Raw genomic sequence first — 144,179 nt, forward strand, 5'->3', positions numbered from 1 at the left:
CAGCTAGCTGTCAGCAAGTGCACAGCAGAACAAAATGGTAAGGGAGATTTCTACTCCAACAGTAATTATCTGAAAAAGTGCATTCAGTGTTCCTCTTTTTTCCATTAATAATATCACTGTTCCTATAGAAAGTAGCTGCAAAGCTGTATACTGTTTTGGTGTATCAACCTAAAAGTATCAAATCAGATTTATTTTATGTGACATTTAAGGGGAGTCCTGCACCCCAAATCTATAACCGCCACTCTCTCACATACCAGTTTCATTTCAAATGACTCTTAAATTTCAGCAATGTACCTTTTGCAAGGCCCCAAAAGCACACTACAGTACTACAATAGAGTCAATACTCTGTACTTTTCTCACTTTTTCCCTTTCCACTTCTCCTCCTATCCAGGTGAGCGTCAACCTCATACAGTTTCTGATTCTTGACTCACCCATATGATGTGGTGGGCTCCTTTTTAGGCCAGATCTGGGAGTACGATATTTCTGGTGCAACAATATTGCTTCCCAAAATCATTTTCAAGTTAGGTACAACATGGACATCTTCATGTTAGGTTGAGAACAGGGGAGCCACCTCCGGCAGCTCCATCAAAAGTAAAGTACCAGGGCTGTAAGTTGTGACTACAACTCCCATCCTATCCTGTGTGTGTGTCCCAATGGGAGCTTGATGAGAAAGATGCTGCCACCAGATATACTGAGATGAACACAAGGCCCCAGTTCAGAGTGGCAGGGGTTAAAGCTTATCCCAGTAGCATGCAGTACACAGCAGGAAATGGCCCTGGACAGGCTGCCAGTCAATCACACAGCCCACTGAGACTCACACACCCATACTCACATGGATCCAATATGGAATTGAAAATTACTCTAACTAAATTGACTTTGGGAATGTAAGAAAAGTACCCACCAGACACAGAGAGAATGTTCAAATTCCACACAGCCAGCTACTAGGCAAGATATTCAAGCCCAGGACATATAATGTGGGAAGCACAGTCGCACGGTGGTAGCGCTGCTGCCTCGCATTTAGGAGACCAGGGTTCATACTCCAGATCCTCCCTGTGTGGAGTTTGTATCTTCTCCCAGTGTCTGTATGTCTGTGTGTCTCCGGGTGATCTGGTTTCCTCCCACAGTTCAAAGAAATGCAGGTTAGGTGGACTGGTGATGCTAAATTAGCTCTAGTGTGTATTCACGTTGTGTGCTCCACGTGCTGTTCCTATCTTGCACCCTATGCTTGCTGGGATAGGCTCCAGTGACCCAGCTCAGGAAAGGCACGTTTATAAAAATGGATGGATAGAAATATGATCTCTGAGGTTGATCCTATCTGATTGGCTGTGAATCTCAAACACAGAAATCAATTATGTGCAATAAGGTTTCAAAAAAGCTCCTAGATACATTTTTGGAAGGACACAAAAGATAAAAAATACTACAAAAAAATTGTCAAAACATAGCAGCATCTTTAAGAAATTAAAAGTTAATGACACCACCAGGACTTTCTAGATCATTGTGCTTCCAAGACAGAAAGCTGAGTAAGGAGAAGAGTATTCAGAGAAGCCAACCATAACACAAAGAGAACTTTAAAAAAAAAAAAAGATTAAATGTAAATGTAAAAGTCTAGTCAATGTGTGACCACTTCACCAATATCACTGACTCTTCACAATTATGAGGGCATATAATGGTAGCTAAAATAATGCCACAACTTAAAAGGCCAATGGCAAATTAAGTTACAATTTGCAAACCAACAATATGAGGATTCTGAAAGCATTCATGCATCAATTTCCAAACATTTTTCATCCATAACTGGGTAGTTGGACCAAGAAAAAAGCAACAGCTACAGTACCTAATTTGTTGAAAATGTAATTCAGCATAACGTCCAAAAAAAATCATGTCCTCAGTGCCAAGCATTGAACCCTGGCATTCTGTTATGGCACGCTTCTACTTAGTAGATGCTGGGACATTAGGCACAACAGATGACGGAGTGCATGCATGCAGCATAATAAATAAAAACAGATATTTGAAGAAAACGCATGTTGCCATCTGGATGAATTGGAATTCTACCCTTTACCAAGGTACTTCCAAAGCATCAGCACAGTGACTAAAAAAAATGTAAGAATTCTTTTAAATGCTCTGCCCTGATCTGTAAATCTGTGCAGTGACATGAGCATAGTAGTCAATTAATAATCCATTTGCAATTTCACCCTGCCTGCAAGAAATGAGATGTTCAGAGCTGTTTAATCACCAGCACCACATAACTGATCTCTACATGAGCTGGCAGCAGTTGAATGGTTTACCACCAGCTTGGCTCAATAAAATACCAGACACTCCAGTCTCAAAATTTGTCTTTGGCTGTTTGCAGCCATGCCAGTATAGCAACAAAGTATAGCAATATCTACAGTATATCATTTAACAATCAACTATATTTGGAAATTTTCCAGGTAAATTAATGTTTTTTGATTATCCACTTCATTTATATCTTACATAAATTAACTTCTTTATCGTTTGAGTTTCACAATTGAACATTTTGCACATTCACTCACAGCATGTTTCATCCTCTGTTGATGTGTTGTTAACTTAGAATTAACTATTGTCACTATCATGACTGGTAGCTGTCATCACTCATAGTACCCATGCATGCTGCTAAATCCAACTCAGTCATTGAAAGCACTGTGATGATTGTTCGCTTTAAAAAGTTCACAGAGATTACGTCAGACACCTCTCAACACAACTTAATTAGCACAAGAATGATCCCCACTGATGACTTTGTGCGATTCTAATACACAAATAATTGTAAGCAGATGTTAGACTGGAAAACAAAACATGTCTATGTTATTCTATTAATAATCTGTGTACAGCTAAACAGGGCATGCTGTTCTATGACATGATAGTCTGCAATCAACTTCTGAGTGTCAGAATTGTCCCACCTACTTTGAAAGGTGATTACTGTACTTTTATTTATAACCATTTGGACCTAAATGCTTTCAAGACTGACTACTACTACACATCAATCTATAGTGCCAGGTGTTCTGTGTGATTTTGGTCCACTTAAACTGATGTTTGTGATCAGGTTGCTTTCTACAGTGCTCAGCTTTTGGTGTGTTCATCATCTTTCAAATTTGATTATTTGCAGTATGTTGCCACCATACCGTATGCATATCACCATCTTGTGCACAGCTTTAACCAGTGGAAATAAAAAAAATGTAGCAAGCAATCATATAAAGTTGTAGCTAAGAGCTGTAAACAGAATACCTGTTCACATCAGCATTCCACAAAGTACTAATATGACTAGAAGTATCTAATAAACAATGTATCTGAACGGGCTACAGCAGATTTGAGAATGTTTTGTTATTTATATAAGTAAAAAGGAACTGAAAGAATTAATGGTTCAATGGGTTAAGGTTAAGCTATTTCCTCACAATTAAAGGATATTAGATTCAAATCCAGACTTGGCCAGTTCAGGTTAATCAACGAGTCTAACTTGGCATATTATTAATGCGTCTGAGTTTTACTGTCAATGGACTGGTGCCTCATTCAGGAATAATTTTTTGCTTTACTTACTGTTGCTGGAATTGTATCCAGACCTTACTCTGACTAAAAAATTTAAGAAATAGATGGAAATTAATGGAAATGGCTGAGGTAATGTGTTTTGAATTTTAAGTACACTTTAAAATATGTAATACTTTACTGTCCCTGAGGAATAAGAATATTGTGAATTCTTATAGTACTTTTATACAATTCCTTTCACTTTCAAATGAATAATTTACAAAATAACATTCGCATCATTGTTTAATTTGAAATATATTAAAATGAATTGACAATAAGCTCTAAAGGCGACTTCAAACTAACCGGAGTGGGTGACAGTGGGTGTGTGCCTTGGTCATCTGCAAGGATTTGCAGCGCCTTCCCCATTTTCCTGAATTGGAAACGCGGGTTAGAAAACCAATGTACGGGTATTAGCATTGGCATTAGTAACCTTGTAGAAATAGTTAAAGTTCTTGCGTGAAATGAACGAGCAGCCTGCAGCAGTGATTATTTTACGATCAACAAGCGCTGCTGGAATTTCTTCCACTGAAGCAACGCGAAGTCGCTTCAGCACGCAACAGGTGATGCATGCGAAAAAATCCTTTTCATGAAACTCTAATGTAAAACTGGGTGCAATGCATGTTTAAATTATGACTAAATCGCATAACACAGTCAAAAGGAAAGAAAAACATTTATAAACTAAAATAGCTAACCTAAAATACAACAGGGGTGCTAGCGAAAGTGAAAGTATTCGGAACGGTAAAACAAGGCTGTAACTTTTTAAGTTACCACATTTTCTTAAAACACATCTTCAAAAACTGATACTACTCCTTCTACTAAAAATGTTAATTGAACTACATATTTAACTGGTATGGGTGGAAATTGTCATCCAGATTGAAAAGTGACTTTATGATGTCAGTACCAACTACTAAATCTGCAAGAACGACACTAGCGCTGCTTACCCCCGTGCTGACTTCGCAGGACATCCAGCTGGGCTCGGCTGAGAGCGGCATGGTTAGTTAAGCTGGTCCAGTTTCAAAATAAGCCTACTCTTGATGCAGACGGCTTCAAGCGGATCTTGTGAGTTTTCGGCCACCAGGGTGCGTCTCTCACAGTCTAATCGCTTGCTTTCCCTTCCGCAATAAGGGTGATACGTGGTTTACAAATGAAACACCTCCTTCTCATGACCCGCGTCTCCAACTTCTGCATAGTAATTGATGACGAAGGGCTCCTCGAAAATGACTTAGTGGCTTACAAAGGTATAATTTAAACCGCCTAGTAGGTAAGGTGTAACGGCCGCAAATAATCTACAGTTTCGTTTCGGTGCTTCATTCGCAGGACTTGCAGACACCCAACTTGTGTTAACTGAAGAGCAGTCTAAGTAATTGGATGTCTTTTACCCTTAAGAGTACATAAATGTGCCAGAACCAAGAAACAAGCTTGTAGTTAGGCATAGGTATCCATTTGCCTTAGTCCTCATTAGTGTCAGGGTCTCATCAATAGAAGCATACAATAAATAAAGAAAACTTTAATTTATTGTCCCTACTAATCCGAATCTGTTCCTTGGAAATTCGCAGTCAAGTCGACTGATAGAACGGTCCTTAAGGCTGACGCTGCAGTTGTGATCCGCTGGTTTGGCTACTTTGAGGAGCTGTTTAAAGCTGATCTTCCGGCTAGGACGTTGGGCATCTCTGGGTCCACGGTTCCTGAGGCTGATCCTTCAATTATGTGAACCATCCGGTATCATTGAGATTGCACAGGTAGTTTAGAATCTGAGGATAGAGAAGGCTGCAGGGATCTGTGGTATCTCTGGTGAACTTCTCCAGGCTGGTGATAAGGATGTCCTTCTGGCATTGCAAGCAATCTTTCCTATCATTTGGGAGACTGGTGTCATCTCAACTGACTGGAAAACAGGACTTGTCCTTGCTATCTGGACTCGGCAACTACAGGGGAATAACACTGATCTCTGTGCCTGGTAAGGTCATGGCTAGGGTCATCCTCAACAGGCTCCATGATCGCCTGCTCACCTACCAGCAATCGTAGCAATCTGGTTTTAGGCCTAAGACATCTACCATTACTGCATCCTGGCACTGTGGGTTCTCATTGAGTGCAAACATGAGTTTGTTTGCAGCCATTGTCGGTTTTCATAAAGTGTTCAACTCAGTTGATTGAGCTGCCCTGTGGGACATCCTGAGACTTCACAAGATTCCCCTGAAGTTGCTGCTTATTATGGCTGGCCTGTACAGTGGTACCACGAGTGCTGTGCAGAGTGGAGACAGAATCTCTGGGGTTTTTCCCAGTTGATTCTAGGGTTCGTCAGGGGTGTGTTCTTGCTCCTACTCTGGACTGGGTGTTGGGCAGGGTTGTGGGTTCCAGCGGCTGTGGGGCATCTGTTGGTGAAGAGAGATTCACTGATCTTGACTTTGCCAACAATTCTGTGATCTTCATGGAGTCAATGGAGGCTCTGATCAGGGCGCTTGAGAGACTGAGCGAGGAGTTTGAGTGTCTGGGCTTGCGAGTGTTCTGGATAAAAACCAAGATCCAGGCCTTTAATGACGTCTTGGGCACAGCCACCAGCAGTGTGTCTTTCTGCAAAGAGAGTGTCAGCCTTGTCGAGAGGTTTACTTACCTTGGCAGTGACATTCATGTCTCTGGTAACTCTTCCTATAAAGTCAGTAGACGGATTGGGAGAGCATTGTGGGTCATGAGGTCGCTGGAAAGGGGTGTGTGGCGCTCCTGATATCTCTACAAAAGGATGAAGGTCCAAGTCTTTAGAGTCCTGATGCTTCCTGTTTTGCTGTATGGTTGTGAGACATGGACGCTATCCAGTGACCAGAAAGGAAGATTGGACTCCTTCGGTACTGTGTCTCTTCAGAGAGTCCTTGGGTACTGCTGGTTTAACTTTGTGTTGAGCGAGAAGTTGCTGATGGAGTCCTGAAAGAGGCACATTACTTGCATTGTCAAGGACCGCTGCAGCCATGTGGTGCAATTTCCAGACAGTGATCTGGCTCACGGGATCCTCTTTGCTGAGGACCCAAGTGCCTGGACCAGACCAAGGGGACTCCAACATAACACCTGGCTGTGACAGATAGATGGTTAATTCCAGATGGTGGGACTGGACTGTGTGTCTGCCTGGGGGTTTGCAAACTGTGATCTTGAGCTGTTTTCGTCATGTGGTGGGCAACTTCTGTACCAGTCAGGCCCGGTCTTAGGTATTATGGGGCCCTAGGCGAAAGGGGGGTCCAGGGGCCCCCTGAGGGGGGCAGACCCCCCCTGGAAGCTCTGTGAAATACGTGAAAATTAGACCAAGGAGTCGATCCGGGGCCCCCCAGACGCCGAGTCCCTAGGCGGTCGCCTACTTCGCCTATGCCTAAGGCCGGGCCTGATTGGGACAAATAATGCTGTAATATATTTAAGTATATATGACAATTGCTCACTCTGACAATTTGTTTTGGGGGCCCCCAAGAAGGCGGGGGCCCTAAGCTATAGCTTGTGTAGCTTATACGTAAATCCTGCACTGGTACCAGTGCATGCTCCTTAACCTGACCTGACCCCAATAAATGTCATTGTATTACCAATAATAATTCAGAAGTTTATGTGAAAGGCAGCCTCCCCTCTTGTGCAATGCTCATGGTAAACTATTCCATATGGTCATCTAACATTGACCATTTTTGTGGAATGTGATAATATTGTCTGCGGTGGGTTGACACCCTGCCTGGGATTGTTTCCTGCCTTGTGCCCTGTGTTGGCTGGGATTGGCTCCAGCAGACCCCCGTGACCCTGTGTTTGGATTCAGCGGGTTGGAAAATGGATGGATGGATGGATGATAATATTGTGGAACATCAAAAAAGAGATTTACTTGCCCATTTGGATGTGTCAGATGGAGAAAGGGACAACCTTAAAAATATAATTACCTAAAGTACTGGAATTTTTAAAAATGAAAGTAGATTACACAATGAGAGTACAAGCATGGACTTTGGCAACAAGGCAGACAAATCACCAGAAAAAGGTGTGCCTACAGTGACAGTAAGTCAGTCAGTGGTAGTATTGCAGAAAAGAATGCAACATATTTTCAGGAAGTTTTAAAAGCTTCTTAAGGCAATGCAAGGAGATCATACATATTTTTGAAGCATCAGTATAGCTGTATTAGATTGAAGGCAGGAATCAGTTCTGGATGAGTGCTCACAGGACACTTTCACACTCATTGCATAGAGTTAGTGGCTAATTTAGCATTACCAATTAATCTAGGTTGTAAGTGGAAATATAGAGTATTGCAATGGGAGAAAACAGAAAAAAATGCAAGCATGAGTAAAAAAGAAATGCAAAAAATATTCCTAATTCTAGTACTGTACTATCTACTGAAGCTGTTAAGCAGAACTGCAAACTGCTGAGTCATCACAAAAAAACATTCTCTTGGATAACCCCTCAGGCATTTTTCCTTACTATTGGTATGCACAATTTTGTTAAAGAAATTTGTACTCTTGTTAATTTTTACATCACATAGGACATTTTAACAGTGAGGATTCATGACAATACTTATTGTTGCTTCCAAGACTTTTGCTTTTGGGCTTGGTGTGAGTAACCATCTTGGTAATTTTCACTGCAGTGTGACTGGTTTGTTTTACTTGCAGCCATATGTGGTACTATAATGGTATGTTTCAACAATAAATCAACTGTATTACAGCTGGGGTCTGCAGTACAGTATGGAACGAGCCCCAGACACAGACAGGCAGATATGTTTAAAAGCACCACCACACATTTATTTACAGACGCTATTTACAATTGTGCACACCAACCCCAGACTCCCCCAAAGTCTAAGACTCTTCATCCAATGCCTCCTCTTTGTCTCTGGCCGCCTCCACTCCTCTCCCCCAAGCTCCGTCCTCTTCCACCCGACTCATGCCCTCGAATGGAAGGAGGCGGCCCCTTTTATAACCATCCAGATGTGCTCCAGGTGCTTCCCAACAATCTTCCGCCAGCAGTTCCCAGTGTGGCGGAAGTGCCTGCTGGGTGTCCCTGGTCTTCTTCCCCCCTGCACTTCTGGGTGTGGCGGAAGTGCTGAGGGCCAGGGCTCCTTAAGCATTGGGGTACCCACTGGCGGTGACCACGGGCCTCTACAGGGTTGAGCTTCAAAGCTCTGTACCCATGGTCCCCAAAGTCACCCGGGCGGTCACCCCCACGTGGTCTGGGAGAGACATAAGCCCTCCTCCGGTCCTCCGGGGTGTCCCGGCTGGGTACCACCCCCAGCTACCTGTGACAACAGTTACATGATAATGCAGTGGCAAGAATAAGTATGCAAACCCATTGTAGAAAATCGCATTTATGTTTAAATTTGTCTTCAAATGTGATCTGATCTTCATCTAAGTTACAGTATTGAACAAACACAAAATATGTTTGAACTAATAACAAATTTATTATATTGTTGTACTTCTTGACTAAATAATCCAAACGTTCACAGGTGTAGTTTTGAAAAAGTATGTTAACCCATGGCGGCACGGTGGCGCAGTGGGTAGCGCTGCTGCCTCGCAGTTGGGAGACCTGGGGACCTGGGTTTGCTTCCCGGGTCCTCCCTGCGAGGAGTTTGCATGTTCTCCCCGTGTCTGCGTGGGTTTCCTCCGGGCGCTCCGGTTTCCTCCCACAGTCCAAAGACATGCAGGTTAGGTGGATTGGCGATTCTACATTGTCCCTAGTGTGTGCTTGTTGTGTGGGTGTGTTTGTGTGTGTCCTGCGGTGGGTTGGCACCCTGCCCGGGATTGGTTCCTGCCTTGTGCCCTGTGTTGGCTGGGATTGGCTCCAGCAGACCCCCGTGGCCCTGTGTTCGGATTCAGCGGGTTGGAAAATGGATGGATGGATGGATGTTAAATCATTGGCTAATGATTTCAGCTGAAGATAATTGAAGCCAGAAGTTGGCAAACCACGAGTCCAATCAATGAAACAAGATTAGAGATACTTTGACCAATAAAAAGGCTCAAACATTTTGAATTTGCTATTCACAAGAAGCATCTGATAATGTGAAGCATGCCTCTCAAAAAAGATATCTCAAAAGATCTATTATCAGAAATTGTTGATTGATAATGATAGGATAGGAATTGTTGATTGATAATTGTGGATTGAAAGTAATTTAAAGACTTTAGATATTTGTCATTCCACAGTTAGACAATCTGGGTATAAATTGAGACGATTTATTACTGTGGCTGCTCTCCTTCAAAGTGGGCTCCCAGTCAAGATGACTTGAAAGACACAGCACAGAATGCCCAATGAAGTCAAAAAGACCAAGAGAACAGCAGCTAAAGACTTAAAATCTCTGTTCATGAGTCTACTATACACAAAACATTGTACAGACATAATGTTGAAGGAGCAAGCTGCTATCCAAAAAACATTGCCACACACCTGAAATTTGACAAAGACCACCTTGACACTCCACAGTGCTGATTGTTTTGAATGGTTTAGGAACAAAATGCAGCAGTACATACAGTATGATGTAAAAAGGGCGCTGCATACCAACATGAAAACATCATGCCAGTTTTGCAGTACAGTGGAGGGAGCATAATGATTTGGGGCTGCTTTGCTAACTAGGGGCCTTGGCAGCTTGCTATCATCGAGAGGAGAATGAATTCCCAGGTTTATCAAGGTATCCTACATGATAATAACAGGGGGACTGCCTGCCAGCTGGTGATCAGTAGAAATTAGATGATGCAGTAGGACAATAACCCTAAAAAGCAAAGTAAATTTACAATAGAATAGCTTAAAAAAAAAGAAGAAAATCCACCATTTGGAGTGGTCCAGTTGGAGCCCAAACCTTAACCTAATAGTGATGCTGTGGAATGACCTCAAGAGCCATTCACACCAGACATCCTAAAATATGACTGACCTGAAGCAGATCTGTAATGAAGCACCAATAACATGAGGTCTATTCAAATATACAAGATATGACATCACCTACTGTATCACATCTCCTGTAATTGTGAATCCCATGTCTATGAGAGCTCAAGTGTTTCCTATGTTGCTTATTTTTCACCCTGTGAAATATAGTTTCAAGTGAAAAATACAATCCTCAGACAAAGAATGACTAGCCCAGCAACCTTCAAACTCAAATTCTATATTATTAAAATTGTTCTTTTGCAAGTTAAAGTGCAGCTGTCAACAAAAGGTACTATAAACTTAACATTTCCGACAAGACCTTGGGCTCTGACCTCCAAACTGTAAAAAGACAGTTTCTCCACTAGGATTAAAGCACTTTGAGCTAAATTATTTGAATGAAAATGTGCTATATAAATAAATGTTGTTGTTGTTGTTGTAATAAAGTATATCAAACTAAACCAAAGTATTGTTTTTGTGTTTGTGGTTATTGGTTTGGGTCCTATGAGTTAGTCTGCTTCCTTTATTTTGTAGTAATTGTAGGTTTAACATACAAACACATTGTCAGCTGTGCACTAATAGCTTGGCATGTATGAATTGAATGGCTCTATGGGACTTCTGTGAGTAAAATATATGGGTGTGCATTCTAACACTAGCAATATAGTAGGCAATTGGCACACATATTAACTTTCTTAGTATCACTTGGGCAACTGTATAGATGCGTCCCGTGTAAGCGTTAGACCCAAGGATTACTCAGGCTGTAAAAGTGCTTTAGCGTTAGTCCTGAGTGTTACTTGGGCAACAGTATAGGCATGTCTTACATAAGCATCAGTGCAGCGTTACCCAAGGAATGCTGTAGACGCATTTTCTCCTAGCCTCATAATGGAGTCATAATGGAGTCTCGTCAGAAACGTTTTTCACCAGCCCAAGTAGTGCACACTCTTGACAGTGATATGAGCAGTGATGATGAGGAAGGAGCCTCTCATCATAATGATGAAGTGAATCTGTCTTCAGTCAGTGAAGTTGAAATGGACAGTGAACGTGAAATGGATAATGGACGTTTGGGTTTCTGTTAACCCTGCTTCAAATGAACCAGCACCACATCGTTTTAATTTTATGGGGCAGCCAGGAATAAAAGTGAACGTTGACAACCAAGATCCACTTACTTGAAGTTATTTCTTGATGATGACATGATCGAAAGAACTGTTGTTGAGACAAACTATTATGCTGAAGAGTGTCAGGTAAATGACCGTACAGCTAAGCAGTTTTCCCATTCAAAGATATACCACACAAAAGACAGTATAGAAAGTATTGGCATTATTATTACTATTATTAATACACTTTAGAATTTGTATTTTTTTGTGCTATGCACCTTTTACAATAGAAAGATGAGATTTAATAAAAAATGTCCCTTTTCATGCCAAAAAATGCAACGCTTTTTACATATTTTTTTCAGAAAAAATGTAACATTAAGGAGGTTAATGAAATATAAGTACATATATGAATAATTATTGTTGTTGTTCAGCTAGGGTTCTTACCCAGAGTAAAGTGTTTGTTTTCCTGTTTATTTACCTTTTGTTGTTTTCAAATATTATTAGGAACAAGTACATTAGAGGATCAGCTCAGATTGGACGGTTGGGAGACAAAGTCAGAAAGGCGAGGTTGCGTTGGTTTGGACAGACATGTGGAGAGGAGAGATGCTGGGTATATTGGGAGAAGGATGTTAAGGATAGAGCTGCCAGTGAAGTGGAAAAGAGGAAGGCCTAAGAGGAGGTTTGTGGATGTGGTGAGAGAGGACATGCATTAGATGGGTGTGACAGAGCAAGAGGAAGAGGACAGGAAGATATGGAAGAGGATGATCTGCTGTGACCACCCTTAACGGGAGCAGTCGAAGAAGTATTTTGAAGAAGAAGAAGTATTTTGATATTAATTGTTTTTGGTTTTGTTCTAACTGTAAGTTGTTTCTTTGAAATAATGTTATTTATGTACAGTATTTTATTTAAATTTTGTATTATGTGTGTGTTATTGTTATGGCACACTCAGGGTTGTTGCTTTGGCTCATGTTTATTTCTTGTTAATTTAGTTTTTGTGCTGTTTATAAATAATTTTGTACATTATGTTTTTAATTCTATTTTTGGTTTTGTTTTATCTTTACAAATTTTTTATTTTGTGATTTTCTTTACTTTTGTGTTTCTATTTAATGTTGTTTGTGTTGTACCCTGTCTCCTGCCTGCAGAACCTTAAAGAGGCAGGGTCATCTAATTAAGTAGTACTTAAGCTGAACATTTAGAACATTTCACCAATGTCAGAATTATAGCAGTTTTTTTAACTCACTTTGTTTTGTAAATTTTTTAGATTCTATAACTTTTGACCCCTGGACTCAGTTTAAGGTGCTGTTTCTGATTGATGTTTTTCTTTTTTTAATTTGTTTGCTGTTTAGGTTTTGCCTTTTAGACAAAACTCATTTTACTCTGCCAGTTTAACTTTTGCTTCTGTGTTGTACTGGTATCAGATGTATGAATGGCTGTGTTTTTATACAGTGGTGTGAAAAACTATTTGCCCCCTTCCTGATTTCTTATTCTTTTGCATGTTTGTCACACAAAATGTTTCTGATCATCAAACACATTTAACCATTAGTCAAATATAACACAAGTAAACACAAAATGCAGTTTTTAAATGATGGTGTTTATTATTTAGGGAGAAAAAAAATCCAAACCTACATGGCCCTGTGTGAAAAAGTAATTTCCCCCTTGTTAAAAAATAACCTAACTGTGGTGTATCACACCTGAGTTCAATTTCCGTAGCCACCCCCAGGCCTGATTACTGCCACACCTGTTTCAATCAAGAAATCACTTAAATAGGAGCTGCCTGACACAGAGAAGTAGACCAAAAGCACCTCAAAAGCTAGACATCATGCCAAGATCCAAAGAAATTCAGGAACAAATGAGAACAGAAGTAATTGAGATCTATCAGTCTGGTAAAGGTTATAAAAGCCATTTCTAAAGCTTTGGGACTCCAGCGAACCACAGTGAGAGCCATTATCCACAAATGGCAAAAACATGGAACAGTGGTGAACCTTCCAGGAGTGGCCGGCCGACCAAAATTACCCCAAGAGCGCAGAGACGACTCATCCGAGAGGTCACAAAAGACCCCAGGACAACGTCTAAAGAACTGCAGGCCTCACTTGCCTCAATTAAGGTCAGTGTTCACGACTCCACCATAAGAAAAGAGACTGGGCAAAAACGGCCTGCATGGCAGATTTCCAAGACGCAAACCACTGTTAAGCAAAAAGAACATTAGGGCTCGTCTCAAATTTGCTAAGAAACATCTCAATGATTGCCAAGACTTTTGGGAAATACCTTGTGGACTGATGAGACAAAAGTTGAACTTTTTGGAAGGCAAATGTCCCGTTACATCTGGCGTAAAAGGAACATAGCATTTCAGAAAAAGAACATCATACCAACAGTAAAATATGGTGGTGGTAGTGTGATGGTCTGGGGTTGTTTTGCTGCTTCAGGACCTGGAAGGCTTGCTGTGATAGATGGAACCATGAATTCTACTGTCTACCAAAAAATCCTGAAGGAGAATGTCCGGCCATCTGTTCGTCAACTCAAGCTGAAGCGATCTTGGGTGCTGCAACAGGACAATGACCCAAAACACACCAGCAAATCCACCTCTGAATGGCTGAAGAAAAACAAAATGAAGACTTTGGAGTGGCCTAGTCAAAGTCCTGACCTGAATCCAATTGAGATGCTATGGCATGACCTTAAAAAGGCGGTTCATGCTAGAAGACCCTCAAATAAAGCTGAATTACAACAATTTTGCAAAGATGAGTGGGCCAAAATTCCTCCAGAGCGCTGTAAAAGACTCATTGCAAGTTATTGCAAACGCTTGATTGCAGTTATTGCTGCTAAGGGTGGCCCAACCAGTTATTAGGTTCAGGGGGCAATTACTTTTTCACACAGGGCCATGTAGGTTTGGATTTTTTTTTCTCCCTAAATAATAAAAACCACCATTTACAAACTGCATTTTGTGTTTACTTGTGTTATATTTGACTAATGGTTAAATGTGTTTGATGATCAGAAACATTTTGTGTGACAAACATGCAAAAGAATAAGAAATCAGGAAGGGGGCAAATAGTTTTTCACACCACTGTATGTATGCAAGGGTGGTCCCACACTTGATTCATCATGGGCTATAGTTATGATAATTCCCAATTCTAAATGACTCAGAATTATGTACTGTAATTCGTTATTCAGTTTTTGGCTGTAATTCTTCATATTTTTGTGTGTATTCCCTAGAGGGAATGTTATTTCCTCTCGCAGTCCAAGTACATTCAGTTGAACCAGTGGGTGACTGGTGAGAATAAGATGCAATTCATGTTTGATTTCTTTAATATTGCTGTTGTTATTCCCTTCAAGCTTGATCAAAATAAAGTGGGTTCATCGAGTAATACATTTTATATGAAAAAAATGGGCATATGCTGGAAAAATCATACTAAGGCAAGTGTTGATTTCAAATGTGACACACACAATTATTAACTTTCAATGTAGCACTGTCCTTGGGTGCCACCTTTGCCACAAGTCAGTATTTGAAATGTCTGCCCCTCTGGATCTGTCAACTGTAATTGCTATTTTTATGAAGTGGAAGCATCGAGCAGCAACAACAGCTCAGCCATGAAGTGATAGACCACACAAACTCACAAAGTGGGGTCACTGAGTGCTATCCTCTGTTGCATCTCTGACAATACTTCCAAACTGCCTCTGGAAGCAACATCAACAGAAGAACTTTGCATTGGGAGCCTCATGAAGTGGGCTGACATGGCCAAGCAGCTGCACACAAGTCGAACATTACTTGTAAGCAATGCCAAGCATTGTCTGGAATGGCGTAAAATGGAAACATGCCCTCTGGTGTAATTTATCATTCTTCACAGTCTGATGGACAAATATGGGATTAGATGTGAGGAGAACATTATCTTCTAGACTCCATGGTGCCTACTGTGAAGTTTGGTAGTGGATTGATAATGGTTTGGGGCTGTTTTTCTGTGTTTGTTCTAGGCCCTTTGGTTTGACTGAAGGTTATAGTTAATGCTACAGGTTACAAAGAAATTTTAGACAATTGTGTGCTTTTAAGTTTGTGGCAACAGTTTTAAGGATAGGGCTTTTCTATTCAAGCAAGACTGAGACCCTGTGCAAATGTCAGACCCATAAAGGCATGGAAAAACTCAAGTTCCCTGCAAGGAGCCCTGACCTTTTGTAATTCCTTTTGGAGCTGTAAGGCCTCCTCACTAACTACAAATCCACCATTAAAAGTAAAAAAAATAAAATGAGAGATTTAAGGTTTGCATCATCATGGTTTTTGTGACACCAACAAATCCATTTACTAGCTTAGCCTTCTCCTGCACTTTAAGATTAACATATACACAAATAAATGAACATAAACACATACTGTAGATATTCTAGATATAACAATACACAAGTGATACCCAACTGACAGTCATTCTGTAATATTTTATAGGATTCCATTGAAATACGTACATGTAAGAATGATGCTAAATGTCTGTCACTCATATGGACTCACTGTCACCAGTCCTAACAAACACACAAGTGTCCTTGTGACACACGAAGGCTCAGTATTGTTTGGGTTCTATGCCACTTACCAACCAATAGGATCTTACTTCTACTGCACTTGTTTTTCTTATTGAGATGTGACCTCTCAGCTTTGATAACCCTTTTTTGCAAGAAAGCAGCAATCTTTCCACAATAGGTGTCCTGCTATGTACTTTAATCACTCAAGAAATAATGATAAACTATATATATGTAAAAGCAATGTGGTATTTATTAAAGTATAAAAATACCAATTAAAGAAAAGTATAATAAATATAATAGATATCGCCCTGCCCGGGATTTGTTTCCTGCCTTGCACCCTGTGTTGGCTGGGATTGGCTCCAGCAGACCCCCGTGACCCTGTAGTTAGGATATAGCGAGTTGGATAATGGATGGATGGATGGAGATATCAAAAGTCTGGATATAGTCCTAAAAGTCTTACAGAAGGGTGAATGTTGTCATGTGTGGCTTTTTGATTTAGTAATTGGTGTTATGCATAAGTTAAATTCTCTGACATCAGTTCAGATTATCTTGCCTCTCGATCTCTGACATCACTTATGACTTTCCACTTTTGTCGCCCCTATAGGTACCTTGGATGACCATTATTTAGGATAAAATTCCACATGGGGCCATCAGGACGTGCGACATTGAACACATTTGATTGGTTAGCTGTCCTTCTGATGAATGACTCTGATTAATTGCCCCTGTAGTAAAATTGCTTTAGGAGTCCTGTAAATTCAGTTCATTCTCGTTTGTTTAAGCAAAATTAAAATTTAATATAAGCAGTCTGTAATTTCAAAATATGAAGATTTTAAACTCCAGGACAGGGTTTATTGTCATTTTTTAAAATTTGTATAGTTCTTTTTTGTATATACACTTTATATATTAGGGTATGCCTTTAGAGACAAAAAATTAAATTACTTTTTCAAAGTATGTATTTTGTGACTTATGTTCCTCTAATTTTAACTCAATGCTTTTAGTATACATTTAATTTCATAATAACAACAGGCTTGAGTTATACCTTTCCAGAGTAGCATATACCATTTTGGATAATATGTTTTCTTAATTTTTAAAAGTTATAATGTTGGTTTTATATGTCATGTTCATTTACAGTATAATATGAAAATCCATTGAAAATACTGCAAAAGAGGATGCTTTCATGGTTACACTAACATAAAGCAAGCTTTGCAAAAATGAAACAACAAAAAAAAATCAACAGCAAAGCAAACAAATTATATACAGTATTGTAATCTGTCATTTTGAAGAGTTCCAGTATCTGTGCAAAATAGTTTTATATTCCAATAATAGTTTTGGCTTTAGACTTGCACTTAAAGTTATTTTAAAATGTGTTCACTTATCTTTACTCTGCAAACGTGTTTTGATTAATTTTGATACATTTGCCATTTATGGCACAAGTGCTTTGTCTCAATATTCTAAAATATAAACGTTAATTTACTATATATAATTCATCTTTACCTAGAACAGCTATACTTACCTTGATTGATACTTATAATGGACACTGTTTATGTGGAGTTCACACATTCTCTCCATATATCAAAGGTTTCTCCGGTTTATTGGCACCTCTGAACTGACTTGGTGTATATGTGAGCTGCTGTGTGCCTGAAATTCCACTTCAATGGACTGACACCTTATTCATTTATGGTTGGCTACTACATTCTGTCCACTGCAGCCAGCTTTTCAATTGAAGATTCACTTCTCCACTTCATTCATTGGTCAAGAATCCTATCTTCAATTCAAAAGTATTGCATTATGAGAGAACATTATTCCTGTTTTCTTGAATGCTGAGCTTTCCAGAAGTAAGTATTAACAATATTTTGGCAAAGAATACATGCATTTTGCAAGTTTTGAGTATACAAATGGATAATGGACATGTGAATCATGCAAAATGAGTTAAGTGAGATTTTTTTTTTTCCATGGACGTTTTTCATATTGTTTGCTGATGTATAGTGCTGCTCACTACTGGGTTTCATTCAATCAGAATCTTTGTCATGTACTTTTTGCACTAAAACATGACATTAAAATATTTATTGGCTACTAATACAAACTTCATGTGGTAAATAGCATTTAAAATTATTTTTGGGTTTAGTATTATTTTCATGATGTTTACGGATTGATTAGCTGCTACCAGAAACTTTGTTATCCATTTATCCACCTTTTCAATCATCTTCCAAACTGGAAGGATGTCAGGGAGCTCTATACCATTATAGCAGATTGAGATTTATCATAACAAAAAAACTGCGGTGGGTTTGCACCCTGCCCGGGATTGGTTCCCTGCCTTGTGCCCTGTGTTGACTGGGATTGGCTCCAGCAGACCCCCGTGACCCTGTGTTCGGATTCAGCGGGTTGGAAAATGGATGGATGGATGGATAACATTAAAAAAAAAAAAATATATATATATATATATACAGTATATATTTTTTATATTTGTAAAAATGACCCTCTAACCCTACCTCAAATCCTAATCTTAAAAATTGTATAAATCTATCCCTAATCTTAATATTTTGAACAGGAGCCCTAATCTTAAGTCTGTCTTTTAGGGCTATTCATAACCCCCTATAGATTCTTTATTAAATATGGTTTTATTCCTTGCTATAAGATATGTTTTTAAATAATATTTTTTTAAATACCTATTTAATATTAATTTTAAAAGATATTGTACAGTAGACATCCTTTTGGAGTCACTAGTATTAATAGTTTATTTATTAAATGTATTATAGGTTTATTATAAATATTTATTGGAAGCTTATCTTGATAAGGAATATGATCTAAAAATTACATTATTGAACGGTCATGTTTACAATTCTCTATATTAGGTTTAATGACTTAAACTTGTGTTTAACACAATTGGGTTTAATCTCCATTACCCTATATATATATATGGATACACTTCACATTAAGATATACAGATTTCAAACAAGTTTTGCTTGGAAGACTTCTATTTTGCTTTTACTTTCTTTGAATACAATTATTAATATTTAACACCCTTTTTTTAACTGTTGTGTGTAGAGTTGCATTTTCTGTCTGTGTCAGTAAACACAGAAATGCACATTAAATGGTGACTCCCAGGATCTTGTCTAATGCAGATAGCTGTTTCATGAAAAGTCACAATGTTTTCCATATCACAACACTCATAAATTCATCGATTAATTGTCCAGTTTATGAAGTATTCCTAATTTTGAGCTGGTTCCTTGTGTGCTCTTTGAGAAGTCATTTTGGTCTGAGCACAATAAGGTATTGAAAGTTCAGCAAAAGGATGTGGGCCATTTCAGTTTCCAAATGTCTTTTAGATACTGAAAGTTATCATCACCCAGATGCCTGATTAAACTAAGAGGTTCATCACTCAGAATGTCACTGCATGGATCTGAATTCGCCATCATGTTCTATGGTCAATTACAGTGCTTTTCTAAACTTGTGTTGTTGAACATTATCTTGTGGAAAATGTTTATTCACAAAGGCATATGCTACTGCAGTGAAGGAATATAGCAATGCTTAGTGATCCTATGGCATTCAAACATTGTTCTCATATCTTGAGACTTTATGTATGCCATAACATCACAACTAGCTCAAATGTACATCCACTCCTAGCCTGCTAGGCTTGATCCATGTTTACTGAACTCTTCTGTGTATTTGGTGTATGTGCCCCTTACCCACTACAACCACATCCTCTTTGTACTGCACTGACTGGAGTGGAGCAAGCAGTCATTGGCTGTCATTCCCTATTCATGACCAAAAACTGTGTAATCAGATATACCTCTTTTGAAACCATGTTTATAAGTAGCTGTTACCTAACTGGCAGTAACTAATCTTTTACTACGCTCAAGTTTTTCAACTTCAGTTGACCCCTTTTAGCAATGATATCTCTCTGATCACAGTATTATCATTAGCTGAATATTTTGTTGGCTGTGATACAACCTACCTGTGACACTGTCTTTTGTTTTAGCCCCTGCACAATTGTTATTCTTGATGTATTCATGCTGATGCTCCTGTCACTAACTAGTACTTTATATTAAAAGTCCTCATTAAATTTATTCTTATCCATTCTATTTCTAAATTGCATATGCACAGGTACTGTGTCTACACTCTTAAAAATAACAGTTCTTAAACAGAACTTTACTGAGTTGTGTGGTTCTTCATTGAACCATTGCTGAACAAGAAACATTTTATTCTGGGAAGTGTTCTTTTCATAAAAATGGATTCATTGAGCTTTGAGAAGGTTCCTGATATGTGTACAAAACAAAAAAACTGTAATGTATAGTAGGTTGTCTAGCATGGTACAGCAGATGAAGAAAACCTGAACAGCCTGTGTTAATATTAATATGTGCAGCAAAAGCCTCTGAAAAACATGAACCAATGAACTGTTATCACTTCATGACTATTTATGGGACCTGCAACAGATGTAAATAAAGTTTTTTTCTGGAACCTGCATGTGGATACAGTATTTATTTTTGGAATCAAAAATGATTCTCCTTTGGTATTGCTCTAAACCTATTTGGCACCTTTATTTTTAAGAATGTACCTACATGCTTCAAATATCTGCTACTAAATAAGGGATTAATCAGTCAGTTAAAAATAATAATAATAATAATAATAATAATAATAATAATTCTTTACAGCTACTTGACAGAGTAGGTATAACTACTAGTGGCAACTCAGTCTACATGAAGGTGTTTGTTGTTACATGTAAATTACCAAATATAAATCTGTACATAATAGAAACAAACACAGGGAAGGGGTCAGATGTGTTTTGCGTACACATTGAACCAATTAAGTTATTCACTCCTCTGATGTAGGTTATTAAATTAAATCTTTGCTGATGCAGTATTAGTTTTGACAGGAAATGAATTTACAAATTCAAATGATTTTGCACTTCTCTTCATTGACTGCTTGCTAGCAAAACATGACGATAATCGAATCCATCCATCCATCTATTATCCAACCCGCTATATCCTAACTACAGGGTCACGGGGGTCTGCTGGAGCCAATCCCAACCAACATAGGGTGCAAGGCAGGAAACAAACCCACCGCAGGGCGCGCACACACACGCACTAGAAACAATTTAACCTGCATGTCTTTGGACTGTGGGAGGAAACCGGAGTACCCAGAGGAAACCCACGAAGACACGGGAGAACACGCAGGGAGTACCCAGGAAGCGAACCCGGGTCTCCTAAAGCGCTACCCACTGTGCCACCCTAATGGAATCCTAATTTTTAATTATTTAATACCGGTATCTGAAAAATGTGACGGGTTTGGAAGCATAATGATTCAAATTAGTTACACTACTTTTTCTTTCTTTATTTTTTTAATCTACAACAATCTGCACTAGTCTTAGTCATCAAAGAATACTGTGATACATCCATTGTAAAAAGCGTTAACTTTATTCTGTCGGTGGTGAAATATTAATTTTGAGAATCGATATTTTAGGAACATGTCACCGTATATTAAAACTGATTCACACTGTAATGTCAATGCACTCTGATGATGTAAAAGTGCAAAGTGTTGACAGCGAGACGGTAATCCGCCGCCCTGTAACGTAATTGAAAGAAATCTCCGCGGCCACTGCTGATGCTGTGTGAAAGCGGAAGCTGATTGGATGTCTTAAAAATAAGTTTTCTTTTCAAGATTCCGAGGTCTCTCTCATACACAGTCCAGTCGGTATGTAAGAAATCTTTAAAGAGTAATAACTTGCATATAAATCTGAATATTTTTATAGAAAATGGATAAGCAATGCAATGTTTAGCCGTTTAATATTTGTTATCAGCAAAGTGCCTAATGAATCTTAGACAATAACTGTTTCAATGTGATGAGTGTGAAATATAGTTAAATATTTATTTCTATTCATCGTATGAATTTTGCATTTATCCTACTGTGTATGGCGCAGATCCATGTGACTTCCTGGTTTTTCTGTCCTCAGGTACCGATCCACGTTAATCTTCAGAGATGGCGCTGCTGGATATCTGCCGTCACCAGGACTGGAAGGCAATCTTGACCCCCTTCGGAGCCCAGAAGTTCAGTGTCTCGTGCGGATCTGAAGTTACTTGTGATGAGTTTAAAGTACCAGTCGGTGTAGACGTGAGTAATAATACAGTTATTAGAACGATATTAATTGGACGGAATCCCCAATATTTAAAATTTGAAACATGAATGAGAATTTCTATCGATTTATGTAGAAGAAACCTGTTGCGGTTTTCGATTATTGAAAAGAACTAAAAGAGCGCTTAATGTTGTTTTGGCCAGAAAACAATTGTTTTTCTTATGAAAACTGAAAGTGAAACCGACTTTGCCAATTCTGCCTTATACAAAATAAATATCCATAAGTACGTTATTGTGAAAGTTTAATTAAACTTAAACCCCAGATAGTGTGTGGCTCTTAAAGTATTAAACATTACTTGAAGTTTTAATTTCTGTAATTTTGTCTGCCTTGGAGCATTCGGGGGTTGGGGTTCTTAGTCCCCAAAACACCCCAAAACCCATATAGTGACCGTACAGAAACAGAAACATACATAGGTACATAGGCCTCAGAAACATCATGGGTCCTTATGCTTCTGGGCCCCTCAGCCAGTGCCCATTGTGCCCATATGTTAAGAGGCCTTGGGTGATGAAATGTATTTACTAAAAGAAACTTAAAATGTTTCATGTTTCAGAAACATCAGCACCTGAAAGCATGACAGTTCTTTGTAAAACAGACTATTGAAAACTTAAGAGATAAGACACATCCAAACATTACTTTTATGCTTTTATCTGCTGTGAATTTGTTACAAGGGAGGAGATTTAAATTGCAATAATGAAAAATAGTAAATACCATATACTGCGGTGGGTTGGCACCCTGCCCGGGATTGGTTCCTGCCTTGTGCCCTGTGTTGGCTGGGATTGGCTCCAGCAGACCTCCGTGACCCTGTGTTCAGATTCAGCTGGTTGGAAAATGGATGGATGGATAGATGGAAGTACCGTATATGTGTCAAAAGCAATGTTTTTGCATTTTGAGTTTTATATCTGGTTTGGTGCATTAGGAATGGGTTTTCTAATTTTTGCAGTTAATGCATTTTGAAATGTTATCCTATGTACCAATTCATTTTCTTGTTTTTAAATAAATATGCACACTATATTGGTTTTATTTTCACTTGTTTATTTTCCTTGTCTTATATTAAGTATGTCAGTCATTAACCAACCCGCTATATATCCTAACACAGGATAACGGGGGTCCGCTGGAGCCAATCCCAGCCAGCATAGGATGCAAGGCAGGAAACAAAACCCGGGCAGGGCGCCAGCCCACGGCAGGGCGCGCACACACACACGCACACACACCCACACACCAAGCACACACTAGGGACAATTTAGGATCGCCAATGCACCTAACCTGCATATCTTTGGACTGTGGGAGGAAACCCACGCAGACACAGGGAGAACATGCAAACTCCACACAGGGAGGACCTGAGAAGCAAACCCAGGTCTCCTAACTGTGAGGCAGCAGTGCTACCCACTGTGCCACTGTGCTGTCTTGTCTTATATTGTTGAGTATAATTTTCAAAGTATCCATCCATCCATCTATCCATTTTCCAACCCGCTGAATCTGAACACAGGGTCACGGGGGTCTGCTGGAGCCAATCCCAGCCAACACAGGGCACAAGGCAGGAACCAATCCCGGGCAGGGTGCCAACCCACCACAGAATTTTCAAAGTATGCTAAAGTAAAAATTTTCATGCTGTAGACAGTTTTGGATTTATAGGAATTACATGGATCCTGAACACCTAAAAGTTTGTAAAATTAAATGAGTAAATTAAACAATTTATTAAACCATGAAGATTTTGTATAACTTAAGGATGAGTTTGTTTTATTCGACTTTGTAACACAGATGTAAACAATAGTTACCTTTAATGAAAATACTTGGTTACAAGTGAGCCATAAAATTAATTACTTGGGGAAAACCCATCTGACTTTTTATTTTTGACAAATTATGTACTTTTTTTATCCTTTTTCAGTTAAATTAGCACCATCCTTAAACGTCTACCCATTCAAATGGTTAACAAATTACATTCCAGAGTTGCACATTAATTATATCATTTATCTCTAGCCAAGCAAATTCATGAACACATTTTCAGAAAAGGATGGGAAACTGAAGTTGCAGTTCAACCATGGCACAACGACACTGGCATTCAAATTTCAGCATGGCGTCATTGTGGCTGTTGATTCACGGTGCACAGCAGGGAAATACATAGGTGAGCTTATGCAACATCCAGCAGTACCAACTGTAATGTACTCAGTTGTTTATCTACTCGTATCATGTATTATGTTTCTTTCTGAAGTTTTTATGCTTTTCACATAAATGTGTCTTTAATTAAATAATTTTACATGATTCTGTAATGGAACATTACAGTGTGGCCATATGTTAATTGTAGATCATATTATATGTATAGTAACAAATGACTTCACAGTATTGTTCAACTTCAATTAATTCTCATAATAAATACATTTTACCTTTAAAAAACGTTTTTAAAATGTGTTACTGCAGCACGCTGTTATAAGATTTAAACTATTAGAAATTTTAAGAATCAAACAGGAGTAGATAGGATTTTTGTGGACTTGACCTGGAAGTTAATATTATGTAAATACTCCAAATATGGGTTCTGATAATTGGTCTAAATTATATTTGAAGATAGTCCAATTTGTAAATTTAACGGGACGTGTAATACTCAAATAAGAAAGATAAGCTTAAATCAAAAGTAGTTTTGAAATTTAAGCCATTTCTTAAATTGAAGGAAGGTTAAAGAGTAGGCTATGGGTGCTAAAAGTATTTGCCCCCTTCCTGATTTCTATTTTTTTTTATTAAGATTCCAGTATTTATTGGTCTAATCGTGTTGTACATAATTTCTTCGATTTTTGATTATTCAAAAACTTATTTCTGATCTACAAACACAAACCAAAGAGAACCTGAGTAAACACGATACCCAATTATTAAATGATTGTTCGATTTATTGAAGAAAAAAGTTCACCAACACCTATCTCACCCATGTAACAAACTAATTGCCCACTAAAATTAATATTTGGTTGTTCCTCTTTCAGCAGCAACAATTGCAATCAAATGCTTATGGTAACAGGAGCTCGGTCTTTGACAATGGCGTGGAGAAATTTTGGCCCACCCTTCTGTAAAGAATTGTTTTAATTCATCCACATTGTAACATTTTCAGCTATGAGCTGCTCATTTAAGGGGTTCAAGTCAGGACTTTGACAAGGCCGCTCCTAAACCTTAATTTTGTTTTTTTCAGCCATACAAAGGTGGACCTGTTCTTATACTTCAGATTATTGTCTTGCTGCAAAACCCAGTTGCGCTTGAGCTTCAGATCACAGACTGATGACTGGACATTCTCCTTTAGTACTTTCTGGTAGAGAGCTGAATTCATGCTTCCTTCAGTTACAGCAAGTTGCTCAGGGACTAAAACAGCAAAGCATCCCCACACCTTCACGCTCCCACCAGCAAGTTTGACTGTGGACATGATTTTCTTATTGTCGAAATTTGTGTTAGGTTTAACAGGACCCAAGCCTTCCAAAAAGTTTCACTTTTGACTCATCAGTCAACAGAACATTTTCCCAAAAGGTTTGGGAGTAATCATGGTGTTTTTGGTAAATGTTAGACAAGCCTTTATGTTCTTCTTGTTTAGCAGTGGTTTTCCTCCTGCATCTCTCCCATGAATACCGTTTTTCCATGCTGTCTTTCTAATGGTGGAATCATGACTACTAACATTAACTGAACTGAGATATTCCTGCAGTTTTGTAGATGTTCATCTGGATTCTTCTGTGACTTCCTGGATGAGTGAGTTTTCTACACTCTCTTCTATGCCTTCCACTCGTGAGGAGATTTACCACTGCTCCAAGTTTTTTCCATTTGGACATGCCACCTCTCATGGCAGTTCGCTAGAATCCCAGGGTTTTAGAGAGTTCTTTGTAACCCTTTCCGGACTGATATATTTCAGTAACTTTGTTTCTTAGGTATTCTAGCATTTCTTTTGATTGAGGCATGGTGTGCTTCTTGTTGAGACCGTTCAGTCAACTTCAACTTGCTGGAAACATTCTATTTAAGTGATGTTTAGATTCATTAGGGCTGGCAGCAATCAAGCTTGGGAATATGCAGTCTAATTTTACACATTTTCATTTAAATTTGCTTCATTGGTTGATTAAGCAACTAAAGGGCTAGTTTTTCATGTGGGTGTTGGTAAACTTTTTATTTCAATAAATCAAATGATCATTAAAAGCAGCGTATTATGTTTACTCATGGTTGTCTTTGGTATTATACTAAATTTGTTGGATATCAGAAGCATTTAAGTGTTCTCAATTAGCAAAAATAAAGGAAATTAAGAATGGACAAAATATTTTCATGGCATTGTAGAATTTTCATTTTTTCTTACAATATTTATATAAAGATGTGAAATCTGTAATACAAAAATGGTTAACTCAATTACATTTATGTTTATACATACTTGATTATACTATTTTGTTAGAGAATGATGTAGAGGTTATGTAAGTAGAGTATAAACCAAAGTAATAAAATAAAATACAAATAAAAAAGAAAAGTCAATATAGATGTAACTAATATGATAAGGGACAAAGTAAACTCTGGAATGGTAGTAACTGGCAGGCTTTGCCCCACTGGGTATTTCAGCTTTTTTCATGCAGATTAACATGTCAATGAAAAACATCCCATCAAGTGTCTAAGACTGGAGTGGTGCCCTGTGAAGGAGGTAGTCTGAGGTGATGCCACACCTTCCATCAGTCTTTAGTCCATCTTCAATGTAAATAGATATTAAATATGTGTGTAATTTTGCAAATCATTCATCACCAACTCCTCTTCCTTTTGTAGACACACAATACTTTAAGAAAGTAATTGAGATCAACCCCTACCTATTGGGTACTATGTCAGGAAGTGCAGCTGACTGTGTGTACTGGGAGAGAGTTCTGGCTCAACATTGCAGGTACTGTTATGAATTCAATAGAAATGATACCTTTGCAACATTTATTCATCAATTTTTCAAATCCACTTCTTGTACCATGGAGTCACAGAGCCTAATGGGTACAAGGCAGAAACCAAGAGAGTTGTAGATGTTTCTCATATGTTTAGAGCCAGCAGTTAAAATAACCTGCATCTTTTTGGAATGGCCTAACAAACCAGAGACTGAGCCAGTCACCCCAGTCAGTGGAAATGGGAGGCACAGTGTCATTGTGCTGCTCTACTGCTACAACAGCCGCATTAACATTAAAATGGGTTTACTTTTGCTATAGTTGATCATTCTTTTACTAAATTTGCACAAAAGTTCATTTTTAAATGTATATACATGATTTAATAGATTACTGTAGTTTTATTAGAATTATTATACAATTATTAAAGAATATGATCTGTTTATCACCTTGCACTCTAATTTCTCTGTTCATATTGTATTGACATTTGACATAATGAGCTCTAGGAGTGACCATCTTATTTACACTCCATATTGTAATTCCTCATATAATAAGCAAGGCAAGACATTATTCCACTTGCATTATTACATAAATTAAAAACAATTAGCTTATTGTCATCTTCACAATTATTACAAAGTACAATTTGATTGCTTCAAACACAGAGATGTAAAACATCAATACACACATCCTGAATCTGTTACTTTATAGATCCATCCATCCATCCATCCATTATGCAACCTGCTATATCCTAACTACAGGGTCACGGGGGTCTGCTGGAGCCAATCCCAGCCAACATAGGGAGCAAGGCAGGAAACAAACCCTGGGCAGGGCGCCAGCTCACCACAGAATACACGCACACACACACACACACGGGACAATTTAGAATCGCCAATGCACCTAACCTGCATGTCTTTGGACTGTGGGAGGAAACTGGAGTACCTGGAGGAAACCCACGCAGACAAGTGGAGAATAAACCACTTATAAACCATGGAGAACATGCAAACTCCACGCAGGGAGGACCCGGGAAGCAAACCCAGGTCTCCTAACTGCGAGGCAGCAGCACTACCCACTGTGCCACCATGCTGCCACTTTATAGATCACTAAACCTCAATACCATCTATCATTACCAATTCTCATATTCAAATGCACAAGATAAAGATGTAAAGGAGAAATAAGAAAAAATAGATCTGAAAATAGTTCATGCTATTTAATTGATTAGGCATTTGGGGTTTAGATGTTAAAGTAATTCTTCACCTTTTTACATCACAGAATCTACAAACTTCGCAATAAAGAACAGATCACTGTGTCAGCTGCCTCCAAGCTACTTTCTAACATGCTAGCAGGATACCGAGGGATGGGACTGTCTATTGGGAGTATGATCTGTGGATGGGACAAAAAGGTGAGATCTGCACTCCTTTAGTGGTTAAAATGTGTTAGGGTTAATAACAAAATTAAGTCAGTATGCATATATTTTTATTACTTATTGTCTAGATGGCATAGTAACACAGTGATTAGTGCTGTGACTTCCCATCTCCTGACAGACAGATTCAGATCCCAGCCCAGATGCCATCTGCAAGGACTCATGTTTCATTTTCTTTATATGTGTTTCTCTGGGTATTCCTCCCATATTTCAAAGATGTTTAGGATGAGTTAATTGATTACAAATTGGACTGATGAGAATGAGTGTGGATACATACATGAGCACCCTCTGGGATACACTGCCATTCTGCCTCAAGATGATACCTGTCTTGCATCCTGTAATTCTGGAATACATTTTTGATCCAAATGACCAGTGACCTTGTATAGGTGTAAGTGGCCATTTAAAATAAATGTGTGAATGAATGGTTGATGTAATGTCCAGTCTATTTCTGCAGGAAGTCAACACATACCTAATACCTCATTATTTTTCTGTAGGTGCTTAAGAGGTGTGATCTGTCCCAATTATGTGCAAGTTGTGTTAATCAGCAGTGCTCAGTAGTATAAATAAATATGCACTGTGATGGATTAGAATGACTTTTTAGATGATGCCTGGATAAATCTGCTGTCATTTGCAATTCATTTTGTTCACATGCTGTCATTCATTTTTTCATTCATGCTACAGCTCTTAGCTCTTAGCATTGAAAAAGAGTTGTTTAGGAGTGATAAAAAAGCTTTAATATCAAAAAAAATGTAAATGTGTTTGCTTCATTTCATGCTTGTCTTTAACCACCATTGTATATTCTTGAGCCTATATTTAGGGCTGAGGGAATTCACCGATGTTCTCCCCATGTCTGCGTGGGTTTCTTCCCACAGTCCAAAGACATGCAGGTTAGGTGCACTGGCGATCCTAAACATATCCCTAGTGTGTGCTTGGTGTGTGCGTGTGCGCACCCTGCCCAGGGTTTGTTTCCTGCCTTGCACCCTGTGCTGGCTGGGATTGGCTCCAGCAGACCCCCGTGACCCTGTAGCTAGGATATAGCGGGTTGGATAATGGATGGATGGATGGAATTCACAGACTTTCTAAATCCACCAGGATATAATTCACAAAAGTACAATGAAAAAGACAAAATATCTTAAGCAAAACTTTTAACTTTTGTCAGGGACTGTGACAGAAGGCAATTGTGTTATTTCTCACAATGTCCAAATAACAAAAAACAATGGAAACTATTTTTGAATTTCAAGAGTCAGTGATTCCATTATTTTAGTGGAACTTAACAGCAAAAGTTTAAGTTTAAGTTAAAGACATTACGAATGAATCAGCCTTCAGACAATACATCTTTATTTCAGATTTAGCATTGTCACAAAGGAACTTAACAACAAAATCAGAATTTACAAGGCTGTGATAAGTGTTTCCTACTTTTCTGCCTTATTGTACATATTTTATAAAAGATTTTCAGATATTTCATGGCTTGTAGTAGTATTTTGAGATCCATCCATCCATCCATCCATCCATCCATCCATCCATCCATCCATTGTCTCCCGCTTATCCGAGGTCGGGTCGCGGGGGCAGCAGCTTGAGCAGAGATGCCCAGACTTCCCTCTCCCCGGCCACTTCTTCTAGCTCTTCCGGGAGAATCCCAAGGCGTTCCCAGGCCAGTCGAGAGACATAGTCCCTCCAGCGTGTCCTGGGTCTTCCCCGGGGCCTCTTCCTGGTTAGACGTGCCCGGAACACCTCACCAGGGAGGTGTCCAGGAGGAATCCTGATCAGATGCCCGAGCCACCTCATCTGACTCCTCTCGATGCGGAGGAGCAGCGGCTCTACTCTGAGCCCCTCCCGGATGACTGAGCTTCTCACCCTATCTTTAAGGGAGAGCCCAGACACCCTGCGGAGGAAACTCATTTCAGCCGCTTGTATTCGCGATCTCGCTCTTTCGGTCACTACCCATAGCTCATGACCATAGGTGAGGGTAGGAACATAGATCGACTGGTAAACTGAGAGCTTCGCCTTGCGGCTCAGCTCCTTTTTCACCACGACAGACCGATGCAGAGCCCGCATTACTGCGGATGCCGCACCGATCCGCCTGTCGATCTCACGCTCCATTCTTCCCTCATTCGTGAACAAGACCCCGAGATACTTGAACTCCTCCACTTGGGGCAGGATCTCGAGATTTTCCTAAAAAAGACATTAAGGTTTGACCATTTTTCATTTGATTGGTGTGCATATATGCAGTCATCAAATGTGAAATTCTGAATGCGTCACTAGTGAGCGCAACCCAATTAAATGCTTAAATGAATGACAAACCTGTGCTACCCTAAACAGTCATTGTTTTGCTTCTGATGTTAAACTGATCAAGATTATATTATCTGAAGTGGAGAGAAGTGGCTAACCACAACTGTTTGTTGCATTCTCATAACCATTAGGATTCAAGTATACTGTACATATGGCCAGCATCCTTTGAAATGCTATGCAGAGTGATCTTCTAAGGCAGAACATTGCTTTTAGCACCCAGGACTTGTGAACTCTAATGTGTAAACTTTCGTATGTTTTCAATCTGTTTTTCCATTACTGGCACTAAGGGATTGAAAATCAGCATGCCTCGACTGTGAGATACATTTAGATCCTCTTACAGCAAACGATTGCAGAATGAATTATGGATTTATGAGTGCAATTTGCAGGTTTGCTTGCTCTCTCCCATGTGGAAAAGAGTGTTTGTGGGGCACACAAGTAGCTAATAGTAATGTCTGAGCATCCCATAGTAATTCCAATTGAGAGCCCTAGTAAAGGCCTGAGCCACAGAATAAAAAAAAAAGAAATAGTTGGACCACAAAGTTAATCTTTTTTTCTCACACGTGCTGTCCATGACTTCCACATGCCTGTGCTAGATGAAGTTACAATATGTCTTAAAAAAACACTTGTAAACAGCAGAGCCTGAAAAAGAGTGTAAATAATCAAAGCTTCATAATTGAAGCATTATTGACAAAGTTTTGGGACCACCATGCCTGCCTGCAGACCATATTGGTAGTTTGTCCTCGATTAAGATAGTCACATCATATTTGAAGTTCTCTTTTAAAAATTTCTTATATTGTCTTTCCTAACAAAGGAATCTTCAGTGATCTAATGCGTATTACAGACTAATTGTCAAATGAGCCAATTTCTTCTACTGTGGCTTCATGACAGTGGTACAAAATAAATATACAGAATTATAAATAAAGTACTGCGGTGGGTTGGCACCCTGCCCAGGATTGGTTCCTGCCTTGTGCCCTGTGTTGGCTGGGATTGGCTCCAGCAGACCCCCGTGACCCTGTGTTCGGATTCAGCGGGTTGGAAAATGGATGGATGGATAAATAAAGTAAAACATTACTGATAACTGCAGATGTTTTAAGAAACTTGTCCAGCAAGATACAAGAAAATTTCAAATTTTTCTTCTACACTTACAGTAATGGCTATTAGGAAGCTATCAACATATGTTTTACACATGGCTTGCATTTAATCTACATTTTGTTACTGCGGGAATATAATATAATTAATAGGTAAATGTAGGAAAAAAGGAATGTTTTTGTAGTTAATTTTTCTAACAGCTTTGCTTAGCAGTCTACTTCCAGATATAAAATTGGCTGTTGTTTCAGTATTTAAGTTATTCTATAAACTGCCTGAAGTCCTATCGGAGATCTTCCTCGCCTATTTATACTTACAGCAAGAGCTCATTTTGCCCAAGGCTGTAAGAATATCTATAGTTCTACATTATGTAGAATTGTTTTGTACATTCATTTGTCTCATTTTATTTTAGAGGGCTCTGCATTTTGCCAGTGAAAGAAAGGCCTTTTTGAAGTTGTAGTTCTTCATTCTAGGAATTTATTACAGTATAATGGTTATTTGTGCATTTGTAGAATGTCAAAATTTATAACTTTAAACAAGATAAAACTGTTGCCTGAGGACACAGGTGTAAAAAATATGGAAAGTAAATGCATGAAGAAAGCACTTCTTTACCAGAACATTGGTGGGAGTGCAGAACAAATGATTGATGTACAGCATAGCTTTAAAGAGGATATCCTTCTTTACAGTAAGAAGCAACACACAAGTTACTAGGTAACCAAATTAACTACAAAAATTCAATGAACTCCTCGTATTTGTAACTTTCCTTATTTTCTAAGAAATTGCAAGAAAACCAAGATGCAAAACCTAAGTACATCATGCATCAAGTAAATATACACATCTGCATGTCACACACTCATTAGTGTGTATTAGTAATGTAATATAAAATTTAACATAAACGTAAAGTGGCAGAATAAAACAGTTAAAATGACCCATAGCATTTTCCATCTGTCTTGCTAAACCTTGTAGTCCAAAACAGGTGTGGGAGAGCAAGGCTGGAACTAAACCAGGGTGGGATGACACTTTTGCTGGGCACTTTTATTCACACACCAATGCAGTTTCTACCAGTTCAGTTTAAAGGTGACAATTAACGTAATCTGTATTTCTTTGGTATGTGGGAAAAAGCAGGGGATGATATTGTGAAGAAAACATGAACTTTGCAAAAAGAGTCAACAGGCCAGCGTTGGAAACGAGGTCTCTGGAGCTGTGACACTGCAGTGCTAATAACTGCAGACACACCAAATAAGAGCAGAGTAACATTACAAAAGTAAAGTTAATGATTAATTTGTTTTTCCTCATTAATCAGGGTCCTGGGTTATACTACGTAGATGAGAATGGTACCCGACTCTCTGGGAACATGTTTTCAACCGGCTCAGGACACAGCTATGCCTATGGGGTAATGGACAGTGGACACAGATATGACTTAACTATACCAGAAGCCTATGACCTGGCACAGAGAGCCATTTATCATGCAACACATCGTGATGCCTACTCTGGTGGCACTGTCAATAGTAAGTACCAACTATTACCTGCTAGTCTTTTTTCTGAATAGATGAAGATGACAAACACTCCTCACCACATGTTGCTGCCACAGTTTAATCATTTTTAGAACAGTTGAAGTCTTGAATTTAAAACTCTACCTCAAAAAGCAGTCTCACTGTCAGTTAGTCTGTTAATGTGGAGGTATTAAAATAAAGAAAACATGCAATACCCATAACAGAAGAGATTAATTCATCTCTTAAGGTATTGTTAACTTATCTTCTCTTTTTGTGATTATTAGTAATCTGATTTTACAGATGAGCATATGGATGTCATATAATTTTCATGACAAGTAAAATACAAATGGTCAAAGATTAATTTACAAAATATCGTAATTTTGCTTCGGAGTGTTAAAGCCATTAAGCTATGTTAATTATATTGCATTTAAATGTTTTTCTGATGATGTTTCTTTCAGTGTACCATGTGAAGCAAGATGGCTGGATAAAGGTCTCACAAGAAGATGTTGGTGAACTTTATCAGAAGTACTTAAAAGAAAGAAAATGACTGCAGTATTTTAGAGGGGTTTGAAACGAGGATCCGTTCAACTGTTGTCTAGTGTTTAATACACAAAAAATAAAACTTTTCTATTTAAGAAGATGTGTGTATACTTTTTTTGGGCTTGAAATTGTTATTTATCATTCCATAATTTATTATTTAGATAAACAATGTATTGATGCACAGACGCCTCACTGTATCCTCAAATACAGTACTCGTTTACTGTAATTTGCTTAAAAATTGCTGGACTTTTTTTCCTCTGGTGGCTCAATATCGATTAATCAGCGTTACACAAAGTATGCACTGTTAATCATGAATGTACGAATTAAAGCAAACAAACTTCTTAGGTTATCGAGCGACCTAAAAAAGTGCTTTAGAAACAACTTATTTGGTGTCAAAAGAATAAAAAAAATATATTAAAAATCTGACCAAAAGAAAAACATTCAATTTTAATTTTCCATTTGGTGACTAAATGGGGTAGAAAACTAGAAATATACAAGGAAACTGAGTTTTAAACTGGAAAAGAGATCTACAGTGATAAACAGTTTAAAATTTGGAGTAACCAACATTAATGCTTTCATAAATAACCAAACTTGTGCTCTTTGTTAATACTATTATTTTTACAGTGCTGGAGTCATTTTTAAATTACACCTTAGGTGCCAAATATTTACATGTAACTTCACACTGAAATTATTTTTCCAACTTTATCCCATAACATAAAATTAAAATAAGCACAGAACTTGTTTTCTCACTTCTACACCACAATACTGTGATGAAATGCCTTCTTCTGTGTGCTTGATCAAAGGTAAGGTCTTTTTTTATGTAAGCAGAATTTAGTCCAAGCCTAATCTTGAGTACTTTTCCAGTTATTTGTGTGAATTTCTATTCACACTCGGACTCCTGGTTGCCGTTGCGGTCAAAACCTTTCATCATCTTCTGGATGAGCAGATAATATGTGCCTTGCTGTTGCAGCAAATCTTTGTGCGTTCCTTGTTCCACCACCCTGCCATCCTCAAGCACAATGATTCTATCCGCTTTCTCCACTGTGCTCAGTCTATGAGCGATCACAAGAATAGAGCACTTTAGTTTTCTATTGAAGATGGCTGACTGCACCTGCAAAAGGCAAGAAAAAATAACAATATAAAAACGAAAAATTGTCAAGAATGTCCAATGCAGTCCTGCATTTCTTATGTGCCTGGGATATTTCTAAATACATTTATGGATAAGATTTAAAGATCCCCAAGTTTTTTTAAAACCACATTCTTAACTGGTTGTATTGATTTACAGCTTTGTGAAAAAAATTTAATAATTGAGAAATTTCACCTAAACCAGGTTGTAGTTAAGTATTCATGTCTTGGCAAAAGAAAGATAAAATTTTGAACTACTTTTTATTATTTCAAAAATCCTTTTATTTTATATAGTATCGGTCTACAATGAAAACTGTCATGAGGTACTTTACAAGTTGTCACACACGTGCGCATGGGAGGCAGCTAAAGGGCCTGAATAATGGTAGTTCCACAGCAGACCAGGGGGTGACGAGGTGCACTGACTTTCTCTCTCGATTCTCTGCAGACCATTCTTGGGAAATCCCACACGGTTACAGCACCCCAGAAGACGTCACTTCCGGGGCCAATGATGATGTCACTTCTGGTTCTGGTGTCAACGATGTTGTCACTTCCGGTCCAGATGACGTCACTTCTGGTCTCGGCCTTTAAAGCTGCCATCTTTTACACATCTAATCAGTTTTGTTTTGGACTCTGTACTGAGCACAGCTCAACAAAAGATACCCATTTACAGCTAGGGCATATTATATGGGTGGCTACCCCAAACGTTTGATGTCTCCTGTGTTCTTGTCACAAAGTAAATATTTAAAGTACAATCATTGCAATTTTTCAACAATTGGTACACAGTCTGGTTTGGACACTAGCTCAGAAACATCAATGACTCAAAGGTGGGCACAAAACGTGCAATCTTGTTGTCTAATTACTTATAGAACACACTGTCTTCCTGACTGCTGCTAATTTTTTAAGTAACAAAATTCTGTTTCTTATGAATCCTCCACCCTGGCCTGTGACCTACAGTTTTGCAGTCCAGCTAACTCTGCATATTGTGAAAGTTCCTCTCTGTCTTTGAAGGTGACACATACGGAAAAGCTCATATGACACCTAAAGGCTCACAAAGTAAATACTTAAATTTAGCATAATAATTATTGAGAATCAAAAAACAGAAACACTTTGAAAACCATGTCAAGAGTATTTGGTTAATTTATCCCAGTAAAATATAACTTGTTTATTTGTCATACTTGTTCTACACGCACTTGGCAAGAATAAATGTTGGGGTCCTGAGCTGTGTTTTCTTATTTTCTATCACAGAATCAAGCTGCTTTCATAAAAACGTTGAAACAACCTTGGTTTAAAGCAGTGAGTTATACTGAGGTTAGTGTGATAAACTGAAAAGAGTATTTAAAATTTATAATGAAAATATTACAGTCTTTAACTCATGTGAACAAATCCTGGAAACAAATCTGATTTGTACTTTCTCTTATACTACACATTTTTGAAATGGAGGTGAAAACTAGACTTGTCTCCAAATGTGTTCTTGCGAGCGTATCATATAGATTAAACATAACAGCTCTTGACACATTTAAATATAAAAGCTAACATATACAGTGTATGCTATATATATTGTGACCACTGCTGCTGCAGAATGCGGCAGCCCTTCAGAAACCCCCTCTTAAATGGTTTTTCAATGGGAAACAAACTCACTCTTACAGCTCCTCTTTGTGGGATCAGCTGCCGGTTTCATGGCTTGCCACGAGACATGCTCCTTGCACAGGGCTTCGAACATTTAAAAGATCGAGCCGCGGCCATTCTGAGGTCTCACTCTCCTGTCTCTCTTCCTCCAGACTCCCTCTGCTCCGGCTGCTACTACCGGCCTCCTGGGTCCCCTTGATGAAGAAGACTTTGTGTTGTTTTGAGCAGGACTCAGGGCCGATGCGTCAAGTTTGACAGCTATTCCTTGAGAGGCCAGATCGCCTCTGAAAGAGACTTGTGTTTGTAACCGCCTGAACAGCAATAAAGTTTCTCCGCCTTAGAAACCTGCTGTGCTCTCCTGTGCAACTTTGTGACCCAAGCTTGACTGATCCTTCCTCTTTTTCATCGGTGATCCAACGATGGGAAATTTCGCCTGGACTCGAGGATACCACTTCCGCTTCCGGCCCCAGTGACGTCACTTCTAGTTCTGCCCCAGTGACAACACTTCCTGTTCCTGCCCCGATGACATCACTTCCCCTGTCTGGCTTGAAAACCGCTATGGTTGCCTGTCACTATTGTTCTATTGTTGGACTCAAGTCTGTTGAGACCTATTGTTCATGAAACCACACCTTTATCTTTGGCCGCCTATTTCAAGTATATGGGCGGCTGCCCCCAAACCTCTTCCTGTGTCTGTCCAATCCTTTCACAATATATACTTCATACTTGTGAACAGTAATGAGTTCACTAGAACTCCTTTAACCATTTTTTTCATAAAGCTACGCACCCTCTCCAATCCTCCCACTGTATATGTTTATCTAATTTTTTTTCTTCCTTGCATTTATTTAAAATTTTCTTAATTTGCCACTTACTCAGTCAATTCTAGATCCTTTCAATTGTGCATTTCATAATTCAGAAAACATACTGTGACATAACGCAGTGTTTTCTGAGATGAAAACTAGTGTACTCAGATGAACTTTATGAATATTATACTTTTAATTCAAGGTAAGATCATTTTTGTCTTACTGGTCCCTCAAATTATTGTAAAATATAACTGAAATGTTCTAAATATTAAATGGATTGATGCTGTTCTATACTGTATTTTGTGATCACTTCACATAATTCTGAACAAGACACATATAAGATAACAGTCCAGTAATCTCTAGGATAAAATTGTTTTAATGTTTTACATGAAAACGTAACTTTTCCTTACTCCACAATCATTATCTGTTTTCATTGTTTTAATCTGTTCATTTATTTATTGAACCCATTTTACTAAACTCAGGGTCACAGGGAACCATAACCTTAACTGACAGCATTGAGTGCCATACAGGAACCACCAGATGCCCTTTATTCAAAAACTGCTTTTTCAACCCTTAAAAAAACAGCTTATTTTAAAACAGATAAAAAATGTTATACTGTATAAAACATTGATTTTTATTTATTTAATTTCATGTTTCTCCATTTGTTAATAATTTTTTGTCTCTGTTACATTTTGTTTGTCATTAGTATTTTTATATGATGCTAGGCAATTATGTGGAGATGTCAGTTTTTAATAAGAAAAACTGAACTGAATTGATTTTAAAGGTTTTCAAATCATTTAGTACATCAATCCATATAATCCATATGTTTTAGTATGGCTTGAATACACTTGTAACTCCCAGGATATTGTTAACCTCTTCTATCTCTTATGATTGTTACTGGAATTTTAATAAACAATATTGAATTTTATTACCACACTTAATTTGTACATTTTGACAAGTATCCTGTAGAGAAAACTGGTAACTTGTTTGTTAAAAGCATCATAAGTGTTATTTATCTCAAAAGATGTTAACAATATGATTTAAACAGTTACAGCTAAAATCTGGGAGTTTTTTAGCATTCAGGTATCATAGTGTTACCTCCTATCAGGCCAGCTGTTATTTCACCCATTAAACAAGGCAATTTGAAAACCTCAGGTGACTCTGAGTTACTGTATGTTTTTGTTATACAGCCCAATGGGTTGGTGCTCACATTCAACTAATAGATGAATGTCATCCCCTAGCAAATGAAAATAAAAATACACATCATCACTGGAATATTTTTCTCCTGTACTTACCAGGTGTTCACTTTCTGTGTCCAGAGAACTGGTAGCGTCATCCAGAATAAGTACACTTGGATCTCGAAGCAGAGCTCTGGCAATGGCTACACGTTGCTTTTGTCCTCCAGAGAGCTGCCCCCCTTTCTCTCCAGCATCTATATTTTCAAATATGTAACAAATGTGAGCAGAGACATTTTACATGGAGCAACAGAGGGACAATCTACTGTGCTCACCTGTATTGTATCCCTCCTTTAGTCCGCATACAAATTCATGAGCATTTGCGAGTTTTGCAGCATTTTTCACATCTTCTAGGCATGGGTTTTCTATGCCATATGCAATATTTTCCTCCACGGAACGTGCAAAAAGCATTGGTTCCTGGCTCACCAGTGCAAGCTGAACAAATAAATAGATAAAAATACCACAACTACTGAAGTAATTTATACAAATATTTGAGTATTTTTTAATCCACCATAATTTAAAAAGATCTCAAAGATGTAAGTCTTTTATTTAAGGTATGGCATATGCTAGACTTGACTTTGGTAATAGATGAAATCCAGGGTGATATATAGTCAATAAAGCATATTTATGATTTATAAGGTCATAGGCATACTTCCAAATGTGGAAAAGCTCCAGCTAATCTAAAATAAGCCAAAAAAATTCCATGACAGAGGGAAACCTTTCAAAAGATTTTACTTTGAATTTGTGATCACTTGACCACTAATGGACAACACAAAGCATAAATTATAACAAGGAAATCTACACACTTTTACACCAATAACTTGAACTTAAATGTATATTTTAATTGATCATAACATTGTCAAGAAGCCATACTTAGAAGGAACTGTCAGTCTAAAGAATTACTTTATCAAATTTAATGGAAAAAGTTGAAAAAGCTTTTTTATACACCTTTGATATTAACAAAATGTCACATCCTGAAAAATCACTCCACCTTCAGGAGGTACTGATATCCAAACGTTTGCCCATAATTTCCCTTGACCAACTAATTTGTCAAAAACTAACATACCCAATAAGGTAGACAGAAGTACATAGGAACAGAGACAACCTTGTGAATCTAAAAACTTAGTAAAGGAGAGACAATAACCTAATAACCTTTATAACTGGGGGGGAAAACTACTGCAAAAACTGAAGAAAAGTCCTTTTATATGGTTGTTGGTCTCCCTAAAGAAACAACTTAGGATCTTGTAAGCCTAAAAGACCTTCCTTCACTTGTGAGTGCTTTCTTTGAATTATTTATTTAGTATAACAAATATAATGTATAAGCTCATTTTAGGATGGGAAATCTATCCATGTTTAGCAGTTTGCATAACAACATATATTTTGTTGTTATGCAGATTCACATATTCATATGGGATGCTGGTATTCAGAGGGACGCAATATTCTCTCCCTCTGTTCACTCACACTGCTCATACAAAAAATTGGTTGCAATGGCAGTTGACACACGCCACGTTTATGTTAAGTCTAAACAGAACAACAAATTTAATTAATACTAGCGAAATTGTCACATGACTAAAAAGACTTGTCAGCTGTGAAATGGCATTTTTATTTACATATAATATGTGCTATGCTTATACAATTTTACAGTTTCAAACATGAAGTAGTTGTGAATACAAGTTTCTATAGGTTTATGAAGAACAATAAGCTCAATAAACGTTGGTTACATTTAGTCATAGGGATGGCTGAAAAACAACCAATTTAGACAGCAACTACTAGTTATATTTGATGTTGAAGACCTCTTCTTTTGACTGTGGCTGCAGTGTTTTTTTTAGATTGTGTTCTCTAGTTTTTATCTCCCTATGTGTTGTCTTTTGCATTTATACTTTATGCTTATTTTGCACCTTTTCTATCCTTTCACCAAGGTTGACAAATGTTCTCTTGTACCTGTTACATTTGAGAGATTTTACCTTGATAGCTATATTAACAATAATGTTATACTGGTGAAGCAGTGAAATTATAATTTTGTTTTCACATAAAACACTTTGAGCAGATTAGACATTGGCAATTTTTTTTGAGGGATTACTAGGGCAGGAAATTCACACATATTACACTATACAAAATACTCTCTAACTCTCTCCCTCCAATTCAGGGTTATGTGTGGTCAGAATATTTCCCAGCATTAGAGGGCACTAGGCAAGGAATAGCCCTGGACAGGACACAGACACATTCACACTGTGTCAATTAGGAATTGTCTATCAACCTAACCACCACGTCTTTGGAGACATGGGAGGAATATCAGAATACCCTAAGATAAAGTCACGCAAACATGGGGAGAACATGCAATGATCAGGTGTAGGATATTGCATCTGTGAGGTAGTAGTGCAATTCACTATGCCACTGTTCTATTCACAATAAGTACTATACATTCCTTACAGCAATATATATTTAAAAACATACCATTTAATTTTTGGAGACAGCAAAATAATTTTAACATTTAATTGGAAAATATTAAATTTAATTAAATTATAAATTTCTGTTTAAAATGAGTGTAGTATTTTACACACTATGCATATCTTAAAAAGATACAGTATTTACAAAACTGAAAAATAATGCTTGTAAAGCAGATCATTATATGAGGCTGTAAGTATCAACTCTGTTTTGAATGCAAATCTTTAAAGTCAAACTCTGACTGCACATTCATCACAACTTTACATCTCACCTTCCTATGTAAATACTTATGCTCATATTCCTGAATAGAAACTCCATCCAACAGAATTTTTCCAGTCTGTGGCTCATAAAACCGCTCTAGCAAAGAAATGCATGTTGTCTTTCCACTCCCTGAAGGCCCAACAAGTGCTGTAATTTCACCAGGGTTTAGTTCCAGGGATACATCCTATCAGTTGAAAAAAAAGGAGCTAGTGAATTCATTACATTTTCAAAAGATAATTGGCTACATGTTGCAAGAAGGACCAATGTCTTCTATGGATGTATATAATGTAGATATGTAACATTGCAGTGTAGGATTTCTGGCATTTTAAAAGTAAAAATAAAATAAAACTGATTAATGGTATTTTGCATCAATAGCATTCTTTTTTAAATCTTCAGCAGTTTAATAAGACCTATAGCCAAACTTTAACTCTCACTATTCAATTCAAATTAATTATTCAATTTAATTTTGCGCAGTGGTCTGCAATCAGTGCAGGCACAGAGCGCTGTGATAAATTCATAAGTAGACACAAATACAAACTTTACAGGTGACTACCTGTAATTTCATAATGAGTATACATAAAGACAAAAATGTGTTTAAACAGACAGGATGCAAAGTGATTCAAAACTAATTAACATAAATGGACCCAACAATATTAGTCTATTAATTAATTATTGAACTATGGCCAGTTGACAATGGAGCAGAGGAAAACAAAAACTCCTGTTAGCAGCATCCCTTGAAAAAATAATCCTCTGTCACTAACCTTCAGTACCATTGTATCAGGTCTTCCTGGATAGGCAAAACTGACATTTTTGAATGAAATGTGACCTTTCAAAGAATTAGGAGCAAGCGTGCCTGGAGTAGTCATAGCAGGTTTTCGATCCATGTACTCAAAAATTTTCTCTGAAGCCCCAACTGCTTTCTTTACATGGGGGTAATAAGAAATCAACACCTTTGGGGAAAAAAAGGAAAAAAAAAAACAAAAACAAAACAAAAATAGTCAAGTTTGTGGATTCTAATGAGAGTAAAAACATTTAAACGTGATGTTTTTCCCTGCTGTTTACCAGCTACCTTTCTATAAGATGATTTAGATCAGCATTATCAGTTTAATTTGTTATGCTAGATTTGATCAGGTTGACTCAAAGGCACAGTGATTAGAACTGCTGCCTCATAGATCTAGTACCCCGTGTTTAATTTACAGGCTTGACACAGCCTTTGTGGGATCTTCATATTCTCCTTGCAGCTGTATCCCTCTGTCAAAGTATTTTTATTTACCACATCCAACAGGTAGTGAAAAAACAGATTATTTGGTGAGTGTATATTAGCCCTGCTTGAGTAAGTGTGGATGTATGTTTGAGCATGAATTACAATAAATTGATGCCATGTCCTGGAGTAGATCTTGCCTTGCACCTGATGTTTCCCTGAACTAAAAAGTACTTAAAATGGATCAATGGATAGATTTCAGAAATCTCATGTATTTTTTAATTTATAGCAGAACTTTATTAATGAGGTACAAATGACTTCAAAATACATAACATAGTCTCCACAAGCCAGAATGACAATATTTTCGAGATTCATTTCAAAATTTGAGCATGAAAAAAACATGTCTCTTAATTAGAAAGTTACCTCAATAGCAGAAGTGAACTGGAGTTCATACAGTATAAATGCAACCAAGTCTCCACTGCTGACATCATCTGATGTCACAAGCTTAGCTCCATAGTATAAGATGCATACTTTAAGTGCCAAGCTGGATAGCTGGAAAAGAACAGATGTGATTTAATCATTTCAAAAACAGAATGCAAAAATTGTCAAAACATCATCATGGTTGTTTTGCTGTTGTTTCCAGTGGATAAGTGTCGAATTTTGTTTCACATCAAACATAAGAACTTGTATGAGGCAGAAAATTATGATTACTGTACACACATTACATTTTACTTCTAAGTTAAATACGATTTTTATTGCCCAGTTGTGTTAATGTACTCTACAGGAGTGATAAATTCATTTACACTAATGCATAATAAAATTAAGCATTTTTCATTTTAAACCCAATCATACGTTTCTATCATGTAGGCCCTTCAACTGATGCTATATGGTTGACCATAGTGGAAGACCCCAAAATCATCCTCTCTGAGGTTGACTCTTCTGACCAAGCATTGCCTGTGCATCCTTGCCACAACCTCCCTCTCAAAATGTGTTCTCTGCCCAGCTGGCTACATAGTATCCTGGCACAGAGCATCCCAAAGCCACATGCAGTTGACCAGAAAATGAAAAAATAACCCTGTTCAATATATGAGCCTAATATGCTGTTCTTTTATTGTTTCCATTCAAATTATTCTCTTTCACTCCTATTTCATTTCACTAGAAAAGACGTAGCCTTAAAGTCTAATAAATATCTTTTAACAAGTTTATATTCACACAATTTTTGGTTGTTATAGCAATTGCAGATTGGTCTTTAGAATTTAGATTTACATTTATTTTATTTTATTTCTACTCATATAATTCACTATGCGTCGGGCTTAGATGAATATTTTTTTCCCTAGAGTCCCATGATGCTTTGAGAAGCCAGAGTTGTAGTACCCATGCTCAGAACTTTCACAGATGTGTATTGTAAAGTGTGTAGGATCCAAAACAAAAAAGGTGAGGCAACTGTGTCTGTTCTTCAAAAAGATGTTCCAGCTGCATCTGATAGACAGATAGATAGATAATAGCATCTGGGCAATACCTTCACACTTTTTTCTTCCATCAAAAAGACAGAAACACCTTGTAAAGCCTAAAAAATATTTTGTTTTTATTATCATTTCGCAGGGTTTAAGGTTTGCTGCACACGCATTCAGCCTGCACCTCCTTCCCTTATATGGTCCCGGCATGCTTGCTAATTGTGGCTTCGGCTGCAGGGACGTGAAAATTGGTTTTACTCTACCATTTCAAGGTATGGCCAAAATGAGACCAGAATGCTGCAGATCTTTGAGCACAATGATAAAGAGATGGCACGCTCCTGGGTGGCCACAAGTTTCTCATAAAAGAGTTTATTTTGGGAAAATCTTCCCTGTAAGAGTTTTCCAAAGCACAAACACAGTCACAAAGCAGCCCACAAATAATAATAAGGCATTCTGAATCTCTTTGTCTTTCTCTACTTCTCTCTGTCTCAGATTTGTGAAATGTGTGAATTGGAGAGTCTTGGCACAGGGCAACATGTGCATGTAAAGGCAGATATGGATGCTGAGCTTAAATAAATAAATAAAATTGACTGTATTTCACTGAAGAAGCCCAATATAATAAATTAACAAGTGTATGAGTTCAATAAAAAAAGAAAGTTTACTATTTCTACCTTTGTACTGTAGCAGAAATCATTTCTTAATTGAAAATATTAAGTAGCTAATGCTAACATGACAAGTTTTAAACTGTCACATGATGGAAATATTATAGTACTAGCCATGGTACCTTTTGAAGACAGGTAATAGAATTATTAAAAAAAAAATATTTGCTATCTCTTGCCCGATGTGTACCTTCAGCACCTTTCCTCTGTACTTGCATGTGTAAATGTCTCTTAACCATCACTCCTTCTCTCGAGTGCATTCCCATAATGCCTAGTTTTGAGACATTATTCCTGTGGCACCATTCTCAACTTCTGCCTGATTTTATACTTGTTGTCTTTAAAGGCGACTATCTCAGTAGGCCTCATACGCCTTTACTCCTTCTCTTGTGTCTCACACTTGCTGTTTATCATGTCACCAAAGCCAAACTGCCCAATCAGATTGCTTAGGGGAACAGGACAACCTTAGTATTTTATTATATAGTAGATGGATATACAGTAAATGCATGCACAATGTAACTAGTTTTAAGGAGATCCCCACTATAGTACAAATGCAGAATAAATTATCTTTCATTACTGAAGTTGTACCCTTGGTAATTTTATTTGTAAATCAAGCAATCATTGGTTTAGAAAAAGCAGATGGATTACAAAGACTTAGGGCAAAAGGCAAAAGAGTTTGCAAATCAGGATGAGGAACAGATCTACTTTGTGAGTTATGAGAAGCCATCTGTACCATGAGTACAGTACAGCTGAATATATTTATGAAGGCAGCTATTTGTAAAATGACAAGACTGCAGAGACTGGAAGCTAATAGGGATTGGGAAATATACAGTTTGTCTAATCATTTTTTTGTGCACTGCATAACTGAAATTTAGTTTTTGCTTTTTTACTGGCAACTACTAACAGTCTTTAGATAAAAAATAACTCTTACACTGTTTGTCCATGTGGAAACAGCATAGGCTACTGCTTCAATCTTGTTCAACTTGTATGTCTCTTCCAGCATGTCACTATATCGTTTTGCTTCACCATCCTCATTGGCAAAGCTGCGCACAGTCTTTATGCATGAGAACACTTCTGTCGCTACTTTATTAGCTTCTGCCAGTGACGTCTGCACTTTCACAGATAGTTTCTGTTGAGAAGATAAATTTTATTCACAGTTCAACATCATTTATGACACCAATAATCGAAGATGCAAAAGGAAACAATTAGGACTCAGTGATGTTCAAATATTAAAGTTAAACTTTCATTTACCTAGGATTTCATATGTGATTCAAAAACATGATCAGAAATGTCATCTGTAATTTTAAATCTGTTATGATTTTTATCATGTGTTACCTGGTAAAATTTCCCTGAGTACTCAGGAATGATCCAGATGATGGGTAGACCGATTGCAGTGAACAGTGAGAGTTTCCATGACAGACTGAGCATAAAACCCGACAAGCACACAACCCGCATGAAGTACCACATTAGTAGGCTTAGCTTCTCACTTAGAGACTCACTCATTGTGTTGGTGTCAGTTGTAATCCTAGATGTTATATCACCTGTTATTGAAAGAATTATAAAAGTCTGTAATTTCAGACATCAAGTGTCATAAAAAAAGTCTGCGATCTTATTAACACATACTGTACATAAGTAATGAAGTTATATTTTTTCTCTTTCTACAAAATTACCTAAGAAAAAATAAACTAAATTACAAATTGCATATTGCAGTGGCCTTATGGAATCATAGGTTGATGAATCATAAAAACCTGCATCTTTGATCCCAAACCTACCAGTGGAAGCTGTATCAAAGAAGGCAATTTCCTGACGCAGGACAGACCGGAAGACCAGACTCTGGATCCGCATGTGGATCTTACTCATGGTTACATTGTAGATAAGATCACACACAAATTCTGACACAGCACTAAAATGAAAAGATAAGCAAAAAATATTTTCATTTTTACAGTTCTGGAAATGTTATAAAACAATTCTTACTAATACCTTTGAAACAAAATAATAGCACAAATCATCAAATTATTCAGATGATTAACAAAAACAGTACAGTAAATGAATATAGTAGACTAATGGAGAACACTGTTCAATTAGTGATTGGATGCTCTACAACCACTGCAAGGAAAGTAATTTAAAACATATTATTTCTTTGAGTACCTAAATATTTTTTGTAATATTTCATAAATCATGCCAGTGAAATTTCATATAGTGTACTGTATGCTGCAATTTATACCCCTCTCAGATATTCAAAAAGGAAAGCATAATTTTATTGCAATCTACTCTGCATATATTTTTTATCTCTATGAATCAAGAAAAACATAATCTTAAAATAAGAATGTTGTCCCAAACAATAAGGTTAAGATCTTAACCCCACTTGATGCTCCTACTTTTACATTCTATCTCCTTTAAATCACCTTTTCCATGGGTATACTGAACTTGAGCTTTTTCAATTATTTGTCAGTTATATTTAAGCAGAAATAAAAAGTATCTTCCTCTGCCCTGTTACTTTTGCCTTTATAAATAATTGATCTTTATGAAACTGCACAATACTATGCAAAGTGTAGATATCAACTATTTCAATATGAAAATGGTATGACATCACCTCATAACAGTGATAAGCGTCATAGCTGTAATGGCACTGAAAAATGCATCAGGATTTTCCTCACTCATGATCCAGTCTGTCATACGACCTGTGTAGTATGGAATTGCCATTTCACCTTGAGAAAGCAGAGACAGAACACAACAAAATATATTATTGAATCAATGCAAACTAAGTGATGCATAATTGTTATTCCTACATAAATGTTGCACCATTATCATCACTGCTTGGATGACAAAAAATAAATGCTGCAAAATTTTAAAAATGTGAATCTTAAAATTGGATGTATAATTGAACATATTGGTAATTGTGTTATTTATATACCAATCTATGGTACCTATAGTTTTTTTTTTTTACTTTTGTGTTCTGTTGTCACCTTCCATTCATCATTTTTCTGAACATGTTTTTTCCGTTAAGAGTTTTGCATAAAATCTGAGCCTATAATGGCAAGACAAGTGAAGGACAAAACTCAAATTCTAGGCAACACTACCATGTAGATATCCATGTTCAGATTGAAACAATTCTTAGTTTTTTTTTTTATGGGTTTTCTCTGGGCCAAACCTTTAACAGCTTCAAAAATCATTTCTTTGTCTGTGTTATGTCACGTCATCAGAATGGGCCTTTCCCTGTGTTCATTGTGTTAAATGTAAGAGGAGGAATTGTACCGGCACAGTATGAGCACTCATATATTTTCTGTTTAAACATTTCAGCCTAGTAATAATAAACATTGACAGATAAATGAGTTCAGAGTGGTTTCATTGCCCCTTTATGGTGGTTTGCACAAAGCAGCACATTGTGAGTCACAATGCAGAAGCTTCAGAGGCTAACTGGATTCAAAGCCAGAGCGCAGCAGTGCAGCATGTGTGGTGAACACCAGTTACAATGGGATAACTTAACGTCACACGCTATCGCATTTGCTTTCTTTCCTCCCTCATACTGCTTGATCACCTTCATTTTTCTGTTGAGTATATATCAGAAACTTTATTCAAACGCTTCAAATGAAAATATTCTTTCAAGAGTCAAAACGAGCTCCTTGCGAAAACAGAGGTGACAATTCCATCTCTCAATAAATAGAGTGCAAAAATATCTTCCTCTTCATAGGGGTGCGCGTCAGGAGCGGGACCCCCAACAGCAGCAGAGGATGTCTGGAGGAGGAGAGAGAGTCTAAGCAATCCCACAGAAGGACAGGTGCTCTTCAGGCTTTTAAGTATGTGAAGTGCCGCACGAGAAGCATATCACGCAACAGAGCAGCAGCACCAGTCCAGCAGGTAAGGGAGCAAAGAGTATTTATTCCTATTGTATCAGCGACTAGCAAAATACCCGCGCTTCGCAGCGGAGAAGTAGTGTGTTAAAGAGGTTATGTAAACATATATATACATAAACATACTGTATATACATAAATATATACATATACACATCCACATATATATACATATATCAACATATATATACACATACATACATATATATATATATATATATATATATATATATATATATATATATATATATATATATATATATATATATATACACACACACACATGCAGACACATATACATATATATACATATACATATTTGTATATCTACATATATATATACACATATATACATATGTATACATATACATATTTGTATATCTACATATATATAAACATATATACATATATATACATATTTGTATATCTACATACATACACATATATCTATCTATCTATATGTATATATATATATATATATATATATATATATATATATATATATATATATATATATATATATATATATATATATATATATATACACATATATATATATACACATACATATATATATATATATATATATAGCTGATTAGCCAGTGGATTCGCTCAGTGAGTGCAAGAGAAAAAAATAAAATGTATGTATAAAATAAGTTAAATTGCCAAATTTATTTTTCCACAAATAAAGAGCACTTACAATAACATAGAAATCAATATAAACAACATTAACATCATTATCATTTGAGAATATAAAGTAATATATAAGAAGCACATTGCATATAAATATAAATTATTAAACATTAAAATGTTCTTCTATAAAACAGTACCGTGGCTATTAGTTTGTCTGTCCAGGATTTTAAATGAGCTGTAGCTCGCAAACCGTTTCACCTATTGACTTGAAATTTGGTACACAGATACTACGTCACGTGTACTATTCGCTTTCCCACACATATGAACACATATATATATATATATATATATACACACACATACATATACAGACACATATATACATATACATACATAGTGCGTTGCAACACGGGCTGTGATTGTTACATGGGAGGGAGACGACAAATCACAGCTTCCCGCTTTGTAATCGGGCTTGTGATTGCTGCTTTGACGGATGTCCAGATCCCACAGTATTTCCCCTTAGGAGAGGCGTTAGGCAAGTGTAATTGAATAGCGGTGGTGCAAGTTATTACTCTTTTTATCTTTATTTTATTTTATTGTAGAATCAACTTACAGCTGCGCGCACCAGTGCGTGCGTAGCGGATGCGTACGGCTGACGTTTTCATTGTCTACCACCTTCGCTAATCATTGTTGAGGCAGATTGAAGACTTAAGTGCCAGCTTAACTGAAAAATTAAAGAAAACGTAGTAAGTTTTAAAAGAAATCATTTTTAACGGGAAAAGATGCCGACGAAAGAAGAGAAGCAGCGGGACGCTAGGGTCAAGAGCTGCTCATTAAGCAGCAAGCGCATCAACCTCTGAGCAAACGAATGGTAAACGTACAGAGAAAGAGGATAAATACTATGAATGGTCATGTCAAGTGTATTCACTCCACGTTATCGTGGAGTGCGCTGTTACTGGTATTTTGATAAAAGAATCTGAATAACATAAGAATCGTATAAATTATTAAACAGTAAAACATTAACATTTAAGAAGTAAAGATACATTGAGTACTACTGTAGTGCTTTCGGGTATAGTACATTTTTTGTTTGCCCATTACATGCATAAATGTATACATTTTTTGGTGTACCTACCCAAGAACACGCGACATGACCCGGCAGTTAAAAATTTATCGCTCCAGCAATTTTAACTCTGTTACAAAGTCATCTAATATGGTATTGCAAAGGGCAGCGGGAGCGTTTCTATAAACTCAATTTAAACTTACTGTTTACACCGTGCTTTGAAGATGCATAGTATGCGACACGTGTTTCGCCGTAATTGTGTGCTCATCAGGAGTACAGAGTTACTGCACTCCCTTATGGGAATCGATCCTCGGACGTAGAGGCGAAGCCCCTAACGTTGTGCCACGGCGTGAGGTTCGTTCATTTGACAGCATGTAGATCGGGGTAATTACATTGCAGGCATTCGTAGTCTGATTCACAATCTGATTGTATGGGTGGTTACCTACCAGGTAACGCTTGTGGTTGGTGAGCAAGTCGGCTAACTTCTGCCACGGTGCCCTCTTTCAGTTGCGAGAAGCAGATCATACAATGGTTGAAATAGTTTAATATATATAGCAAAATCACCGCGCTTCGCAGGGGCGAATATGGTATTGCAAACGGCAGCGTTTCTATAAACTTAAAGTTACGGTTTATACCGTGCCTTGTTTCATATTCTTTTCCTACCTTATCAATTGTGTAATGTGTTTTTTGAACAGGTTTGATTAATGCAAGTGATCACTCCTGCTGCGTTCAGTCACTTCACGTGAGCCACTCTCTTGTGTGATGTTGCGATGTCCACGGGTTTATTTAATGTTAGCTAAGACCCGGCAGTTAAAAGTTTCTCGCTACAGCAATTTTAACTCTGTTACAAAATGATGCAAACTGTCGTTTATACCTCGTGTCTTCTCATTAAACTTTTATCTCGCGAATATGTTATTGCAATCCGCAGCGGGAGCGTTTCTATAAACTTAATTTAAACTTACGTTTTACACCGTGCTTTGTTTCCCTTATGAACATGCTTGTATGCTTAACTCGCTCCGTTCTCAATTGTTTAATTAATTTTTTGCTCTTCGCTGTTTGCGGCTGTTCCTCCATTTCCCCCTACTTCGTTCTTTTATCTCGCGAATATGTTATTGCAATCCTTAACGGGAGCGTTTCAATAAACTGATTGAAAATAGTTTTGCATTTACCTTTTTAGTAAAAGGCGAGCTTTTAAGCCTGAGAAATCACCCCGTAAATGCACACGTTTAATTGGACATGTGTTAATATGTATGGTTACACAGTATTAAAAGACAGTGAACAACGTCAGTTACCTTTCTTCCCGCGTTTGATAAAAGGTGAGGTTTTAAGCCTGAGAAATCACCCCGTAAATGCACACGTTTAATTGCACATGTGTTAATATGTATGCTTACACAGTATTAAAAGACAGTCAAAAATTAACGTCATTTACCTTCGTTCCCGCGTGTGACTCGTGCTGTAAATGTCTTCCTTGTTTTTAGTTCACGTGATTACGTAGGAGGCGTGATGACGCGATACGTGACTCCGCCTCCTCCATTACAGTGTATGGACAAAAAATATGTTCCAGTTATGACCATTACGCTTTGAATTTCGAAATGAAACCTGCCTAACTTTTGTAAGTAAGCTGTAAGGAATGAGCCTGCCAAATTTCAGCCTTCCACCTACACGGGAAGTTGGAGAATTAGTGATGAGTGAGTCAGTGAGTCAGTGAGGGCTTTGCCTTTTATTATTATAGATTAAGGTTTTGGAGGAGCGTCCGTGCCTTCAAGGGGTGCGTTTAGCCCCACGTTCACTATATATATATATATATATATATATATATATATATATATATATATATATATATATATATATATATATATATATATATACACAGTATATGTATATATACAGTATCTATACTAATAAAAGGCAAAGCCCTCACTGACTCACTGACTGACTGACTGACTCATCACTAATTCTCCAACTTCCCGTGTAGGTAGAAGGCTGAAATTTGGCAGGCTCATTCCTTACAGCTTACTTACAAAAGTTAGGCAGGTTTCATTTCGAAATTCTACGCGTAATGGTCATAACTGGAACCTGTTTGACTGACTCACTCATCACTAATTCTCCAACTTCTCGTGTAGGTAGAAGGCTGAAATTTGGCAGGCTCATTCCTTACAGCTTACTTACAAAAGTTAGGCAGGTTTCATTTCGAAATTCTACGCGTAATGGTCATAACTGGAACCTGTTTGACTGACTCACTCATCACTAATTCTCCAACTTCCCGTGTAGGTAGAAGGCTGAAATTTGGCAGGCTCATTCCTTACAGCTTACTTACAAAAGTTAGGCAGGTTTCATTTCAAAATTCTACGCGTAATGGTCATAACTGGAACCTGTTTTTTGTCCATATACTCTAATGGAGGAGGCGGAGTCACGTATTGCGTCATCACGTATTACGCCTCCTACGTAATCACGTGAACTGAAAACGAGGAAGAGATTTACAGCACAAGTCAAACGCGGGAACGAAGGTAAATGACGTTAATTGTTGACTGTCTTTTAATACTGTGTAATTGTTGAGTGTCTTTTAATACTGTGTAAGCATACGTGTTAACACATGTGCAATTAAATGTGTGCATTTACGGGGTGATTTCTCAGGCTTAAAAGCTCGCCTTTTATTAAAAAGGTAAATGCAAACTCTTTTCATTCTGAAGGGCACAAACCACGTTAGATTTCAGCCATTAAATGCGCAAAAATGTCAGTACACCAGATAAATAAGCGCAACATATTATCAGTTGTATTGTATGCTTACAATACATATGGAAATGTGTTAATCGTTAATTAATATTATGGGATGGTGTTTTTTTCGACTCGCGCCTTGATTTAAACGGTTGCATGTCTTGGTGGGTTTGCGTAGCTTATTGTCAATATCTTTACACCTCTTTTTAAGACTTAATTTAAAAAGGTTTTCTTTTCTTCTTAATTAAAATTTAAAAGCAATACTTCACCGCTGCGAAGCCCCTCTAGCGCTGACGTCCGAGGTTCGATTACCGTAAGCGAGTACAGTGAGTGTGTACGCCTGATGAGCCAAGAATAAGGGGGAAAGACGTGTCGCGTACTCTTTGCATTATTTGACAGTAAACTATTTTCATCCATTCTATGATCTGCTTCTCACAACTGAAGGCACCGTGGCTGATGTTACCTCACTTGCTGGCCAACCATAAGCGTTACCTGGTAGGTAACCACCCACTCACTTCACTCCCTTACGGGAATCGAACCTCGGACGTCAGCGCTACAGGCGAAGCCCCTAAAATTGCGCCATGGCGTGTGGTTTGTTTATTTGACACCATGTAGATCGGGGTAATTACATTCACGGCATTCGTAGTCTGATTCACAATCTGATTGTATGGGTGGTTACCTACCAGGTAACGCTTATGGTTAGCCAGCAAGTCAGCTCAAAGTGATCACTCGAGTAAAGGCAGCTTCACAAAAAAACAGATCCTTAACAAATTGTTATTAGTATATTTTCTCTCAATTTAAAAAGGTTTTCTTTTCTTCTTAATAAAAATTTAAAAGCAGTACATCGCCGGTGCGAAGCGCGGGGATTTGAGCGACTGATGCATACAGACATATTCATGAGTGCAGGTACTTCAGAAAGAAAGCACCATGTAAACCTAAACTTTAAATTAAGTTCTTAGACCTACAAAAGAGTTGCCATTGATTTGAGGCAAGATTGCTTTTCTCATGTACAACTATACGTTGCATTCTTAACAGTAAGCTTGCACAGCTTGGTCATATTACAACCTGAGTGCTGAACTGACAACGTCGTATACAAAAAGAACTATAACAATTGTAATAAACAAACAAAAAAAAAAAAGCGAAGAACCCTTGGATTTAATAAAAAGGCTCCTTCCTTGGCGAAGCAAGGAAAAAGGAAGACCTTATATGGCGTTCGTTTATAAAACAGCGGAAAAGCTGTGTTAAGGCTGCTTCACAAAAAAACAGATCCTTAACAAATTGCTATTGGGATATTTTCCCTCAATTTAAAAAGCTTTTCTTCTTAATAAAAATTTAAAAGCAGTACTTCGCGGGGATTTATATATATATATATATATATATATATATATATATATATATATATATATAGATATAGATATATATATATATATAGATGTATATAGAGATATAGATATATATAGATATACATATATAGATATAGATATATATATATATGTATGTATTTCTATATATAAATATGTAAGCTTATAAGTACTGCCTTACTTCTCTTTAAGAAAGGAAGATGTAATGATACTTGATTTAAACGATTCCATGTCTTAGTGGGTTTGCGTAGCTTATTGTCAATATCTTTACACCTTTTTTTAAGACTTATTGACTGAAACGGGCTTTCACAAAAAAAGTTAGGGCTTTGCTACAGGATACACCCTCCACAAGTTAAGCAAGTAAAAATAAAAGTGTATATTTCTGTTTTATTTAAACCTTTTAAGTTCGTATCCATAGCCCCATTTGGCTGTTTTAGTTTTTTTTTTCTTTCTTCAGTAATATTAAATCTCCTTAAAGAAAAAGAACATATGCATTTTACTTTTTTTGTATCTCTTTAGTAATATTTTAGTGTAAAAGGATAACCAGTATTTAAACCTTTTATGTTACTTTATAAAGTTATTTTACACAATGTTGAAAAATTAATAAGAAAGCTACATATTTTGGCAGCTGCTGCTTTAATTTTCAATGAAATGGAAAAAGCTCTCCAAGAGAAAACCTCAATGAAGAAGAAACAGTTTGCACTATCTAAAAAGGAGAAACCCTCATTTATAAATGTTTGCTGAAGATGACTTGACTGAAAATAAATTAATACTTCCTATGTATATAATACATATTTATCTATTTTACTTATGCCTTTATTCCAGCAACTTGCAACATCTGAGGTACAATTTGTTACATTACTTTTGTTTTTTGCAGCACAGGCACCTGAAGTGACTTCCTCAGGGTCACACAGTGGTGTCAGTACCAGGATTTGAACTGACAAGCTCCGGGTTTACTGAAATATTACTGAAGAAAGAAAAAAATGAAAACGGGCAAATAGGGCTATGCATACAAATGTCCATCCATCCATTATCCAACCCGCTATATCCTAAATACTGGAGCCAATAAGTAGATATGTAGATATACAGTATATATATATATATATATATATTATATATATATATATATGTGAATGTATGTATGTATATATGTATGTCTATATTTATATGTATATATATATGTAGATATGTAAATTTGTATATGTATATATATATATATGTATATGTGGATGTGTATATGTATATACAGTAATCCCTCCTCCATCGCGGGGGTTGCGTTCCAGAGCCACCCGCGAAATAAGAAAATCCGCGAAGTAGAAACCATATGTTTATATGGTTATTTTTATATGGTCATGCTTGGGTCACAGATTTGCGCAGAAACACAGGAGGTTGTAGAGAGACAGGAACGTTATTCAAACACTGCAAACAAACATTTGTTTGACTTTTAAGTATGCGAAGCACCGTGGCACAAAGCTGTTGAAGGCGGCTGCTTACACCCCCTCCGTCAGGAGCAGGGAGAGAGAGAGAGAGACAGAGAGAGACAGAGTTTGTTTTTCAATCAAAAATCAATACGTGCCCTTCGAGCTTTTAAGTATGCGAAGCACCGTGCAGCATGTCGCTTCAGGAAGCAGCTGCACACAAGGTAGCAACGTGAAGATAATCTTTCAGCATTTATAGACGAGCCCCCCTGCTCAATCCCCCTACGTCAGGATCACAGAAAGTCAGCGCAAGAGAGAGAGAGAGAGAAAAGTAAGTTGGGTAGCTTCTCAGCCATCTGCCAATAGCGTCCCTTGTATGAAATCAACTCGGCAAACCAACTGAGGAAGCATGTACCAGAAATTAAAAGACCCATTGTCCGCAGAAATCCGCGAACCAGCAAAAAATCTGCGATATATATTTAAATATGCTTACATATAAAATCCGCGATGGAGTGAAGCCGCAAAAGGCTAAGCGCGATATAGCGAGGGATTACTCTTTATGTATATGTAGATATGTGTATATGTAGATATGTATATATATGTATATATGTTTATGGATATATATATATGTTTACATAACCTCTTTAACACACTACTTCTCCGCTGCGAAGCGCGGGTATTTTGCTATAGATATATATATATATATATATATATATATATATATATATATATATATAGATAGATAGATATATATATATATATATATAGATATATATATATATAGATATATATATATATATATATATATATAGATATAGATATATATATATAGATATATATATATAGATAGATATAGATATAGATATATATATATATATATATATATGTAGATATATAGATATATATGTAGATATGTAGATATGTATATGTGTGTATATGTAGATATATATGTAGATATGTATATATATGTGTGTGTATATATATATATATATATATATATATATATATATATATATATATATATATATATATATATACACACGTGTCTGTATGTGTGTATATGTGTGTGTGTATGTATGTGTATATATGTATGTGTATATATATGTTTACATAACCTCTTTAACACACTACTTCTCCGCTGCGAAGCGCGGGTATTTTGCTAGTATATATATATATATATATATGAATACACATATAAATATATACATATATATGCATTCTGTATATACTTCAATCATTACAAAAGAAATTTTAAAATTGGAACATTTTCAGGATTTTTATACTATTACCTGACAGAGATGGAAAGTGGCAGTTTATACTGTCAGGGTGTAAGTAAACTAAAAACTGGAGGGTATAGATTGGGTTTTCTCTCATTACATGTTTAGATTCATTTACATGGAATTTAAGGGAATTTCTTACGTAAAGGTTTTTAAAGAGCTTTGAGCTATTTAGCCCTTGACAAACCTGACAGACTTTCAGATGACTTTTCAAAACTGCTACTTTTTTGACCACAGTTACACTACCAGTAGTTCTAGGAAGGTTGACATAGCATTAAACCACCCTGAAAAGTAGATTTTTTTTTCTGACTTTATGCAATCTGATGGTAGAATGCATCAGGTTTACATTAATAAATTACACTAAGCTCTCCAGTGTTGTCAAATTACAGAAATGCTGTTTAACTCTTAACTTTTCATAAATGTCTGTGCTGTTTACAGAGCTACATGAAAACTTACTAGAGATCTGAAACATACTAGAGCTTTTGTCTTGTGCATTCAATCAGTATTTAACTAGACTATTCCATTTACTTACCAAGAGATGAAATGACCACGAAGAAGATTACTACTACAAACCTCCTGATGTCAGGCACCATATAAGACAACAGCCTTGTCAATGAAGTGCCTGTTTTCTTTTCAACTCCACCATTGGAATGAGGGGCATATCTCTTCCACAACACAACTGTAAGTGATGTAGTAACATATGCTAGAGCTAACCATTTCAGTGAGTACCAGCCCCAAAGCACTTCATTGTTTGAGACATAACAGAGCATTTTGAAAGTGGCATAACTGGGTGGTATCAAGCATAAGACCATCCATGCTTGAAGAGCATCCTGCTTCTGAAGCCAAGCTGGGCAGTCTTGTAGCCTTTGGAATATGTGAATGAAGGCCAGAGTAAACAGTGTCCCACGGAGAAGAGATGTCAGCCATATATTACAAAGGGGATGCTGAAGCAGAGGTACCGGAACCCAAAGCAATACAAGTCTCAGGAAATGTGTGGCCAATAAGTCCAATCCTATAAATGCCAGTGGAAGTAAAAGCTGCCTCATGTTGATTACAACTGCATGAAAGAAGAAAAAGTTAACTGTGACATAAAACATCAAAGGCATTAAAATACATTTTAAACAAATAAAAAATGTAGGTAAGCAGCCGCCAATAAAATGACTGTTAAGAAGAATGTTCTCCACAGACTCACTGATCAAGAAAAGAAAATGACAAATTGAAATATTTATGAGTTGAATAGATATATGTTTTATCTCAACTCCTACTCATACTTAAGATGATTTTACAGACTAGATATGTATGTTATTATTTATATTTTAAAGAAATGTGCCGATAGTTAGAGTACACCTTAATTGGTGCAGCGCTACTAACAAATATGAAATCCATACCTCCATGCATCCATTTTCTAAACCTACTTAATCCAATGTAGGTTTGTAGGAAGGCAGAGACCATCCTGGAAGATTCAGCAGCAACACAAAAGTACATTTAGCCAATTTAAAACTGTCAATCAACCTAACCAGCATATCCTTTGGGAAAGGAAACTGGATTACCTGAATGAAAACCCACATGCATATGAAGAACATGCAAACTCATGCATACAATGACTGATCCAGAATTCAAACCTGATCTTCTTGAGCTGTGAATCATCTAGCACCACTAGGTATGGAAAGAAAATTAGAAATGGCTGAATACTATTCTTGTCAGTGCAAGGAAGTGATACTGTAACTACATTTCCAAATTAAAAATGTAAATGTATTGAGTTTTAGATGAACTAAACAAATTATGAGTTTTATATTTGTAATTATTACTCTAACAATTTTAACAGGGCTTTTTTGAAAGCTAAACGCTGCTGAGAGAAATAAATGGGGTGTCTATGAATTACAGAAAGTGTCATCACACCTTTGAAAAGAAGTACTGAATATTTAATATCAGATAAGTATTGCTCTATACTATGCTGAAATATTCTCATGACAAACTCTTTCATATTAAACAGTTTGTTCAGAGCAAGTGGTCAGACTGGAATGTCCTAAAAGACTCTGGCATTGCCACTTAAACTAATAACAAAATCTGGTTATTGGTTGCCTATCAACCCCCAAAATACCTCTCCCTCCTCTTACCTGTAAATGTTACATTTATTTCAGAAACCTTAAAAATATTAGTTCCTTTATCCTTTCTGAATCCATTTCTGATCTTTACCTGTTTTCCCCAATTCTATCAATGCTAGATAGTCTCATTGACAAATTTAACTCAGCACTTCATTCAGCACTAGATAAATCAGATCTGTTAAAACATAAGGAAGTTTCCTTTAAGCATTCAGCTCCATGATATAATTCAGAATTACGATCTATGAAAGCAGCTGGCCGACGGCTTGAATGAATGTCACTTACGACTGGCCTCACTGTGCATGTCTAGACTTTCTCTGACCATCAAAGGGTTTACAGGGATGCACTAACTGCAGCCAAGAACACACATTATGGCAGAATAACAGAAAGTGGCCATAATAACCAGAGGGTTTTGTTCTCTGTAATTAATAAACTACTTCAACCTTCATCTAGCCCAATTACCTCCTCTACTGAAACCTGTGAAAAATTCCTCCACTTTTTCCGTAATAAAATTAAAGATCTAAATAATTCAAATAGTATAAATCCATCATCTATTTATATCTTTCCCTGTCTTACCACTTCAGCTCCTTTAGTAAATTTTCACCAGTCACATCTGTATTTGTTAATGATCTGCTTTGTAATATGAGGCTGACTTACCTGTGTACTGGACCCCATCCCCACCAAACTTCTTAAATCCTGCCTTCATACCATAATTCTGACTGTTTGTGTCATCCACATTTAAAATTTGCTTCTGTAACCCTGACATTAAAAAATTCTGTTCCTGATGCTGACAATCTCAACAATTTTCAGCCTCTCTCTCACTCACCTTTTCTGTCAAAAGTTCTTGAGCATGTTGTAGCCTCCCAACTCACCAATTACTTAACTTATAATAATTTGATGGAACCCTTTCAGTCTAGTTTCAGGGCACAGCACAGCTGTGAAACTGTCCTGCTTCAGGTAATGAATGATTTGCTTATATCTGCAGACTCTGGACAAACCAGCATATTAATTCTGATAGACCTCAGTGCAGCATTTGGCACTGTCAAACATTACAATTTGCTGTCTAGAACATTCTGGGTATCTCTGGCACTGCCATCCAGTGGTTTAAGTCCTCTCTGACTGATAGGCAAGAGTCTGTTAGTCTTAGTAACAGCAGGTCCAGTCACACAAGGAGTTCCTCAGAGCTTTGTCTTCAGCCCTCATATCTTCTGTACCAATATGGTTCCCCTTGGCCATATTATTCATAGCTTTGGGCTGGGTTATCTTTTTATGCAGATGATACTCAACTCTATTTCACTGTTAAAAGTGAAACTTCATCAGAGCTTTCTCAGCTCACAAGTTGCCTCAGTGAAATTAAAATCTGAATAGAGCAGAACTCTTTAAAATTAAATTTTAACAAAACTGAACTCATGCAAATTGGCACTAAAGCAAAACTTAAGAAAATGAGCCCCTTTTCAGTCACTCTTGATGGTGATCTCAACAGACCTTCTTCTAATGCAAGGAATCTTGGTGTCATTTTTGATTCTTCCCTTTCTTAACTCTACCCACATAAACCACATTAAGCAACTTTCCTACTTTTACCACTGTAACATATCCTGTGTATGCTCATTCCTCTCCTTTTCTAATGCTTAGAAACTCGTCCATGCTTTTATCACAGCCCACACTGTGTATTGTAACTCTTGTGACAGACGGCTGGGGTCCTTGCCTGGTCAGGACGCCCTTTTGAGGACAGGACCGGGGTAGAGGACATGTCAACAGCAGCAGACACAAGAGGGCAGCCCCCCTTAGAAGCCCAACCCTGCTGGGGCCCGTGGCCACCGACATGGGGCACCTGGACAGCTCCAGGGCCTTGGCATACAGCACTTCTGCCACAACCGGAAGTGCTGCCAGAAGAGGAGCTGGATTCCCATGCAGCACTTCCACCATACCCTGAAGTGCTGCCGGAAGTTGATCGGGGAGCACCTGGAGCACTTCTCTGTGCAGTATAAACAAGGCTGCCTCACTCCATTCGGGGAGCCGGAGTCGGGAGGCAGAGGACAGAGCTTGCGGGAGATGAGTGGAGGTGGCAGAAGAAAAGAAAGAGAAAAGGATTGAGTTTATTAGGGTTTGTGTACTGTGTGCTGAAGAAGGAACAAAATAAATGTGTGTGTTTTTGGGACATCTGAGTCCGCATGTTTGTCTGTAGCTGGGCTAATCTTCTACACTCTCTACTGGCAGGTACCACTTCTAATCTTTTATCACAGCTCTAGCTGATTCAAAACTCTGCTGCAAGAGTCCTAACACAGAACAGCAACACCAAGCACATAACACCCATCCTGCTTCACTTTCACTGGCTTCCTGTGTCTTACAGAATTGAATATAAAATTCTATTATTAACCTACAAAGCTTTAAATGGCCTTGAACCGGACTACATCAGTGACATTCTCCATTGCTGTGCTCCTGTTTGCCCACTATGGTCCTCTGATTCTGGCAGTCTTGTTGTGCCTCACACTAATCTGCACTCTATGGGTGACAGGGCATTTAGCTGTATAGCACCCAAACTTTGGAATGATCTCCTGAAATTAATTACATCAGCTGACTCCATTCGTTCTTTTAAAAAACAACTTAAAACTGATCTATTCAGGAAGGCTTTTACCCTAACCTGACATTCTGCCCCTTCTTTCAGTTTACCTTTCTGTCCAGATGCTCAAGATAATTTGTGTCGTGTTATATCATAAATTATGTGATTTGTTCAGGCATTTCTTTTTAGCATTGAATTTAGTATTACACTCTGTTTAATTCTTTCTTATGTTCTGTTTAATGCTTTTGTATATCCAGTGTTTATTTGTTTATTGTTCTATGCTGAAACTATTTGTATTATTTTGTTTTAAGCGCCTTGAGCATAGGAAAGGTGATATATAAATAAAATGTATTATTATTCAGTAACTCCACAAAATCATGTTCAAAGACAACTTGGATGTTGTTATAAGAAAGTCTACTAATAAAGAATTAAGAATTTTTTTATTAAGTTACACATATTATGTTGCTATGGAAAGAAGGAAAGTAAAACAACGATGTGATTTTAAATCATTAACTTGAAAAAAGCATCTGCCAGCTTCATGAATACTTCACCTGCAGTCATTCACATTAGTGGGTTTTGCATCATGATTCAAGGCTCATATTTACACATTTCAATATGTAAACTTTATGGATTGAAATTTGAATATTTTAATTGGTACCTAGAATACAGCTAAAATAAAAAGTAAAAAATAAATATTGTTTGACCTTTGAAACTTAGGATATAACTGAAAAACAAATAAAATGACATACCTTTTGTATAAATTAATAAAATGCTGCAGTCATATTTTCAAAGCAAATATGATCAACACTTTAACACCTGACTCTATTTCTAAATTAAAAACTTCAATAGAAGGTTTCCCTTTTTACCAGTTTTTCTTGTAATCATGGAACTGCCTATAATGAAATAATTAGTCAAAAAATCGATTATTTGACTATTTCTGTTATATTGTTGTAGTACAAAAAATACCCCTATCATCTAATTTTACATTCATTTTTCTGTAAAAATGATAGTTTACTCCTTAGTTTTGCAGGACACACTTTTCATTCATTTTTGTCATATGTTCATATTACGTGCAATATCAAGTCAGGTCAGGTTGGGGAGCATGCACTGGTACAGCTTATTTCTGTCTCCCAGATGGAAGCAAAGATTGCTTGCAATGCCAGGAGGCCAGCCTTTCCAGCCTGGACAAGTTCACCTCGGATACTACAGATCCCTGCAGCCTTCCCTACCCTCAGTTGATCCACCACCTGTGCAATCTCAGTCAGACTGGGTGGTTTACAGCTAATTAGAGGACCTAGAGATGTCCAATGTTCTAGCCTCAGCCTCGCAGATCGGCTGGCATTTTGAGGACCTAGAGATGTCCAATGTTCTAGCCTGATGATCTACTTTAAACAGCTCCTCAAAGTAGCCGGCCAGGCTGGGTACATGTAATATGACACAATCATATCCATAACTATGTAAAAACGGAAAAAGATTTGCGTTTTTATGTTTGTTCACGATCAGTACTGTTATAATTGTACTTTGAACAAAAGTATGTTAAAAATCAGCAGTCAAGTTATTGATATAAACTAGATATAAATATTAAGAAAACAATAAAATCTTAGGTTCACATAACTACAGTGCAATACTTTACATGAAAACTAGACAGTTGTGATTCATGAAATATTCGGCAAGAAAAAAAAAGATGTCTAAGCTTGTGGTTGGCATCTCCTTAATATTTTGCAACATTCTTTTCCAACAGGTAAAAAAAAATAAAAACATAAAAATAAACCTTACCAGCGAACTGAGGAAACGTTTGGGTCCAGACAATCAACGACGGTACAGCAATCTAAAACAAGTCTCACAGTTCTGACGGAAGACGGGCCTGCAGGTTTTTCTTTTGCAGCAGATCAGGTCGTAGGCGAAATCGAAAGGCTTAACCTTTAACGAAAACGGCGACACTCACTGGCGAGGCTAAGCAAAAACTATGAAAATAAAACGTTACTTAAGAGAAGTAACACAGATCGTCTAAACCTAATTTATACCGACGCTGTCTACTAAACTTATGTGTGTGAGTCAACCGACGCTATTTTGGCGATATATTTACGCTCATGTTTAAATATTTAAAACGATTGCGTATCTACAGGGGGATTTCCCCTTTCTCGCAAACTGAAAGTGAAAGTCAGAAGCCGGATACCTACCTATTCCATGGCTCAAAGCTTTTACTGTCGTCTGTCATTCAAGAGGGAGATAAAGGTTTTGTAGAGGTATATTAAAAGATTTTCCTATATAAAACTGAACTATTGCCAATTAACTTTTATGTTCGATGAAAATTACATTTAGCTGTGTATCTAAATTATTTTCTGTTGCCTAGGCTGACTTTTGTGTACTGACGTCACTCATAAATAAATGGTTGTTCACAATTACGCATATTTTCTTTACGCTAGGTTTGGTTTTTCTTCTCCTTGTCCATGCAGATGACAACCAGCGGAATGAAGCTGCTCGTGTATGCTGTTATAACCTTTATATGCTGCGATGTGGTGATTAGCCTGCTGCTACAGTACTGGACACAACTGCTGCTTCGTCACCTGGATCCACTCGCCTTCGAGTCCCTCGTCTGCCTCTGGCTGCCTGCCTTGATTCGTTTCTCCGTCATGTATCTCTCTTCAGTGGTCATACACTCTCGGATTGAGAGTGAAAGCGCTTTATCTTGGCGGGCCTTAGTCCTCTGTTTGGTCACTCAGTGTCTCCTGCTGCCGGGATATCAGACCGGGCAATTAGCCCTGTACCAGAGACCTTTAGTAATAGTGACGGGCTCACCTGCCCTCGGCTTCTTTCTGCTGTCCATTGTGACATCGACTGCAGCGTGTCTGACGTGGGAGATGCTGGGTACCGGTGGAATCAAAATGACCAAAACGGCCAGGGACTCTAACGGAGAGCGCAAGAAACAGGAGGCGCGTGTCCTATTTAGGAGGGTTGTTGGCTACTCACGTCCAGACGCCCCATTACTCGCAGGAGCCTTCCTCTTTCTCACTCTAGCAGTTACCTGTAAGTAATTTTGCATTTGCCTTATATTATTTCGGAGTTACCTATGTTTCTTACATAAGAAGCACAGAATGAAGGAGTTATTTACGTTTTGTAAAGAGATATACAGCAGTATTATATTTTGTTGCAGTCTAATGTATGGCCGTATGTGCCCTTTTTTAAACTATAGTAATGAAATTGGGTCGATGATGCTTAGGTTTTACTCGGGTTCGACTCCAAGTAAGGTCACTTTGTAACAAACAAAAATGGAGGGCAGTTCCCAATACTTAAATAGCCTGTATGATTGTTTAGTGATTCATTGAAAAAAATGTGGAGACAAGGTTATCTGAGCTCCTTTAAAAAGGAAAAAATGGGGGTGGGCATGGTGATGTTCTGAGGGTGAATGGGCAACATGGGATTCTTTTTATGAATAAAATAGATCTGGACGGAGGCAGATTTCTCTTTCAAAAAAAGCTGTATTTTCTTCAGCTGATAGCACATGGGAGGGCCAAATCAAAAACAATAACAGTCTTGCTTCTTCTCACATATCCTCCCAGATCTTGAATGTTTAACTTTATAAACGCTACTTTCTAACACATTACAACTTAGCAGGGAAATGAACATTGCAAGTCTAAATTTAGGTATACTGTACGCATATCCCCATTCTAATATAATTAACATCTAACCCTCTAATTTAATCCTTAAATCACAACATAAGTTTGCACTGCTAGTCTGTCATTTTCTTGAATTGTTCATTAAAATGATTACTTCATTGACAACCAAAGTAGACGTGATTAATATAGTAATGAATATTATTTTTGGTAACAATCTAATGTTTGAAAAAAATTAAGCATGTACTGATGTATAACCAAACTGATAATAATAAGTTTGTCCCAAATCCTTAAAATAATAAGGTAACTTTAGGAAAAACTCATGAACTACATGAACAATCCGTTTCTTGAAGATTTCATAATGAACATTTAGTACATAATTAACACTGAAATTGAGATCTAAAGATAGCACTCCACAGGGGAATCTGATGTAGATTACAAAATAAATTATATGATGCATATGCAATAAATTGGATATCGGTTGTTCTGTCCTAACTGGACCAAGTTTGATCATACTGGTTTGTCATGTGGTGGATGCGGCAAAGTGCTATGAGCGCATGCTCCCAACCTCCTCCTCCTCCTCCTTAATTTTGTTTGCAAAGATCTTTGCCATGATTTTGACATCAAAGGGTAACTGGTTGGTGTGATTCATACTTTAATTTAATAATTTAATTTCATTTATGTTAGGTACAATGCATAGAGGGTACTGGGCAGTCTCGTGGCCTGGAACCCCTACAGATTTTGTTTTTTTCTCCAGCTTTCTGGGTTTTTTTTTTTTTTCTGTCCCCCCTGGCCATTGGACCTTACTCCTTTTCTATGTTAACTAATGTTGTCTTATTTTAATTTCTTATTTTGTCTTTTATTTTTCTTTTCTTCATTATGTAATGCACTTTGAGCTACTTTTTGTATGAAAATGTGCTATATAAATAAATGTTGTTGTTGTTTAAGTAACTTCTACTTTTTGTGCTTTAAGGAACATTGTTAAAATTAACAGTAATAATGTTAGAGAAAATATTTTGTAAAATTCTGCCATCCACACATATTTTTAATGATGTATAGCAGCATCTGAAAATTCTGAGACTGTTAAATGTTTATCCAGTTAATTTTTGAATGAAGTCTGAATTTGTAGTATATGTAAGTAATCCAGAAAATATTTCTGTTATTTATCTTTAAAAATGTGATTACAACCATAGATTTATTTAGAGAGAACAGAAAGATGACCCCTGAAGGGGGAAATTTTTTTTTTCAGACATTATAAGCAGAAGGATTTTCCTTATTTTCATTTTAACTACTCCGCTGTTAACATTCATTGTAGGTTCATGGTGAAACTCTTAGTAAAATTCTTAGCTTCATATGTGAATCTACCTGCAACACACCTCCACTCTCTAGGGCAATAATTTACTGTAAACTTTTTTTATTTTGTTCGTACTTCCGAAATTGCTATTGCTTGGTGGGTGTGAAGTACCATAATTCTCTTCTATTTTGTTTTTATATTTTTCACTCCACAAGTTACGCTACATATGCTAAAAAATGCCTTGTCATCTTATATTTAAACTGCTAACTCAAACCAGACTTAATGTAATCATTTTAGCTTGGCTTTATAGTCTCAAACATGTGGCACTGAGTCATCAATACATGCTATGTTCCTGTGTACTCAACATTCCCAACAAACTTCATCCAAGCAAGAGAAGACCATTTACCCCATTGAGATATATTCTGCTTTGTCAATGTCTTTGGCAATTTTAAAACACCCTAGATGTATTATGTTCTGTATACATGGTTTTTATTAGCTGAATTTAGTTGGACAGCATTAAATCCATATCTGCATCCTTAGCTATTCAAGTTAAAACCTACACTACTTCTTTATACACTGCTCTTTTTGCCTACATCTGCAAACAGCCACAAGCACAGCACTCATGTGATGGTTCAGCACTCATTGATAATTTTGTTTCTGGGCAGTTGACACTTAAAGGAAGATATGCTACTTTGGTATTAATTGCACCTTTTACTTCCACTAGCACTCCCTTCTTTGAACATGCTGAATTTAATATATGGAAAATGTTCTCTAAATTATCTTTATATACTTGATTAGTAAATGGTAGCATTGCAAAAGAAACAGTGATTGAGGGACATGCAGGAATTGCACATGCTTACTAATTGCTATTAAAAGGTCTGTTTCATTCTGCAAATTTACTCTTTGGTGCCAATGGCCAAGTTCTGTATGCTAAAAAGCAACCTCTGGGTCACAGAGACACAATTGTCAAACATTTTTACATTACAAAAAAAGTTTTTACAGTACAAAAAGCAATAAGAGAACTTCCATCCCCTTGCAGGTGGGTCAGTTTCTAAGCTGCAAGTGGCACACTTGTTTGACATTGAGCTCTCTCCCTGCCACCTGTTCTTATGTGCGCCACTGTACAAGTACACATTCTAAATGTGAATGATATTTAGTGCTGCTCTAAGCTATATTTTAAAAACTTGCTCTTTATAAATGTAACATTTTTCTGATGTTACATATTATAGAGCATCATTTTTTTTTTGTATTTTAATAGATTAATTTGGATTCATCCAACTGAGCAGCGTGATACTGCAGGAAAGTACTTTAGTTTATGTAATAAACAATCCTTAAGCTTTTGTGTTGCATCTGGTGTTGCAAAGTACACCCCTCATGCTGAGAATGTAACTTGTGCTTACAAAATGAGTAGTGTTCGGACCTTAATTTTTGGCAGTTATCTAACTTTATGGAAATGGCAGAAATAGGGGTTAGAAATAATGTGCTAAAGCTAAACTTTGAAACTATTTTGACCAAAGCTAGTTTTATTAATTCACTTTCACTGGGGAACATATTTTTTGTTGAGTTAGATCTTACACTTGTTTTTTTACTAATTTTTGGGTGATGAATCCAGAAATGACCCCAGTTTTTTGCTATCACATCCAGTTTTTACGATACAGGGTTCCCTTCATTTTTGTCAAAAAACATACAAATTTTACATACAATGAAAAAATAATGAAATAATAACTTGAATTTACTGTTTATTTAAATTTCTTTTGTTCATACAAAGGATTTATTGTTACTCTATGACATTTTTTTTACAGTAAAACATTTGAAAATTAATCGGGTAAGCGGTTAAGGTAAAAATTTACACTTATAGCTTTTCCTGGAGTGTTCAGTGTTAGGACAATCCCGCCGGATGCTCCAACAATATTCAGCCATCATATGTAAATCCCATCTACCCTGATACCGTCCTTCTATGACCTTCAAATCTTGGTGGAATTGTTCACCTTGCTCATCACTGACTGTACCAAGGTTTTCCGGGAAGTTAGAAAGATGGCTATGCAGAAAATGCACCTTGATGCTCATATTGCAACCAAGCATTTTGTAGCTGTCCAAGAATTTCTGGACAATTTCTGTGTAATTATTTGCTTGTGTGTTTGATAACCAAGCATTCTTTTCGACTTCTGACATTGTATTGATGAAATGTTCATCTTTGATGAGCTGCCGAATCTGTGGACCATCAAACACACCGGCCTTTATTTTTTCAAATGACAGGCTAGGAAATGCCAAAATGAGGTACTTGAAACAGTCTCCTTCAGTTGGCAAAGCTGTAACGAAATGCTTCATCAGACCCAGTTTCATTTGCAGAAGTGGGAATATAATATTCTTTCTTTCAACAAGTGGCTCATGTAGAATGTTTGGATCACCTGCTTTTAGGGCAGATCTGGGAGGCCAATTCCTTTCCACCCAATGCCTCTCACAAGCTCTGCGGTCCCACATACACAGATAACAGGGATACTTGGTGTATCTGCATTGCTGACTGTTTTGTCTTGGTAGGATAATATATATTGCTCTTGTGGACACTTTTTGTGACTGAAGACAGAGAAGAAATTAAAATTAGTAAAAACCTTTTATTGATACATACCAGACAAGGGTAAAATGACAGAGAAATACAGTCCTAGGACACCGCACTTCATCTGCCTCGAGCGCAGATATCCTTGCTCTTTTATAGCTTTCTAGTCTCCTGATCGTTGACCACGTAAGCAATAAAAATAGCATCCTGACTCATTTTGTATTATTCCAATTGGTAAAGTCTTTACCCTAAAGGTATATTTTCTTGTCGCACACATCATTGAAAGAAAACTTCCAGAAAGTATATATGCTTTTTGTCACGTACGCAAAACACAAACAAGTTTGATCATTCTGTCCTATTTTCTGTACTTACACACATACATTTTGTTCAATTACATCATTTTATGTTTTTACACTCTACTTTCCCCTATTATATTATTAATATGTAGCCTTAGAATGCCTAATCTCACAGACTTACCACTGTTTATAAGGTATTATTGTACAGTATATAACTTATCCCTACCTTTCCTTCTATATTTATAACCTCAGGCAATTAGATGTAGTAAAAAGACAAGCAGAAGTTAAGATACAGTGTGAACAATGTATTATTGATAATAATCATAAATAATAACAAAATGCAAAGTACATTTGAATATTGGCAACCATACAACCCGAATAAATAGTGATATGTAGTTCAGGCAGCACATAGACTTGTAGTTACTTAAATGTCTCTAGTTAAGGCATCATTGGTGCTCCGCTTTCAGCCACATGTCTGTTCAAAATGGCTGCTAAACTGTGCTCTTCATTGTGTTGTCTTCATCATCACAGGTTAGCAAGAGATGGTTCTTTCAGATGTTGGTTAGTAAGAGAGAGATACTTCTACATCATCACAGGTTAGCAAGAGAGAGATTATGAGGTTAAACACATACATTTATAGATGTTCTGGTGGTGGTAAACACTAAATTACATTCCTTTGCCTAAATCTATACTAATAAAAGGCAAAGCCCTCACTGACTGACTCACTGACTGACTGACTCACTCATCACTAATTCTCCAACTTCCCGTGTAGATAGAAGGCTGAAATTTGGCAGGCTCATTCCTTACAGCTTACTTACAAAAGTTAGGCAGGTTTCATTTCGAAATTCTACGCGTAATGGTCATAACTGGAACCTGTTTTTTGTCCATATACTCTAATGGAGGAGGCGGAGTCACGTATTGCGTCATCACGCCTCCTACGTAATCACGTGAACTAAAAACAAGGAAGAGATTTACAGCACGAGTCAAACGCGGGAACGAAGGTAAATGACGTTAATTTTTGAGTGTCTTTTAATACTGTGTAAGCATACATATTAACACATGTGCAATTAAACGTGTGCATTTACGGGGTGATTTCTCAGGCTTAAAAGCTCGCCTTTTATTAAAAAGGTAAATGCTAACTGTTTTCATTCTGAAGGGCACAAACCACGTTAGATTTCAGCCGTTAAACGCGCAAAAATGTTGGTACACCAGATAAATAAGCGCAACATATTATCAGTTGTATTGTATGCTTACAATACATATAGAAATATGTTAATCGTTAACTAATAGTATGGGATGGTGTTTTTCGACTCGCGCCTTGATTTAAAGGATTCCATGTCTTGGTGGGTTTGCGTAGCTTATTGTCAATATCTTTACACCTGTTTTTAAGACTTAATTTAAAAAGGTTTTCTTTTCTTCTTAATTAAAATTTAAAAGCAATACTTCACCACTGCGAAGCCCCTCTAGCGCTGACGTCCGAGGTTCGATTACCGTAAGCGAGTGCAGAGAGTGTGTACGCCTGATGATTCAAGAATAAGGGGAAACACGTGTCGCATACTCTTTGCATTATTTGACAGTAAACTATTTTCAACCATTCTATGATCTGATTCTCACAACTGAAGGCACCGTGGCTGATGTTTCCTGACTTGCTGGCCAACCATAAGCGTTACCTGGTAGGTAACCACCCACTCACTTCACTCCCTTACGGGAATCGAACCTCGGACGTCAGCACTAGAGGCAAAGCCCTTAAAATTGCGCCACGGCGTGTGGTTCGTTTATTTGACAGCATGTAGATCGGGGTAATTACATTCACGGCATTCGTAGTCTGATTCACAATCTGATTGTATGGGTGGTTACCTACCAGGTAACTCTTATGGTTAGCCAGCAAGTCAGCTCGAAGTGATCACTCAAGTGAAGGCAGCTTCACAAAAAAACAGATCCTTAACAAACTGTTATTGGTATATTTTCCCTCAATTTAAAAAGATTTTCTTTTCTTCTTAATAAAAATTTAAAAGCAGTACTTCGCCGGTGCGAAGCGCGTGGATTTGAGCAACTGACGCATACAGACATATTCATGAGTGCAAGTACTTCAGAAAGAAAGCACCGTGTAAACCTAAAGTTTAAATTAAGTTCATAGACCTACAAAAGGTTGCCATTGATTTGAGGCAAGATTACTTTTCTCCCGTACAACTATACATTGCATTCTTAACAGTAAGCTTGCACGGCTTGGTCATATTACAACCGGAGTGCTGAACTGACAACGTGGTATACAAACAGAACTATAACAATCGTAATAAACGAACAAAAAAAAAAAGCGAAGAACCCTTGGATTTAATAAAAAGGCTCCTTCCTTGGTGAAGCAAGGAAAAAGGAAGACCTTATATGGCGTTCGTTTATGAAACAGCGGAAAAGCTGTGTTAAGGCTGCTGTATACATATATGTATATAGAGATATAGATATACATATGTATATAGAGATATAGATATACATATATGTATATAGAGATATAGATATATATATATAGATAGATATAGATATATATAGATATAGATATATATCTATATGTATGTATGTCTATATATATATATGTAAGCTTATAAGTACTGCCTTACTTCTCTTTAAGAAAGGAAGATGTAATGATACTTGATTTAAACGATTCCATGTCTTGGTGGGTTTGCGTAGCTTATTGTCAATATCTTTACACCTGTTTTTAAGACTTATTGACTGAAACGGGTTTTCACGAAAAAAGTTAGGGCTTTGCTACAGGATACACCCTCAACAAGTTAAGGAAGTAAAAATAAAAGTATATATTTCTGTTTTATTTAAACCTTTTAAGTTCGTATGCATAGCCCCATTTGGCTGTTTTAGTTTTTTTTTTTCTTCCTTCAGTAATATTTAATCTCCTTAAAGAAAAAGAACATATGCATTTTACTTTTTTTGTATCTCTTTAGTAATATTTTAGTGTAAAAGGATAACCAGTATTTAAACCTTTTATGTTACTTTATAAAGTTATTTTACACAATGTTACACAAGCTACATATTTTGGCAGCTGCTGCTTTAATTTTCCATGAAATGAAAAAAGCTCTCCAAGAGAAAACCTCAATGAAGAAGAAACAGTTTGCACTATCTAAAAATGAGAAACCCTCATTTATAAAGGTTTGCTGCAGATGACTTAACTGAAAATAAATGAATAGTTCATATGTGTATACAGTAATCCCTCCTCCATCGCGGGGGTTGCGTTCCAGAGCCACCCACGAAATAAGAAAATCCGCGAAGTAGAAACCATATGTTTATATGGTTATTTTTATATTGTCATGCTTGGGTCACAGATTTGCGCAGAAACACAGGAGGTTGTAGAGAGACAGGAAAGTTATTCAAACACTGCAAACAAACATTTGTCTCTTTTACAAAAGTTTAAACTATGCTCCATGACAAGACAGAGATGACAGTTCAGTCTCACAATTAAAAGAATGCAAACATATCTTCCTCTTCAAAGGAAACAGAGAGTAAAGCAAACAAATCAATAGGGCTGCTTTTAAGTATGCGAAGCACCGCCGGTACAAAGCTGTTGAAGGCGGCAGCTCACACCCCCTCCGTCAGGAGCAGAGAGAGAGAGAGAGAGAGAGAGAAACAAAGTCAAAAATCAATACGTGCCCTTTGAGCTTTTAAGTATGCAAAGCACCGTGCAGCATACTTAAAAGCTGCACACAGAAGGTAGCAACGTGAAGATAATCTTTCAGCATTTTTAGACGAGCGTCCGTATCGTCTAGGTATGCGAACAGCCCCTATGTCAGGATCACAGATAGTCAGCGCAAGAGAGAGAGAAAGAAAAGTAAGTTGGGTAGCTTCTCAGCCATCTGCCAATAGCGTCCCTTGTATGAAATCAACTGGGCAAACCAACTGAGGAAGCATGTACCAGAAATTAAAAGACCCATTGTCCTCAGAAATCCGCGAACCAGCAAAAAATCTGCGATATATATTTAAATATGCTTACATATAAAATCCGCGATAGAGTAAAGCCGCGAAAGGCGAAGCGCGATATAGCGAGGGATCACTGTAATACATATTTATCTATTTGACTTATGACTTTATTCCAGCAACTTTCAACATCTGAGGTACAATTTGTTACATTACTTTTGTTTTTTGCAGCACAGGCAGGTGAAGTGACTTCCTCAGGGTCACACAGTGTTGTCAGTACCAGGATTTGAACTGAGAAGCTCCAGGTTTGCTGAAATATTAGTGAAGAAAGAAAAAAAATGAAAACGGGCAAATAGGGCTATGCATACAAATGTCCATCCATCCATTATCCAACCCGCTATATCCTAAATACAGGAGCCAATCCCTGCCAACACAGGGCACAAGGCAGGAAACAAACCCCGGGCAAGGTGCCAGCCAACCGCAGGGCACACACACCCACACACACCCACACACCAGGGACAATTTAGAATCACCAATACACCTAACCTGCATGTCTTTGGACTGTGGGAGGAAACCGGAGTACCTGGAGGAAACCCAGACAGACACGGGGAGAACATTCAAACTCCACGCAGGGAAGCGAACCCGGGTCTCCTAACTGGCACCTTTCACTGCGCCACCATGCCGCCCGCATACAAACTTAACAGGTTTAAATAAAACAGAAATATATACCTTTATTTTTACTTCATTAACTTGTGGAGGGTGTATCCTGTAGCAAAGCCTTTAAGTTTTTTCATGAAAGCCCCTTTCAGTCAATAAGCCTTAAAAACAGGTGTAAAGCTAAACTTGCAGTACCACTATTCAATTACACTTGCCTAACGCCTCTCCTAAGGGGACATACTGTGGGATCTGGGCATCAGTCAAAACACCAATCACAGGCCCGATTAGAAAGCGGGAAGCTGTGATTTGTCGTCTCCCTCCCATGTAACAATCACAGCCCGTGTTACAACGAACTATGTATGTATGTATATATGTATATATGAAGAGGATGGATGGATGTATATGTGTGTGTTTATGTATATGTGTATATGTATGTGTATATATATGTTGATATGTGTATATATGTATATATATGTTGATATGTGTATATATATGTATATATATGTATATGTAGATATGTGTATATATGTATATGTATATATATGTTTACATAACCTCTTTAACACACTACTTCTCCGCTGCGAAGCGCGGGTATTTTGCTAGTTATAAATAAAGACATACAAAACATTTATCAAGTTATATGCAAAATCTTATATCACAACACTGACCAAGAAGGAAGCATACCCAATTGTGTTGGTGGTATTGCAACAACTCAATGACTCTCTTTATGTCTGCATATTCTTCACAAAGAGAAACTGAATGGCTAATTGGGACTGACCCAAATACTGTACAGTATATTGCCATTGTGAAGGAGGACACACTTTAAGCTCCGCTTTGAGCTATCGATGAATAGTTGCCATTCAATTGAGTTATAGATTGGAATTCCCAATTCCTCCATTAAACCAGGTATGTTATGGCAATGCACAAAGCCACTGTCAGTTCTAAAGTACTGCAGAAATGCAATTTCTCTGGTTCGAAAGTATGATACCTTCGTTCCTTTTTCAAGTAAGTTTTTCTCACGCAGTCTTGATACTAGCAGTTCTGAAGCCTTCTTCAATAGTCCCAAATCACGTGCCAAATCACTCAACTCATGCTGATCAAATCCCTTACGAACAGAATCCTCTTCAATTTCAAACTCTTCATCATTGTTGTCACCTAGTTCATCACCATAATCATGTTCTTCAAGAGAAGGTAGTGTAACAAAAACCGGCACTGGGATTTCATCTGAATGAGACATGGGGCATATAGCCGATGATAGACTAGGATACTCTATGTTACATTTATTTTTCTTGTTATATCATGAAGTTTTCACTATACAAAAGTAACAGTCGCTGAAATGATCTCCTGGCTCTCGACAAACCATAGGTATACCAAATGGCATCTTAATAAATAATAATTCATTACATTTATATAGCGCTTTTCTCGGTACTCAAAGTGCTATCCACACAGGGAGGAACCGGGAAGCGAACCCACAACCTTCCACAGTCTCCTAACTGCAAAGCAGCTGCACTACCACTGTGCCACCTTTGTCTGCATCCATAAGCCCTCAACAAACTGTTTGCACACCTTATGAGGGGCCCAAGACTTATCTTGATCCCCAAGTTTAACTTTGAAATATGCCAAATAGGCTTGCTCTACAAATGTGCTGATGTTCGCCCTTTGACTGGGAATGGTGCAACTGCCACAGATATAACAAAATGAGTCAGGGTTGTTTAGGCACTTACAACGAGAAACAGCAGAGGCAGACATGATCTGAAAGAAAAGAAATAAGTGTGTAAGTAGAAAAATAGATTTTGCTTATTCACTATGTAGAGCAGCGCACAACCTCTGACCACAATGCCTTGTGTGTAAATGAATAGCCTATACAAATCCACGCTACAGTAATTGCGCTAATATAAGCGGTAGAGAAACAACCTGACGTGATAGAAGAAAACTAACTGCACTTTCAGAATCAGCATACCTATTTTAGTGTAAATAAGCTTAAAAACTGAAGTCAACAAAAAAATTGTTAAAAATTGTTCCCCAGTGGATGCATTTTTTAAAGAATAAGCTGTCTCAATGAATAAAGCTGTTCATCTTTTACGTTATGGTGAATTTTTTTCTGGTAGCAACATTCTTCACTTCCTTGAGCAGAATTTTCTGTGACAAATTAATTTACGCCATGATTGTAAAAAGTAACCAAAGTTGAAAAATCCTGAACTTACCTTTCAATGCAAATTGTCAAAAAAGTGGTTTATAAGTGGACAATCATAACAACTTGGGTAATCACTCTGATTTTACAAATCCATAAGTGCTCACTGAAGACTGAGTGTCACATTAGTTTACATGATGTTTTTTTTTGCAAACCTAAGTGGAAATTGTCAAAAAAACAGAAGGCATGAAAAATAGTTCAAGAGCAGGAGCTGAGATTTTCATTTTAGAAATGCAACTTCATAATATTAATTTACATTTATTTTCTTGGCAGAAGCTTTTATCCAAAGTAACTTGCAAAAGAGGTAAACATAATCATGTAACATTAGGTTAGGGCCTGTTTAGTAAAACAGGTAACAAAAGTTGATTGCCACAAGTGAAAAGATTTAATAATTAATAATTTACAATAATAGATTAACAATTGATAAATTGATAATTGCTAGTGTGATTTGGCTGTTTAGGATTTACTCAGTGAGGGCACACAAAAGAGAAATCTGATTTTTTCAGAAGAGCTGCAAACATGGAGAGTTCTGCAAGATGAAACGTTACTTGCAATCAGATGTGTTTACATTATTGTGCCTCAGAGAGCCATTCAGGAGAATTATGGGTCTGCCATAAGACCTGAACACCTCGTCAGAGAAAATATGGTGGATGGAAGAGGTTTGGGATCAGAAGGAAAACAAGAATGTAAGTTAGAAAACAAACAAGAAAGCACAAACAGTTAAATAAAGATAAGAAAACACAAAAGTAAGGGCAGTAGTAGTACTAGTACTAGAACTAGCAGTAGCTGTAGTAGTAACAGTAATAGTCCTAGTAGTATTGTCACATGAAGACAGTGCAGTAATTTTTTACTTACATGTCCAAACAACATGAAACACAGTGTCATGATAAAGAAGAATGTATTCAAATGCGTCACATCATTTCACTTAAGAGAAAACAGAAATCAGTAAATGTGATAATTTCACTGAACCAGAGGAGTGAAGGTTTTAGCAGAACATTTTAAATAATGTTTTCAGTAATAAAAACATACAAATTTTGACATTTTACTTGAGTGATGCAGTAAGATGGAAAAAGGAAGAGAGTTGAATAATATACAGTTTTAGAGAGGTGGAATTTGAATCGGTATATTAGTCCAGAAAGAGAAAAAAAGTAGTATCTTAGAAAAGCAAGGACAGGAACCTCTATGTGGGAAGCAAGCTTCTTAGCACAACACATTAAATATTATGAATATGTACATTGTACAACACTATGAGGCATAATCTGGGAAATGAAGATCTGAAAAAAAAATCATGATACTGAAGCCTCTGGAAATACAAAAAATTTAGGGTTTTACTGTTTTTGCTCAGATTTTCTGCTGATTTGAATTATTTGCTCTGTTTTCTGGATTTTGAATATTAGATTAGGTATTGGGACTTGTCTGTTTTGGACTGCCTTTTGCGCAAATCAATTTCACTCTTTTGTGCAGTTCAAGGTAGAATGCTTTAATACTAATGATAATTTGACTCCTCCTTCACAGGTGAAATGTTTATCCCCTACTATACTGGTCAGGTCATCGACATTCTAGGGTCCAAATATAAGCAAGACACCTTCATCATAGCTATTATGCTAATGGCTCTGTTTTCTTTAGGAAGGTAAGTTATCAAATAAGAACTCTGAACTATAGTCTCCACTCAGATGGGAATTTAGAAATTGAATTGGAATTCCAGAGTAAAAAGCCATCATCTAAAATTTGCAAGACATTTTTATAGTACTATGGTGTTTGACCGTGTTAGCCATTATGGATGTAATGAGAAGTCAAGCAAAATTATACCTTTCATTGGCTAACTAAAAAGATTACAATATGCAAGCTTTCGAGGCAACTCCGGCCCCTTCTTCAGGCAAGATGTAAATGAAAATGTATTTTTCCAGGGCAGTTATTGTCACATATATAGAATACTGTGAAATTCATAATGCATGTGCTAATCAGCTTGCAAAACATTGCCACTTTCTGGAGTAATTATTAGTGAATAGCTTTTAGCATTCATTGAGATGGATTTTGTTTTATTGCATTAACAGCAATGTGTGAGTGCCTTCATAAGTACCCTAGTTTCTTTATACACTGGTATTACCATTCAGGTGAATGCAATAAGATATATGTTGTACAGGCCTCTGCTTTGTTCAGTCTGCCACATTAAAGAGTCCAGTATCAGAAAAAAATTGTCACAGTTGCTCAATGTCCACCTCTTTGTGTCAGAAAAAAGAGAAATCCTCATAGAAGCATGCTGACTTTAAGGTTATTACTTTGAAGGCAGCCTCCAAACTGTTACATGTGATGTGGCCAGTTATTGGGAAGGCCTTCATCTATGGCAATGAGAAAACACACAAAATGACAGTAAATGGAAAACGCAACAAAATTATAAACAACCGTGCTAAAATGTTACATAAATAATGATAAAAAATGCACAAATAAATAAAAAAAGTAGAAAATTAAATTCAACATGTGCCAAACCCTTAAAATTATGACATCTAACAAAGATGTTGTTGTGCAAGATGTGATAAGTACTGCTGAAAGTAAAGAAGTGTACTTTAAGATGAAAAAAGACCAGGAGATGAAACACAAAAGGGGCAGCTTTGTTATGTTCAGTAAAACAGGTTTGTAACCAAAAGGGCAAAAACATTAATGTTAAAAGTAAAAAGTAAACAAATACCACATTGGAAAAGGTCAAAGTAACAGGTTTTTAATTGTAATTTAGAAAGATTGTTAGATTTTCTCTAAGAAGCAGTTTTTTAGACTTTTATCATTTTGTGTAACCTGGTATTTTATAAAATGGTTATCATCTCTCATTTTCTAACCCACTTTGTCTTGAACAGGGTCACAGGGTTGATGTAACCTATCCTAGCCAACATAGGGTTCAAGGCAAGGACAAACCTTTGGCAGGGAGCCATCCCATTGGAGGCAAACACACAAACTCACAATAAATACACACTAGGGCAAATTTTTTATCACCAGTTTACCTAACCTGCATGTCTTTTGACTGTGGAAGGAAACGGGAGCACCTAGACAATACCCACACAGACACAGGGAGAACATGCAAACTCCACACAAGGAGGACCCAAGAAGCAATCCCTGGTCTCCTTACTACAAAGCAGCAGCTGTACTACTGCACCACTGTGCCGCACTAAGATGATTGTTGTATAATACATTTTCTATTGTTACATCTAATGATTCATCCATCTATTCTCAAACCCACTTATTCAGAACAGAGTTATGGGGAAGCTGGAACCTGTTCCAGCAAGCAACAGATGCAAGGCAGGAACAATCCTTGGACAAAGCACCAGCAAATCACAGGGTGAACACATACATACTGTATACGCACATCAGGGCTAATTTAGCTTAACCAGTCCAGCTAATCTGCATGTCTTTGGACTGTGGAAGGAAACCATAGCAACCAAGGAAATCCATGCGGACATGGGGAGAATATGCAATCTTCACACTTGCAGCACTTGAGACCTGAACCTTTTTCCGAGACAGCAGCTCCCTCACTGTGCCCTGGTGCCATCACATCTAATGAAGAACTGTGCATTCTCTGTCATTTTATAGGTTGTACGTACTGTACCATACCATGTTTTAAGCCTGTTCAATCCTGCGCAGGGTCGCAGGGAGCAGAAGACCATCCCAGCAAGCAAAGAGCATATAGAAGGAACAATCCCCCTAACGGTACCAGTACATCGCTGAAGAACATGCGTGCACACAACACACACCCACTAGAGCCAATTTAGGGTCTGCAATCCACCTAACATGCATGTGTTTGGACTGTGGGAGGAAATCGTAGCACCAGGGGGGGGAAAACATGCAGAACCCTGATCTTACTACAAGGCAGCAGAGCTACCAGTGTGCCTCCATGTCCCCCAGGTTGTACATTTTTAAACAAAATTCAAAAAGTTCAGGAAGCATTTTTCTTCTATAATAAAATGGAATTTTAATTATGAGCTTATATGGGAGTTTAGCTAATTTAATCTAATCTAATGCAGATAAAGAAATGGCTGCCATGAATTCACATGCTGAATCAACATGTAGGTGTCATTGTAGTTCCACAAAATGGCATAGTTAATGGCATCACCAATAAAAGTGGTAATATAAACAAAAAATGTATAAAAATATATATGGTATATTTATTATTTTTTAAATACTGAGATAATGTAACCTAATGAACTATAAGGATAAGATTAAATGGTACTTGTTTCTTAGGAAATGTTATGGACAACATACAGCAAAAGTAAAAGCCGAAATTTATACAGTATTATATGTAATAATATAGAATACTATGGCCGTATACATTTCAGGTTTCCTCCTTTTAAAATAATATATTCCATTTAGCTCTCTTTCAGCTGGTTTACGTGGTGGTCTGTTCATGTGCACACTTTCCCGCCTCAATAACAGGGTGAGGAACATGCTGTTTAAGTCACTGGTACAGCAGGAAATTGGCTTTTTTGAATCCACTAAGACAGGTAAGAAAGTGAAAATAAATGCACAGCTTTTATTTTAATGAAAGGATTAAAGTAAATATTTTCTTATTTAATTATTCTTTTCTTATTTAATTAGTATGTAACATGGTAGTGTGTTTTCAGTGAAGATCTTTATTCTAACAATTCAAATCAAATCACTTAAGGTGGAGATATCCAAATAGGGTCAAATGATAAAAAAAAATTGTTGTGTTAGATGTCAATGAACTTGAATTAGGTGTGCGGTACACTGTTTTAAGTAACAATAACATATCTTGTTGGTGAAATTAAGTTTTTGTTGCTGTTGTTATTGTTATTGTTGTTTCTGGCACAGTAACCACTGTGTATTGCTCCTTAAAGGAGATGCCTATAGATTAGGCCTACAGTGGTTATTATGGCTATAATCTGTTTTGGAAAAGTAATTTTTAAAGTTAAATAAAACTGATATTGACAGATGAATTATATTATGCCTTTGATTCATTGATGCATTATATATATCTATCAGTGCCAACTGCTGTGTAAAAATTTGTTTATCTTGTGAATATTTGTTTGACTAGCAAGATACAAAACATGAGTTTGATCAGCGTATCTAAAAGCAAGAAAGGATCCCACAAAAAAAACCTCCTTGATGGAGGAGGTGGTGTAGCAACCTTGACATTAGGATTGATGGAGGAGTCCTCTGAGAATACCTTCAAGAGTCAGAGCTTGTAGATCTCTGAAAGTAAATCTGCACTGCTTCTCCAGTACAAACTGTAAATAATACAGCAATATTTCTCAGATACAATACAAGTTGAGGAAGGGACATTGGCAGGGAGACAAGGTGAGGCTATCAGAATGGCATATGATCTGTGGCTGGTTTTCCCTTTTAAGAAGACAGGCATCCATCTATTTGAGAAACTCTGCCCTTTAGGCACTGTAGAGGTACAGAAGTGTGAAGGCCTTGCTGGGAACAGCTTAAATCTGGCACCCAGTGCTATCCTTAACCCAAGGAGATGATTCTTTGGTGAGAAAGTGACGTAAGCAGGGGATTTAAAGCTGGCTTGATTCAAAGAGCTAAAGAAAGTGAGTGTAAAGTTGAGTGAAAACTGGGGCTTTGCTGGTACAAGCCAATCTGTTAGAGAGATACGGGTTCCAGCTGATTTAGAAAGACTCAGTGGGGTATAAAACTCTTGCTTTTTCCTTGTCACAATCAGTCATATATAAAAAATTAATTATATATTATATTCACTGGATCACCAATGTTACGTTTGCCGTAAACAAAGAAAATGGCTTTAGACAGAAATGTTATCTACACCTACACAATACACACGTAAGTAATTCGGATTGAGTTAAAACAAGAAGTACACACCAAAATTAGGGTGTGAAACAGAAATAATCCTGTCATTTTACTTGAATTTATGACTGAGCAGACAAGATAGATAAAAGTTAGCCATAGGATGTTTGAGAGTCAACAGAATGTGCAATCAGTAGAATTTCAAGATCAAATTGAAGCTTGGGTTTAATGGTTGGCCAGCTGTACAAGCAGAATCAAGGCACTTCTGTTTGGCTGGTGGTCATTCAGCTGCAGAGACAAAATAGAAGCGCAATCACCTAGTGATTTTAGTCAACAAGACATACACAAAAAGTTGTTTGATTTCCAGATGTGTGGCTTAATGTGAACAGGACATGTGCTATTTAGAGTGTAACAGCTGACTCACAGTCTTTGAGTGGAAAGCTCTGATTCATTAGAAATGGACAATGACCCAGGAGCAAAAATGTCACCTTGTAGTGAAATATGACCAGATTAACCAGATTGAACATCTGTCACTCAGAAGGAGTGTTAAAGAAACTTGACAACACAATTACGTAGTAATGGCATACATTAACTAGCACAACATAAAGGACACCTCTACCAGATTTCTGAATGGATCTTCAAAGTGTTACTTTATTTTAAAACCAAAAAAAATTAGAAGGTTTACTCTTTCTTGGAAATTATAAGATACATGTTTTATAGTAGCATATGTTGGCTTTGTGATGTGATAAAGTCACATAAGTATAAAACAAAGGATCAAAATTAAACAAAACTCAAAAATAAAAAAAAAAATCAAAATAAATAACAATGGCAGATTTTCAAAAGCAACACCTAGATTAGATCCCATAAAATTTTTATAGTCTTGTTTTGTCATGTCTTCCGAATTTATCTGTGCCATGCTTGTGCTTTATTGTTTGGAAACAAATTCACTGCTTTTGAGATATCTGGACTTTCTGGCTTTATTATCTTTTTGCTTTAATTTGAAAAGAAATAGTGCTTTTGCAATATTAATGATAATCTAAACCAAATGTTGCTTTGTTTTGTTCTTTATCTTCCTTAGGGGACCTAACGTCTCGGTTATCAACAGACACAACGCTGATGAGCCAGTCTGTAGCAATGAATGTCAATATCTTCCTACGTAGTGTAATAAAATCTTTTGGGGTGCTCTCCCTTATGGTCAAACTTTCATGGCAGTTGACCCTTATTACTTTCATTGAAACTCCTCTGATTGGGATTATTCAAAAAATTTATAATACGTACTTTGAGGTAAGAACAGTTATGGAAGAGCTCATACAAAGGAAAAAGTAGTGTTTTTCTTTGAAGTATTGTGACTTTAGAAAGTGTCACCCCCTCATTAATTATCTATCATTTTGCAGTGTTGCAAACTCAAATTAAAAGATTTTTAAATGTTTTTTTCCACACCTGTACTTATCAGTTCTGAATAAAACTAGAATGTTAAAATGAAGTATTTAGATATATTCAGAATTGTAAAGCAAAAATAAAAATCAGAAAATTCTAAAAATTCCGTACTTAACTAGTATTTATGATCTATGTTTTAACAAACCTAATCAATCTTTAATATTCCAGAGAGTTCACACTGAATACTTTAACAAGCAACTCCTGTCTTCATTTGGAATTCACCTATGTTTAGTTATGTGATTACATTATGAATATCACTGACTTGGTGAGGCCACACAGCTAATAAGACAGATTAGATCAGTCCTGCTATCATGGAGGCTAAGGAGCTGCATGTTGAGTGAAGTCATTAGGAGGGAAAAACAATAGGGAAAGTCATAAAAAGATTGGGAAAGCACTGTGGACTTCATCGTAACAGCAGAAAAAAAATACCAGAACAACCCAGACACTTACAAGATCAGGTGTACAACTTCAACTAGACAAGACAGACACTTGTCAGGGAAGTGACCAGGATGCAAACTGTATTAAACTGAAGTTGTTTAGCCAAGTTAAGTTATACCTGTAGTGTGTTAGAAACCATTTGATGTAAACTAAAACCTGTTGTAAGACTGTTTGTGGTATAATGAGACTAAAGTTGAACTGCTTGACCTCAAAGCAAAGTAAACATTTTGGTATAAACAAAATACAATTCAGTGCCCAGGTAATACAAGCTCTGCCATCAAGCACGTGGAGGCAGCATCATGTTCTTGTGTTACTTTTCACCAGGAGGAATTGGAAAGCTTGTTGGATGGAGCCAAATATAAGAAAATCCTTGAGTAGAACATATTTCAATTTGCCTGAGACCTTAGGACTTAGGACTTAGGTCGACTTTATTATTCCAGACTGAAATTTGTTCCTGTCTCTGGGGAAGATTAAAAAAAGGAAGGTTAGTGTTTTGGAATTGCCCTGCCAGAGTCCAGATTTAAATCCCAGAGAATCTGTTCTGTGATCTGAAAATTTGTGCCCACCTGTGCTTTCCATCTAATTTGGCAGTTTGAGAAAATATGCATTAAGGAATAACCAAAACTTCCAAAATTTAAATATGCAAAGTTCATGAAGACTCACAGCTGTAATTGCTGCTAGAGGGCTATGTGTCAGGTATTGACTCTAGGAGGTGTGGAGGGAAGGATACTTTTGTAAATGTGAAACACAAGTATTGTATTCTGTAGTAACGGATGTACTAGCATCAAAAATTTATTGTCATAGTATATAGTCTAAATCAGCATTTCCTAACCTTTGTGCTGTCACAATCCATTTTTTCACATGCCAGTGTGTTCTTGACCCATCAGGGTCCGTGAATGTAGTGCTATCATCTGAGCGGATAGAGTGGGGTCCCCACACTCATCAAAGATTTAGGAGAATCAAGCGCAACCATCAATGCTTTTCCTCCATAATTAGAGCAGGGGTTGGGAAATTCATCCAGGATCAGACACAATCCACCTGTGATTCTGCTGCTATGAAATAAGTTCAATAATTGGACTAGTTGGGGCTCACAGGTGAGGAAATGCTGGTCTAGATAATACAACGAAATTCTAAATGCCATGATTTATAAATATATTGAATTTATCGTTAGTGAAGGAAGAATAATTTCAGTATATTAATATTTGCAAGTATATTGGGAATAAAATTGGAAAAAATTTCAGAGTGAATAATGTCTATACAAAGAAACCCAAAATATTACATTCTCGCACCTTGTTGTAACAACATTATCAACTAATACCATTATTATTATCTTATTAAATGATCTTACAAATATTTAGAATGGAATAAAGTGGTGTTTTTTAAGTGGTTAGGAATGAAATGTTCGAAGCAAAACCTGATTAAGTTCTTGAAGGTTCTTAAGAATGATTTGTAAAAGTATCTATTATTTATGGTATATTACTGTAAAGTAATTAATTCATACAAAAATTTATACAATTTAATTTTTTCTCCCTACAACCTGCAGGCTTTGGCAAAAAAGGTACAGGATTCAATTGCACTAGCAAATGACACAGCAGGTGAAGTAGTTTCTGGTATTAAGACAGTTCGGAGCTTCTCAGCTGAAGACAGAGAGGCAGAAAGATATGAAAAGAATCTTCAGGATATTCACAACCTGAAAACTAAGCGTGATACAATTCGAGCAGCATACCTGCTAATTCGAAGAGTAAGTGTGGATGATAAAATCAGATTGGATAAAGTGTATGTAATTTTAACTGCCATAGTAACTCGTAGTTTTATAAGTATAAGTCATGAAAGGTTATGCTGCTTGTGATGCCTCATCTGAAATACTATGTGTAGATTTGGTCTTCATAATAAAATAAATACTGTACCTAGGTGTCCTAGAGAAAGTCCAAAGAAGGGTCACTTTATTTTTTTCTAGTACTGCTGGGAATGTGGTATGTGGAAGTACTAGAAAAGTCTTAATATGTTAAGATATTAATATAGACAGATTTTTAAAATTCTAAAGTGAGTACATAATCCCAGGACCTTGTTCGTGAATGATGGAAGAATGGAATGTGAGATAGACAAGCAGGTTGGAGAGGCGGCAGCTGTTGTGAGGGAGCTGCACCAGTGTGTAGTAGAGAAGCAGGGGGAATATCCAATGACAAAACTCTAGGATTACTGGTCCATCTACATCTCTGTCCTCGCCTGTTGTCATAAACTATGGGACAGGAATGACAGAAAGAGTGAAATCATGAGTACAAACGGCAAAAATTAGGTTTCTTCACAGGGCTGCTTGGCTGACACTCCATGATAGAGTTAGAAGCTCAGCAATTAAGAGAGCCTCAAAGTAGATGCCGCTCTTCCAGATTGAAAGGAGCCGGTTGAGGTGATTTGGGCATGTCCTTAGAATGGCCCCCTGCAGGCATCCCCTTGGATCTTCTTTGGGCACATCCCACTGAGCAGAAATCCTGTAGCAGAGCCAGGACATGGATTACAGGTATATTTCTGTCTTGGAAGTACTTTGGAACTCCCCAGGAAGTGCTGAAATCCATAGCTGGAATCAGGGAAGTCTGTGTTGATATTGTTGGCCTGTTGCCACTTTGACCCTCGCCAGAAAAACTTGTTTCAGATGATGAAAGAGATGAAATGAGAATAAGTTATAATAATGTCAGCTATTTCTTTAAAATTAAAACTAGTTAAGGGTGCATTTTGCACAAATACCATGTCTTCTTCCAAAGCAAGATGAGAATAAACTGAACCCATTTCCAAATGGTGTCATTTACTGCATCACTTTTGGATATCTTCCTAAATCAATTTGATTTGATTAGATTAGAGATCTTTATTATCACATATAGTACACTGTAAGAGCATAGTGAAATTCTTGTGCCACAGTTGCAGTGATGTTTAAATAAACACAGTAAATAAATAGAGTAGCAGAAGATAAATAAATGAATAAATTAATAAACAGCATAAATAACTTAATACAGTAAATAAGATAAGAGTTAAAAGAAAAGTAACATGCAGTAGCCTACAATTACACATAAACCAGCAAGTGGGTACAACCTGCAGGGCAGGTAGGATTAAGATACTAGGAGTTCAGTGACCTTTTGGTCTGTGAAAAACACTGTTGCTGAAGAAGGTAGAGTGAGTGGTGAGGCTCCAGTAATGCTTCAGAGAAGGGTGAAGTGAAAATGGGATGAGCTGGATGGCTGTTTCAGAGATGATGGATTCAGCTGTCCTCAGACATCTAGTTGAGTAGATGGTATGAAGCTTTGAAAGGTCAGCCCCAATGATGTTAGAAGATGTACGGACAGTCCTTTGGAGGAGTTTGTGATTTTGGCAAGTCAGGTACCAAACCACACTGTGATGCATCCGGTCAGGGTACTTTCAGTAGTTCAGCATTAAAATTTCTCTAGTGTTTTGTTTCCCAGCTCAAAGCTTTCTAGCTTCCTCAGGATCCTTTTTGAGTATGCAGGTTCTGTTGACTGACCATGAAAGGCAGATGGTGATCTGGACAGCTTGGAACCTAAAGCTGCTAACTGTCTGTACAGGGGAGCCATTAATGTGAAGTGGAGTGTGACTGACTTTGTTCTTTGTGAGGTCAACAATGGCCTCTTTTGTTTTGTCAAAATTCAGACAGAGGTTGTTGTTGTAGCACCATAAAGTCAGTTCTTTTATCTCCCTCCATAGTCGCTGATGAGGCTAGTCACAGTTCTATTGTCTGCAAACTTGATGATTCTGTGGCCCTGATTCTCTGCTACACAGTCATAGGTGAATACTGTAGATTATACAGTTGTGGCCTGAGGTATCAGCCTTGTGGAATACGAATGTTGGAGGGCAGCATGGATGAGTTACTTTTGCCAGTCCTCACTTACTTCGGTGTATTTATCAGGAAGTCAAACATCCAGCCACAGATAGTACTGCTCAGACCAAGGTTTTTAAGCATTAGCACCAGGCTAGAGGACACAAAGTTGTTGAAGGCAGTGCTATATTCAATGAATAGTATCCTGACATAAGTGATTTTCCTTTTCTTATGTCCCAGAGCAGGTGTTCAGGATGAGGGAGATGGCATTATTGACAGATCTGTTACAGTGATTTGCAAACTATAGCAGATCCAGGGTAGCAGGGATGTTGTAGTTAATGTGGAACGTGACCAGTTTTCTCCTGGTACTTCACCACCACGGAGGTTAACTCAATTAACAATAGACATTCTGACAGGAAACAGCAGATTTCTTTGGCCTTCACAATTGTGGTTGTCTAAAAACACTGCAGCTCTGTACGTAAAGACAGGGACAAGTTGAAGATGTCAGTGTACACCCATGACAGCTGAATGGCAGATGCCTTCAGTACGTCAGATAGAATGCCGTCTTGGCTGGCGGCTTTGTTAAGTTTAACCTGTTTAAAGGTTCTGTTCTATTCGGCTCCACTTGTGAGTAGCACTGGAAACATAGCGACTCTCACCAAGTCTGACCTGCAAGGTTTAAAATGAGCAAAGAAGTCATTATTATTTTTCTGTTTTGAGCAGAAAATGAAATGAAAAGCTCTACTGGACTAAACTGGCTGATTTTTTGTCAAAATATTTAATACAGTTACTCTTTGCATTGTCCTCAAGATAACCTAACTTAATGATTTGTAATGTGGCATTTTACAATACAGGTTTGAAATTAAATGGTTAAGTGGATCTACATTTTATAATGCACCATAAATTGAAAACATAAAAGATCATAAATTTAAAAGTAGCCGATGTGAAAAAATAGGTCTAATATGGATAGCAATGTGTAGTTTAGTAAAATATGTTTTGACAACAAAATATTGAACTGTTTTTAAAGCCTAGTATAAAAACATATTTAGCATTTTTTATTGCATAGCAATTTCATTATGTTTCAGTTACATACCTAAATTTGGTAACAGGGACTACTAAGGGGGTACTAAGGGATTTGGAAATTGTAGAGGGAGAAGTGCTGCTCAGATTAAATAAGCTGAAATCAAACAAATCACCAGGACCAGATAATATTTACCCTCGAGTTCTTAAGGAGGCTAGCGAATACATATATAAACCATTGACCTATATTTTTAGGAAGTCACTGCACACTGGAGAGATTCTGAAGGACTGGAAAATGGCAAATATCATTCCATTATATAAAAAGGGTAACAGGGCAGATCCAAGCAACTATAGGCCAGTAAGCTTAACATGAATCACAGGAAAATTAATGGAAGGAATTATTAAGGATAAGATTGAGCAACACCTGGCAAGGACAGGAGTTATTAGGAACAGTCAGCATGGGTTCAGAAGATGGAGGTCGTGTTTTACTAACATGCTGGAATTCTATGAGGAGGCAACAAAAGGATACGATCAAAGTGGAGCATATGATATTATTTATCTGGACTTTCAGAAAGCATTTGATAAGGTGCCACATGAGAGGTTGGGCATCAAATTAAAAGAAGTGGGAGTTCAGGGTGATGTTTTTAGATGGGTGCAGAATTGGCTCAGACACAGGAAGCAGAGGGTGATGGTGCGAGGAACCTCAGCAGAACTGGCTGATGTTAAGAGTGTCAGTGCTAGGGCTGCTGCTATTTTTAATATATATATAAATGATTTACATAGGAATATAAGTAACAGGCTGGTTAAGTTTGCAGATGATACCAAGATAGGTGGATTAGCAGATAATTTGGAATCCGTTATATCATTACAGAAGGACTTGGATAGAATACAGGCTTGTGCAGATTTGTGGCAGATGAAATTTAATGTCAGTAAATGTAAAGTATTACACATAGGAAGTAAAAATGTTAGGTTTGAATACATAATGGGCGGTCGGAAAATCAAGAGTACACCTTATGAGAAGGATTTAGGAGTCATAGTGGACTCTAAGCTATCGACTTCCAGACAGTGTTCAGAAGCCATTAAGAAGGCTAACAGAATGTTAGGTTATACAGCATGGTGTGTGGAGTACAAGTCACAGGAGGTTCTGCTCAACCTTTATAACACACTGGTGAGGCCTCATCTGGAGTACTGTGTGCAGTTTTGGTCTCCAGGCTACAAAAAGGACATAGCAGCGCTAGAAAAGGTCCAGAGAAGAGCAACTAGGCTGATTCCAGGGCTACAGGGGTTGAATTATGAGGAAAGATTAAAAGAGCTGAGCCTTTACAGTTTAAGCAAAAGAAGATTAAGAGGTGAAATGATTGAAGTGTTTAAAATTATGAAGGAAATTAGTGCAGTGGATCGAGACTGTTATTTTAAAATGAGTTCATCAAGAACACGGGGACACAGCTGGAAACTTGTTAAGGGTAAATTTCACACAAACATTAGGAAGTTTTTCTTTACTCAAAGAACAATAGACACTTGGAATAAGCTACCAAGTAGTGTGGTAGACAGTAAGACATTGGGGACTTTCAAAACTCGACTTGATGTTTTTTTGGAAGAAATAAGTGGATAGGACTGGCAAGCTTTGTTGGGCTGAATGGCCTGTTCTCGTCTAGAGTGTTCTAATGTTCTAATTCTTTAAATGGGTATTGTCCATTATTGGGTTGGGAGAATTTGATAATAATCCCTATTATTAGTAATTTATTAGACAAATTATATAAATAAACAAGCTGAACTGCCCAGAAAAGTGGATAGAAACTCTAGCCACGGAGAGATAACAATTAAGGTCTATTTACTTTACAATACTAAAAATATGGTTTGCTCTGTTAAGAGTTGAGCCCAACCTATATCTTCTTATGGTCACATACATAAAAAACCTAGTTCCTTCTCAATTACCCAGTTCATTTTACCAATTTATCTGTGTCCTCACGTTATTTATTGCCATCATGTAAGGAACAGCCTGAAGCTTTTCAATCTATACTGAGAAAAGCGCTATATAAATGTAATGAATTATTATTATTATTATTGTGTTCTATTTAAATGTTATTTGCATAACTGCATCTTACAAGAAATGCTTTTGAAGTTTTGCATTTTGCAACCATTTATGACTACCATGCATAATTGTTTAACATGTTTATATATATTTTGGAAAAACTTACTTTTCTAGTAATAACAATGACTTTCGTGTCTTTGGCAAAGGTTAACATAAGATGTATGTGACATTAGCCCCAAAATTGGAAAACAATGCTAAAAAATTAAAAATAACCTCTGCAGTACTGTACCTACAATAAAAAACAACATTTTTAGCACTGCTAATCCAATTCCAGGTCATGCGGACTGAAACCGACCCAGGCAGGAACCAGCTCTGGACAGATGCCAGTCTATCAAGGGGTCCACTCTCACACACAACCAAATTCATTCTCTCACAGGGACAATTTAGCATCCCCAGTTAGCCTAACCTGAATGACTAATGTGAGAATCTGGAGTTCATGGAGAAGAATCCACATGTATGCAAAGAGAATATGCACATTCCACAATGACAAGAGAATGAGTACTTTATTCACACCCAGGACTTTGGGTCCATGAGGCAGCAGCCCTACCTACAGCAGCATCATGCTACCTATGTATGCATTAAAGTAACTGTAGTTTTTGGTTGGATAAGCTAATGACAGTTAAATGATTTTGTTTTTTATACAAATCTTTTTTTGCCTTTTGTTGCAGTGTATTTTATATGTCTACAAAGAAAACAGTAGAATTTAATGAATATACAACATAATCTGTTTATTTGTAATGTAGAGTATCATTTTCATGGATGGATCAAAATAACAAGTACCAAAGGTTTTTCAATCTTTTGTCTTTTTAAGTTTATCAACACACTATTATATCCCTTAAGGAGTTTAGCTTCATTATCAGATATTTATAAATTATACAAAGAGGCCAATGGCAGAAGTCTGTAAAAACTCTTAATATTAATTTTGTTGAAAAATCAGGGTAGCTGTGTAGGTTTAAGGTTGATATAAAGCAATTTTTTTCAACTTCAGTTCATAGAGGCCACCTTGGCTACAGAGTTTTATTTCAACCAATTTAATAATCACTGCATTTTCTTACTTCTAAGTGATCTCATTGTTTAGTTATTTGGCCTACAAGTATTTCTAAAATATTAATAAATGTGTTTATTCTTTGCTATAGCTTTAAAGGCTTGTTTGTTTTGCCATTTTCTTTTTGATTTATGCCATTCTGTCGCATATTAAAAATGCTAGTTTAATGGAGAAGGGAGAAAACAAAATTTCCAATACTATATAATGATTTCAGTGCAGACCAGTGCTTAGCAAGAGCAAACAATATCAAAACATCCATGAAAATAAATCAAATAACTGGCATTGCATTATCCAAATGATAGATATCTAGTCTGATTGACCTTCCCTGGCATTTGATTAATAAGTATGGTTTGTATGAAATTGTATTATAGTTACTTTCAGTCACAACAACATCTTAGTAGAAAGTCTATTGTGTCACGCTGAAACAAAAGAACAATGTGTCCTTAGCCCTACAGACTTGATTTGCCTCACCAAAAACCTTTAAAAGCAGGTGTAAAAAGTAGCAATACTGTTTACCAATTTTGTCATAATTCTACTGGAAATTAAAATTTTTCTTCTGTTGTGCATGTTAAAAAATAGAATTTTATGTGCCAACTAGAATAGTTTCATTGATTAGTTTTATTATTTTAGAATTTTGTGCTTTTCATTGTTACTTTTGAGGAGCTAGCAAGTTTCTTGTCATGTTCAATAATTTCTGGGTGGCTTTCATTTTAAATGCTTGAAAATATATATCCATCAATTATTAAACCAGTTTGATCGTATTCATAGACTTGATGCTTACTGGCTAAGTGTGATTTGCTATTTCATTGCCGATACATTGAAATAGTTTGATTAAATGTTTATGTTATAAATTTGGTGTTAAAACATATCTTTTGCCTTTTGTTAAGTTCAGGGTTTTGCTCAAGTTAACATCTGTTTTTATAAATGAGTCTCCTTATATTTTTTTGGATTACGTCATATCATTTGTTGCTACGTTTTTATACCAAGAAAAATATTAACTTAAATATTTAACTTATCCATTTAATAAGTTTACAACTTAATATAGTACAGAAAAACTCCTAAACAGGTTTCTATTTGCTCCCAAAGACCTTCACCCAGCATACAATTCAGGTAAAAGGCATTGTGGTATGCCAGTAACAGGCACCTTAGGTATTAATAATCGTTTTTTCCATATTTTCCTGTGTTGGTAGTTACTGCATGTATTTCAAGACCATATCAAAGTTTCATTGAGTAGGTTTTATATTTATTAGTTTCTTCTACCAACAAATTATGTGAATATTCACTTCTTTTTCCACCCACAGCTTGTAACACTTGCATTTCAAGTCATCATGCTTTACTATGGACAACACCTCATCCATTCAGGACAGATGACCACTGGAAACTTGGTGTCCTTTGTTCTTTATCAGTCAGATCTTGGCTCCTACATCCGTGTAAGCTTCTCATTGCAGTTGTTTGATTGCTAGTTATAACTGAAAACATCCATGGTATCCAGCATTGAAAATCGACTGCAACAAAAAAACTGTTTAAATTTGCTAATGAGATAAAAACAATAGTATATATTTTTTTATTTACCTTACCATTTTCTGGACCTGCTCACTCCATTACTAGGTAGTTGGATCCTGTTTTAGTGACATCAGACTCTAGGCAGGTGCTATCTGAGAGAAAACAGCAATCTGTTTCAGGGCACCAGATGCACAAAACTACCCTCACTCAAAACAAGTGTATTTAGAGTGGCAAATTAGTTTAAACTGTTCATCTTTAGAGTGTACAGAAAACTACTGGGCTGAGATTTGAGGCCCGCACCCTGCGTCTTTAAGGTAGCAGCTATAAGCAGTACATTAGTATGTTGATTCTGCAGCCAGTCAGTCCATCATTCTCAAATATGTTTAATCCAGTATAGGATCATGGAGGCAGGACTAGAACCTAGCACTGGGTTCATGTAACTACTCAAATATCAGATTTTGATTAGACCTATTCATGTAATACTCATATATATAGAGTGAGACAGAGAGAGAGATAACATTAGCATAAAAAGCCAAACAGCGTCACCTACCTAATGTGTACATATGTATTTTTGGGACTGTTGTAGTTGATTAAAATTTGTTAATACTTGTTTTTTTCCTAGGGCTTTTAACATACATAGTGTCATAATAAGATGACTGATAAATTCGTTTTCTGTATCCCTTTTTTCACTGGGGGTTGGAGCTTGTCCAAGGGATGCAAGGCATGAGACATCAGAGGTTACCGTGATTAACATTGAGAAAATTTCAGCTGAACTGTATGTCTTTGGCTGTAGTTCGGAGCATGCACTGGCTGTAGTAGCATTCCATAATCCTTGGGGCAATCATGTCTAAGAATATACCATTTATGTTTCACAAAGAAAGCACCCCAACTGAAAATCAAATCAAATGCATGGGTGAGCAAAGTTGCAGGGTCTGCTGTTCTTCCTTGCTTCTCAAGGAAAAACATGTGTTACATACTGTATACTAAAGCCTACACTTCCATTTTGACTATTTTATGACATGTGTTTCCATTTTTAAATATTGTTAATCTAATTAATGTTAATAGTCCAAAGGCTATGTTGCTCCTGACACGATTTGAAATGCACACATCATTAAAATAGTTGGAGATTAAATTAACCTGGCCGACCTTGTACATTATATTAAGTGATGTGAAAGATGGTTTTACAGGAAGATGTAAATCTCTGAATCTGAATTAATTTGATTTTTTTGTAGTAAGGTAGTAGATATTAATTGTATATAAATACAATTTGAACTATGAAGTGAAATGTACAGTCAGTATATTAGATTATAGAAAGTCTATAAAACAGTATTACAGTTATGATATAGTGGTTTATTTTACTTTTTTTGTTAGATTAAGGCCATTAAATTAGAATCTTGACCAAGGTTGTTTTCCACTCTGGTCCTGTTGTTGCTACAAAAGTCTGAAGCTACTGTAACTCAGGACTTATTAAGTGATATTAGACAATGGAAGAAGGTAGGTATTCAATTGCAAGAAGAAAAAATAAGCTAGGGAAAACTGATATGTGATTAGAATGGATTATTCTAAAAGCAGCATTATCTATTGGAATGTACATTACTGAAATTGTATTGTGGATTTTTTTTTAGACATTAGTTTACATTTACTCAAATATGTTAAACTCAGTTGGAGCAGCAGCAAAGGTTTTTGAGTATTTAGACCGTAAACCAAAGATTTTATCCAATGGAACCAAACAGCCACCTTCACTTAAAGGCTATGTGTGCTTCAAGAATGTTTCTTTCTCTTACCCAAGCAGACCAGCTGTTCCAGTGCTGAAGGTAAGAATTGCTACTTTTTATCATATTTTAAAAATCTTAAAGAAGTCTTTACAATATTAATTTATATTACATGTTATATTTTTAAATATTAATCAACTGATAATTTAAATATTTTGGTGTAATTGTAGTTTTAGAAACACTTATTTTTTGTTTTCTTCAGTTTGTAAAGCCTCTTGGGTCAGTTAAGAGTTGTATTATTGTTTTAGCATGACATATCAGAATATTTCAACACTATTTATTACTGAATCTGATGAATCATGATTAACGGTGGATGCAGGACCTAAACGTCAGGATCAGTTAACAGATTGGTTACCACATCTATTTTTCCATAGTATTTTCGCTATTATTAGGCACTGTGTACAAGCAAACTTGTATTTAGATAGTGTGATGTGTTAGAAAGTTGACAGCAAATGGAACAAGCCGAAAAGCCAATTGTCACTTAGTTTGTTGCAACTAGTTCAGTATTAGATGAATATAATCTGTAATACCTATGTAATTTTCTTTTGCTTCTGCCACAATGTGGAGATGTTGTATGAAGCATTAGGAGCAGTAAAACGAAAAAATGCTTGAAATACAGCACATCTGCTGTGTGGAAATAGTCCAAAAGACACTTTGTATTAGTGATATGTTATTAATATTTTCATGTCCACTATAACCAGACACTTAGAAATTATAAATCTGAACTTTGTCCATGTTTTATTATGTTCCACAAAATCAATCTTTGGAGTATATCCAAGACTTTTGCAGTCATTGATCCATTTATTTTTATCCTTTTGTGGCAGGTTAAAGGATATAATTGACTCTTCCTATTGATTAATTAGATTTGTTATCAAACTAATTAAAGGAGTATGCTGTCAAAATGAATGACCTTCACTACTTGATCTTCAAATATATGCTTGTCTGTTGTTTTAACAGTTATATCTACTTTTAAAATTGTTGTAACATTAAAGGGACATTATGCTAAGACTATATAATGCTCCAGTGAGACCACATCTGGAGTACTGTGTGCAGTACTGGTCACCACGCAGTAGAAAGACATAGCAGCTGTAGCAGATAAGGCGTGGAGCCACCTCTTGAACCCTCAGGTACCACTCTGAACACGAGGTAAAAGTACAACAATATTTTATTTTACTGTTATACAGTGCACCAAGCACTCTCCACACTACACTCATATAAATCACAAACTCTCTCAATAAACCAATCCTCCTCGCCCAGACACTTTGCCACCCTACCTCCCAGCTCAGCTCAGTGTTCTGGGCTTCCCACAATCCTTTTATATCCCCTGACCCGGAAATGGTTCCTGGCAAAACCCACAAGTCCGTTTTCCTTCCGGGTCAGGGCAAACAGTCCTTTTCTTCATCCCGGGAGCACGTCGCTTCCTCCAGTCACGTGACTGTGACGCACTCCCGGGTTATAGGGCATGCAAGAGCCCACTAGCCCCCCTACAGCGACTCCTGGCGGCCCCCAAGGTATCCAGCAGGGCTGTGTCACAACACTACAAAGTCCATGAGGCCCTGCTGGAACTCGGGGCATGAATATGCTGTCCGGAGGGCTCCTCCTAGCGGCCTGGGGGTGAGGGCCGGACTGGGAAGCCGGCAATCCTCCACACAGCAATAGAAGCTATGCAAAGGATAGCATCCAAGTGCATCTCAGGACTTAGGGATATGTCCTATACCAACAGACTCGGAGAATTGAAACTGTTTAGTCTTGAGCAGATGAGATTGTGTGGGGACCTAATCCAGGTCTTCAAAATTTAAAAATTGGTTAAGTATTTGTTAATAGTGAATCACATATTTGAGGACACCAGTGCAAATTAAGGGGAAGTGCATTTGGGATTGAAGCCAGAAAGCATTTCCTACTCACATTATTTACTTGTGGGAATCTGAAGCAAACTACCAAGCCATGTAATTGAAGTAGAAACTTTGACAAACTTTAAGACATGTCTGGATAATGGTACAGCATAGCTATTAGCTAAACATCCGAGCCTGATGGACTTAATGGTCTCCTCTTGTTTGTTGAATTGCTTATACTCTTATGTTTTATGTTTTCAGATATCGCTATATAAGAAATCAAAATATTTTTTAAAGAAATCCTATTTTTCTGTAAAAATAAATAGAAACTATGCAATTAAAATGTGTAATAATGAAATTATCCTATTGCAACCCTCCATACCATCCATCCATTATCCACCGCTTATCCGAGATCGGGTCGTGGGGGCAGGGAAACCTAGACCTCCCTCTCCCTGGCCACCTCCTCCAGCTCCTCTGGGGAGACCCTGAGGTGTTCCCAGGCTAGCCGGAAGATATAATCCCTCCAGCGTGTCCTGGGTCTGCCCCGTGGCCTTCTCCCAGTGGGACATGCCCGGAACCCCAAGGGAGGCATCCAGGGGGCATCCTGATCAGATGCCCGAACTACCTCAACTGACTCCTCTCAATGCGAAGGAGCAGCGACTCTACTCCGAGTCTCTCCCGGATAACTGAACTCCTCACCCTATCTCTAAGGGAAAGTCTAGCCACCCTGCAGAGAAAACTCATTTCGGCCACTTGTATCCGCGATCTTGCTCTTTCGGTCACTACCCAAAGCTTGTGGCCATAGGTGAGGGTAGGAACATAGATCAACTGGTAAATCGACAGCCTCACCTTTTGGCTCGGGTCTCTCTTCACCACGACGGACCGTACCAGAGCCCATATTACTGCAGATGCCGCACCGATCCGTCTGTTGACCTCCCGCTCCATTCTTCCCTCACTCGTGAACAAGACCCCGAGATACATGAACTCCTCCACTTGAGGCAGTAATGTGTTCCCAACCCGGAGAGAGCATTCCACCCTTTTCCAGCTGAGAACCATAGCCTTGGATTTAGAGGTGCTGACTCTCATCCCCGCCACTTCACACTCTGTGGTAAACCACTCCTGTGAGAGCTGGAGGGCACTGTCCGATGAAACCAACAGAACCACATCATCCACAAATTGCAGAGACAAGATTCTGAGGTCACCGAACCAGACCCCCTCCGCTCCTTGGCTGCACCTAGAAATTCTGTCCATAAAACCTATGAACAGAATCGGTGACAAAGGGCAGCCCTGACAGAGTCCAACCTCAACAGGAAACGAGTCCAACTTATTACCGGCAATGCGGACCAAGCTGCTGCTCCTCCTGTACAGGCACTGAATGGCTCGTAACAACAAGCCTTATACCCCATACTCTTGGAGCACACCCCACAGGATGCTTCGAGGGACATGGTCAAATGCCTTCTCCAAATCCACAAAACACATGTGGACTGGTTGGGCAAACTCCCATGCCCCCTCCAGGATCCTGGCCAGGGTGTAGAGCTGGTCCAGTGTTCCACGGCCGGGACGGAATCCGCATTGTTCCTCTTGAATCCGAGATTCGACCATTGACCAAACTCTCCATACCATACCTTGTATAATGCAACAACATTGATGTCTTAGAGTTGGTGTGTTTATTTTATAAAATATACATACAAGAGCGGAAAAAACAAATAAGAATAATCCCAAAGTATCAAAGTAAACCAATAGAAAAAAGGCTGCTGTTTCTCTAAATGATTCTTCATAGAATCCCCCTTGTGTGCCATGGGGACTGGCCTCTTTAGTTTTCCAAGTTCTGATATCATACTGGCAGTCTTCCCCTATGACCTTTCATCTGTCTTTATCTCTCTCTGTCTTTCTCTTTTTCTTTCTCTCACTTAAACATACCTACATAAACACATGCTGCTTTTCTCTTCATTAAACTTGTCCTTTTTTATCCAGTAAGGAGCCTATTCTACAACTCTCCTCTCCATTCTAGGCTTCGTGTCTTCTGGTTCAATTGGTTTTATGGCATCTCATGAACTGCGTTGCCTACTTACTATTTTGGTGAACGCCATCCAAAAACCCCTGGGGATATATTTTTGCAATCATGTATTAACCTTTGTCCAGGATCATTTTAGTTGTAGGGTAAAGGTGTCCTAGGCAAATTTCTTGCCACCTGATCTCATTTTTTTTCAGTTGTCTATGACATCTATGTAATCTAACTTTTATTCAGACTAATTTTTAGATGTTGAGCTTTTGTTTAGCAGGTTATTTTATAATTTACTGTATTACTTTCACAACATATACAAAAATGTGATTTGATTTTAGGATGTATCTTTGGAATTAAAGCCTGGCAAAATCACTGCACTTGTGGGACCATCAGGAGGTGGAAAATCAACCTGTGTGTGTCTGCTGGAACGCTTTTATGATCCACTAATAGGAGAAATCCTGTTAGATGGGAGTCCTATTCAGGACTATGACTTCAAGTACCTCCACAGAAAGGTATTTTTATGCATTGTGGTTAATATTGATCCTTCTTTGAAATGTACAAAACATTCATATTCTTCTTGAGGTATCCTAAAATTCGGAATACATTTTTCAATTTAACATTCAAATCCCTAATGAGCCAATTGATTAGTATTAGTCACATTGGATTAGGATTTTCAAAATTCACATATAAGTGAAGACAATGTAGTGGCACAGTTGTAGATCACAGATCTGTTTACAAATCCTGACCCATTCGTTGTCTGTGTGGAGTTTACATGTTCTTTATGTGCCCCTGTGATTTTTCTCCATTTTATTAGCATGTTGTGTGATTCTTGGGTATTGCATCCTTTGTTGTTTCCTGTTAAGTAAAGAGAGCAAGAAGTATTAAAACATCAAGAACTGGTGTGTTTATTATATAAAAATAAAATTCACAGGAGAGTAATAATCATGGATAGAAAGCAGAGTGCTAAAGACACAGCAGAACAGGATACATGCTTACCTCTCTGGGCCTGAATATCTGAAACAGATATTAAACTCTGTCTGGTGATATAGCTCATCCACCTGCCCTCTTTTCAGATACTATTGAAGGGTTATTTAAGGGTTGCATCTTTGACCTACCATCTCCCTCTCTTTCATAACCTAGGCCATTCTACTTCCTATTATTGTAACAAGAAAGTCACCCACTCTAACACAAAACTTTATGAGAAGAAGGTACCAGTGTGTTGCTTTATGAGAAGGAATCTGATTTTTTTTTTTACTTCTCACAACACATAATACAGTACTTTCTTAAACAACTTGCAAAAGCTAGTACTTAAGAAAATTCTGATTATTGTCACATGGTAAAATGAAAAGATGAAAAAAGATGAAAAAATTTTTAAGATGAAAAGTCAGTACTACAGTGCTTTAATTGGCTGTTTACCAACTATTAAATGTTCTAATTTATGTTGATAAATTAAAGAGGCTAACAATGACTGTTCTTTCAGTACATAGTCTGACATTCTGTGTACCAGTCCCATCTTTGGCTCAGGTATTGAATTATGATTCTCTAGACTGAATCACAGTTCACTTCCACAGACAATTTAAAACACACCTATTTAAGATGTACATAGTTCTGTGCTTTTTTATCAGTGAGGTCATCCAATGGCAGTAATTCCCAACTTAATATATGGACCCAAAATACATTTCAGGCTAGCACATCTTGTTCTAGGAAAACAATTTTAAGAGATGTTTCCGTTAGAACAATTCCTCATTAGATAGAGTATGCAAGGATAACAGAAAGAGCATTGACATTTGGCTGCACCAGGTACAGATATAAAAATACCTCAACTCTGCTCAGCAACTGTCTCCATAAGGAGGCTGCTGCTCCCAGGGATTGTGTTCATTATAGAAATTCAGGACATACTTGAACCTGTATATATACCCCTTTAGTAACCATGGCAAAAATAATCAGACGAGAGAAATATGGTAATATACTATATTCCTATATTAACTTGACTTAAAATGCGGCTTTCACTTCCAATATACAATGTAGTATAAACTTTATACATACATATCCAGATCAAAGAGAAGCCATTGGAGCAGTATAATCATTATCCAGTTTGTCTGTGGAGAATTCTAATGATTGTATGTGTGGTTCAGCAAAGTGCAGAAGGCATTCTTCTTGCAGATGGATTCTGGCTTCTAGAATGTCCCTTAACATTATAAATACTGACACATTCTGCATATTCAGTGAGCTTTTTATGAAACTTGCCAGGTATGAATAAGTGCCATCTGAGCTATGCTATACTGTATATGATATGGACTATGCTCTTCTAAGTCCAAGTAGCATCTTTTTTCTGCTCTAATCAGTCATGGCCTCTGCCTGAAATTGATGAGTCAGGCCTGCTTTAAACAACCAAAGTGCCTGCCTGAAACAACTGTCCCCACATCAGCTGCATTAGGCTGACAAATCACAGTTATCAAATTTTTCAATTCTGGTTACACTAACCCAGAAATGACTTTATAGTCTTTTGTATGCTATGGTATGTGGTGAATGGAAAGTAAGATGTTATGTGTCAGCTGTCAAAACTTAATCAACAGCCAGTTACTTGTACTTTACAATTCTACTGTTTGTTCTAAATTCACTTTAAAGATAAACACATGTAAGAGGGAGGAATGAGCAATGCCTCTGCTTTACTTGTTCTTGTGTTACTTTAGCCATATCTGTTTGTAAAGATTTCGATTGTTAAGTGATACTGTGCCTTGTTTAGAAGGCAAAACTGAGATGGCAGCCATCAAATTTGGTATATTTCTTAGAAATGCACACCAAAAACTGTAGAACAATTTAGAATGTATAATCCCAAGTGCATAATCTAAAAGTTGTACATTCTAAGTATTGTATGTAAGGAGTACAGCAAGATTTAAAATTTCTTGACTGCTTAATAAGTTGGTTTTAATTAAAACCTCTGACACTATGTAGACTGAACAGAACATCTTCAATGTATAATTTTTGTTTTTAGATTAAACATGCAATGAACCTTTAAAAATAATGAGGGTGAAAGTTAGAATTAATTAGAAATACAAAGGTGGTGAGTACACCTAGTGTGTATTTAAAATATTCCATGTTCCTTCAGTTCAGGAATTTGTGCATTCATCACTTAATTAAAGTGGATACAAAATACCTATTTACAAATTAACACTTGATGCATGCCAGTGATTTACAATTAGATGTGGGCTAAAATGGGTAGGTTCTTACTTTTTAATTATTTTTATTTAGATTGCCATGGTGGGTCAGGAACCAGTTCTCTTTGCAAGCTCCATCAAGGAAAATATTACTTACGGATTACCAGACTGTTCTGTGGAGCAAACTCAGGCAGCAGCACGTAAAGCCAATGCACATGAGTTCATCATGAGCCTGGAGCATGAATATTTAACAGGTAATATGTTTCAATTGTCATATAATGCATATTAAGTGTAGTTTATTTTTCACTTAACAGCATTTAATACTTTTAACAATAACTAAAGCAACAGGCATCTGATGTAATAGTTTAAAGTAGTGTATAAGTCTTCAAATAAGAAGCAACAACAAAAAAATATTGTCTATATCCAGGTGGGACAAAGGAAAGGAAACGCAGGGAGCAATATACTAAACTTATAAAACATTTCTTAATTTCATTGAGATTTGAAGGTGTTTGAGCATAGTTTTTCTACACATTTTTAACATTTGTCAAGTTTGCTTAAGAATTTGTTTCCTCTATGCATTTATTTTTTTATGTTTTGATGCTAGTGGTATCACATTCTGCTGTGCTGTAGTTGTGGTCTTTTTCAAACACATGTCAAACGGAACCCTATTGTGATTTACTCTTTAAAGACAGGGAAAGACCCTAACCATTTGAACCATATAGTAGCTAAAGTCAACAAGAAGTAAAGTCTAGTGGTGATAGGTAGGGTAAAGAAAAAAGTAATATCTAGTAGAAAAAATTAGGTATGGAAAATTTACTGTTTTGAATGAGGAAGCACTAAAAACTTTAGGTTTTGGCGGAGTAAGACCAAATTAAATGTAGCATTTGGTGGAAGGAATAATGAAAGAAAAGATCTAGAGTCTGATTGAAGAAAAGTACAAAAAACCTATCAAGCTGAAAAAGGACAGATGTCAATCTTGATTTTAGAAAATGAAGAATAAGAAAACTTTGAGTTTGTGATAAGTATAGAAATTCAAATGTATGCTGCATAGGGATACACCAGTCAGTGAAGCCCCATTGTAACTTGGGTGTGTAAACAGTGAGAAGCTCAGGGTTGTTAAGCATCAAGAACATTTAGCATCTAGAACAGTAAGAAAATCCAGTATTTAAAACGCTAAACAAATGTTGAGGGATGATGTGTTCTTCTATCTGTCACAACTCATGCAACAGCACTTTGATCTTTCTTTAATATATTAATTCTTTAAGAATTAAGGACACTGAAAAGTGAAGTGCAGTAATCTAATCAAGTGATGATGAACTCATTCATCAGCAGAGATGAAGGAGTTGGATTATAGAAAGATATCTTGACTGTTGGTGGCAGTTGATAATGAATATTCAGTTTAGAAAGCAAATATCCATGGGTTTATGTAATTGTGGCAGGCATAACCATGTCTAAATTATGAGTCATCTTCATAAAAAAAGGTTTGTCACAATCATATATAAGTAAAAAATTAGGTTGCGCTGATTGTTCAAGTAATCCAGTGGCAACATTGTACATATTGAAAATAACAGGACCAAGCACTGATCCCTGATACACAACATGAGTGAAAGACTGCATAGTTTGATTCACCATCAAACAGAATATACTGCATTCATCCTTGAACAGCAGGAGAACATAGGACATGTTTCAACAGGTGCAGTATATTTTGTCAGGTGCTTTAATAGAGTATTTTTATCATTAGTATTGAAGGCAACATTGACATAAAAAGCTGAGAGCAGAATCTAGCATCATCGTATGGAGAGGTCATTCATTAAAGGAGAACATGTGAGACTGTCTGACCCAGAACCTAAGCTTTAAATATAAGTAGATCATGCCAAGGAGCCATAAACAAAACACTCAAAAAGTGATTGGCAGAAAACAAAGTTTTAGTTGTAGTGCTAACTGTAGCAGACGAGTAGAAAAGGCCTGATTACTTGTGTACATTTTAAAATAATAAACAAATTAGGGTCCCAACTGGGAAAAAACAATTTAATTACCATATGCAATGGATGGTAAGCAAATCTAGGTAAGAATAATACCAATCAGTGGCTCAGATGTTTCAGTTGCAGAGGTTATCAATAAAATGACAACCCACTTCTGGTCTTGTTTACTCTTTTATCCTGTAGTACTGAAAGGGTCCTAGCTAGAGGACCCCCCTTTTGACACTTTCTCCTCCATTCTAGTAAGGAAAATAAAAGATTAGTTAAAGTTGTTTTTTTTTCCTCTTAATCCCTCTTTGAGCCTTTACCTTCAACCCCACTCATGTGTCTGATATTAAAGAACATAATCAAATATGACAATTTAAATATCTGAAATTCTAGCACATTAAAGGAATACTTCACCCAACAACATTTCTTATATGTTACTTACACCATGTGCTTTGTAGTGATGGCGGAGAAAAAAAATTTATCTCATATTTTCATGGAGAAATGAAGATAAACTTTCTGATAGAAAGTCTGTGGAGACTAATGCTGGACAACAGCAAACAATGGGGAAACGTCCATGACAAAAATTTCATGTCTTTCATGTCACATATTCTGTAAATCAAGTCATTCATTCATATTCCCACTAATAGACAAAATGCGTTGGTATATTTGCCAAAATATTGTTAAATTAATTTTTCCAGAAAATCAGAGCAGTGCTTGCTGAGAAAACATGTTCACATTAAATCAAGCTGTTGAATTCAAGATGTGCCTCTGTCCCTGACTCCTTTGTCAAGAGGACTATTTTATTCTGCATCGCCTTTACTAAACAAGCATATTGTATGCATGGGCAATAATATTTAAGAAGAATTTTTTTTTTTTTAATTTTCTAGGTTTCTACATCCTGTTGTGTTCATTTGATTTTGAAGGATGTACTTGAACGCAACATTTAGGTTTAGGTAGCACTTTATTTATTTGTATTACTCAAATATGAAATTACCTTTTCATTTATTTTCCAGATGCTGGTGAGAGAGGAAGTCAGCTTGCTGGTGGACAGAAGCAACGAATTGCCATTGCTAGAGCACTAGTCAGAGATCCTCAAATCCTTATCTTGGATGAAGCAACCAGCTGCCTAGATATCGAAAACGAACATCTGGTACGAAATCACTTTAAAATAGTACTGCCTCTAATGGCAGCTGCTTCTAAAATGTAGTCATTTTATAACTGCAGCATAAATGAGCAGATATTTTCTCAATTATCCAAATGTGAGTCTTCATTTCAGATGTTTAATTAAAAAAAAATTGGAATTCAGTTGATGATTAAAAAATAGCAATAGTCAGAATTTGCTCCATGTGGGGTTTCTGATGTTTGGAAGGGAGTTCTACCTATTAGAGTGCTGCTGTTTATGTGCTGCTGTTTTGTTTTTGTTTTTTTTTTTTTTTGCTTGTTTGTTTGTTTTGTATTTGATTCAAAGATAATGTATCTAATATTTATCAGGACCATCTGACTGTTCAATTTGCCTTTCATCAATTTTCCATATGGAACTGAAGAGCATAATAGTATAAAACTTTCTAACTTTGGCAATTTTTTAATTCATTCTATAGTTTATTCAGTTAAGCATTTCTAAAAAAAAAAAGGAATCTCCTTTTTATAACTTTGATATATTATTTATTTTTATTCTGGATCTTCAGTCTAGACTCAAAGATTACTTAGACCTCTTGCTGCAACACTAAAGAAGAGACATAATCACTGAAAACCTGCCTCAGTTAGTTTGTTGATTTAGAAATTTTGCAGAGTAACTCCCAATTGCAGGCTAAAAGGTTTATTTTAACCATATATTTCTATATACCATATTTTGGCAGTGCTGCTCATTTTCACTGTCATGATGATCTGATGCCTTTTTTTACACAATTAAACTATTTGCTTATAATTCTGAAGGTTAAAACAGTAGAAATGTCCTACTGAGCACAAAGTAATGCATTTCTAATAAGTAATATTCCTTGTCAAGATAAAGTATTTCTTTACATCCACTGTTTATATTTCAAATACAATACAATACTAAAGTCTCTGTAAATATTACACTGAGATAGGTTGTTAAGGTTCTGTTATACTTCCTTTCATTACTGTGGGAGTCAAACGACATTGGTCTATACATCAATAAGATGGCACCATTTTTCCATTACAAAATGACTTAATACCTGTACCTATGATATTATTAATCATAATTTTTAGGTCAACTAAGAGATGTCGCCTGAATAGAAGGGTACCTATTTTGTTGAAATAACATATTTTTCAAGTGGTGCAACAGATTCTGCATGTTCCTAATTCAATTTCAGGAAACAGTGTAGATACAGTGCAGCACATCCAAGAAAAACATGCATGATAACACCCTTTTTTAATTATGCTGCCCTATGTAAAATGGTGGTGCTTTTGCATAATTAAAATTTGTCTTTATCATACCAGATTTTATAAAGGAATATTAGCATCAGTAGGATTTTTACACTTGTCCCTTCCTTTAATTGTATACTGTATATATATGTGTGAGTGTATGTGTGTGTATACTGTATAGCAATTTAAACAGCAAATAAATGTTACATTATAAATTTATATAATAAACTTATATAATAATTTATACTATAAACTTCTTTAGATAGAAATAAAGGAACATTATGCTGCAGGAACAAACAGTCAAGTGTATGATTCGACTAAATGTCATGTGCTGACAGGTTAACTAACATCTTTAGCCTTGAATTACACAAGAACCTATTTCGGGTTTTCACATTTTTCAAGACAAGTATTAAAGCTTACAACAGGACATTTGTTCATTGTGGTTCAACTGCTAGACTGCACACAAGAGTGAACACATATACAAATGGTGAGCCATCTTATCTTAGGAATTAATTGCAAGCCACACCCATAGGTGCCATAAAGCATAACAAGAACAAGTTAAAAATAATGCAAATACTGGTGTGCTATTTCCATTTTACAGACCATCACTAAATTGTAATTTTTCATGTAGATGAGTAAAGTGCTTTGCTATTTTAACCCATCAACCAACAGAGTTCCATCTCATCTCACTGATTTTCAGACAGAAGGGTAGAGAAAAAAATGGGCGAAAGAGGAGAGTGATGAAATGCATTCTCTTTAAATAGCACACATGTGGCAGTCTAGGCATGCAACAAAAAAGCCTCAATAAAATATCTTTTGGCAGGAAGGCCCTTTTAAACTCTAGCCTTTAGCATTTCTGAAAACATTTTCAGTTCTAAGTCAAATTTAAAATACCCTCTTATATTGGATAAGTAGAGAAATTGTCTCCCTTTCTCTGAAAGCATAGCTGATAAATTCAGTGCATTACTAATGATAAATTAATAACAATTAATAGTAATTTGCTTTAATTAAATGCATTTTTCTTCCATTTATTTGTATATTGTAATACAGTAATACATTAAGTGTTCTAAATGTACAGTAAATATCTTATCTAGAAAGAAGGGTAGACATTAAGTATACAGTACATCAGTTGTTACTAAGAACAGCAGTTAACTGATATTACCTCTTGATCTTATTTTTTCAGATTCAAGAAGCTCTGAGTAGTTTTAAGAACCGAACAGTCCTGGTGATTGCTCACAGGTTAAAAACAGTGGAGAATGCCGACAACATAATTGTGCTTGATGGTGGAGTTGTGGTCGAGCAAGGGACACACAAAGAGCTGATGGCCAATGAAAGCTGCTACTACAGACTAGTTCAGAGATGCTTTGAAAATGAAGATTTACCCTCATGAAACCACCAGTTTGATTTAGAAGGACATATGCTGTAGACCATTTTAATTCTGAGAGCTTTGGAAGTGAGTCCCAGTGTTTGAAAGTGTTGAAGATTTCAAAACACTTGACAGTTGGGAGAATATGCTTGTGGTTCATTTCTTTCATTGCTTTCATGATGTTTTGCTTAAAACAGTTGAAGATTATGTTATTTTAAGTAATTGCTAATTGTGCCTTTGTTTTCAACTGTCTGTCAATGTAATGAGAGATATGGATATACTGTGGTGGGTTGGCACCCTGCCCAGGATTGGTTCCCTGCCTTGTGCCCTGTGTTGGCTGGGATTGGCTCCAGCAGACCCCCGTGACCCTGTGTTCGGATTCAGCGGGTTGGAAAATGGATGGATGGATGGATATGGATATATTACTTACCAAACAAAAAAGATGATGTGAAGGTGGATATGACTTGAGGTAAAATAAATGTTGACAAAATAGGAAAGCATTTGTCAATGTGCATTGTAGCTTTGAAGCACATTTTCATGTTATTATTAGCCCAAAAATTAAAAGAATCCTTCAAAAACAAGTAATTTCCATTTTGCTTCTTCCTTCATTATGTACACCATAGGTTGTATTTAAAAAAATAAGACATCTATTGTACTTCACATGTCCTTTCAAAAAACACTTCCTTTACCTTTTCCTATCAACCTTGGCCTTCTTTGTCCCACTAGGTGAGCTTCAAGGGAGTTTCCATGTCTGTCATGTCTTCAATATGTAAACTATAGGCTTTATTAAAAGAAAAGTAATTTTTTGACATACTACTGGTCTCATGCACAAATGTGAAAGTTCAGTACAATTTATGGTAACAATACAGGAAAGAACCCTATATGATAAACTGGGTGCAGCTTAACTTATAGCTGAAAGGTGAGCAAATTTATTGTATTTATATAATCAGTCTACAAAGAGAATCAAGATCACAAAACCATTAACTTATACATTACCAATAACCTATTAAGATTTAAGTATCTGCATTATATATTACTATGGTTATGACTCAGGCGCCGCCGAGAGTGGCAGCCTTTTCAGCAGCTCCGTGTACGACTTTATTTTTCTACTTTTATTTTTCTCTTTTTTATTGATCACTCCTATCACTTTATTTTATGTGGATTCGTTCCCTGGACACACTTACTTTTACAACGTGGGCATGGATTTTTACACGCCAAGACTCGTCTATTCAAGTACTCAACTTCGAGCGCTGAGAACAAATGCTATTGTCGGTGTGGTTCCCTATTTACCTGACGAGGTAAGAAGGCGGTATCATGGCAGCAGAGCGGGCACTAAGCTAAAAATGAAGCGGCTTGCGAGAAAGTGGCGTTTTAAGCCTTCGGTGCCTTCTGTGATTCTGGGAAATGTGAACTCAATCTCAAATAAGATCGATGAACTGGCTGCGCTGGTAAAAAATGTCAGAACCTACAGAGAATGCAGTTTGTTGTGCTTTTGTGAAACGTGGCTAACTACCACCATCCCAGATGCTAACGTGGAGCTACCCGGGTTTAGCACAGTTAGAGCGGACAGAGATGCAAGTACCTGCGGGAAGCACAAAGGAGGAGGACTCGCTCTCTATGTTAATACACAGTGGTGTAACTCTGGACATGTTAACGTCAAAGTCTCCACTTGCTGCAGGGACATCGAACTGTTGGCCGTAAGTTTGCGTCCCTATTACTTGCCCAGAGAGTTTGGACAAGTCATTGTTGTCATCGTGTATATTCCTCCTCGGGCGGACGTGGAGACAGCGAATGACATCATCCATTCTGCTGTTGCTAAGTTACAAACGCAGCACCCCGAAGTGCTTGTGCTAATTGCTGGAGACTTTAACCATGTGACGCTGGACAAAACATTACCTGCCTTCTCCCAGTATGTGGACTGTAACACCCGGGGAAATAAGACTATTGATTTACTGTATGCAAACGTTAAAGACGCATACAGCGCCACCCTGCTGCCTGCGCTTGGGAAAGCAGATCATAACCTGGTTCTGCTTCAGCCTCACTATAAACCAAGAGTGAGGGTCCTACCTACAACCACACGCTCATTCAGGAAGTGGTCCCCTGAGGCAGAGAAGGCTCTGAGAGAATGCTTTGGAACTACGGACTGGGATATCCTGCAGGGATCACATAGTGAGAACATTGAGGAGGTTGTTGACTGCACTACTGACTAGTTCAACTTCTGTATGGACATTGTAGTTCCAGTAAGAACAGTACGCTGCTATGCTAACAACAAGCCATGGATTACAAGTGACATCAAGGGCCTTTTGAACCAGAAGAAAAGGGCTTTTAAAAGCGGTGATCAGCATGAGCTCAAGCGCGTGCAGAAGGAACTCCGAGTCCAGCTCAGGGCGGCGAAGGAGCAGTACAGAAGAAAGCTGGAGCAGACATTGCAGAATAACAGCATGAAGGAAGTGTGGGATGGGATGAAGATCATCACTGGCTGCATCTCGAAGTGAGGTGCTACCATCGAGAGAGATGTGAAGAGAGCAAACCAAATTTCTTTAACAGGTTTGACCACCCTAACCCACTCTCACTCTCACCTTGGAGTACTGCACCCTCCACACATCCTTCTGCTGATACCAGCATAGGAGAGACATCCCCACCCAAAATTACAACAGCGCAGGTGAGCAGAGAGCTGAGGAGACTTCGTGCCAGTAAAGCAGCGGGTCCAGATGGAGTATCGCCACGACTGCTGAAGGTCTGTGCGTTGGAGCTGGGGGGTCCTCTACAGTGCATCTTCAACCTGAGCCTGGAACAGGGGAGAGTCCCGAGGCTTTGGAAAACATCTTGCATCACCCCAGTCCCAAAGGTATCACGTCCTAGTGAGGTGAATGACTTCCGGCCTGTTGCTCTGACGTCACATGTGATGAAGACCATGGAGAGGCTGCTGCTTCACCACCTGAGGCCACAGGTTCAACATGCCCTCGACCCTCTGCAGTATGCATATCAGGAGAAGGTGGGAGCGGAGGATGACATCATCTACATGCTACACCGATCCCTCTCCCACTTGGACAGAAGCAGTGGTGCTGTAAGAATTATGTTTCTAGACTTCTCTGGTGCCTTCAACACAATCCAACCTCTGCTCCTTAGGGACAAGCTGACAGAGATGGGAGTAGATTCATACCTGGTGGCATGGATCGTGGACTATCTTAAAGACAGACCTCAGTACGTGCGTCTTGGGAACTGCACATCTGACTTTGTGGTCAGCAACACAGGAGTGCCACAGGGGACTGTACTTTCTCCAGTCCTGTTCAGCCTATATACATCGGACTTCCAATACAACTCGGAGTCCTGCCACATACAAAAGTTCGCTGACGACACTGCTATTGTGGGCTGCATCAGGAGTGGGCAGGAGAAGGAGTATAGGAACTTAATCAAGGACTTTGTGAAATGGTGCGACTCAAACCACCTACACCTGAACACCAGCAAAACCAAGGAGCTGGTGGTGGATTTTAGGAGGACAAGACCCCTCATGGACCCCGTGACCATCAGAGGTGACTGTGTGCAGATGGTGCAGAACTATAAATACCTGGGAGTGCAGCTAGATGATAAATTAGACTGGACTGCCAATACTGATGCTCTGTGTAAGAAAGGACAGAGCCGGCTATACTTCCTTAGAAGACTGGCGTCCTTCAACATCTGCAATAAGATGCTGCAGATATTCTACCAGACGGTTGTGGCGAGCGCCCTCTTCTACGCGATGGTGTGCTGGGGAGGCAGCATAAAGAATTTGGACGCCTCACGCCTGGACAAACTGGTGAGGAAGGCAGGCTCTATTGTAGGCACGGAGCTGGACAGTTTGAAATCTGTGGCAGAGCGACGGGCACTGAGCAGGCTCCTATCAATTATGGAGAATCCACTGCATCCACTGAACAGTGTCATCTCCAGACAGAGGGGCAGCTTCAGTGACAGACTGCTGTCACTTTCCTGCTCCACTGACAGATTGAGGAGATGGTTCCTCCCTCACACTATGCGACTCTTCAATTCCACCTGGGCGGGTAAACGTTAACATTATACAAAGCTATTGTCCGTTTTTACCTTCATTGTTATCAATCTTTAATTTAATATTGTTTTTTTGTATCAGTATGCTGCTGCTGGAGTATGTGAATTTCCCCTTGGGATTAATAAAGTATCTATCTATCTATCTATCTATCTATCTATCTATCTATCTATCTATCTATCTATCTATCTATCTATCTATCTATCTATCTATCTATTTTAGATGTATACATTTCTATATTGTTTTCATTTAAAATTCTTTTATCTATATATATAAAAAATAGCGAAATTGTGAAACATTTTCATGTGATGTTTTTATGCAACGCTCATTTTTCGTCATAACCGTATGTCATAGTATACATCTACATATAATTTATTTCATCTTCATTAGGAGAATACAACAAAGATAGTCTCATGGCAATACAACCAATTTAACATGCATATGTCAAACAAAATACATTATATACATCTGCTCCACTATGAACAGTAGTAATTCAGTTGAGTTTTAGCAGTCGACAAATAAAATCTATGTAATGGCACACACTTTCAAATTGTAAAACTGCCAACAAACTTATGACTGGTGATCATGAAGGAGAATGTGTATTCCTTCCATGTATTAAGTTAGATATTGGCAATACTTCAGCAAGTAGATTACCATTAATCTTGCACAGACAATAATTTCCAATGGTTTTAGCATTTGCTATAACTATAAATAAATCTCAGGACCAGAATTGGAATATACGAGGGGGGTTTGGGATACCATAGGCAGCCAGGGGGGCACAAACCCCCAGTATATGTATAAAGACATAAGAGTCTTTAGTTTTCTTATAGTCAGGCCATGTATAGATTAATAGATTTAAACTTTTTCATACAGTTTCTTAACAATGATATTTACAGCACAGGCTTATCTGTTGGTCAGTGTTAGAAATGAGTTATTCATTATGAAAATTATGGCTTATTGTCATTGTTCTTGAAAATTGCATGTTTTACTGTTGCTGTCTGCATCATTACTGGATTGGGGTGCGTTTCTTGAAAGTTTTATAATGCTATGTTATCCCATACCTAAGATCATCTGTTAATTAGTGAGTGTTTCTTGAAAACTTTTCATAACTAAAGTAGTACTTAATCTCACTCTTAAAATTGGAATTTTGCTTGAAAATCCATCACAGTGAGACAGAGGTTATGCTAAGATCACAAAAAACACACAGATGCTTTCATTTGGACAATGTGATAACAATAATAAAAAATGAATAATAATATGTCAATTTTGCAATGTTAATTTAAAACTATAATGTAGGCTACAGATTAGCACAAAACGGGTTCTCTGTAGCTTTAATACCTGTAGACAGTTCGAGTACATAATAAGTTAACTAACCAAACTTGCTAAGTAATCAATTACTTGTGGGCGGTGAATGTCCCCTTAGTACAAGTAAAGGTAATCGTGGAATCCACAAAATTTTGCAGCTCAACCAGAGATGCAGTTTGAGACAGTGCCATCTAAGAAGTCAAGTTGTAGGTCTAAATGCTCCTTTGCTCTCAGTAATCAACACCAAACAAAGAAATGCAGGCTGCCCAGGGGTGAAATTATGACCCTCCATGGTCTGGTGCAGGGTGAATTGGAAAGAGGAATTTTGCCCTCAGTCCCTCCATGCAGTTTCTAACAGTTCTCTGCTTCTACACCACCGGTGGATTCCTGCTGATTGTCAGAGTTGCACGTGGCCTCAGCAGTGCTGCTGTATCCAAAACTGCATGTGCTCTAATCAGATTACTATTTGTCATCCACACAACAAACCCTGAGGTTGTGGGATCAAAATCTGCTACTGACACTTTCTGAGCATGATAAAAGTCACTTCACCTACCTGAGCACTAACTGAAAAATAAATAAATGCAACAAATTCTATGCCTAATTTATTTGACTCTGGATAAAGGTGTCAGCCAAATAAGTAAATTTTATTAATAATACAATGCCTTACATCAGCGTTTCTCAACCTTTAAGTATTTGCGACCCAAGTTTTCATAACAGTTTTAATAGCACCCCCCTAACGTTTTTTTGAAAGGAGCCCACTAATACCAATTTGTTCTTTTTTAATTAATGATATATCATAGATGCATATTTTATTATAACTACTTAACTTTTATCAACATTTATCTAACTCTATATTTATTTTTCTAGTATCAGAATGTAGTTTAAGTTAATTTGTTTTGGTTTCAATAGATGTATTTGTCATATTTTCGATTCTTGTTTTCTTTTTTTCAAATCTTTGCACCCCCTTTTTTGTTACCTTTTTTGCTACTGAGAACCGCTGCCTTACATGACACTAAAATTGTGTGTAATGTCATTGAAGGTACTGTATACCTGTCATTGTAGGTGCAGAGGATAGGACACTCATCCCTATTCAGACTCCCAGCCTCTTGAGTCACATCCTTACCTGTTAAAAGAACACTAAATGTCCAGGTAATATGCAACCAACTATCAGGGAATTTTTACAGACCTTGGGACCAAGGAGCCTGGGAGTACACATGATGCTTTTATCATGTCCAACTCTAAAATGTGTCAGCTTGTGGCAGGTTACTGGTATAGTGGGTGTCCTCTTCACAAATATCTGCTAACTCCAATGTTTAGGCCCCAAACTGTGCCTGAGGAGAGGAAGAACACCACACACCAAAGCACATGCACTGTTGTAGATCACACTGTGGGCATGTGGAAGATGCGATTAGGGTTCTTGCAAGGCCTTAGGGGCTTCATGAGCCCAGGAAAGTAGTTTAAACTCATTTACTAAATATCAGATAATGAAGGGCTTCGAGAAATACTTGCAAAACTTATTCATTTTTCACCTACATCATTCGTTTTCAGGAAATGCACATTTGGTTGTGGTAGCAACTAACATCCAATCAACAAACTACAAATGTTGAAAGAAAAAAAAAAAATCAGGTGTATTATTGCTTTAAGATAATGGTGACATAATGTCTGTTGTTGTTGAAGTAGTTCTGAACACATGCAGTCTTCTCTTTTTAATACTCTTAATTTGAAGTAATACTTTCAAATAAAATAACAATGTCACACATGGTAGCATCATTTGAAGATCTGGAATCCTGGTTCTAGTAATGTGACCTTCAAGAAGTCTAAATAACTCACTTACATGAGAGGCTGGAAGTGTCTTTATTCCACATAAGGACTTTGCAGTTGCAAATCAAACAGTACTGTGCATTTTATAATATACTCCTAAGGTAATGGGGAAGTACTACTGCACAGAAGATGTCATTTCATAAGTGCTTGTAAATATAAGCAGTTTGGCACAGAACAGTGAAAGGGAATATTTTACAACCCCAAATCAGAAAAAGATGGGATGGTATGGAAAATAAAAAAGCAGTGTTTCTTAAATGTACTTTGACTTTTGTTTCATTGCAGAAAGTATGAACCCAGAATAGTTCATGTTTTGTCCAGTCAACTTCATTTCATTCACTACATCCATTCCTGCATTTCAGGCCTGCAACACATTCCAAAAACAGTTGGGATGGTAAAGCATTCACAGTTTTGTAATGTTGCATTCCTTCTCACAACACTTAAAATATGTTTTGGCACTGAGAATACCAAGCAATGAAGTGTTGCAGGTGTTATTTTGTTCCATTCTTCCTGCAAACAGTACGGGGTCATCATTGTCACTTTTTTCGTTTCAAAATTTTCCACACATTCACAGCTGGGGACAGGTTAGGACTGCAGGCAGGCCAATCCAGTACTCATACCCTCTTCTTCTGCACCCATGCCTTTGTAATGTGTGCAGAATGTGGTTTTGCATTGTCTTGTTGAAAAATGCATGGACATCCATGGAAAACATGTCACCTTGAAGGCAGCATATGTTACTCTAAAATCTCAGTATACTTTACTGTATTAATGCTGCCATCACAGAAGTATAAATTTTATTTGCCAAGGGCACTGACACAACCCCATACCATGTTAGACCCTGGCTTTTGAACTTCTTGTTGATAACAGTCTGGATGGCCCTTTTTATCTTTGGTCCAGAGTACACAGCATCCATTTCTTCCAAAAAATAAATCTGGAATACTGATTCATCTAGCCACAATACACATTTCCACTGTGTGATGGTCCATCCCAGATGCCTTTGAGTCAAAAGAAGTCAAGACCGCTTCTGGACATGGTTAACATAAGGCTTCTTTTTTGCACATTAAAGTGTTAAGTGGCATATTTGTGAATGTAACTCTGTATTGTAGTGCTTGCCAAAGTAATCCCTTTTGGTTATATCAGCTATTGATGAATGACGATTCTCAGTGCAGTGCCATCTGAGGGATCGGAGATCACGTGTGTTCAGCTTAGGCATGTGCCCCTTGCCCTTTACACACTGAACTTCCTCCAGACTCCTTGAATTGTTTGATGATATTATGCACAAAGTGAAAAATTTGCAAATCCTTTCCAATCTTTCTTTAAGGAACATTGTTTTTAAACATGTCAATAATTTTCTCATGCATTTATTGACAAAGTGAAGATCCTCTGCCTATCTTTACTCCTCAAAGATTGAGCCTTTCGTGCTTTTGTACTAAATGATGATTACAATCACCGATTAACATCACCTGTTTGAAATCACATCGCTATTTTTTTTTAACTCATTACTGGCTCTAATTTGTTCCTTTCCCAGGTTTTTGTGGAATGTGCCAGAAATGCAGAAATGGGTGTATATTAACAAATGAAATGAAGTTTACCAGACAAAACATGAAACATCTTAGGTCATGATGTATGCAATTTTTTTTAGCATTTTCCATATAGTCTTTACTTTATGTTTGTCCTCATAAAATAAAAAATAAATAAATTAGGAATCACAGATGAGCCTTTGAAAAACCAAGCTACTTTTTCATGCCTTTATATGTACTTTTCCTTTTTTTCTGTTTCAGCCAAGTTGGTTTAACCACTAGCTCAGTTTAACCTATTAAAGTCTCTCACCTTCTCAGTAAATTCACATACATTATCCAACCTGTCCTGAATTCCTTCCCTTTCTTTCATCTAATGTAGAGAAAAGCCAAGCAAAATGACACCTTTTATTGGCTAACTAAAAAGATTACAATATGCAAGCTTTCGAGGCAACTCAGGCCCCTTCTTCAGGCAAGATGTAATCATCTATTGTGATATTCATTAGGACAGGGGTCGCAAAGTCCGGTCCTGGAGGACCACCATGCCTGCAGGTTTTCAGTCTAACCCTTTTTTTAATTAGTGCACTGTTTGTGCTGATAATTAACTTCTTATAAATTCATTTTAATTGAATTGCTTTTTTAAGATTTGTCCCACTGAATTTCTTCACCGTTCCTCTGAATTGCTTCATTTCTTTCCTTAAATGGCACCCAAACAGAAATGAAATGTGAAGTGAGTGAGCCAAAAGAAGACCAACTAAGTCAGGGCCTCAAACTCCAATCAATTTCACTCCAACCAGTTGCTTAATGAGGTGCCAATTCTTATCATTAATTAAACCCGTTCTTTAATTCCATGGCATGTTGCTGCTCTCATGGTGCATTAGTAGACATTTCTGAAATTGCTGATTTTCTCTTTCTAAGAGCACTGTTCAAATGTTTTGGGGACCTTAGCACATCATCATTCCTGAGACTTTCATCCTTTTTTATTTTCAGAAATTGTATGATGGACACCAGTTGTTTTGGCTAATTTTGTATCTCAAAATTGTTTGGCTGCTAATTAAGGAAAAAGAAACAATTAGAGGGTCTGAGTCTTCAAGAGCAAGTCAGTTCAAATTAGTTCAAAAGAAGTTAATTAGCAGCAAAAACAGGGCACTCGTTAAAAAAAAAGGGTTAGAATGAAAACCTGCAGCCACGGTGGTCCTCCAGTGGCGACCCCTGCATTAGGACATTGCCGCTGTGCATGGACCCTATAGTCAATACATCGCTAAATTGGTCACATTCCAAATGCATTACAAACTTCAACCTTGGGGTGGCGCAGTGGGTAGTGTTGCTGCCTCACAGTAAGGAGACCTGGGTTCGCTTCCCAGGTCCTCCCTGCATGGAGTATGCATGTTCTCCCCATGTCTACGTGGGTTTCCTCTGGGTGCTCTGGTTTCTTCCCACAGTCCAAAGACATGCAGGTTAGGTGCATTGGCGATCCTAAATTGTCCCTAGTGTGTGCTTGGTGTGTGGGTGTGAGTGTGTATGCCCTGTGGTGGGCTGGCGCCCTGCCCAGAGTTTGTTCCTGCCTTGCGCCCTATGCTGGCTGGGATTGGCTTTAGCGGACCCCTGTGACCCTGTGTTAGGATATAGCGGGTTGGGTAATGACTGACTGACTGACTTCAACCTTGATATGCTTAGCTTAACTGAAACATGGCAAAAATTTGATGAGTCTGTGTTTCTAATTGAGGCGACTCCATCTGGTTGCTTACTGGGCAGCAACTTGTAGCACAGGACAAGGCCGAGGACTCGTTGAAATTGTTAGATCTGAACTAAACATCAATAGGATACAAACTGAATGTCAATTGTCCTTTAAGTATCTGACTATAAAACTGATAACAAAATCTGGTTCTAACTTGCTTATTGTTCTGAATTGTCCTTCAAAGTACAATTTTTTTTTATTTGATCTGACTGAATTACTAAATCATTTAGGTTCTCTATTGGAGACAGTTAATGCTTGTAGATGATTTTAATATCTACAGTGACATTCCTACATGTAAGACAAACAAATTGCTATCCCTTTTGAATTGTTTTGACTTTTTGCTGCATTTTAATTTTTCCATCAGATCTGGTAGTCACATATTAGATCTCTTCCTCTTAACTGAAAGATGTCAAATTTCTTCAAGAAACCTTAAAGTTATCTGTCTTTCTCTGACCTTGCTGGATTTATTTCTGATCGTTTTTCGTCTTGCCCTTTTTCTGCCACCTTAGGTAGTCTTGTTTATCACTATACAGTAAGAGAGACTGTCACATAAGACTGGCCTCACTGTTCACATACAGGCTTTATCCAGCCATCAAAGGGCTTACAGAAATACTGCAGCCAAGAAGGCACACTATGGCAGAGTAAGGGAGAAAGACCATTATAACTTTGGGGTTTTGGTCTATGCAGTTAAACTATTTCAACCTGCATTTGCTCTGTTCACCTCTTCCAATGTGAAAAAATTCTTCACTTTTTCTATGACAAAGTTAAAACCTAAATAATTCAACTAATACAATATCATCCTCCTTTTATTTATTTTCCCTGTCTTTCCTATCCATCCAGCTCCTTTTCCAAATTTTCACCAGTTTCATCTCTATTTGTTAATAACTAACAATGACTGATTGTTTTTTACAGAAGTCACGTTTATATTGAAATTAGAAAGGAAGAGGCAGATCGAATGGTCAGGAAATTATGTCAGGCAGGGAAGTCAAGGGGAGAAGCCTCATGAGGAACTGGAAGTTATGTCATATGAGGAACTGGAAGTAATGACATATTCGAGACAAAAAGTGAGGTTTCAGGAAGAGGTCTTTTCTGAGGATCTGTAGACGAAGAAGAACAGGCATTATTGCATGATGCCAAACCCTCCCAGGATGCACCCATTTTCTCAATTAAGCCCTTTGACTACCTTCCAAGCACACATGTGTGACACCACATAAATCACATTAAGAAACTTTCATACTTCCACCTCAATAACATATCCTGTGTTCCTCTGGTTTTCTGAGTCTAATAAACGTGTCCATGCTTTTATTACATCCCACATGGTCTACTACAAGACTCCTTACTACAACGAGCATATAACGCCCATCCTGCACTAAATTCACTGACTCCATGTGTGTTACATGATTGAATATAAAATTGGATTACTGAAAAACCTGTCTGCTTTCCCATGTCATTTCCCATTGTGGTAAAGTGAGGTCCGCGACTGTTTGGCGAGAGCGGTTCCTGGGCATGATGTGGGAATGGATGGCCTTACACTAAGTGCACAGGTGTAGGATCATCCATGAACCTAATTGGTCTCAGGAGTTGCTAATCAACACAGCTGTGCAATGTCCCTATTTTAAAAGGACAAGTACGAGTGCAAGGTGAGGAACAGAAAAGAAAGTCTGAACTGAGCTTACTGAGTGGAGAGAAGAAGGCAGGAGGAGAAATGAACCAGTGTGGGTGTGAGTGAGTGAAATAGATCAGGCTTGTGGGTGAGAAACCAGGCAGGTGGGAGAAAAGCCCTTGGGAATTAGTGTGTGGCTGACACTCGGGGGCAGTCAAAAGTGGTTGCTCCAGCTGAGCAGTTCCAAGGAGCAGGAGGGACCAGGAAGGTGAACAGCTTGCTGTGTAAGACTGGGAAGGTAGCGTGAATCAAGGAGGCTTGGGAGGAGTGCCCCAGCAATACCTGGCCGTTGGGGACCCAAGTCTTGGTCCGGTGAGGGAGTCTGTCCATAGCCTGGGGACAGTAGGCAACCGGACTTGATGAAAGGTCAGTTGCCTCTGCTGCTAGGCTAACTGGTTTGCTGTAAGGCCTGTGAGGGATAAACAGAGGAGTTAAAAGGAATTAAAAGAAGGCAAAGGCACTGGGCTTTTAGAAAGAACAGTTCCTGTCAATGGATTTTAACCTCATCTTAAAGAATATTTATTTATTGATTTTAACCTCCACCTTTTGCACATGTTTTTATGGATTAATTATTTATGAACTTTGAGCACTATTTGAGTTTTGATTTGTTTTAAATAAAAGCACTGAATGCTTTTATACCTTCCCCTTGCTTCGTGTAGTGTTCTCATTTGCACAGCTCATCCCGGTCATGACTATCAACAGTGTCAGGTTCAAGAGGCTTCCAAACGAAAAGAGGGAGCTAGGAGCTGAGCCACACTGTCACGCCTATTTGCTAAAAAGCTTTAAATGGCTTTGCCCCAGATTACCTCAGTAATCTCCATTACTGAGCTCATGTCAACCCATAAAAGTTCCACTAATTCTGGTACTCTTGTTGTGCCCTAAACTAACCTGTACTCTGAGGGTGACAGAGCCTTCAGCTCTATAGTGGCCTGATTTTGGAAAAACCTCCCTAAATAAATGAGAACAACTGACTCAATTCATTCTTTTACAAAAATAACTTAAAACTCATGTGTTCAGGAAGGCCTTTAAGTTATTCTGACCCTTTTATCAGTTTACCCCCTTTGTGCAGATATTCAGGGTCCTTTGTGTTTATATCACAAACTATGTTATTTGTTCAGGGTTTTCTTGTAGTATTTTTGTTTGTGTAATCTTATTCTGGTTTATTGTCTCTTCCTGTAATTTGTGTTGCCTGTATTTATTTGTATTTAGTTTTTTATGTTGATATTATTTGTTTTTTCAATACTTTTAAGCATGGGAAAAGAGGAGGAGGAGGAGGTTGTGAGCATCCGCTGATTACAGTGTGTTGCCGCACCCACCACACGATGAACCTGGATTGGCACCTGAGTGCAACCATGCAAGAGTTTACACCTCAGCACCAGGTGCTGTATAAATAAAATGTATCATTATTATTATTATTATTATTATTGTAACAAATCTTCCCCACCATGCAGAAATGGGTCGATCGTTACTGCTCATCTTTCCTACTTTAAGGCTGCTGATGAAAAGGATAGGCCAATATTGCACCCTGCAGCACACCACCATATCCCCTTTTTAAAATGTTCAGTTCAAATGACTGAAAATATATAGTATGCGAGAAAAAAAAATTGCTAAAGGATCACATCCATAAGCACTGAGAAATGTATTATTCAAAAGAAAAGACAGAAGGAGAAAAGAACAACAACAATCCCTTTCATCCCCCCCCCCCCCCCCCGAAGTAACTCGTATACATGCAAATACAAAAAAACATATATACAGTAGAAAATTCACTCCCTCTGTTCCCCTTCTGAAGTTCACATTCAAGTCCAAAGTTCCAGCCCAACTGTTGGCAGCAGGTGAAATGAAGTGTAGAACTGGAGGCTGACCCCAAACAGTGAAAGTCTTAATGGTAAAATGTTCTACAGTCAGTCAGTGCCATTGAAAAGAAAAATAAGGTGTTTGTGAGCTCCCCTGAGTCCACTACAAATAATGGAGGGCCAAATTCACAATTGAGGAGTGAATCGTTGACTTACACCTAACAGACAGGTCTTGCAGAGCTACAGAACCTCTTCTCATGGCCTGGGCAGATGCTGATCTGTTTAGTCAGATTTTTCCATCTTCCCCTTGGCTGTTTTCTCCTCCTTTTAAAAATGGTGCAGTTTATACAAATTTCCCCCAGAAAAAAAAGGAAACCAGATGTCCCACCTTCCGGGGCACCACTGTCAATCATAGTCTGTATGAGCTATCCACACAAGCAAATCTGATAGAGAGCAGAAAAACACATTACATCTATCTATGTGGCAGCGCTACATAGATTTCCACCCCCAATCAATGGTACGGCGGGTCCAAAGTAGGGCTTGATATTGGCCATATGAATTGTTTCCGTTTTGGCATCTAATCTACTACCCCTTTGAATGTGGAAGTTAACCAGTCCTAAACATTTTGTAACTTTTGCTGGGCGCTCCTACTTGGGTGCTAGCTTATTAGCAAACCTGTTGACAGCACTGGAGAGCTGGTGAGTCCCAGTCCAGACGAAGTCCCCAATAGCAAAGTTGTTGTCTTGTTGTCGTGCATTATAATACTTTGCATGCCTGGATATTGAACTCACCAACCTCCTTTGGACTTGCTGCTTTAATTTTTCCAGGATCTGAATAGTGGTGTATGTCTTTGAGTCAGGGAGAGGAGCTGGTGTGATGAGACAGTCAAGAGGACCTTTGAGTTGTCTGCCGATCACAACCCGAGTAGGTGTCTCACCATTGGCCTCATGCACCGCTGTGTTGATGTCAAATTGGAGCTCTGGTACACACTTATCCCAGTCTTGGTGCTGTTCACCCACGTAGAAGGCTACCATAGTCTTCAGGGTCCTATTCACTCTCTCTGTCAGATTAGTCTGTGGATGGTAAGCCTTTGGTGAGTTTCTGTTTGACCACCAAAGCTGTATACAGTTTCTGAAGCATAGAGCTGGTAAATTGTGGACCCCAGTCAGATACAATATACTTTGGGACCCCCCAGCAGGTCAAAATCTCATCTTTGAGGGTGGAACAAAATATTTGGAACCTTGCCATCCCTGAGTGCAAACAGTTATACCCATTTTGAAAAATAGTTTTCAACAATCATTAACACTGTCTTTTGGGCTTTGGATAAAGGTAAAGGCCCCATCAAATCAATGCCCAACATTTTGCCTGGTTTAGTTGTAATAGTGGATTGGAGAAATCCAGTTGGCTTACCCAGTGGGTTCTTTAATTGCTGACAGATCTTGCCTGATTTTATGTGGCTCCAAACATCCCTCCAAATGGTGGGCCACAAAGCTACTTCCAGAATTTTCATCAAGGTCTTCATTTGCCCAAGATGCCCTCCAAAAGAGCTGTCATGATAATATTTAAGGAATTCAGGAACATATTCTTATGGGACCACTAACTGGTACTTGGATCCTCCGAGTTTAGCCAGCACAACACAGAAAAGGACACCCTGAAGGACCCTAGGTCCTGCATACTTAAAGGTTGATCTGACAATTAAGTCTGAGCTGTGGCCACACATACATTCCCTGACGTCCAACAAATCTGTGACAGTGCATCTGGGATGATGTTGCTGCAGCCCTTCTGGTAGAACAACTTGAAATTAAAGGCTTGGAGGCGCAAAACCCATCTGGTCAGTTGGGACAATGTCTTTGGCTGATTAAAGGCCCAGGTCAGACTTTTGAGATCCGTGGGGCTAGGATAGCTCTGTATCACTGCTACCTTCTCAGGGTCCACTTCAACCCCTTTCTCTGACACCACATGGCCTAAGAATTTAATCTGGGGTTGAAAGAAACAACACTTCCCCACATTCAGTGTCAGATGTGATGTTGCACCTTCTTGAAGACCGACTTTAAATGTTGCAGATGTTGTTGCAATGCTAGAGAGAAAACAAAGATGTCGTCAATGTACACATAGCAGATCTTGCCAATTATCCCCTTGAGGACTTGCTCTGTCAGACTCTGGAATCTCACCCCTGTGTTCTTCAGCCCGAATGGCATGGCTCTGAATTGGAATAACTGGAATTACTGATGCCTTTGGTTTGCTGTGTTCATCCATTTGCACCTGCCAAAATCAACTGCGGATGTCCAGGGTGCTAAAAATATTTGCCCCATGTGGACTCTCCAAGATCTCATTGACTAGTGGCACAGGATAAGCATCACAATAGGTTTTCACATTTAATCCCCTGTAGTTCACACAGAATCGATTTGACCCATTGATATTTTGATTAAGACTAATGGAGAGGCCCATGGTAAAATTGAAGGTAATCCTGTAACATTTTGTCCAGATGCTACCTTATGATTTCCCACTTCTGGGGAGACACCCTATATGATAGTACTGGTCAACCCCAGTTTTTCTTTCCAAACCTCGCTTCCTCTGGTTGTTCCAGAATGCTGGCTAGAGAATTGGTCTTGGAGGTCATCACCTCAGCAGCGTAAAAGTTGAGGTTGGACCAGCCCAGATCTTCTTGAGCCTTCAACAAAAAAGGCTTTATTCCACTCCCACCAACAGAGTAGCTCCTCAATGTTCAATGTTTGTATGGACTGAGTGTTGGGCAAGGTCATGGGGTCCAGCAGCTGTGGGGCTGTGATCTTTGTGGAGTCAATGGAGGCTCTGATTGGGGCGCTCGAGAGACTGAGTGAGGAGTCTGAGTGTCTGAGCTTTCGAGTGTCCTGAATAAAAACCAAGATCCAGGCCTTTAATGACCTCCTGGGCACAGCCATCAGCAGTGTGTCTGTCTGCGGAGAGAGTGTCGACCTTTTCAAGAGGTTTATTTACCTTGGCAGCGACATTCATGTCTCTGGTGACTCTTCCTATGAAGTCAGTTGACGGATTGGGAGAGCATGTGGGGGTCATGAGATCACTGTAAAAGGGTGTGTGTTGCTCCCGGTATCTTTGCATAAGGACAAAGGTCCAAGTCTTTAGAGTCCTGGTGCTGCCTGTTTTGCTATATGGTTGCAAGATATTGACACTATCCAGTCACCTGAAACGAAGACTGGATTTCTTTGGTACTGTGTCTTTTCAGAGTATCCTTAAGGTACCACTAGTTTGACTTTGACACAATTGCTCATCAACTACAGCACTATGACCATGTAGCGTGATTCCCTGAGGGTGATCCAGCTCACAGGATCCTCCTTGTTGAGGACCCGAGCAGCTGGACCAGGCCAAGGGGACGCCCACATAATGCCTGGTTGCGGCAGATAGATGGTCATATCCGAGGGATTAGGAGTGGACCACATGTCTGCCCTGGGGGGTTGTCAACTGGGATCCCGAGCTGTTTAATCATGTGGTGGGAGCAGCAATGTGCTGTACTAGTGAATGCTCCACAACCTGACCTCTCCCCTAAAATACAACAGGTCTGTCTTAATTGATCTGACTGAACTTTTAACTCATTTGAGTTTGCTTTCCCAGAGAGTCATTCTTCTCAGCGACTTCAACATCAATATTGACACTCAGATAAGTAAACTGAGGAATGAATTCCTGTCCTTACTGTGCAGCAGTAGTGGTTTTAAGTGGTCATATATTAGACCTGATCTGTACATCCGGCTTATCCACTGGCAACACTTACAGTAGTAATTTGGGACTCTCTGATCATAAAGCAGTACTTGAGTACTTTTCAGTGTCTCATTACCTCTCTCTTCTCTTACCTGTAAAAGTCAAATTTCTTTCAGAAACCTTAAAAATATCTGTCACTCTATCCTTGCTGGATTCATTTCTGATCTTTTTCTGTCTTCCACTATTCTATCAACACTAGATAGTCTTGTTGACCACTATAACTCAGCCCTTCATTCAACACTAGATAAACAAACTCCTTTAAAACATAAGAAGGTTTCTTTTAAGTTTTAATCTCCATGGTACAATTCAGTATTATGTGCGATGAAAGCAGCTAACTGACTCCTTCAGAGAATGTTACTTAAGACTGGCCTCACCATGCAGTAACTGCAGCCAAGAGCAAACATTATGGCAGAATAATAGAAAGTGGCCATGATAACCCAAGGGTTTTGTTCCCTGTAGCTAATAAACTATTTCAACCTGCATCTGGCCCAATTACCTTCTCTACTGAAGTCTGTGAAAAATTCCTCCACTTTTTCCATAATAAAATTAAAGACCTAAATAATTCAACTAACATAAATCCATCATCTCTTTATATGTTTCCTTGTTTTCCAACTCCATCCAGTTCCTTTTCTAAATTCTCACCAGTCACATCTGCTTTTGTTAATGACCTGCTTTGTAAGATGAGGCCAACTACTCGTGTACTGGACCCCATCCCCACCACACTTCTTAAATTTTGCCTTCATACCATAATCCTGACTGTTACAACAATAATAAATACATCCCTTGACACTAGCTTTGTGCCAGCCACTTTTATAATTGCTTCAACCCCAATGTTAAAAAAGTCTGGTCTTGATGCTGACAATCTTAACAATTTTCTTTCTTTTCTGTCAAAAGTTCTTGAGTGTGTTGTAGCCTCTCAACTCACCCAGTACTTAACCTCTAATAAATTGATGGAACCCTTTCAGTCTGGTTTCAGAGTGCAGCACAGCTAGGAAACTGCTCTGCTTCATGTAACTAATCATTTGCTCATGGCAGCAGACTGGACAAACCAGCATATTAATTTTGTTAGATCTTAGTGCAGCATTTGACACTGTCAGACATGACATTCTACTGTCCAGAATGGAGACCATGCTGGGTATCTCTGCCCTCCAGTGGTTTAAGTCCTATCTGAATGACAGACAAGAGTTTATTATTCTTGGCAACAGCAGGTCCAGCACAGCACCAGTCAGACAAGGAGTTCGTCAGGGCTCTGTCCTTGGCCCTCCGCTCTTCTATATTACATTCTTTCCCTTGGTCGTATTATCCGTAGCTATGGACTGGGTTATCATTTTTAGGCAGATGATACTCAACTTTATTTCAATGTTAAAAGTGGAACTTTATCAGAGCTTTCTCAGCTCACAAACTTGCCTCAGTGAAATTAAAACCTGGATGGAGCAGAACTATTTAAAATTAAATTGCAGCAAAACTGAACTCCTGCAAATTGGCACTAAAGCGCTACTTAAAAAAACAAGCTCCTTTCCAGTCACTCTTGATGGTGACCTCATCAGACCTTCTTCTGATGCAAGGAATCTTACTGTCATTTTTGATTCTTCCCTTTCTTATTCCGCCCACATAAACCACATTAATAAGAAACTTTCCTACTTTCACCTCCGTAACATAACCCATGTTCTTACATTCCTCTCCTTTACTAATGCTGTGATACTTGTCTAAGCTTGTATCCTGTGTTACCTTCACTGGCTTCCTGTGTCTTACAGAATTGAATATAAAATTCTATTAATAACCTACAAAGCTTTAAATGGCATTGAACCGGACTACATCAGTGACCTTCTAAATCACTGTGCTCCTGTTCACCCACTATGGTCCTCTGATTCTGGTAATCTTGTTGTGCTGAAAAACTAACCTGCACTCTATGGTTGACCAGTGCCCAGACTTTGAAATGACCTCCTTAAATTAATTAGATCAGCTGACTCCATTCATTCTTTTAAAAAACTAGGGGGCTTTGCCCCCTTCTCACTTCGCTCACCAACCCCCGTCCTGTGCTACGCGCCAGTCACTTTGCGTCTCTGCTGCTCCCATATGTGGATTTCACTTTCACCAAACAACAAATCTTTTAATTCTCGCGGATACGCCTCTTCATTAGGAAGAAACACTACTTTTCCCTGATAGCAACACGAATTAGGTGATCTACAAGTATCTGACTTAAAGTTTAAATCCGAACAATATATTCGATCTCTTTTCGCTATTCCGTTATTTCACCAAGATCGATTCATCGATCGATCTAATTTCCGTTTGTTTGCTCTAATGTGATCTTTACTATCATCTTTTTGAGACTTTCGAATTTTGGTACGTCCATTATCTCTAACCTGCTCTGCATGTGTACTGCGCCAATGATTTTGAATTCTTTACGATGTTCTACTTTGTCATCTACTCTTTGTCTTTTATTTCCAGCACCGGGTGTGCTTAAATCTCTTGGCACAAAGTCTCATCTTGTGGGACGTGAAAGTATCTCTCTAAAAAAGTCTTGTCTCATCCCAAGATTTTTTTATCATAATAGAGAGACAACTTAAAACTCATCTGTTCAGACTTAACTTAACTTAACATGACATTCTGCCCCTTCTTTCAATTGCTCAGGATAATTTATGTGTGTGTTATGTAACAAATGATTTTATTTACTCAGGCTTTTCTTTTAGTATTGAATTTAGTATTTTACTTTGGTTTATTGTCTTTTATTCTATTTAATGCTTTGTATCTCCTGTATTTATGTTTAGTGTTCTATGCAGAAATATTTGTACCCAATGTTACATATACTCTACTGTTTAACTAAGCACCTTGAGCGTGTGAAAGGTGCTATATAAAGAAGTAGTAGTAGTAGTAGTAGTAGTATTATTATTGAGGTGGAATCAAATGCAGTTTTCCATTCACAGCTCTCTTTTATTCAGATAAGGTTTTAGGAACTTATCATATCTAGTTTGGTAAAAACTGTGTAATCAGTACTAAAAGTAATTAAATTGGATAAGTATTTTTCACAGTTACATTATTAAACTTATGATAGTCAATATGTGAGCAAATGTTTGTTTTTCACAACAAAGTAAACGTCTACCTCAGTGGGGCAGCTAGAAGGATGAATTAATCAATTTTGTCTTAACAATGTATAAAGTTCAATTGCGCAGTCATTAGTTCTGTGAACTTTTTGTTTATGGAACACAACATCAAATTCCTTACAGTGATTACAACAACAACAACATTTATTTATATAGCACATATTCATACAAATGGTATAGCGCAAAGTGCTTTACAGGATGAAGAAAGAAAAAGGAAAAATATAAAAATAAGATTAGGCAATACTAAGTAACAAGGAATGAAGTAAGGTCCAATGGTCAGGAGGACAGAAAAAACAACAAAAAAAAAAAACTCCAGAGGGCTGGAGAAAAAAACAAAATCTGCAGGAGGTCCGAGGCTACGAAACCACCCAGCCCCCTCTTGGCATTCTACCTAACATAAATGATCTGAATCAGTCCCCATGATTTTCAGACTTCACATGGAAGAATTAAATGATGACAGTCATGTGGAATTCTGGCCTTCAATCCATCAATTTAGTGACATCACGGTGCTTTGATCGGGTGGTGGTGGCGCAGATCACCACCACAGAAAACCGGAAAAAGAACAGAAGAGAAAGTAGGGGTTAGTATGGATTTCAGAGCCACCATGAATGATAATGATTATTCAATGCATATACAGAATATCAGGATTAAGCTAAAATGATCTATGAGAAAGCCATGTTAAAATAATGAGTTTTTCACAGTTTTTTAAAGTGCTCCACTGTATTAGCCTGGCAAATTTCTATCGGTAAGCTGTTCCAGATTTTAGGTGCATAACATCAGAAGGCCGCCTCACCACTTCTTTTAAATTTAGTGCTAGGAATTCTAAGCAGACACTCATTTGAAGATCTGAGGTTACGAATTGGAGTATAAAGTGAAAGGCATTCTGAAATATAAGATGGAGAGAGATTATTTAAGGCTTTGTAAACTATAAGCAGTATTTAAGGAGACTGCCTACACTACAGTCATAAAATTATGTTATGTGATTCTCTTTAATAAGTTTTATAACTAAAGGTGCTCCTTTATTGTCACAACTAGAGTTTCAGTTCATCAATGGCATAGGTGTGTTTTCTTTTCATTTAATTGATTTAGGTTTTTTTTTAATAATTTTATAAACATTGATTCATTTTTGTTTTCTTTCTTATTTTATATCTATTAATACATATTTTATTTATTTTGCATTTCTTTATGATGCAAAAAGTATGTTCCTTGCATTTGAGGGCAGGACCACCTGGCACTACAGCAGCAGAAACAGCACACCAGCTTCATTGGCATTGCATTTATCTCTTGATAATTTATCTTTTGAAATTTTAATGCAAGATTGTGTAGTCTAGCTTTCTTGTGCCAAAGTTTTTGTTTTTTTTTACATTTTTTCTCTATCTCACTTTGATATTATTGGATTTAAAACCCTTTGCTCTATTTTTGGGCCTTAACATTAAACATTTTAAATGGGATTGCTGATTAATTAGTGTTAATGTGTGCAAATAACATGTTACAAATTTCTTCAATTACATTTTTAACACAATGCCTAAAAGCATTCATTGAATCTGGTTAATTTGACCACACTTCACACATTGTTAATGAAGCAGCACCAAATGAATACAAGTCTATTGATAATAGTAGTAGTGTAACGCGGCCTCTTAAATATATTCTTTAACAAAATTTTCAAGATTAAAAAATTCCGTTGGCTTACAGACTTGGTTGAAAGTATTGGTACTCCTGCATTATATACAAATAATGCACAATTCATCCTGAAATGAATGTCACCCATACATGCATGTCTTTCATTTGGAAAGGAACAAAACAAAACAGCTATGAAAAAAACTCAGTTCTTGCTTATTATATAAAGACATTCCAAAATTGCTGGGTCAGAACTATCGATACCCTTTAGAAGATATAAGAAATAATTGTTTTTTAGTGATCCTTCAGGGAGACAAATGTATGCTATTATTGCCAAAGGTGTCTTCAATCTGGTAATCACTCATTCAGCCAATATAAAAGAAAAAAGAACTTACTCAACTGTTTAATGTCACACTAAACATGGAAAAGAAAAGAAAGAGTTTTCTGAGGAGGCAAGACAGACAACTAAGTGCGATCCATGTAAAGGTGACAACACCATCTCCAAAAGCTTGACGTTCCTGGGACCACTGTTGCCAGTATTATCAAGAAGTTTAAGACACAGGTGACTGCAGCTGACATTTTCTGGACGTGGATACACAAGTAAAACTGACCCAAGATTGAAGAGAAAGGCTATTTGAATGGTGGAGAAAGAACCAAGGAAAACATCAAAAGCAGATCCAAAAATCTCTCCAAGCTCAAGGTGCAATAGTTTCAAGTTGCACCATGTATTGCTGTCTGGATGAAAATGAACTCCATGGTAGAAGACCTAGAAGGACCTCACGTTTAGGAGAGAAACACAAGCAAACTATTGAGTTTGCTGCAATGAATGTTGACAGTCTTCCTAAGAGAATGTTCTTTGGATATAAGATGTTTCGAGGGCACAACAAATTCAGACAACTATCAGAGCATTTTGGGATGAAAAGCACAGCCCAGTGTCAGAAAGCTATGTCTCAGTCACAGGTTGTGGGTTCTCTAGCTGTGTTGTGATATGGAATTTTGTATATAAGTTGATAAATATTTTGTATGTCTTTATTTGTAAGTTAAGCAAAGAAAATGTAACAGTGTTTCAGGATTTCATTGACAAGAACAGCAATGCCTAGACCCCCAGTCTTTGGGACTAATTTAGGGTGAGAAATGTTATGGCAGGGTTGGGGGAAGTGCATAGGGGATGGAGCATCAGACCAGCTTGGTAAGAGTGACTGTGTTTGGACTTCCAAGAGCCTATAAGTAAGCAACTGGGGGATTAAGTGGTACCAGAATTCTATTGGTTAAAAGTTGCCTGTTTGGGATTGGGTTTGAAGGCCTTTCTGTACCACAATGCCCTACTGGTGTAAGGGTTTGAACAGAGAATCTATAAATGTGTTTGCTTTACCCCTCACTCTCTCCCTCCCAAACACTGTGGCCAAAAGAAGACCATACTGATAAACAACTTGGCAGCCATATTGACACAGGCATGTGGCCAGTTCTGAAGAAAGCTGACTAAAAATAATGACTTAACTAGATACTGTACATTTAAGTAACATTTAGTCTGTGTGCCACCTGAAACTATACATTAGCATTTATCAGTTTGTATGGTTGCTAATATTCAATGTCTTAGATATATCTCAGACCTAAATATTACTTTTGGTCTCCAATAATATATATATATATATTGTGAATGCTATGGGTTACTGTTACCCCTTTAACCCCAACAGACAGACACTCAGGACACCAAGTAAAAGAACCCAGAAGAATTTTAATTCTTTTTCTTCTCAAACAGCGCATTTCAAGCACCACAGCCACAATAAACACAATTAAATTAATAATAATCACAATTCTCTCTCTCTCTCTCTCTCTCTCTCTCTCTATAACTCCTCCACAACTCCCAGCAAGCTTTGTCCACCATCCACCCAACTTTGGCTTGCTTGCTGGGTCTTCAACAGTCGTTTAAATAATCCTTGACCTGGAAGTGCTTCTGTTCTTCCTCTCATGTGACTTGCTAGCACTTCCGGGTCAGAATGAGAAGTTAATTTCTTTAATCAGCCCGGAAGTACTTTGGGGCTTCCGTCCTCATGATCCATTAGTACTTCCGGGCTAGGTGAGAATTTATTCCTCCACCATCTTCCCACAGCGTCCGCTGGCGGCAACAAAAAACAGTGTGCTGCTGAACTCCATGTCCCATAAAGCCCTGCGAGAATCCAGGGCACATGCTGTAGTCCAGGGGAGCTGCCATCTAGCATCTTGGGGAAGGCAGTGTCTTTGAAGAGGTGCCTTCCTCCATTCTGCCACCTAAGGGGCATTCCGGCTGGGTTGAGCTGCCGGTTGTCTCTTACAATATATATATTCAAACATACAAAGGCTAAACATCCTTGGCCATAGGCCATTTATCAACAAATGAATGTCTTAACACATTGTTCATTATTGGATAGAGTTCTTCGTCCTTAGCCTGATAAACCTCGCAGTTTGGATCATATGCCTCTTCCTTACTGCTCCAGATGCTCTATTTACCTTATTACTTCAACCACTCTAGATATGAAGACAAAGTATAGAAAGTTCAAAGCAATGTGGTATTTATTAAAGAACAATAATACCAGTAGAGAAAAGCATAAAAGAAAATGTGGATAGCAAAGTCTGGATATATAGTCTTTAGAAAAAGCTTATGAAAAAGTAAAGATGCCAGGGTACCGTTGATTTAGCAATTGATATTCATGAAATACTTTAACTGACGATCACATGAAAATGATTGCACGCCACTCTTCCTTTGCTGTTTCTTCTTCTCCTTCATGTTGCCTTTCAGACGAGGTTTATTTATCATAAGATTCCATGTGGCATGTCTTCCTTTCCAGGCTGTAAACTAATTTAATAATTCTTAGTCCCAGGTGCCCATCCGTTCTCAGGTTGTAAAGTAATGCATACAGCTTGAAGCATCATTATATCTTCCTTTCCCAAGCTGTAAACTAATTTAGTCCTAGGTGCTCATTTCGTCATAGATGATAAAATAATAAATACAGCTTGAGGCATCTCCTTGATTTCTGCTCCATTTAAACAGATGTTACTGTGACTGATACTGGTAAAATTCAGGAAAACAGGATTCTTTGATGTTCTACCTTCTTAAGGGTTAAATTTATCCTGTCCATTTGAGTAAAATATTTGTTTTAAAGTGATGCAATTTGTTAACTGTCCTTATAAGATTAAGTTAATTTTTGTTTGTGTGAGCCAAAGATAAAATAAAATATAACATTCAAAATCCACAACACTGCAAGCTGGATAACAACCCAAACTATACCTCAAAAAGCACCCAAAAATAGAGAAGAAAACATTCTGAAGTTGCCTGCTATGAGTCCTGATCTGAATCCCATTGAACATCTGTTGAAAGAGCTGAAGACTCAGTTGGCAGAAGGCACCCATTAAACCCTGACAGCACTGAAAAAGAGTGGGCTAAACAAGTCGAGAAGTCTAGAAATCTCACTCAAAGTTACAGAAAGTGCTTGATGACATTTACTGTCTCTAAAGTCTGTGCTGTAAATTAAGGTGCATTCAGAAATTATTCAGACCTCTTTCATTTATGTACATTTTATTGTTGAAGATTTAAATTTAAATGGATACATCTGCCATTTTGCCAAGCAATTTCTCATTAATACATAATAGCAAAGCATGTTTTCAAAAAGATTTGCAAATTTATTAAACATCAAAAGCTCATTCATAAAAGTATTCAGACCAGTTGCTGTGGCATCCCAAATTGTGGTCAGATGCATCCCCTTTGCTTTAATTAGCCTTTAGATGTGTCTAGAACTTCATTGGGGTTTAGCTGTGATGAGAGTCTGGTCAGAATTGAGAAAAGGATGAATGCAGGCAAATACAGAGCAGCCCTTGAAGGAAACCTGCTCCAGAGTGCATGTCAGTTCAGGCTGGAGCACCGTTCACTTTTCAGCACAACAATGACCTGAAGCATACAGTCAAGACAAGGCTGAAGTGACTGCAGGACAAGTCTCTGACTGTCCTTAATCAACTCAGCCAAAGCCCAGACTTATACCCCATAGAATATCTGTGAGAGAGGTGAAGAAGACAGTTTACAGACAATTCCCATCCAATCTAACAAAGCTTGAGTGCATCTGCCAGGCAGAATGGGGTAAACTGCCCAAAACCAGGGGTGCAAAGCTTGCAGAGACTTTGGAAGATTTGTGGCTATAATTGCTGCCAAAGGGGCTTCTACAGAGTACTAAATTAAAGGTCTGAATACTTATAGAAATGAAAGGTTTTGGTTTTTGATTTTTAATACTGCAAACATTTCTGAAGACTTTTCACTTTGCCATTATGGATTAGGGTTTTTTAAATAAAGTTTGCAGAAAGTGAAAGGGTCTAAATACTTTCTGAATGCACTATATAAGGGTAAGGGTACTATTATTTAAAATAACATGTTTTGGTCATAAAACAAAACTTTCTGTTCTTGATAAAAGCAATATAAAGAATTCTGGATACCAAATACATTTGTTACTTTCAGCATAGTTTAAACTAAACTGAGTTTTTTTTTTTTTTTTAGTGAAAGGGTACTGACAGTTTCAATCATATCTACATTTACAAGTAACAAACTTATGAATACTGTCATGGCTCTAACCCTGGTCATAAATCAGATGGTATTGGTTGTTAATAAAACTCCTGCAGTTATTGGGTATACAGTGTGGGAACCAGCCCGGACACAGACAGGCAAACACCACACACGTTTATTCATATTTCCAATTATATACAAAGTACCACGCACAACCCAGTGCCCCTGCACCACACACCCTCAAGTCCGGGCCTCAATCAATGCCTGTCATCACCACCTCCATTTCTCTCCTCCAAGCTCTGTCCTTTTCCACCCGACTCCAGCTGATGAATGTAGGGAGGCGGCTCCATTTATGTCCACCCGAACATGCTCCAGGTGCCTCCCAATGAGCTTCCTGTGGGTGTCCCTGGTTTTCCTTGCTGACGTCCAGGGCTTCTTAGGCATTTGGGCTCCCCCTGGCAGTGACCACAGGCCTCTATATGGTTGTGCTTCCGTGCTCTGTTCCCGTGGTCCCCATACCAACCAGGGCGGCTGTCCTCTCATGGTCCAGAGGATGCGTAGTCCCTCTTCCGGTCCTTCCAGGCGTCCCAGCTGAGTACCACCCCCAGCCACTCGCCACAACAGATAGATGTTAATTGCATGGGATGTGTGGTTCTCTAACTACATTTTTAGCGTGTTCTGAAGGTAGCTACCATATTGCATTTTTTAAATATGTTGCAGAGGCGCTGTCATATTCTTTACTTTTTTGCACCACTTTGTGGTCTCTTTACATGTTTTCATTTGTACAATGACACCCTTCAATGTATAGGTCCAAGTTTTTCTGCTGTGAGCAGATGGTCATTTTGGAAAAAATCTGAGAAATGAAGGTGCTATGGAGAACAAAACAAAAGAAGGAAGTCAACAAAGGATTGATCATCCCAGCACAATGCAGAGAGCTAAAGATGATGTTCATAAAAAAGCAAAACTGCCTAAAATTTCTTTACTTAAAACAGCTGAAAATCACAAGTAGGTCAATAGACTTTATCCACAATTTGGACTATAGAGATACAGTGAAGCCATCTTAAACAGCGTTGGCAATTGTGAAATTATTAGTAGCACCATCATCAAACACATGATAGAATATGGTGATGTTGCTACCAAAAATGTGGCTGAAAACTCAAGATGGAAACTAAAATGGCACAATGATGACATTACCAACAAAAATAACAGTAATGTGAATAATTCATTAAAATAAAATAATGCACAAAAATTGTTCCCAAGGACACCAAAATAACACTAACACTACACAGATACAGTGCCCATCATAATATTTGGGACAAAGACACATTTTTCTTAGATTTATCCTTGTGCTCCACAGTTTAAAATTACAAATCAAACAATTCAGATGTGATTAAAGTGCACATTGCAGGACTTTAATTTATGGGTATTTGCGTATATTTCGGTGACAGCATTATATTCAGCAGGGGGAGGTGCATGCTCCCTAAGAAGACGTTGGTTAAGGATTATAGCCTTTACTGTACCACTAATGTACATTAATATATATAAAATAAAATATTAAGTCTTTCCCAGGTGGTACAGTGGTGATTCTAAAGGAACAAAGAATCAGTAACACTAAAGGAATATCATATTTTAGCTTCAGTTTAATATCGGTTTAACACTCACAATAAAATAATAATAAGAATAATCGAAGGTGAGATTATACTTGGCCAAAGCTTTGATGCAGTGGGGTTTACTGTAATTGTCACGTTTCCAGTCTTCGAGAGAGAGAGAATGGGAAAGCATTGGATCCTAGGCACAGGCAGCAACAATATCTTCCATCCGTCCATAGCTAAGCTCTGCCGTTCTGAGCCATGTCTAAGAATTTATACCTTTTCCACAGTCTGAAACATGATCATGCAAGCTCCAAAGATGGGTACATTCTGGTTTGCTGGTTTATCACTCACAGAAAATAAAACAGTTACCAGAAACTGAATGTTTGGGTCTCTGCATACTTCTTCTTTCCCTGAATAACCTGCCTCAGATATTTGTGACTTGTCAGGAATATGTCTCTCCCCACATCAGCCAGCTGGCTTGGCAATATTAATTTGGGAAGCCCTGAAATAGTTGATAGTGACCCTAGTGACACTGGCCATAAAATTGATCATTACCAAATAGGGCACATCAGTACTTCAGCATTGTGTAACACTTGACTCATCTCATCTTCCTGTCAGGTTCATCCTGTCAGTTAGTTTGTTTGGCTATAAAATAATGTGTTTTTAATAAACTTCACAGAGCACAGTGGCACACTTAAAACATTTGCCTACAAGCATGTAGAAATAATTGTTAAAACTCATCAATTTATTTATTTTTAAGTTTTATTCCATTGGCCATGCTCTCTGTCTCATGGGTAGGGGTTGATTTGTTTTCGATCCTATTTTTTTGTAAAAATTGATCTATTTGTATGGAATGATTACAATAAAATCAATAAAATAAAAAAAAAATAATAATAATTGATAGCATCACAGATGTTTGTGATTACTCAGGTGTGCTTCATTGCTTCATTAGTGCAGGCATAAGATACCTAGGCTTACTCTTTAGAGTCTATAGTTTCTGTTGTTCAACATGAGGACAAGAGCTGTGTTAATGAAAGTCAAAGGAGATAGTATGAGGCCAAAAAACACAAATAAATCCATTAGAGACATCAGTAAAACCTTAGGACTGACAAAATCAACAATCACAAAGGGACTGGTAGGCCACGGAAGACCTCCACTGCTGATGACGGAAGAATCCTCACTATGGAAAAGAAAAAGCCCCAAATGCCTGTCAGACAGATCAGTAACAGACTTCACAAGGCAGATGTGGATGTGTCAGGGACTACTATCCGCAGAAGACTTCAAGACAAATACAGAGGCCACACTGCAAGATGCAAACCACGAGTTAGCCACAAAAACAAGATGACCAGATTGCAAAAAAGTACTTAAAAGAGCCTGCAGAACTCTGGAAAAAGGTCTCATGGACAGACGAGACAAAGACAAACCTGTGCCAGAGTGATGGCAAGAGCAAAGTGTAGAAATGAAAAGAAACTGTCCAACATCCAAAGCATACCACCTCATCTGTTAAACATGGTGGTGGGGGTGTTATAGCTTGGGCATGTATTTCTGCCAAAGACACTGGCACACTTATCTTGATTTGTGATGTAACTTCTGTTGGCTATTGCACAATGAATTCTGAGGAGAACAGAAACATCTGCTCAAATTCCAGTTAATGCCTCTAAACTCATTGGACAGTGCTTCCTCATACAACAAGATAAGGATCCCAAACATACTGCTAAAGCAACACAGGAGTTTTGCAAAGCTAAAAAATGGAAAATTCTTGAATGGCCAAGCCAGTCACCTGATTTAAATGCCTTCCATATGCTGAACAGTAAACCTAAGGGGATAAGCCCCCGAAACAAGCAGGAGCTGAAGATGTCTGCATTAGGGGCTTGGTAGAGCATCACCAAGGAAGATACTCAGCACCTGGTGATGACTGTGAATCATGGACTTCAAGCAGTCATTGCATTCAAGGGATATGCAACAAAGTACTAAATATTACTGCTTTAATATACCTACCACTACTATGTCGTAAGCATCATGGTGTCCTGAAATGGGGGACCATGTAGAAAAAGTGTTGTCATTTCCATATGGTGTGATCAAAATGTATGCAAATACCTCTAAATGAGGTCTGCAATGTGGACTTTAATAATGTCTGAACTGTTTGATAATAATTTTTAAACTGTGGAACAGAGAGGTAAAACAAGGAAGATATGTGTCTTTGTCTCAAATATTATGGAGATCACTGTATGTATTTTTATCTGTCAGATACCTAATTTCTGTGCTACTTCAAAGTGCTCCCTTTCACTCCTTTTTCTTTCTCTCCTGGGCTTGAAATCTTATTTTTGGAGTCATTTCTGTTTTAGTACCAAAAATCACTTCTGAGGTCAGGAGCAGCTTATCCTTTGCTTGCACCTTAAGGTTCCCGCTACTCCTAAAGGTCCATATAACCAAAGGACACGTTCCCATATATGCCCTTGTGCCCTTAACTGGCCTGGCATTGCTGCTATATCTACTGTTTCTGGGAGGTGAACACGGTTGCCAAGTCTTGCAAAAACCTCTATCCCAATGACTGCTGAAAACCTACCTAATGGCTCTGTGGAATAGCCCAATGAATTACATGTGCTCACTTCAGATTATAATATATATAATAGGGGTTGCCACAGTGGATCATCTTGTTCCATATCTTTCTGTCCTCTGTATCTTGTTCTGTTACATCCATCACCTGCATGTCTTCTCTCACCAAATCCATAAACCTTCTCTTAGGCCTTCCTCTTTTCCTCTTGCCTGGCAGCTCTATCCTTAGCATCCCTCTCCCAATATACCCAGCATCTCTCCTCTGCACATGTCCAAACCAACGCAATCTCGACTCTCTGACTTCGTCTTCCAACATTCCAACTTGAGCTGACCCTCTAATGTACTCATTTCTAATCCTGTCCATCCTCATCACACACAATGCAAATCTTAACATCTTTAACTCTGCCACCTCCAGCTCTGCCTCCTGTTATTTGGTCAGTGCCACCATCTCCAACCCATATAACATAGCTGGTCTCAATACCGTCCTGTAGACCTTCCCTTTCACTCTTGCTGATACTCGTCTGTCACAAATCACTCCTGACACTCTTCTCCACCCATTCCACTCTGGCTGCACTCTGTTTTTCACCTCTCTTCCACAATCTCCATTACTCTGTACTGTTGATTGCAAGTATTTAAACTCATCCAGGTCTCCTCAACCTGATCCCTGTTATCGCTACAGATCATAATGTCATCAGCAAACATTATAGTCCACTGGGACTCTTGTCTAATCTCGTCTGTCAACCTCTCCATCGCCATTGCAAATATAAAGGGCTCAGAACCAATCCCTGATGTAATCCCACCTCCACATTGAATGCATCCGTCACTCCTACCACAGACTCACCACGGTCACTCTTCCCTCGTACATATCCTGTACAACTCTTACATACTTCTCTGCCACTCCCGACTTCCTCATACAATACCACAGCTCCTCTCTAAGCACTCTGTTATATGCTTTCTCCAGGTCCCCAAAGACGCAATCCAAACCCTCTGGCTGTTTTTTGTACTTCTCCATCAACCCCCATATCTGTGCTGCTCTTTCTTGGCAGTAAACCATACTGCTGACCACTAATCATCACCCCCCTTCTTAACCTAGCTTCCATTACTCTTTCCCATAACTTCATGCTGTGGTCATCAATTTTATCCCTCTGTAGTTGCTACAACTCTGTACATCCCCCTTATTCTTAAAAATTGGTACCAGTACACTTCTTCTCTACTCCTCAGGCATCCTTTCACTTTCCAAGATTGCATTAAACAATCTGGTTAAAAACTCCACAGCCATCTCTCCTAAACACCTCCATGCTGGGCCATCAGCCTTTCCATTTTTCATCCTCTTCATAGCTGTCCTTACTTCCTCCTTGCTAATCCATTGCACTTCCTGATTCACTATCTCCACATCATCCAACCTTCTCTCTCTTTCATTCTCTTCATTCATCAGCCTCTCAAAGTACTCTTTCCATCTGCTCATCAACCTCTCCTCGTTTGTGAGTACGTTTCCACCTTTATCCTTTACCAACCTAACGTGCTGCACATCTTTCCCAGCTCAGTCCCTCTGTCTGGCCTATCAGTACAGGTCCTTTGCTCCCTCCTAAGTGTCCAACCTCTCATACAACTCATCATATGCCTTTTCTTTAGCCTTCGCCACCTCTCTCTTCACCTTGCGCCTTATCTCCTTGTACTCTTGTCTACTTTCTGCATCTCTCTGACTATCCCACTTCTTCTTTGCCATCCTCTTCCTCTGTATACTCTCCTGTATTTCCTCATTCCACCACCAGGATTCCTTTTCCTCCTTCCTCTTTCCAGATGTCACGCCAAGCACCCTTCTTGCTGTCATCCTTACTACATCTGCTGTAGTTTCCCAGCTGTCTGGTAATTCTTCACTACCACCCAGTGCCTGTCTCACATCCTCCCTAGACTCAACCTTGCAGTCTTCCATTTTCAACTTCCACCATTTGATCCTTGGCTCTGCCCTCACTCTCTTCCTCTTCTTGATCTCCAACGTCATCCTACAGACCACCATCCTATGCTGCTTAACTACACTTTCTCCTGCCACCACTTTGCAGTCTTCAATCTCCTTCAGATCAAGTCTTCTGCATAGGATGTAATCTACAGCACCTGTGTGCATCTTCCTCCACTCTTGTACTCTTATCTGGGCTTGGGACCGGCACAGAGAAACACACTGGTTTGTGCATCCTCTGTGGCTGGGTTACAGATTGTAACAAAAGTAAAATGTCTAAAAAATAAAGACCAATGAGTTTGTCTCGAATTCAGTCTTTTAGTGGGTCTTAGATACATCAAATTCTTGTCGTCTGTGAATATCACAAATTCATAAGCAGAAACCTCAAACCAATACCATCATTCCTCCAAAGCCAACTTAATGACTAAAAGTTCTCTGTCTACAACATCGTAGTTCCAAAAAAAGCCACAAGAATGAAGTTTACCCATACATGTAAATAGTTGTGATAGCACTGCCTGAACACCGATACTCAAAGCATTCACTTCCACCTTAAATGGGAACATATATCAGAATGACTAATAACTGAAGCAGACACAAAACGCTTTCAATGCTTGTTAAATGCCTGTGTGTATCCACAGTCCACCAAAAATCAGAGAACCCACTTTTGTGAGAGAAGTGATGTGAGACACCAGTGCACTAAAATTCTGAATAAAGCTTTGGTAAAAATTAACAAAACCAATAAAGTGCTGAACTTGCTTAATCTAAAATTGAATTAGAATTTCCAATTTAAAATTCCAGAGACTTTCCACAGATCCTTTTGAATCCTGGTTTGACTAATATAACCAAGAATTAAATTAGATGACTGATAAAAGTCACAGTTTTCAAGTTTTAAAGTAAATTATGAGTCCATAACAGAGATACAGCCCCTCTGACGTGGCAGATATAGGAAGATCTTTGGAAAAAATCAGGATGTAAATCCAACGCAGCGTGACCAAGCTGATCATGAGAAATGTCATTAACAAATGACCGAAATACCACTGGAGCATTAGTAAGCCATGCATCATTATCAAATATTTGTAATGTCCACAACCAGTATGAAACAATGTTTCCCGTTCATCCCCCTCTTTAATTATAATAAGATTATAGGCATTATGCAGAGTCAATTTTGTAAAAAAGGTAGAGCCCATAATTTGACCCACTAAAGAGGAAATCAAGGGAACAGGATAAGAATCTTCACTGTGATCTTACTTGAGGCCCAGGATGATGCAGGGATGATGGGTACCATCGTTTTTTGAAAAGAAAAAAAATTCCCATCCCTAAAGAGCTATTAGATGGTCTAATAAAACAATTAGCCTTTTTCTACCTGAGTTTCTACCTGAGATAATAAATAAATAAGAGTTTTAGGCAATGCTACCCCAGGAACAATCTGGATAGCATAGTCATAGGGTCTATAAAGGGGAAATGTCATGGAACCCTGTTTAGTAAAATTATCCAAAAAATCCTTGTACACCTGAGGTAATCTGGAAACAGAATGAACACAATAAAATGGGTGAAGAGGCCTAACCAAACAGTTAGTGTAACACTGACAAACCCATGACACCAATTCGTTGTTTGACCACTAAATGACTGGGGAGTGTTTCGATAGCCATGGGTAATGCAAAACTGCCTGGGGAGTAAAAAATGAAAGAACAAAAAAAGAAATTTGTTCAGACTGTAGAACATCCATGTTTAAGGTGACTAGTTTAGAAACAAACTTTACTAAAACTTCCCCATTTTGATTATTATCAATGCTTGCAATATACTATTGGGATTTTAAGCAGAAAGGTTACAATGACACGAGAGGCAGTGAAATCAGCACTAAAAAAAGCTTTTTGCCGAGTCAGAGTCAACAAATTACCTAGCTGGGGAATTGGTAGGCAAGACAAGGAAAAATGATTACATTTAGATCAGATTTGACTACAAAAGCCACCAACCCTAAAATGGGATGGACTGATTAGTTTCCCTGAAGTTTGTTACAACTGGAAACTATACTACCTGGTTCATACCAATAGTAACAAAGACATAATGACACATACAGGCATCTTTCTCAAACACCTAGCAATGTTTTACTCAGCTCCATAGGCTCTGAAGCTAAATGTACTAAACTGGGCAGCAGCCGCTCTCAGAGGAAGGAAGGGTTTCTTTGATGATTGAAACATGAGAGTTGTAAAATTTCTCCTCACCCCTAGATCTCACCTTTAGAGCCGAGGCAATCATGTCATCCAAGGTTTCCTGCAAGATAATATTTGGCAATGTCATTTTTAATTTCACTGCAAACAAAAAAAATTATGACTAAAACTGTCATCCCAACTTAAATCAGCTGCCAGAGTTTTAAAATAAATGATGAATTCCCCATTTGAGTTATTGCCTTGATGTAGCTTTAAAAGTGCACTATGAGCATTGTATATTCTATCCAACATATCAAAAATTCTAGTCAAATTCTTTAAGAAGTTATTTTGATTCTTGGTTAAAGGACTATTGTTCATGTATATTGTTCATGTATAGAGCAGAGACCAATTCCAAAGGATTCTCCAACATGAACAAAGAGGAAGAGACATTCTTTGCCTATTATTTGGGTAGGTGTTGGGCATTAAATCAAAGATAGACTCACACTAGCTAATGAAACCTCGAAATTTCTTAGGATCCACAAAAAAATGCAGGTGAGGAGTAACAGGTTCCTTTACCTTTGTCCCAAAGGTTAATCCTGTTATAAGTTCTTTTAGTGCAGCTATTTCATTAAGAACATGTTGTATTGTAGCAGCTAATCCTTTCATTTGTTCTTTAAGGGTTGCTTGTTCTTCACCTAAACAAGTGATTTTATTCACCACGCTCACCATCTCAGGGCTGCTCATGATCCCTCAGTCTAAACTAGGTCCCACAGGATTATTGTGAGCAATAAACACAGGAAGAAACAAGTGCGATGTCGGTGAACAAAAACGGAAATCAAAGAAATTAAAATTGAAAATCTGAAGCACAACCTAACTGCCCAATTTTTAACTAATTTTTGCTGCTAACTATTACACACAAGGATGTTGTTTCTCTTTAGAATTATCCATTGACGGATACTGGATATTGGCAGCATGGTCATATTTAACCCAGAAGTAATCCACAGGTTGACCAATGGTCATGAGAATGTAGTGTCCCCAAGTGATGCTGAAGCAAAACAGACTTAAAACAATTAACTGACAACCTATCCACGGTTACATGCATTTCATAGTCATGTGACAAAGAAAAAGAAACTAAAAACAAAAAATACAGCTGCTGATCAATACTAGTCCTAAATGGTAATGAGCTTTGTTTTATTTCTGACCCAAATGATTCCCTTAAAGCACCTGTAATTATAATCCAAATGGAAAGTCATGTATATGCCATGTGGTGAGCTGTTGCCCTGCCCAGGTTTTGTTTCCTGCTTTGCGCCCTGTGTTGGCTGGGATTGGCTCCAGCAGACCCCTGTGACCCTGTAGTTAGGATATAGCGGGTTGGATAATGGATGGATGGAAGTCA

The 144,179-nt window shown here is 37.7% G+C and overlaps 4 protein-coding genes across 7 annotated transcripts in view; 2 read left to right on the top strand and 2 right to left on the bottom strand.

Moving 5' to 3' along the window:
• LOC114651588 (proteasome subunit beta type-9-like) overlaps positions 1 to 4,675 on the bottom strand; it is a 10,709-nt gene extending 6,034 nt beyond the window's left edge. The window contains exon 1 of the mRNA XM_028801420.2: positions 4,473 to 4,675. Coding sequence (XP_028657253.1) covers positions 4,473 to 4,523 — 51 coding nt within the window. The 5' untranslated portion in view covers positions 4,524 to 4,675. The remainder of the gene's footprint in view (positions 1 to 4,472) is intronic.
• A 16,851-nt stretch (positions 4,676 to 21,526) lies between these two features.
• Positions 21,527 to 33,865, top strand: psmb8a (proteasome 20S subunit beta 8A). 2 transcript variants are annotated; one of them, XM_028801440.2, is made up of 7 exons: positions 21,527 to 21,647; positions 21,907 to 22,064; positions 24,064 to 24,208; positions 26,845 to 26,956; positions 28,209 to 28,338; positions 33,038 to 33,242; positions 33,686 to 33,865. In XM_028801440.2, the coding sequence occupies exons 2-7, from the start codon at positions 21,933 to 21,935 to the stop codon at positions 33,772 to 33,774; spliced, it is 813 nt and encodes a 270-aa protein (XP_028657273.1). In that variant the 5' UTR covers positions 21,527 to 21,647; positions 21,907 to 21,932; the 3' UTR covers positions 33,775 to 33,865. The 2 variants fall into 2 exon arrangements, with proteins under 2 accessions (XP_028657273.1, XP_028657281.1); XM_028801448.2 differs by having other exon boundaries at positions 21,645 to 21,669.
• Positions 33,866 to 34,188: 323 nt separating this feature from the next.
• On the bottom strand, positions 34,189 to 63,520 carry tap1 (transporter 1, ATP-binding cassette, sub-family B (MDR/TAP)). 2 transcript variants are annotated; one of them, XM_028801435.2, is made up of 12 exons: positions 63,324 to 63,520; positions 57,418 to 57,942; positions 47,164 to 47,278; positions 46,343 to 46,473; positions 45,906 to 46,111; positions 45,502 to 45,699; positions 42,884 to 43,012; positions 42,021 to 42,209; positions 41,270 to 41,443; positions 38,829 to 38,988; positions 38,614 to 38,750; positions 34,189 to 34,878 (listed from the first exon to the last, which is right to left on the bottom strand). In XM_028801435.2, the coding sequence occupies exons 2-12, from the start codon at positions 57,929 to 57,931 to the stop codon at positions 34,648 to 34,650; spliced, it is 2,184 nt and encodes a 727-aa protein (XP_028657268.1). In that variant the 5' UTR covers positions 57,932 to 57,942; positions 63,324 to 63,520; the 3' UTR covers positions 34,189 to 34,647. The 2 variants fall into 2 exon arrangements, with proteins under 2 accessions (XP_028657268.1, XP_051788933.1); XM_051932973.1 differs by lacking the exon at positions 63,324 to 63,520 and adding an exon at positions 62,094 to 62,115.
• Positions 63,521 to 63,539: 19 nt separating this feature from the next.
• On the top strand, positions 63,540 to 107,839 carry tap2a (transporter associated with antigen processing, subunit type a). Of its 2 annotated transcripts, none has more exons than XM_028801432.2 (12): positions 63,540 to 63,793; positions 63,974 to 64,574; positions 77,587 to 77,701; positions 80,428 to 80,558; positions 82,904 to 83,109; positions 85,244 to 85,441; positions 92,982 to 93,110; positions 94,809 to 94,997; positions 99,131 to 99,304; positions 102,045 to 102,204; positions 104,931 to 105,067; positions 107,483 to 107,839. In XM_028801432.2, the coding sequence occupies exons 1-12, from the start codon at positions 63,638 to 63,640 to the stop codon at positions 107,687 to 107,689; spliced, it is 2,403 nt and encodes an 800-aa protein (XP_028657265.2). In that variant the 5' UTR covers positions 63,540 to 63,637; the 3' UTR covers positions 107,690 to 107,839. The 2 variants fall into 2 exon arrangements, with proteins under 2 accessions (XP_028657265.2, XP_051788924.1); XM_051932964.1 differs by having other exon boundaries at positions 64,004 to 64,574.
• Positions 107,840 to 144,179: the final 36,340 nt, after the last annotated feature.

The sequence above is a fragment of the Erpetoichthys calabaricus genome, chromosome 1 (genome assembly GCF_900747795.2).
Source record: "Erpetoichthys calabaricus chromosome 1, fErpCal1.3, whole genome shotgun sequence".
NCBI classification, from domain to species: domain Eukaryota; kingdom Metazoa; phylum Chordata; class Cladistia; order Polypteriformes; family Polypteridae; genus Erpetoichthys; species Erpetoichthys calabaricus.

What these genes read in the sequence shown, in the direction of transcription:
- psmb8a (XM_028801440.2), top strand. Translation starts at nt 21,933, where the DNA reads ATGGCGCTGCTGGATATCTGCCGTCACCAGGACTGGAAGGCAATCTTG. An exon ending in CACAGCAGGGAAATACATAG is followed by an intron (nt 24,209 to 26,844) that starts GTGAGCTTATGC and finishes TTCCTTTTGTAG; the next exon opens with ACACACAATACTTTAAGAAA. An exon ending in GTTCTGGCTCAACATTGCAG is followed by an intron (nt 26,957 to 28,208) that starts GTACTGTTATGA and finishes TTTACATCACAG; the next exon opens with AATCTACAAACTTCGCAATA.
- tap1 (XM_028801435.2), bottom strand. Translation starts at nt 57,931, where the DNA reads ATGAGGCAGCTTTTACTTCCACTGGCATTTATAGGATTGGACTTATTG. An exon ending in AGTTCACTTCTGCTATTGAG is followed by an intron (nt 42,210 to 42,883) that starts GTAACTTTCTAA and finishes TTTTCCCCAAAG; the next exon opens with GTGTTGATTTCTTATTACCC. An exon ending in CTGATACAATGGTACTGAAG is followed by an intron (nt 41,444 to 42,020) that starts GTTAGTGACAGA and finishes TTCAACTGATAG; the next exon opens with GATGTATCCCTGGAACTAAA.
- tap2a (XM_028801432.2), top strand. Translation starts at nt 63,638, where the DNA reads ATGTTTAAATATTTAAAACGATTGCGTATCTACAGGGGGATTTCCCCT. An exon ending in GCTCTGTTTTCTTTAGGAAG is followed by an intron (nt 77,702 to 80,427) that starts GTAAGTTATCAA and finishes TATTCCATTTAG; the next exon opens with CTCTCTTTCAGCTGGTTTAC. An exon ending in TCAAGTACCTCCACAGAAAG is followed by an intron (nt 99,305 to 102,044) that starts GTATTTTTATGC and finishes ATTTTTATTTAG; the next exon opens with ATTGCCATGGTGGGTCAGGA.